Source organism: Notamacropus eugenii, chromosome 5 (genome assembly GCF_028372415.1).
Source record: "Notamacropus eugenii isolate mMacEug1 chromosome 5, mMacEug1.pri_v2, whole genome shotgun sequence".
Taxonomy (NCBI): Eukaryota; Metazoa; Chordata; class Mammalia; order Diprotodontia; family Macropodidae; genus Notamacropus; species Notamacropus eugenii.
Genome location: NC_092876.1, coordinates 245,085,112 through 245,229,290, shown reverse-complemented (window position 1 = coordinate 245,229,290; position 144,179 = coordinate 245,085,112). Strand labels below are relative to the sequence as shown.

The following is a 144,179-nucleotide window of genomic DNA, read 5'->3' as shown; positions in this document are numbered from 1 at the left end:
ATAGAAATCATGGCAAAGGAGGAGAGAGAGGCATCTGCAAACCATGAAGCTTATTAAACAAATTTGTTTTCAAAGTCAAGTACTTTGGGTACCCTCAGTCCTAATTAATGCCTCGCTCAGATGCAACCTCATAGCTAACATTCACTTTCTTAATCTCAGCCATATGTTGCTTGCATCACTGTAACGATATTAATGAAAATTATTCCTTTTGTACCAATATTTTTATTCCAAAAATGTACCTTCTAGGCTTATGCCTAATTCTGAGAGCAATGAAAGGGAAGAATCTCTGGAAGGAATACTGCATTTTGCTTCTTCCCTTTTCCCATTTTTTTCCCACCAAATCATTAGGGCACAGAAAAGAGACAATGTGAAATGTATTGATTTTTGAAATATTGCAATTCCAGGTTAATTCTTTGCTTTTAGTAGACTTGACATGAGTAGGAGGTCTCCAATTTTGAAAAAAACAGAAATTTAACAACTATTTAATTCAACAAGTACTTATAAGTGCTTACTGTGTACACAGTACTATGCTATAGTCTGGGAACACAAAGACAAAGCCAAATTTAACATTCTTACATTGTGTTAGGAAGCTAATAAAAACAATGATAGCCAAACACAAGGCATATTTTTGCAGTGTGATGCAAAAAAACCCCAGCAACAAACAACCCAAAAAAACAAAAACCTCTGTGTATGAAAGGTAATTATCACATTTTACTGAAAGCATAAAATGTATTACAGTTTGCATTAAGGATTGGTAAATATTTAATATTTTCGTCAACGGCCAAAATCTTAAAGCAAATACCCTTTCCCTTTGTTAAACAATGGTAGGTATCTGTTTCCTACTTAAGCTGTTTCCTTTGTAAATGGGAATCATAAACAGAAGCATGCAATGGCTTCCTCACATTAATATATTTGGAATAAAAGAATTTTAGAGCTAGTAGGGATCTATTCCCACTTGTAGAGGTTAAGTGATCTACTCAAGGTCACCCAGCTAACTAATGGAAGAGTTGGGGCTAAGCACTAGAATTCCCAGGTCAAGGCTCTCACTACCTAAGGCTGCATGTCCTTTTAAAGTACACACAACAAAGTATGCTCTTTGTTTCTGTATTAGAATGCAATTAAAAGAAAAAAGTCAGCAATTTTTTCTTAAAATCTGAAACAGCAGCCAACTCTTACTTATATCCTTCAAGGATGTATGCATCAAAACTCAAAGATAGCTATTTACGTAAGTATTAGGGGTGGGAGTGTGACAGACACTAGTCACTATTTCAAGGTTTTGGTATGCTTTGCATGTGGACAGTATTGCTTCTAGCAATCAGTCAATATAATCAAAATAAAATAAAACTGACTGTAAATACCTTGGCAATGAATGCTCAGCTTTTAAGATTAAACTGTGACTATCAAAGAAATTCATGGATATATTATGAAACAAAGAATAAATTGTGGCAAATCATTCCAATTGCTATAATTCTTACAACTCTGCAAAGATTTCATTGTGTCTCCTTCTTATCCTTATTGACATAATCCATGTTTACTGATCCACTGTAAAGTAGGTACGCACTATATTTATTAGGAAAAAGGAGCTCACCAGAGCCAAGAAGAAGGATTCATTCATGATCTGAATGCAATGGCCTTCATTATATACCAGCTTGCTTATAAATGACTGGTGGAGAGTTAGCAGATGGTGTTTTCTTTCACCCTTTGCCTTCCTCTTATTCAGTTATTTCAACTTAGTTTTGTGCTGAAGCCATGATGCCTCCTCAGCAGTTATATTCAGGAGGCTACCTGACCTTGACCATAGCTGCAATAAATTTCCCAGGCTCTGAAGCCTAGATTGAGTGGTCAAGCCATGTTTAGAGATCATTAGCAATGCAGAAGATTCCTTAAGAAAGAAAATAACTTGAGAGTTCAAAAAGTAACCCACATAAAATGTTTGTAGGAAAAAAAAATGAGTCAGCATGAAGTCTCCTCTCGGACACTTTCTTGTTGTATGACCTTAAGCAAGTCACTTAACTTTTCTCAAACTTTTTTTCTCATCTCCAAAATGAAGGGGTTGGATCAGGGGTGAGGAACTTGTGGTCACAATCTGCCATTGAGCGGTGAGAGTCAGAGGGTTAGGGCTAGAGTCAGAGGTGGAATTGGAGGTGGAGATTTGTTTTGTAAAGTTTGGATTTAGTCAAAGAGCCACACTTGAGGACCTAGAGGCCACATGTGGCCTCGAAGAAGCCACAGTTTCCCCATCCCTGGATTAGATGATGATGATGAAGACCTTTCTACTTGAGCCAAGTAGATCCAGGTACAAATCCTGCTTTAAGACTTTTACTTGCTATGTGACCTAGAACAGAGCATTTCGTCTCTCTTAGGCTCAGTTTCCTCACCTGTAATGCAATAGTTCTATGACTATTTTGAATATTTCAGATTCCTAAGAAGGAAGGAAAAGTTGCTTTTGGCATCACCAATGCCTAGGTCTTAAATAATAATAGGTTTAGACTAAAGAATTCACATATAGGCATGTTGTTGGAAAGATGTTCCTAATCGGATGTTGAATTCAACAAACATTACATACTGCGTGAAAAGAATTATGCTAAACTGAGGAAGATCCAAAGTAGGGATTATAGACTGTCAATCTCATTGAGATTATGATCTAATCCCATGGCTATATGACTTCCACTGAATAATTGCCATAGCTTTTGTGAAGTTACCCTGTGAATAGAACTGCCCATTTGCTATAGGATAGGTGGTTCCTCAGTATGTGTTAGTCCTCCATTGCCAAAGAAGACTATGCCATTAGAGAACTAATGACATGACTTGTGCTTGACTTTGTTTTGAGTGAGGGAGGGCTGTGCAGGTCACCAGCCTCACTTCGCGTCCAGAGACATCTGAATCCAGTGACCAGATATTCATCAGGATGACTGGACATGACCCAGAAAGAAGCAATTGGGGTTAAGTGACTTGCCCAAGGTCACACAGCTAGTAAGTGTCAAGCATCTGAGGTGAGATATGAACTCAGGTCCTCCTGACTCCTGCACTGGTGCTCTAACCACTGCACCACTTAGCTATCCCAGGTGGTTCCTACCTCCCCTACCTTTCTGTGTAAGTAGAACCATCTCTCTTCGGAGAAGAGTAATTGGTAATTGATCAGTTTTTGTGTTTGGTGAGGTCATATCCTCCAGCTTTGCCTTCCCTTGGCCCATAGTTTGCCAATTCAGCACAAAAGAAATCCCAGAGAAATAGGTCCAGAATTGGAGTGCTAGAAAATGCAATGATTAACTAGAGCTACTGGGATACACTTCACCAGCTTTTTTTGTTGATCCTAGATCAGTCACCTAGACTTTCAGGTCTGGACTAGGGTACAAATTGATTTTAAAAAAAAAAAGAGTATAAATGAGGAACATGGACAGGGAAATAACAAAGTCCCTTATTCAAATCAAATGCATGCCAAACAGATACCACAGACTAATTTCAGATACTGTAGGACAAAAAACAAGAAAAATAGGTAAGAAAGCCCCTATGTACACTCAAGGAATGTCTTATAGGTATCACCCTCTCAGTCCTCAATCCTCTGGAATTTCTGTCTGTTAGGTTTATACCAAGGGTCAGCAAACTATGATCTTCATTTCAAATTTTTGTAAAGCCTGCAAGCTAAGAATGGTAGTTAGATTTAGAAAATAAAGGTTTATTACTTTTTAAAATACAAATGCCATCCTTAGCTATGGGTGGGAGGGGGCGGTGTCAGGGCTACAAAATCAGGCAGTGGGAAAGATCTGGCCCTTGTGATGTAGTTAGCTGTCTCATAGCTTATGCCATGACATTATATATTAGTCCTCTGCTTGAAAATCAAAAAATAAGCAGAATCCTTCCAAATGTACCATATGCAGTACATTTCCAAATTATAAAGAATCTCTTCTTTCCTCCACAATAGATAATATTTAGATTAATATAGAAATCAATTCTTTTTATATAGATGTGTTCAATTCAAGGAAATTACATGCATTCAATTTTCATGTAGGAATTTCCACAGTCTGCAGGTATAGAAGACATGATTTAGGACTCACCTACTGAACATTATTTTTAAGGCAAACCCTGTGCTTCAAACTTAAGTATGAAATGTTTGCAGATCCCATGAATAGGGGCCCTCACTCAAGGGTCAATCCATCTAAACCTTCACATCCAGTGTGATTGGTGTCCACTTTCTCCCATAAATCCTTCTCAGAAAAGCTAAGCAAACTTCTAAAAGATTTCACGTAAGTCTTTTGTCATTCTTTGGGCATCCTGATAATTCTTTGTCCTTGCTCCATAAGTAGCCAACCTCCTTATTTTTTGGTTCCTGTCATGTCTTTGCTGGGTGATATATTTTACACCACATCCTGACACATCATTGTTAATAATGAATTGTAGTCTAGTTAGCATTATTGACCTAGAGCTAGAAGAGATCTCAGGGGTCATTTAGTCTCAGCTCCTCATTTCACAGATGACAAAATAGAGACCCAGGGCACAGAGATAGGAAAACATCACTCTACAAATATGAGTTATTGTTGTGACTACTCTTCCCATGAAGTTGTATATAGTTTAATTTATTTTCTGCTAAAAAAAATTTAAACTATAAAGCTTAGAAAAGTCCCTGATAAAATAGATGCTGCTTTATATTTATGCATAATAATTGCTCACTTTTATAGAGCATTTTAAGGTTTTCCAAATATTTTCCCTACATTTAACCCTCACAACGCCCTATGAGGTAAATAGATAGAGCACAAGCCTGGGCAGTTAGACATATCTGAGCCTCTCAACTGAGATTACATAGTAGTAAGACTCATATGGAAAAAGAAACAGATAAGATTTCAAGGGAATACTTCAAAAGGAAAAAGAAAAATTAATTCAGGGAAATGATCCCTACTAAACTTCAAATGATATTATAAAGTGACAGTTACTCCAGTTGTTTGCCCTGCCTTCCTTCAAAAATACTTTTCATTTAGTGCATCTTTTATATTTAGTCATCTGTGTACATGTTGTTTTCCTCCTAGAGAAAAGTAAGTTTCTTGAGGGCAGCCTCATCTCCCACCCACCCACCCAACAATGATATTTATAATACACAACCCAGTCTCCTAATTTCCTAAGGCACCCCACCCCATCTCCTCCATTCTTGAAACCTATCATTTGTGTCTTTGTATTCCCAATGTCTAGCACATTGCATGATCCCTGGAAGGCACTTAATCAGTGCTTGAGTGGAGTTAAATTGAATTGAATTTTATCCAGGAGGTCCCTGAGTAGCCTATGGCTTGGAGAAATGAACCCCATATCATCCACAAGTAGTAGAATGTAGAGGACTGCACCATCCATACTGAATCCCTTTTCCATTTGGACTCTGTTCACACAAGATATTCTTCATGAAGGAGGCAGTCACTCTAGTAAAACTGATATCCCTCCCTGTTGTATGTCTTGCCTGACATAAAAGTAAGAATTGTTATGAAATGGCCATTGAAGTTACATTTATTGAAGCATCTCAAAAGATCTTAACAGAGGCATAAGACACATTGATTATTATAAGAATGTCTCTAAGAATGCTTTTTGCTCCACTGAGTGAAATAATCTTTAAAATAACCAATAAACAAGTACAGCAGAATCTTTTTTGCCTACTTTAAAGTCAATTAGATGACTAGAGAGACATGACCTCCTATCATAAACAGCTTGGTGCTAAAGCCAGCAAGTTTCTTTTTCATGTTTTCATATAGGATGTATTAGACGTGTAGATGATTCTCAGAGATTTTAAGGAAATAAGCAAATTGATAATTAGTGATGTGCTTTTAGTCACCTTTTGGGGTAGAAATACTTTCTGTAATTTGTCAGTAATCTCCCCTCTTTCAAATGTCTTGCAAATTTCTCCCTCAGAATTTTTGTGTGTATTGAAAATATGGAAATTGCGTTCCCTCTGTATTTGAAAATGATATCTCCTGAGTGTTATTTTCTACTACTGGCTTTGAACCTTCACTAAATTGGTTGCAATTTGTCTTATTACAAAATGGCTATATACCATAGAGAGTAGAATTTTATGGCATTAAAAGTGAGATTAAAAGTAGATTCAAATTAAGCTATATTAATGTATCCGTCACTACTCTGCTTCCCCATGGGCCAACAATACCTAGGTAGTTTGCTGTAGGTAGGTAGCCTAGTAGGTAGAAGGCTGGTCCTGTGGTAGGGAAAATCCAAATTCAAATCCTAAGACGCTTCCTAGCCATGTGATCCTGGAAAAGTCACTTAATTTTGTTTAGTTTATGCTTCCTCCTCTGTGAAATGGGCAGAATAATAGCACCTACCTTTCAGGGTTATTATGAAAATCAAATGATATAACACACGAAAAGTGTTTCACAAACCTTAAAGTACTCTAAAAACGCCCGCTTCTACTAGGGTTGCTTATTCTACCTACACATACAGTCTTGGCCTTTGGCACCATAACCCAGATCATAGAAAGAGGTGTGGTAATAATGATAATACGATGATCATGATAATGATGACCTCAATCAGCCATTCACTTCTCTATTTGATTGGGCTGCTTCACCTAGGCAAGTGCTACCACCCATAGTCACCATCCTGGCCTTCTCAATCTCTCCATGCTAATCTCTTCTTCCTGTCCAATCCATGTATAACTTGTGGAGTGAATAAAAATTGGCAAATTTCTTCAGAAAGACTTCTAGTCACTGGATTAGAGCTTAATTCCAAAAGATAAAGGCCTTAAAGGGGAAAAAAAACCCTTTTTTCCATCAATGGTAGTAAAAAGAAAAGTTGACTCTTTCAGACCCATAACTAAACTTCAAATGAATTAATGAAAAACATATATTGAGTTTAGTATGTGCTAAGCACTTGGTTAAGCACTGGGGATATAAATAGAAAAACAAGAACATCCATCCTCTCAACACTCATTTTCTAAAAGGGGGAGACACATGTAGGAGACTTCAGCTGTGAGGCAGATGGGAAGGCCTGGTGGACCTTAGTATGTTGCAGCTGGAGGAATGAAAAGATCAGGAATCCTTCCAGCCTTTTTATACTTTTAACTTTTTCTTACACTTCCCTCCACAACCTTTACATTCCAGAAAGAGTGACTTTCTTGTTATTCTTTGAACATACTCAATCTCCTGATTCTGTTTTTGCTGTCCCTCATGCCTAGAATGTTCTCCCTCCTCCCTTCTGATTGCTGGTTTCCCTGGCTTCACTCAAGGTCAACTTCAAATACTACCTTCTTCAGGAACCATTTCCCAGCCTATCTTCTCTAAGCCTCAACTTTCTGTTTGTGCCTTCCCTCTAAAATTACCATCTTTTAAACTACATTTGCCTTGTAGGTACACTTAATATTAATATTGTGTTAATATTAATTATTAATATTGTCTCCTCTGTTAGACATGAGGTCCTTGAGGACAGGGATCATATTTTTGTCTTACTTTGTATCCTGAGCACTTAACATACTGCCTAGCACATAGTATTTAATAAGTGATCATTGACTGATTTCACTGGGAAGCCCTACGGAGGAGAGGGCACAGTAGCAGGGCAGATGGCAAGGACTAGAGGTCTGAATTCTGTTCTACTGAAAGAAATACTCCAACTCAAAACTTGAGATGCTTTCCTTAGTTGTATTAGCGGTGACAATCTTCCCACTTAGACCTCACCTACTACTTTGTTTTGCTAGTGGCTAATATAATAATATTTCTTTATATTACCACAAAAAAATGTTTTAAAAATATAAAAACTGAGATTCTTACAATTTACAGATAAATGTGTGAAATATTAATTGTCATCATGTTTTTATTAGCTAGAGTTGAATTTGGCCTCTGAAGGATGTAAGAAATCAGGTACATATTTGTTACATCAGTGAACAATGGGTACTTTTCAAAGATATACTACAGAATTAGGAATAGCTAATCTAAAAGGGAGAAGGCAAACCAAAATACTTGTGTTTTTTTAACTTAACTTGTTCTAAACAAAGGAGAAAACTAATGACACTATAAATTATATACTGCAAATTCATGACACATAACCTTTGAGGAATAGAGAAAATAAATAATCCATTTACCTTATCTCCATCACTTCTTATTTAATTTCCTACTAGTACTGATTAAAAAATCTTTCTTTTCTTCTCTTGCCACCAACCTCATCCAAATAGTCTAGCACATTACCCAGCTTTCTACTTCTGGAAGCAGATTAAGGCCATGTCATCCTTCCTCCTCCATTCCAGAAATCTCAGCATTATTTCCCTCTTTCTTCCTTCTGTCCATTAATAGATGCATCCCTCTGACTCCTCAAGGTCAATCCCTCCACCTGAACCTTCCATCCCTCCAAGTTGTGCAGGACCTCAAGGTAGTCATCATCTCTTTTCTACATTTCCAGTCCTTATTTCACTACTGACTCCTTCCTCTTGACCTACAAATATCCTTGTTTCCTTCTTTGTTTTTACAAAACACTTGCTTTTGGTCCTTATACTTTCTTATCTCTCCTCATCTGCACTGCTAATCTTCTTGCAAGATTTTGTCTATACCTTTCTTCTAAACCCTTAGGAATTGCATTCCTGTACCACCATTGTACTGAAACAATGCTCTCTAAAGTTCCTAATGACCTTCTAGTCACCAAAACCATTGACTTCTTGCAGTGCTCATTTTCCTTTGTCTGGCTACTCTACTCTTATCCAAGTTGACTATCTCCCCAGTGTGGATTTTTCCCAAGGGTCTGTCCTCGTCTTTCTTCTCTTTTCTCTATACTTTGTTCTTTGGTCATGTTATTCACTATGACAGTATCAGCTACCCTCCCTATATGAATGACTAACAATGCAGCCAGTGCTGACTACCTTTCTTTCTGAGCTCTAAACGCACACTCCTCACGTCCTAGGGTATAACTTCATCTGGATGTCCCACCAACATACCAAACTCAGCATATCAAAAACCAAATTCCTTATCTTGGTTTTTCTCTTTCCTCTCACCTGTTTCTGATAAGGTTTGTTGTTGTTCAGCTGTTTCCAACCCATTTGGAGTTTTCTTCGCAAAGATATTGAGGTGGTTTGCCATTTCCTTCTCCAGCTCATTTTACAGATGAGGAGACTGAGGCAAAGGCTTTAAGTGACTTGCCCAAGGTTACAAAAGACAGTAAATGTCTGAGGCTGGATTTGAGCTCAGGAAGAAGAGTTTTCCATAGACTAAGCCAACACTCTATCCACTTGGCCACCAAGCTACCCCCATAAATTTCTACTAATTTTTAAAACCCATATACAAATAGTACCTTTTCCAGGAAGCCATCTATGAGGGCATTGGTTGATAACAACTTTTCAGCCTCCCATAATACTTTGTTTTATAGCTCTCTAATGCAATCATCATGTCATATGAGGTATTTCAGCTTTCTGTGTTGGTATCTTATCTCTCTACTAGACAGAAATCCCCTGAAGAGCAATGACAATGTTCTAAGTGAAGTATCTGCTCACTATATCCAGTACAATGAACACTCAATTATTTGTTCATTAAAGGGTCACCCTACAGTTGCTTTGGCATTCTAAGTCATAAGATGAGCAAATTACATGGGACTGAAGTGATATATTTACATTAATCAAATGTGTTTGTCAGTAGTTCCATCTAAGAGCTCTGGTCTGGTAATCAGGACAGTGGGGCTCTCCTCACTTCTTACCACATCCTAGAAACCTTTTCATCCTGGAAGATAACTTTGGCCCTGGAATTCACATCTAAGAAATAAGAAGGCCCCTGGTTCCGATGACATGGCTTCTCTCAGAACCTCCATGTTAACAGGGCACCTAGGTTAGCCATGCCTTCATCTCTCCCCAGGCTGTGCTCCATATTTTTCTACCATGTACCACCTCCCACTGAATACCTTCCTTTTTCCCCTCAAAAAACAAGCCAACAAAAAAATAAAAACCAAAACAAAAAACCCCATGCTTTCAGCTTTCTTTTTATGTTGCCTTCCTCCATTAGAACATAAGCTCCTTGGGGGCAAGAACAATCCTTTTCCTTGTTTTTGTATTCTCAGCATTTAGCATAATGCCTGTCACATAGTAAGCACTTAATAAATGTTTGCTCCATTTTAGTCTAGATTTTATTACTTACTACCTGCAAGATCTTGGGCAAATTATTTCACTTCCCTGATGTTCTGTTTACCCCAAAGGGTTGTAATAAGGACCAAAAAATGAGGCAAAATGCTTTTAAAAAAGCTTCTGTATGTATAAGATTTTTTATGATGACTCTTTTCATGAAGTTTTATATAGGTTCAACTTCCTCCTATTCCACCATAAAAATTATTTTTAAAAACTCTAACCTGTAAAAGGAAAATCTCAGATAAAACTGATGTTACTTCAGAATTACATAAAACAGCAGTTCACTTTTAAATAGAACTTTAAGGCTTACAAGAATTTATAGGTATTTGGTCCTCACAACAACCCTGCGAGGTAGATTTATCCAATTTACACAGAAGAAACTTAATCTTAAAGAAGTTGGGACTTGCTGGAGTCTAGGTGGTTACTAAGGTTCTGTGGCAGGATTTGAACATGATCTTCCTGAGAAGTTCATCATCCTATCCACTAGACCATGCTGCCTCTCTAGATTATTAGTCACACAAACAGGGAGAAACCTTGGTTCAATGAATCTGCCAATGAAATCATGACTTGAACCCAGGTGTTTCTATTATTTCCCAGAAGACCCTAGAGGGATTTAGCATTGTGTTTTGTTTGATTTTTTTGCTGTACCATGAGGGAGCTTTCTGTGAATACAATATGGCATCTGTGTGGAAGGTCTACCACTCCAAGAAATATTCAACTTTCTATTTATGCTACGTCTGTTCCTAGGGCTGATCAATCAAGGAACAATATTGGCCCCTTCTTCTTTTCTGTCATGCAGTGTATTGACTAGCCTGGAGCACCAAAAATACAGAACAAAGCACACTATAATTTCTCACTTCAAAGTGCTTTACCCCTACTATCCTTCCAAAGCTGATGCTTAAATCAGCAGGCTCTGATATTTTTAGTTAACTCAGTTTCTTTTACTGAGCTTGAGACCAAGTTTTTAAAGGCTGTTGCCACACCAAGACAAGAAAAAGAAATAGTATCTCCTGAGGGAAAACCCTTATTATTCACTATTTTGTCTGCTTGTGTATGTCATTTGAATCTTAAACTTATATCTGTTCAGTAAGATCATTCTAATAGGAAAAGACTACTTTTCTTTCGAAGGAGAACAAGTTGGTATTCAAAAGAAGCTTCTGTTTACATTTTGATTCTTTTTTCTAACAAGAAAAAGAAAACTAAACAAATTTCTTCAAAAGGTTTTGGAAAACAATATCTTTTATAAACCTTTTTTTTACATACAAGTTGAATGCAAGTGAATGTAATTTATGTTTTTCATGGATCAAAAGATGATGAGTACCAGAACTTTTAATATGGAAGTTATATTTTCCAAATAAAAACAAAAACAATGATGATTTTTTAAAAATGAAATGAGTTCATTATCCAAACACGTATTGTTTTCTATTTATGTTACCAATTTACATAGGAAGTTGGCTATAGTGATTAGAGTGCTGGCTTAGAGTCAGGAAGGCTTGTGTTCAATTCCCACCTGACGTTTAAGAGCTACATGACCCTGGGCAAGACAGTTAACCTCTCTGTGCCTCAGCTGACTCCCTAGTGCTTGTGTACTAAGTCATGGACACATTGTGATCTGTGTAGGTGGTAGAGGCACCTAAATGGGTACCTACGCTGATGAAATCATTGATCATTGCATAGTAATTGATAGTCATCTCCTGCTTTGGTCTGATCCTATCAGCCTCTAGCCACCATTTCTACTGCTTACCTTAGAGAATGAACTTAAAATACGTTTGAATAGAGGAGCTTAAATATTACTCAACGACACTGAATTCAGTTGAAGTCAATTCTACAAATATTAATTGTGTACAGAATACTGTTAGTATAGGAAATCATAGAGAAAAGTGAGAACAAAGTAGGATCATATTGGTTGGGAAATGAACATCTTGTTGCAAAGAAATTATTATACCATGAGAAATGATTCTATAAGGAATTCAGAAAAACTATAAGAAGATATATAAATTGATTGTGATTGAATTAAACAGAATCAAGAAAATAATGCACATGATGGATAAAATAAGGTAAATGACAGGAATATTAAAACAAAGATGAATACTGTATAATTATGATGACCAAAATTTTTGTCCCTGGAGGGGAAAGACAAACAAAAAAGAACTATACCTCCCTCCTTTCCTTGGAAAGTTTGGGAACTATGAGTGTTGAATATATTGGACAAATCTTCTAAATATAGAGTATTTAATTCAATGTACTGTCAGACATTGTCACAGGATTGGTTGGGTTTGCTTGACTATTTTTCTTTGTTACAAGGGAAGATTCATAAAGTATAGGATGGATTACAAAGGGGAGATTCCAGTGAGGGCAAGGAGAAGTAAATCCAGAATTTACTGCTATATAAATACAAAAGACTTAAGTAAAACACTGTTTTTAAAGAAAATGCCATGGTAACAAAAGCTACTTGAAGAAAGTTTGTAGCATCTTGGGCAGATTATAGTTGAGTCACATAGAATGAAAGGACATGAATGGGTAAATTGTAATCTTAATCGTTAGATGAGGTACCCACAGTGATAAATAGACCCAACAAAGTTAACAAGATTTTATCAGTATCAAAGTAAAGCTTTTAAATGAATTTGAATTTTATTAGTCATAAAATGTGCATTTGGAAAAAATGCAGAAAAAGAAAAATCAAGGATAACAGTAAAGGAACTAAAAAACTGGATGACAAATGTCACAATTCTCAGTAAGGAAAAGAGATAGACTTCAAATAACGGTCTACTAAAATTCCTGGAAAATTCTGGAATGCACTATTAAATGGATATTTTGTGAATTTTTTTAAAAAGGAAAATATTTAAAAGTTTCAACAAGAATAAGGCATGACAAATTAAGCTAATTTCCATTCTTTACAGGGTAACTAAACTGGTAGATACAGGAATTCTCTCCTTGTTGAAGAAAAATGAAGAGATATAGGCCCCCAAAAATAGTTCGGTTAGATGGTTTTCAAACTAGTCAAATGAGTAGACCCAAAGACCCACTAATAAGTCAGTGTCAGCTTGGAAGAAAATTTCCAGCTCTTGTCTTTTCTTGGTCGTATATGGTATTTAATCCTTATAAATTACACTGATGAAGGCATAGATAGAATTTTATGAAATATTCAAAATGCAGAAATCTAGGTGAAACAGCTAACCCTCAACAGGCTAGAATGTTGGGCTAATCTAATACAAAAAAAAATGTAATAGTTTTAAGTTCTAAGTCCTTCAAAGATTCAGGAACAAAAATAGAAATTGAAGGGGACAAAAATCTGCATGGAAATGATATGGTAATGTTAGTGACTACACGCTCAGTATACTGCATGGTGTGACATAGTGGGCAAGGAGTCATAACAAAGCAAAAACCTGATGTTATATCAACCAGACCAAGAGATATGATCACCCAAGAAGACCCTACCATAATGTGATAGGACCGCTATCTAACAATGTTTCCTCTTCCTTCCCTCTCCACAACTCCCTCTCCACGTGGCTCTTTTTTTCCCCCTAAGAGCAACAAAATTGGGATGTAATATGCCCAGGATTGGGCTAAAGCTCAAGGTGTATCTCCCTTGAGGAGTATCTTGGTTGCTGTTTGTTGTTCTATTGTGTCTGAATCTTCCATTTGGGGTTTTCTTGGCAAAGATAGTAGAGTTGGTTGCTATTTCCTTCTCCATCTCATTTTAGAGGTGAGGGTCACACAGTTGTAAGTGTCTGAGGATGGATTTGAACTGAAGTCCTCTTGATATTCCCCTAGTTGCCAGTGTATCTTGAGTATATTGGTAGCCTCTGGTTATATTGACAGATATACAAAGATCCACCCACAAGGGGTGATGGCCCTTCAGACTCAGTGCATGTCCTAGGACCTTGTCAGTTACTATACCTTGCCATGATAATCAGCACTTCCATGTGGAAAAACACTGAACCAAGCTTTACTGTATCTTTGTTGAATAATCTTTCTATGTTAGGGCAAAATAAATCTTTTGTTAATTATTCAATGACTTATGAGTGCCTCATTTTCTCCTAACATTAAACCAGAACTCACAGGATATCAGCCTGTTAGACCCACCTTGAACAGATCATATCTGGAGTGCTGGATTTAGTTTTGGACATCATATTTTAGGGAGAACTCTAATAAGCTGGAGGATAGCAAAAAGGCAGACCAGGAAGGTGAGGGAATTGTAGACTATGATGTAAAAAGATAAGATAAAAGAATTGGGGACACTTACCACCTCATTCATGCCTTAACTCAATATCTGGATTTCACCTCCTCCTTCCTGCCTTTGAGAAAACTCTGCCTTGAGACTCCACTATTCTGAATGATGTCCTTCTCACCTTAACTACTGTTTCATTAACTGCTTCATCCATGATTCTTTTCCTACTTCAAATCGTTCTCCTAACTTCTGGCACTTCTCTCTCACCCACCTACATGCCATTACCACCAATTACCAGATCCCCTTTATATGTTGTTTCCCCCTTTATAGTGCAAGCTTTTTGAAGATAGAGACAATGTTGTTTATATTTGTATCTCAGGTGCTTAGCACAGGCTTGACAATACTAAGTGTATAAATGCTCTCTAACTGTATCTTAACCTGGAGAAGAAAAACTTAAGAGAATCGTGATAGCTGTGTTCAGATATTTAAAGGGCTCTTCCCACTTATTTTTATTTTTGTTTTGTTTTACAAGCTAGTATATAAGGGTTGCAGAGAGACAGATTTTAGCTTGATATAATTAAAAAATTCCTAATAACGAAAATTGTCCAAAAGTAGATGTATCAGGATGTAGAGATTCCCTGTTATGAAAAGTGTTATCCCCACTTGTAAGCGAATAAGGAGATTCCTAATTGAGTATGAGTTGGAATAGATGACCTCAGAGTTCAGACCTTACAGCTTTGAAATCCTCTAATTCTATGGGCTTCTGACTTGTCAAATACTGATACCTTGAAGTGGAGAAATGGAGTCATCTCTGAACCAGGATGGCAATGGAACAGTAGGCCAGGGCATAAGAAAATCAATTGAAGATGCTGAAGATGCTTTGTCTAGAAAAAAGGACTCAGGGAAGCTGCTCCTATCTGCTAGACAATACTGATTAAGCTAAATACTTCCATCTTTTAACTCCTTCTGGAACTTCCTGATGTCATGACAAACTTATTCTAGGACCAGGTCTTCTCAGTATAAACAAAAATGAAAGGTTGAGCAGTTATTTAGTGAATTCAGGATACATAGATAGACAGCCAATTCAAGGAAATGAAGGCCAAAGACAGGTTATTCATTTTGATTTATCTAAATTTTCTACTGTGTCCAAATCTACCAAATCATTGTTCAGAGTTATACCTTATGAGAAACAGGTCTTACCTCAGAGTTCTGAGGCTAAATCATAAGTAGGTGGAGGACAGGCTGAAGATCTGTTTTCCAAAAACAGCCCATAATGTCTGTGGCACATAAATCAATTGGGAGAAACAAGATCTCTGCACAGGCTAATGAACATACAATAAAAGAACCAAAGAGAGGAGAGAACAAGAAGCAAGCAAATGGAAGGGAAAATGGTGCACAAGAGTTCATAAGAAGGGGGACAGAGGCTGAATTAAAGGAGGATGCACCAAACCCAACCAAACTGACTTAAGAAAGCTTAATACATATGCTTAGGAGGCAGTATGGCAACAAAGAAGAATGCTGGACTTGGCGTCACAAGACCTGGGAATCTTGACTTTTATGTGTGCCAGTTTTATGACCATGGAAATATAACGTGGCTTCTCAGATACAGCTTCGTCATCCATAAAATGGAGTTAATGATGCCAACTCTATCTGCTTCATACAGTTATGAGGAAAGCATTTTGTGAAGCTTAGAGCACCTTAGAACTCTAAGTTAATATTATTGTTGTTTAGATAATGAACAAAGCTTAAAAAAATGTAGGGGGAAGGGATAGAGAAGCTAAAGGGAGAGGAAACTGCAAGAATTTTTGCTCATGGGCTAGCTCTTTGAGCATAATGACAAACTTTAATTCCCTCCTAGGAATGAAGCCAAGGAAAGGAGACTAAGTAGTCTAGGCCAACATGTAGTCTATCCCTTACCCATCTGAAAATTGATTTTCTTCTAAAACCGTGAAATGAAAAAGGAGTAAGGGAGTGCTAATAACAGTATGTACTTACAGTGTGAGTTGAAATCTATTTAAAGGGTGAAGCTTGTTGCTAATGAGAACTTTGAAAAAAAGATAAAAAATTAGCTTACTTTAAAAAGTGAGAACAAGTGTGGTAAAAAATTAGAAGTTGCTTAAAAAAACATTGAGGAAGTTTAAATAGTGGGTACTTACTCTTCTTTCTTTTAATGGGTACAGGATGGAGGGAAGCATTGGTTAAACAAAAGCTTAGACCTGAATTCAGTAAACTGATCACTATTGATTGAGTACCTACTGTGTGTTTAGCACTGCATTAAATACTTTTGAGAACCAAATGACCTATCAGTCTTTACTATGGCAACAGCAGACTTTGTGCATCTACTATGAGGCATGTACATTTAGTCTTGTCACCCCTACAAGACTGTAAGCTCCTTGAAGGCTCATATGTTATTTGTTTTTGTACTTTTGTACTTTTCCCAGCAGCTAATGTAGTTTCCTGAATACAGTATACATGTTATAATGCTTTAACACTACAATGAATCTGAGATCTCACTGATACAGGCATTTTTTCCATCAATACAGATGGTAACTCATCAATACCTTCTTATCTAGGGCAATTCTTGTTCATGTTCCTCCACAGATCTGCAGAAACATGCTGGACGTTGTCTTCTTGGTATTTTGACATTTTATGGACACCAGTGGAATTCTCAAATTGTCCGTCTGTTACCTCTTACTCTTGCCAATGGCCTATTTCCTATTCCATTCATATATTTCCTTTCTGTCACTTCTTGGATTTGAAGTGCTTCATAAATATTAAATGAATAAATGGGTGAATGGATGATGAAGAGTATGTACTCAATAAATATTAAATGAGTGGATGAATGACTGAAAACAGCATGGCACAAAAATATATCACTATACCAAGTAGTCTTGATAGAGAACCTATTCACACAAACAATATGGCAGATATCACAGACTTTTGCTGCCATGAGGCATAAAGTTTAAGGAGGGTTGGTACAATAGCAAGAGTATGTAGAATAAGAAACTTGGGGTTCAGATCTAGTCTTTACTACTTATTGCTTGAGGTGATCTTTGTCAAGTCCATCCCTCTGTTCCTTAATTTCCTCATCTGTAAAATTGCAGTGGGGGGCGGGGTTAGGGGGGAAATTGGGTTTTATGGCTTCTTAGATTCCTTCCTCCTCTATATCTATTGTCTGATGAATATTCTGAATGTTATATAAAAATCTTATTAGAACCCTTATTTTCAGGTGCCCACAACCACCACTCAACCAACTTTTGAATTTAGATTACCAGTGCTCAGGTTCAGCCTGAAGGTGAATTATTTTCAAAAGTTTGAGTTAAATTTATTAACCCAGTTTTGAATTTTTAGGACAGGAAAACATATGTTAATTTTCCCAATGGCATTTTTGCACTCCAATAAGTCAATAACAACTGCATTTCCAACCTCTCATATATAAAATAGCATACGTCAATGTTTTACATTGCTTTTGTTTCTATTTATGAAGATTTGAGGTTTTTTAAATGTTATTTGGGGGTTTGGAATTTTTAAAATTAAAATAGAAAATCTTAAAAGATACATGTTTAAGGGATGTAGGTGTGTGTTACCCATGTGTGTCCACATGAATCTGTCTAAATGTGGCTCTCAGAGAGGCATAAATAGATATCTCTAGAATCTCTTCTGTCCATTCTACTCTAACAGAGATTTTGATTCCTAGTAGGGAAGCAGGAGGTTAAGACACGACAAGACAAGAGGCTAGCTACTCTGTTTTCATCAGAATGAGTGTACTAAGCTGGAATTATATCTATCCACCTAGCTAAATATTATTAATTTGGGGAAAATTATTCTTAGTGATTGATATGCTATCCCTTAATGGGGAATGCATACTCCAAGCTATACTTCCAAGACCCATCAAATGCCATTTTCATAGTGAACATAAGTAGCAAACCACAATAAACCCATTTATTTGATACAGTAGCAAATAGAAATCAGAGAAGATACACAGATGAGAATGTATGTCAGATAATACACAGAGTAAATCATTTGGGATAAAAAATCTTAGCTCAGTCAAGAGAGAGTCCCATATCTCACCCAAGAGGAAATTCTTCAGTCTCCAGAGTAGTAAGCTAGGAATAGAGACAGGATCAAGGTGACAGCCCCATATATTTTGGTTTCTCTCCAGAGTCTTTTTCTCCCTTCAGGGACCTGAAGAGTGTCTGGAACTGAATGTCTTCTCTCTCAAAGCCGGAAGCCAGAAGACCAGGATTTATCTTCCCTCAAGTTCTCAGTAACTCCACCCCTAACAAAAGCATGAAGTAATGAGTAATCAATTTCCATCAATAAAGAAGGGTGTAACGCAAGTGAGCTTTGATGCATAGGTTACAAATGTAACATATATGCCAAGGAACCCTGATATTCAATGTAAGTATTTCTGTTCCTTTTGAGCTCCTAGAGTTGTGTGAAAAAGTAATTTCTAAGCTAAACTTAGCCCAAGGATACACTTTGCAATGATTAAGAGGAACCCTATTGAAGACCTAATCTTCCCTGTTCTGCTATAGTAGAGTCCAGTATAATAATAATAATAATAATAATAATAATAATAATAATAATATAACTATCTGGCCCTACAGGACAAAAGAGAGGATGGGGACAAGGGAAGGGAGGGATGATAGAGGAGAGGGCAGATTGGTGATGGGGGCAGTTGGAGTGCTCGGTGTTTTAGGGTGGGGGGAAGGGACAAATGGGGAGAAAATTTGGAACCCAAAATGTTGTGAAAATGAATGTTAAAAGTTAAATAAATAAATTTTAAAAAAATTAAAATAATAATAATATAACTATAAAATAGAGCATATTTGAAGGTTAATTGAGCCAAGATGGAGATAAAAACAATAACAATTAAGCTTTTAGAGTAGGTATCAATCAGTCTCTCTCTGACAGATTCACAGTCCTTTACTAACATCACTAGGTATCCAAATTTTGAGTTGCTATTTTACCTTAAATCAAAGTGAATAAAGACTAGAAATCAAAGGATGTAGGCATAGTACATAATATATCTCTAAATCTATGAGTATGTGAGAGGAATATCTCTGTTTTTCTACCATGATGACTCCTTATGGGTAAGAGGTGACACTGAGTTTTTAAAGGCAATGCTAACAGTCAAGCTCTAGTGCCAAATCAGAAAAGTTTCAAGTACAGACTCAATGATGGATTGTATATCTGTAATCTGATGATCAGTCAAGCTAAGGGACTAAGGCAGGAATATAAGCTCCATGAGGAAGGGACTTTTAAAAAATTATACCCAGCACATACAGCACAGTATCATACCTAGTAGCTTCCCAATACATGTTTGTTCAATAGAATAAAACTGAGAAATAAGTAGATTGGGAGAAATTTCCAAAAGGCAGATCCCACCAGAAAACTGCCTGTCCACTATAGCTACTCAAAAGTGTAATGGGATGCTTTGGAAGTAGTGGGTTCAACTTCATGAGAGGTTTTCAAGCAATAAAGGAACAAATGTCAGGGACATTATAAAAAGAATTTCTATTGAGATACGGGTTGGATTAAATTGTCTCTAACATCCTTTGAAACTCAAATTCTGAAAATTTGATTCAATTCTAAAAACTGTTATTGAGTAACTATCATATGCCAGGGAATCACTAGACTTTGGGAATACAAAGACAAAAATGAAGTGGGACTTGCCTTCAAGGAACTTCTCTTCCCCAGGGTGGAGACGTAAAGTAAGGACAATGTATAATTTAATTTTTAAAAAACATGAGGAACATGCAAAGTAATTTTTAGAAAGAAGTTCTTTTTATTTCAATGACATCTGGGCAACACAGTGGATAAAGCACTAGACATGGAGTCAAGAAGATCTGAGTTTAAATTTTCTCTCAGATATTTATTAGTTCTGTGACTCTAGGCAAGTCATAAACCATATATCTTCTATATAATGGAGATAATAATAGCACCTACTTCCCAGAGTTGTTTTGAGAACCAAAGGAAATAATCAGTACAAAGCACTTAACCAACCACCTAGTGCATAGTATGCTTTTCTAAAATGAAAAAAAATGAAGAGGTTTCTGAGGTGATATTTTGTAAAACTCTTCCATGGATAGCACATTAACCTGTATTTTAAAAATGAGCAGATGTGTAACAAACAAACAACACCCCCAAAACCTAACAAGCAAGACACAGAATTCAGAAGACATTTTTAGGACTGGGTCCTAGAAACCTAACAACACATGAGCAAGGAACTGCTAGGGAAATGAGAAGACATGTCAAAAGTTTCTTTTATTGCCAATTGTAACCACAAATTATATTGTATAGACATTGGTGGAACAACAGATTTCACCTTCTTCCACATAGGAAACTCAGTGGTAATTTCACTAAAATATGATTGGAAACAGTGGTGTAAGAAATTGACTGGAAATAATCATGGTAAGAGCAAAAAGAAAAAAAGAAATCAGAAAATCTTAAAGGCTCTACAGTCTAGAGGCTTGGAAAGTTGTCTTTCATTAGGATATAGATGTCCTCTCCAATGGTAGGGAAAGAATTTCTTCTCTAGAATGAGTTCTATCCTTTCCTCTTGTCTAAAATTTTTCTTCAGCATTTTTTTGGGGTATCCTTTAGCAAGCTGTTGACCTGCTTTTCATACTTTTCTTGCATCTCTCTCATTTCTCTTCCCAGTTTTTCCTCCACCTCTCTAACTTGATTTTCAAAATCCTTTTTGAGCTCTTCCATGGCCTGAGCCCATTGAATATTTATTCTGGGTGTTTGGGATACAGAAGTCTTGACTTCTGTGTCTTTTCCTGATGGTAAGCATTGTTCTTCCTCATCAGAAAGGAAGGGAGGAGATATCTGTTCACCAAGAAAGTAACCTTCTATGGTCTTATTTTTTTTCCCCTTTTCTGGGCATTTTCCCAACCAGTGACTTGACTGTTGAGCTTCCTCTTCACACTTATCTCACCTCCAGATCCAGCCAGCCAGTAACTGGGGTCTGAGATTCAAATGCTGCTTACCAGCCTCAGGGCTTTTGGTGGGGCGAGGCTACTATTCAGTGTGAGATTAAGTTCAGGTGCTTGGGTTGGGGCAGGGCCTCCACATGGGGCTCAGTTCCTTCAGGGGGTTTATGCAGAGATCTTCAACAATGGATCCAGGCTCCTGCCTGCTTTGGGAGCCCTTGTCTGCTGCTGCCTCAGCTGCTGACTCCTGAGGGGGTCTGAGTTATGGGGACACCCCACTCCCCTCTCAGCCACCCAAAAAGACTCTCTCACTGACCTTTGTCACCTGTGGGTGGAAGGACCTGCGCTGCCGCTAGAGATTCTGTCCCTGAAGCTTGCTGGGATCTGCTCCTCTCGGTGCCTCATGACCAAGGCAGGGCTGGGCTCTGCTCCAGGTCCAGTGCGCTATGGATCTTTGGTGTCAGTTTTTCAGGGCTCTCTGGAACAGAAATCTCCTCCACTCCATTGTTCTATGGCTTCTGTTGCTCCCGAATTTGTTGGGAGTTCTTCTTTACAGGTAATTTATGGGCTGTGGGTTTGGAGCTAGTATATGTGTATCTTTCTACTCCGCCATCTTGGCTCCTCCCCCTCTTGCCTAAAATTTTGATTTCCACCTAGTACCTTGTCAAATCAAAAATCCTACCAGTTATGATGCTTTGCTGTTAAATTCACATGTTCTGGTCTTGTTTTATCAAAAGAGGGCAGAACTCAAGATAGAATTGTAATGTTAATGGAATTGAAGATCTTCCCTGCCCAATGATAGATCTCATGTGGAGCCCATTAAGGGAAGCTTGCTTAGGGGAGGTTTGCTTGCTTAAAGTCTTTCACACCTTTTAGTAATTAGGCACTGAAGCATGTGGGTTGTGATGCCTTCTGGATCTATCTATCTATCTATCATCTATCTATCTATCTATCTATCTATCTATCTATCTGTCTATTTATATTTATATATATCATTTATCTATCTATCTACCTATCTATCTATCTGTCTATCTATCTATCTATCTATCTGTCTATTTATATTTATATATATATCATTTATCTATCTATCTACCTACCTATCTATCTCTCTATCTCTCTCTCTCTCTATCTATCTATCTATCTATCTATCTATCTATCTATCTATATATATATATCTATATCTATATCTATATAGATATATATATATCTATATAGATATAGATATATTCGGAGATTAGCATTTTGCTTCAGGGCTCACTTATTGGAAGAAGGTCCTGTGATTTGGTGGGATGTGACTCTGGGTAACCATTAAGGAGCACCCCCCCCTTTAAAACCCTGATATTGGTGCTTCTTTCTCTGGTAACTGTATGTATGTATGTAATACTCAGACAGTTGATTTGTCTGTTGATCTGTGATATATGTATTGCTTATGGTCACATAGAAGCCCTATCTGTTGATCTTTATGCTATTTTCTCTGTTTGTAATTTATGCCTGTAATTTCTGTTTGTATTTTCTCTGAAGTTCACAGTGCTGACTTTTCCCCCTGAATTAAGTGAATGATATATGTGTTTGATTAAAGTAAGATGGTTAACCCCTTTAAAACTTCTTCCCTTTAAAAAAAAAAAAAAAGCAGATTGAAGAACCTATACTAGCAGATCATCCTGGGTATGCTAGAGTGCTATGATAAGAGTCTATGAATATTGCCTACTATTCCTTCCCCTTTCTAAGAGACAAAACAAAATATACTACTATGTGAGGAATTAAAAGTTTGATTTCATAGTATGTTTGTTTTTTTTTTATGGACTTCTGATGTAATATGAAAGAAATACCCAGGTTCTAGGAGTAAGAAAAATATTTGCTTCTCTTTTTCATCCAGCTGATGTTTTGAACTTCCATTTTTCTTAACTATGGATCAATATTAGGACATGCACAATGGAAAACCCTCAGGTCCTGGAATAAGAGGCCTTGGATTCAAACCCTGCCTTTAAGTATTACATCCTGTCTATTGTTGAGAAGTTATTAAACTTTCCTAAGCCTCACTTTGCTCAGTGTAAAACGGAGGGTAGAGTTAGACAGATGACCTTTAGGATCCAGTCCCGATCTACATCTATGAACTTATTTTTTTCTTTTACAACTCTAATATTTGAAAAGATTTGTGATTTTCTTAGTGTGGGTAGGTACTCCCTTCTGTAGTACATGATTTCATGAACAGAAGCCAAGATAACAACAACTACAAGGTAGCTGTTAGGCACTTCCTCCCACTAAGCCAGTAGGCTAGTCCTCCTGGGAGAGTTTGTTGCTAGACCTATATTCCCAAATCTTCTCAGCTTAGTAGGACTCATGAAATTTAGCTCTCTGGCTAAAAATGTTAAAACCTTAGGGTGTGCTAGAATTCAATTAGAATAAACTTGGGAGAGCTGATTGTTATATTTTTTTGTTTGAACATTTACACCTCAGGAATTGGTAAATGTTACAAATTAAGCCTTGATTTGTTGTTTTGTCGGTCACCCAGCCTAAATAATATGATGGGGAGAAAATATTGATAATTCAAATTAAATTTATTTTTTAATTTGTTTATTTTTAGTTTACAACATTCAGTTCCACAAGCTTTTGAATTTTAAATTTTTCCCCTCCCTCCCCTCTCCTCTCTTCCAGATGATGTGCAATCTGATATAGGCTCTACATATACATTCATATTAAACATGTTTTCACAACAGTCATGTTGTAATGAAGAATTATAATCAATGGAACGAACCATGAGAAAGAAGAAACAAAACAAAGGAAGGGTGGAGAGAGAGAGAGAGAGAGCAAACAGCATGCTTCCATCTGCATTCAGACTCCATAGTTCTTTCTCTGGATGTGGATAGCATTTTCCATCATAAGCCTTTTGCAGTTGTCTTACAACACTGCATTGTTGAGAAGGGCCAAGTCTATCAAAGTTAGTCATTATACAATGTGACTGTAACTGTACAGTGTTCTCCTGGTTCTGCTCCCCTCACTCAGCATCATTTCATATGTCTTTCCAGGTTTTTTTGAAGACTGCCTGTTTTTCATTTCTTATAGCACAGTGGTATTCCATTACATTCATATACCACAATTGGTTCAGCCATTCCCTAACTGATGGGCCTCCCCTCAATTTCCAATTCTTGGCCACCACAAAAAGAGCTGTTATAAATATTTTTGTACATATGGGTTCCGTTCCCGTTTGTATGATCTCTTTGGAATACAGCCCTGGGAGTGGTATTGCTGGGTCAAAGGGTATGCACATTTTTATAGCCCTTTGGATATAGTTCTCAAATGCTCTCCAGAATGATTGGATCAGTTCACAACTCCACCAACAATGAATTAGTGTTCCAATTTTCCCACATCTTCTCCAGCATTTATAGTTTTCCTATTTTGTCATGTTAGCTAATCTGATAGGTGTGATGTGGTACCTAAAAGTTGTTTTGATTTGCATTTCTCTAATCAATAGTGATTTACAGCATTTTTTCATATGACTATAGATAGCTTTGATGTCTTCCTCTGAAAACTGTCTGTTCATATCCTTCAATCATTTATCAGCTGGGGTCAAATTAAATTTATAAGTGTGCTGAGGGTGCATTTTTTTTGGAGCGCCTGTTTTTAAATTTTTACCAGCACATAAGACTTTATTTTAAAGCCTTGTAAAAAAAAAAAAAAGCTAGCATAAAATGTTTCTATTTTATCCCAAATGAAGGATCAACACCTTTTTTTGTGTGTTGTAAATCTCTTATTGTTTCAATTTCAGCAACTGTCATCACTGATTATGGACAAAAACAATATGAAAACTAGGGTGACCATTGCTTAAAATGTTTGATTGAAGTGTTTGCTGTTTTGAAGCTCTCATCTCCTTTCTATGTTTCAAAGTCAAGACAACTGTGTTAAGCACACATTGAAAATGCCAGGAATGAACCAAAAGAACTCTGCCTTAAAAATTCTTAGTTCCTAGAAAGTTAGTTCACATTAAATAAAATAGAGCCTTGAAACTTTTTTTTTCCTCCTTAGCCAAAAACTCATGACTGAGTCTCATGAAATGTTTGATATGTCATATTATAGTCTAAGTTTGAAATCCATTTTGTTTGGCCTCAGAAGGTAGAAAAATATGGTAAATTAGTAATTTTCAGCTAGATGGTGCATTGGTTAGAGTGCTGAACCTGAAGTCAGGAAGGCTGATCTTCCTGAGTTCAAATCTAGCCCCAGACACTAGCTATGTGACCCTGATCACATCACTTCACCCTTTTTACTTCAGTTTGCTCATCCATAAAATGAACTGAAGAAGAAAATGTCCAACCACTCCAATATTTTTACCAAGAAAACCTCAAATGGGGTCATGAAGAATTGGATGCAATTAAAAAGCCAATTCAGTCATGGAAAGTATGAAATGCTGAAAGACAACATGGTACAATAGAATGAACCCCGGCTCTGATGCAGAAGACTTGGGTTCAAATTCAGCCTCCCTTTTTTGAGGCCATTGTGATCTTGGACAAATAATTTAATCTCCCTAGGTATCAATATCTTCATCCTCATCTGTAAAATGATGGGTTTAAATCATATAATTGCTAAAATATCTACAACATCAATAAAATTTTTAAATGACAAATCATTCATCCATTCATTGAAGTGGACACCCATGCATCAGAATTTTACTAGGTAGTACAATCATTATTTTAATGTTAGAAAGATGAATTATTCTTTCTTATTTACTTCATGATATTTGGAAAAACAAAGATCTACCATTGAGATCACAGAGTTAGAGTTAGGAGGGATTTTAGAGGCCATCTAGTCTAATCTCCCTATTTAACACACAAAAAAATTGAAGTCATACAGTAATAGATAGCTCATTTGAATCATTTCCTACTTTCTGTGGCTAAATATATCACACTAATTGACAATATTTTGCTAAATTCTGAGGCCATTTTAACCAAATGTTGTCTGGATTTGCAATACGACATTTCATGATTCAGTATACGTATAATGAGACTAAATCATGATTTTTTGGTTGAGAGGGGAAAAGTTTCTAAATTGAGCATTCTTTCCATTCTATAAACTCCAAAAGAGAACCAGCCTTCTTTTTAAATGCATAGATACTTTAGACAAGCAAGAGAAGCTAATTTCTTTTATATTTGTACTATATGTTTGGGCTTATACACTAGGAATGTACTAGTCAGTAAAAATTTCCCACAGAAACTCAGAAAAGAAATTCAGACATTGATACTTGGCATTATAATAACTTTTCCTAAATTTAGAATATCCTAAAAAGTATATAAACAATCCAACATTTATAATTCAGGTTCTGGAATATGTATACAGATGATAGAAATGGCAGGGGAGTAACTGTAAGTAATTTTATTTATTTGTCATGCTGGGAAAAAATAGTCAAGACATTCTCCTGATGCTGGTACCTGGGGAATTGAGTTTGGCTAGGAAACCTCAGATTTTGGACACTGATATTGACAACAGAAAACAATTCATGCAGAGGTCAGTGTGAGTGGGGGAGGAGAGACAGGGAGACAGATACAGAGAGAAAGTCACTTAATAGATCATAATATCATAGATTCAGATCTAGGAGGACCCTGAGAAGCCATCTAGTTCATCCCTTTCGTTGAACAGATAAGGAAAATGAGACCCAGAAATGTGAAGTAATTTGCCCAATGTCACCCAAGTAGCAAGTAACAGACATGGGATTTGAACATCAGTCCCCTGACTCTAAAATCTTTCCACTTCACTACAGCAGACATTATGAGTCTGAACTTCTAATCAACAAAAGCATTATGCTGAGTGCCTAGTGCCCTCCCTATGGAGTGATTTTTGTCTTGGAGAAGGTGATGAAAAAAAGCCCTGAGTCATTTGAATGGCGAGAGAGAGAGAGAGAGAGAGAGAGAGAGAGAGAGAGAGAGAGAGAGAGAGAGAGAGAAGGAGAGGGAGAGAGACAGATCATGTGGTCCTGATAAGGACTGGAGTGGAGGGGCATGCAGAGCTAGAGGAAGAGCTTCAGGGTATAAAAGTGAAAGATATCATAACATCATAGTATATGCATTAAACTTGCAAAAAACTCATTTTCTTTCCAAATTGCCAAAGGAGCTCACCCAATTGTTGAGATAAAATAATGAACAGTTTTAATAAAGAATGAAGATAAATATGTAATAGTATCATAGATTCAGGATTGGAAAGGATCTAAGAGGTTGTCTAGTCAAAATGTATTTTTAGAGATGGAGAATCTAAGATGCAGAGAGATTAATTTACTTGTCCAACATCATACTGACAGCGAGTGAAATGGAAGGGCTGGGATTTCAACTTATGTTCTCTGATTCCAGATCCATCGCTCCTTTTGTGATGGCATTTCCTGTATGCCTTTTCTAACTTTGTGCTTAAAATTTGAAACATTGACGCCAGGAATAAGATTACAAGATACTTCAAATAATGGCAGCTTTATTTACACTAGGAGGCATGTGGTTCAGTAACCTCTTCTACATCTAAGCCAACTCTTGAACTCTCTTTTTTCCTTTCATTTCTAATTTAGAAGAATCATTGACATCTATATGCACTTCAGAACAATAGTTTCTCTAAACTCAAGCTCAAAACAAATTGCCTTAGAAAATTCATGAAGAAAGCAGCACTCCTCCACCCCCTATTTTTAAGGCAGGAAATATTCATTTTCCTCTCTTGTATATACTACTTGACTGACTCTTCCTTCCAAAATGGCCACATTAGAACTGATTGAACCATTCTGGAGAATAATTTGGAACTATGCCAAAAGGCGTATAAAACCTTTGATCCTGTGGCATCACTATTAGGTCTGTATCCCAAAAAGATCATAAAAAAGGGAAAAGGACACACACATACAAAAATATTTATAGCAGCTTGTTTTGTGATGGTGAAGAACTGGAAATTGTGAGGATGCCTATCAATTGGGAAATGGTCAAACAAATTATGGCATATCAACATAATGAATACTATTGTTCTATAAGAAATTATAAGCAGGCAGATTTCAGAAAAACCCGGAAAGACTTACATGAACTGATGCTGAGTGGAGTGAGCAGAATCAGGAGAACATTGTACACTGTGAGATTATCAACTACGTTTGACTGACCTCTTCTCAGCCATACAATGATCCAAGAAAATTCCAAAAGATTCATGATGAAAAATGCTTTCCACTTCCAGAGAAGGAACTATACAGTCTAAATGAAGATCAAAGCATACTTTTTTCACTTTTTTTGTCTTTTTTTCTTGTGGGTTTTTTCCCCTTTTTTCTGATTCTTCTTTTACAACATGACTAATATGGAATTAGGTTTAATTTAATTGTACACATATAAACTATATCAAATTGCTTACTGTCTTGGGGAAGTGGAAGGGCAGGGAGAGAGGGAAAAATTCAAAACTCAAAGTCTTACAAAAGTGAATGCTGAAAACTATCTTTACATGTAATTAGAAAAAATAAAATTCTATTGGGTGCAAAAAATGACCACATTAAAGAGCAAATATTCATGATGTTGGTGATTACTCACAATCAGCCTCTTTGGCCCTGTCCCCGCCACTCATCTGAAACTGCTCCAACTCAAGAGCTGCCTCTGGCTTTGTGTGCTTGTCGGCTAGAACTTTTTCTCTTTATGAGCACCATGAAGAGAGAAAAAAAAAACAAATTCATAAAGACCTCACTCTTCTTCTCCAACCCCACAGCACCTCAACTCTTTCAACCTTTCAAATGGTAAGGTTTCTCAATTAAACAGGAAGAAGATAACACTTAGGGAAAAGATTCAGCTAAGGGCTTTCTTTCTCTTTGCCTCTGTCCATGGTAGCACAAAGCTTTACCTCTCCTTGGGGGAAAACAGAGGGCTGGATGGCAGTCAGCATGACAGAAGGAGAGCAGTGCAGCGGAAAATTGGATAACAGGATAAAAATCTAGGGGACCCCAGGAAACCCATCAAAACTGGCTCTTCTTGTCAAAAACCAGACAAGTGACAAGTACAAATATAGGATGTTATTTATATTTAAATATTTCTAATGATATCATAATTATACTTCTGCCACTGGTAGGCAGCCATTTAACTGTTTAGCTTCAAACAGGCAGACCAAATGCCGTGTACAGAAAGAAATCACCATAAAAATCAGATAGCTTCAATTATACATCAGGCAAATCCTGTAAGCTCCCCAAGTAGCCATTTATAAAGGGCAGAGGATAACTCAAGGAATGAAATCTTATGTTTACAAAGGTATTTTCCTCTTAAATCAATAAGTAAGATGAATAAAGAATTCTGAATGCCAGTATTTAGCATATCTGAAAAGCCAGTCTTCCTAGCTCAAAGTAAATTATTTCATTACATGTAAAATCCCATATGGCATGTGGCAAAGTACCCGAAATTAGCATAGGTTTTGAGCACAAAAGTTTTGTCATTCAACATTTAATGTGCGAGAGGCTTTATTTCTTCAGTTTTCTGGTGCTAACTAGAAGTCAATGACTCAAATTAACTGAATGGTGAGTTGTTGTTGTTGTTAATGAATTCCACCTATCACTTTAATATGATGGCTAACGTTCAAAGTGCAAAAGATTGAAGATTCTCTTGATTTACTGATAATAGAATTCAGAGTTGAAAAGAACTTCGGAGATATCTATTCCAACCCCTTGAACTTTTAGCAGTGAGGAAACTGAGGTTAAGTGACTTGGTCAAGATTACATAGGTGCTAAATAACTGAGGTGGGAGGGATTTAGGCTCAGGTTTTCTCCCTGCAGATCCAGTCCTTCTTCCACCATACTACATACTTCTACTACAGAAGTGGACATACTAAATTATAATGGATTCAATCAATCCATTAATAAACAAAGATTTACCAATCACCTACTATATACTAGGCATTTTATATGCTGAATGATTATTAATATCTTCAATACTTTGCTATTTAAAAAGGTCTCTGATTTCATTGGTATGATTGGTGCTAACATAGACTTTTCCATACCTTTGTAAAGAGCAGGGGCTTTGGGTTGTTTGTTTGTTTGTTTTTTGCCTTCCTTGTATCCCCAGCACCTTGCATGGTGACTAGAATGTAAATGCTTGCTGACTTGTCTTGCTGTGATTTTAAAAAAATCACCTGATACCAACTTTCTGCAGATGGGACTATCTGTATATAGCTAAGCTAGTCACTAGATGATATATACATTATAAATAATGTGGTCCATTCTTAAAGTTTTTCCAGATTAGTGGGAGCTTTCAGAGTTTGTTCTCTACTTGCATAGCCTTTGAGAACCCAGAATCATTCCTATTCCATGAGGTGACACAGGATAGTGACTTAAGTAGAAAGTAACTATTGTCATTTAATGATAAAGAAATCTCATGAGAATAGTTACATGATAATAATGATGGAACTCATGTCATTATTAAAAACTATATTTGCCCATGTGCAATATGTATGTCTACATGGAGTATTTATATAAAAATGTGGCATAGGGGGCGTGGACAGATGTCTTTGGAATCTGGTCCATCCATTTCTAAGGGAAACTGATTTATGCTTCGTGGGGAACAGGAGAAAGCCCACAACAGACAGACGAATTCATTTGATCCTTGCTTTGCCTATTTCCAAGAGGGGTATCAGGCTAGATTTATATCTCTGTCTCACCCCACTATTGCTTTTCTAGGAATACAATAGGTTCAGAACAAAAGCCATTCCCCTGGTCACTCTTAAGCTACTTCTCTTTCCCACAAAACACTAGTTACTTTAAAGACTATCACAAATAGCAAACCACAAGTAAATCCATTTATCCAAGTGAAACAGCAAACAGAAATTCGAAAAGGTAAACAGTCTAGAATACGTCAGGAAAGACACAAAAGTAAATGAGCTCTTTAGCTGGGAGTAAGATGAGAATACAGCTCAGACCAACCAAAGAAAACTACAAGAGAAAGTCTCAGAAGTCTACTGGGGACATGTCTTCTAATACTTTATTCCCCAGTCCATATTCTTTGATCCAGTTACAGTGGTCACTATGCTGTTCCACAAGCAAGACACTCCATCTCTTGGTTCTTGGCACTTTCTCTGACTCTCCCCCATGCCTGATATACTCTCCTTCCTTAGCTCCACCCACTGATTTCCCTGGCTTCCTTTTAAGCCCAACTAAAATCCCACCTTCTACAGGAAGTCATCCCTAGCCCCTTTTAATTCTAGTACCTTCTCTCTTTTTAATTATTTCCTATTTATCTTAAGGGAAGGCTGTGCAAGGTCACCAACTTCACTTTCTCCTCCTGAGCCATCTGAGTCCAGTGACCAGATATTCATCAGGATGATTGGAGATGGCCCAAATGCAATGGGAGACCTTGCCCTTTTGCTTTTTATATATTTGTTTAGATGCTGTCTCCCTCATTAAGTTATGAACTTCTTAAGGTCAGAGACCATCTTTTGCTTCTTTTTGTATCCTCAGCACTTAGCTTAGTGCCTGGAACATAGTAGGCATTTAATAAATGTTTATTGATTATTTGATGTTGAGGAATCAGATTGGTCTACATGTCTCCAGATTCCAAAATCTTTCATTCTCTTTATGTATCTCTCCCAAAGAGTTTCTGAAACTATGGGTGCTTCTTTCTAAAGAAGCTTTGTTACCATTTTTGCCCCTTAAGTAGACACTGCTCAGTTGTGAGCTCAGCTCCTCTTAGCCAGTTGATAGTTACATTTCTTTCCAATAAGCAGCTGCATACAGAACACCCAGGTTTGGTTGGAAGTATCATAAAATAATGTGATTTGGGGGGGCAGAGCCAAGATGGCAGAGTAGAAAGACACACAGCCCATAAAATACCTGTAGAGAGGGACTCTAAGCAAATTTTAGAGCAGCAGAAGTAGAGAAAAACAGAGTGGAGGGGATTTCCAGCTTAGGATGACCTGAAAGGCCCATGGGAAACATCGGTTGCATGAGACCGGAGCAGAGCTCAGCCCAGCCTTGGCCAGCATGACTCTAGGAGGAGGACACATCAGGGGCAGAATCTCCAGTCACAATACCAGGAAATCCCCAGTCCCAGCAACAGCAGTCCACAGATCCCTCAACCCACAGGCACCAAAGGTCAGTAACGGGGTTGTTTTCAGCTGGCCAGGAAGGGAGAAGGGCCTTCCCATAGCTCTGGCAGCAGACAGCAGCCACAGAGGCCACACAGCAGGAGGCCATACAGCCTCCTTCATTCATTGTTGGAGCATAAAAACCCCTGGGGGCACTGAGGAGCTGAATATTACCTCAGCCCTGTGTAGAGGCCCTGAGGGAGCTGGTCTTTGACTCACACTGAATGGTGGCCCTGCCTGCACAGCTTAACTGAAAATCAGCCCCTAGTGCTGACTTGGTGGTACTGGAAACCAGGTGGCTTGGGGAGAGGTAACTACTAAGATTCTGGGCACAAAAATCTCCCAGAACAGTGTACATGCTTGATTGTGCCACCATGGAGGAACTGAGATCTTACAGATTCCCAGAGTATACCCTACTCTTGACAAAGGACCCAAAAGTCAGATAACTGGTTGGGAAAATGCCCAAAAAAGGGAAAAAATAAGACTATAGAAGGTTACTTTCTTGGTGAACAGATATCTTCTCCCATGCTTTCAGAGGAGGAAGAACAATGCTTACCATCAGGGAAAGACATAAAAGTCAAGGCTTCTGTATCCCAAACATCCAAAACGAATATTCAGTAGTCTCAGGCCATGGGAGAGCTCAAAAAGGATTTTGAAAATCAAGTAAGAGAGGTAGAGGAAAAACTGGAAAGAGAAATGAGAGAGATGCAAGAAAAGCATGAAAAGCAAGTCAACACCTTACTAAAGGAGACCCAAAAAAATGCTGAAGAAAATAACACCTTTAAAAATAGGCTAACTCAATTGGCAAAAGAGGTTCAAAAAGCCAACGAGGAGAAGAATGCTTTCAAAAGCAGAATTAGCCAAATGGAAAAGGAGGTTCAAAATCTCATTGAAGAAAATAGTTCTTTAAAAATTAGAATGGAACAGATGTAAGCTAATGACTTTATGAGAAACCAAGAAATCATAAAACAAAACCAAAAGAATGAAAAAATGGAAGATAATGTGAGTTGCCTCATTGGAGGGACAACTGGCCTGGAGAATGGATGCAGGAGAGACAATTTAAAATTATGGGACTACCTGAAAGCCATGATCGAAAAAAGAGCCTAGACATCATCTTTCATGAAATTATCAAGGAAAACTGCCCTGAGATTCTAGAACCAGGGGTCAAAATAAGTATTCAAGGAATCTGCTGATCACCGCCTGAAAGATATCCAAAAAGAGAAACTCTTAGGAACGTTGTGGCCAAATTCCAGAGATCCCAGGTCAAGGAGAAAATATTGCAAGCAGCCAGAAAGAAGTAATTCTAGTATTGTGGAAATATAATCATGATAACACAAACACTCTAGCAGCTTCTACATTAAGGGATCAAAGGGCATGGAATATGATATTCCAGAAGTCAAAGGAACTAGGACTAAAATCAAGAATCACCTACCCAGCAAAACTGAGTATAATACTTCAGGGGAAAAAATTATCTTTTATGAAATAGAGGACTTTCAAGCATTTTTGATGAAAAGACCAGAACTGAAAAAAAAAATTTGACTTTCAAACACAAGAATAAAGAGAAGCATGAAAAGGTAAACAGCAAAGAGAAATCATAAGGGACTTGCTAAAGTTGAACTGTTTACATTCCTACATGGAAAGACAATATTTGTAACTCTTGAATACTTTTTTCAGTATCTGGGTAGTTGGTGGGATTACACACACACACACACACACACACACACACACGCACACACACATACTCACGTACTCACATACACACACACATACACACACATAGAGAGAAAGGCAGAGAGCACAGGGTGAATTGAATAGGATGGGATAATATCTTTAAAAAATGAAATTAAGGGGTAACAGAGAAATATATCGGGAAGAGAAAGGGAGAAATGGAATGGGGCAAATTATCTCTCATAAAAGAGGCAAGTAAATTACTTTTCAGTGGAGGTAAAAGTGGGGAGGTGAGAGAAAAAACATGAAGCTTACTCTCATCACATTCCACTAAAGGAAGGAATAAAATGCACACTCATTTTGGTATGAAAACCTATTTTACAATACAGAAGAGTGGGGGAGAAGGGGATAAGCAGGGTAGGGGGGGATGATGGAAAGAAGGGCAATGGGAGAAGGGAGCAATTTGAAGTCATCACTCTTGGGGAGGGACAGGGTCAAAAGAGAGAGCAGAAGAAATGGGGGGCAGGATAGGATGGAGGGAAATATAGTTAGTCTTACACAACATGACTATTATGGAAGTCATTTGCAAAACTACATGGATATGGCCTATATTGAATTGCTTGCCTTCCCAAAGGGAATGGGTGGGGAGGGATGGAGGAAGAGAAGTTGAAACTCAAAGTTTTACGAACAACTGTTGAGTATTGTTCTTGCAACTAGGAAATAAGAAATACAGGTAATGGGATATAGAAAGTTATCTTGCCCACAGGACAAAAGAGAAGATGGGGAATAAGGGAAGGGAGGGATGTTAGAAGGGAGGGCAGATTGGTGATAAGGGTAATTAGAATGCTTGGAGTTTTGGGGTGGGGGAGGGGAGAAATGGGGAGAAAATTTGGAACCCCAAAATTTTGTGGAAATGAATGTTGAAAACTTAAATAAATAAATTTTAAAAAATAAAATAAAATTATGTGATTTGCATTTATAATAAGCAAATATAATATGATACATTATCATAAAATATTTGTTGAGGACTTTCTGAGAGATGGAGAAGCGATATCATTATTAGGATCAGTAGTTTACTATATGGGGGACAATAATACTTCTCTTACTTCTGGCATATTCTGGAGACATAATAATGACAATAGCATTTGTATAGTACTTAATATGTGCCAAGCACTTTAGAAATATTATCTCACTTGATCTTTACAACAAACTTAAGAGGTAGGGGCTATTATTTCCATTTTACCATTGAAAAAACTGAGACAGAGATTAAGTGACTTACCCAATGTCCCATGGCTACTAAGAGTCTAAGGTCAAATTTGAACTCAAGTCTTTCTGACTCCAAGTTCAATGCCATATCTACTTTGTCACCTTACTACCTATACTATGTAACCTTGGGCACATCATTTAACATTTCATTTACCCAAACCAACTCTCTAAGACTATAAGTTTCAGAAAAATTGCTGATCTTTATCAACAGAGGAATTTGGCTAATTCTGGGCTAAACTCCCTCTCCCAATAAAATCACAGATTGTGTCCACAACAACTACTAAAATACAAACAAGTCCTATGGAAGCATATGGCATCTAGACAGTACAGAAATCCCTATGCTAATCATTTTAAACACCTTTTGGCAAAGCATGTCGACAATAGTTTTGCAGCAATAGGGTGTTGATGGAGATCGGCATTAGTAAAATATCTCCTCTTTAGTCTATCCATACCTTCAAAATATAAGTGGTTCTGATGGGGATGGGATTTGTGCTGGACCCCCAAAAGGAAAAGACTATGTCTTTGAGATCTGGATCCCCAAAAAGGAAAAACCCCTGGACTTTCCTACCTAACCCAGTCCCTGATTACCTGAGACACCATCGCAGTAATCCTTTCAACTATCCTCTCATTGTGGCTCCATGCCCTACCCTTCATTCTCTACAACCCCTAACCCAGCCCAACCTTCTATTCTGTTACCTTTGACTCAACCCAACCCTCATTGTCTGTTACTTCCATATCATTCCAAACTATTGCATCCTATCCAAATATTCCCACAATTTTTTTCATTATAAAAAGTGGTCAGTCTTGTCTGCCAATTGCTCAGATTCTTAAAATCTGGCCCACTTATCAATATAAGAGTCACAAATGCATAGGTTCTTAAAAATCTCTCTGCTTTTATTGGCCAAACAGTAAATCTTTTCTCTGACTGAAAGCAGGCTTGAGTCAAATTCTTTTGAGGCAAAACCAATGCCTTTTGCCCTTGAATTTCAGGGTTCCCAGAACCTCTAGTCCACAATGGATCTGCTCCTCCTCCAGAGCACACCAGTCTTCAGACTATAATGAGTACTATGAACTTTTCTGAAGTTCTTGCCTCTGAGGCTCATTACTAACCCAGCCTCCTTTCCATGAATGAAATCTGTTTAATTATGACTGAGAATCTTCATGTAGAGAGAGAGACTGAAACTTGGGATTTAGTTTGGCTTTCAGGCAGGAAGTGTATCAAAAGTTAATGAATTAAAATGACATGAATTTATTAATTTGGTTTAAGCTCCTCACCAGGAGAAAACCTGATTGTGGATTGAGGTTCAAACCTTTGTCCTTTTGTGTATCTCTGTGTACCACAAGTCATTCACCATATCTTTCTTTCCCCTTGTTATTAATCATGAATCGCATAACCAGAAAAAACAAAGATTGCTGTTATTTTTATGTAGAACAGGGATTTCTTAACATTTTAAGTAGTCTGCTGAAATTAAATGCATAAAAGAAATAAACCTAACTAAAGAATAGCAGAGTTGCAAAATAATATGTAGTAAAAAAAAAAAAAAAACAGAACCAAGAGAACATTGTATACAGTAACAATAAGATTGCTTTTAAAAAGACTTTAAATGAATAAGTTATTTTTGACCATTATAAATACCTATAAAGGGCATATGAAGAAAGACATTGTCTACATGCAGAGAAAGAACTGAGAAGTAGAAATATATGTAGAATACTTTTACATACGTATACTTATTTGTGTCTAATGATAGCCATCTCAAGGGTGGGAAGGAGGAAGAAAAAAGAAATTTACATGATAATTTTGTTGTATGTTTTAAAAGAATAGCAAGTTGTGCATAGCAGATTTGCAGTTTCATGTGCAATCATCTTTTTTATTGTACTATACTATGAAAATGCTTGTTTTATTTCATAAATTAAAAACAAAATGTAATAATAAAAAATAGAGAACAAAATCTTTAATTAGACATCAATCCTCATTGATCAAAAAGGAGAGGAGAAAGAGGGAATATAGTTTCACTTATATACATAAAGTCTTCATTAGAAGAAGTCCTTACCAAAATGGTAGATCCTATGATCTGGTCATAGCTGTCCCATCTGCCACTGTAGAAAAAGGTACTACCTCCGCTGATGGATCTTGCACATATTCAACAATCCATCTACTCTGTTTCTCTCTGTCTTTGTCTCTCTATGTGTGTGTCTCTCTCTCTCAGATTGGGTACTCACAGAGTCTTCTGCCAAGCCTGTGTGTTTTCATGCATAGCTAGGAAGAGACTCCAGGTTGGAAATAAAATGATGCTATCTCTTTGAGACTACAATTCTCAAAAGCTCATCCATCTAGTCTCTAAGACACTTCTCTCTGCCTGAAGAGGAATCATCTCCCCAAAAACTTTTATCAAAAACGCATTCACCCCTTTGTTAATAAATGAAATCTTGCATGTTAGACCTACACAGCATAATACAAAGCATAGGCTTGGTAGCATCCTCCTTATAACTTTGCAACATGCGTTATCCTCTCAGTCTGGCAAATCGTTTCACTGGCTCCAGCATATGCCACACTCATTTTTCCTCCATAACTTTGACCATGCTGTTCTTCACTATGAGTTAAAATATCTTCTCTGCTCCTCTTCTCTCCCTTCAATCCTTGCCACTGAGCCTTGACCATGAAGCCTTCTGCAGCCACCTCAGCACACACAGAGGACTTCATAAACTTTTAACAGTCATGCAGACAATTGGGGAAAGTACACGTTGTGATCGAAGAGTAGAAATGGATAAGTAAGTGAAAGGATAGAATTCTAGAATGGTGTTTAAAAAGCCAATGTGTTTACTACCCACTCATAACCCTTTGGTTTCAACTCCTGCTAATTTATGAAGCTAAACTCCCAATGCCATTTGGGATTTCCTTATTGCTAAATTCACAGGAATTTATTCATCGTCTATCTTTATCAGTCTTTGCATTCTGGATACTGTTAATCACTTTCTTCTCCCTTGACTTCCATGAAACCATAACAGTCAGGGGAACTGAGTCAATGTCACATGAAAATTGGTTGAAGGACTGGAAATGGTTAGTCTGGAGAAGAAAAGAATTGGGAAGATATAATATCATAGCTGGGTTCAGATATTTGAAGGGTTGTCCTGTGGTGGAGGAAACTGACTTGGTTAGAGGGCTGAACCTGAAACAGTGGATGGAATTTAGTTTTAGTAGGTGAATTTAGTTCTGATAAAAGGAAAAACTTTTTAACAATTACTATTGTCTAAAAGTGGAATAGGGTGCCTTCAGAGGCCATGGGTTTCCCCTTCAAACGGAGGCTGGACAACCACTTATTGGGTATGTTATAGGATGCATTCCTTTGTATGTGAACTTGAGGTGTACCAAAGTCCCTCTTTTCTAACTGTAACCTGGAACTGAGGGTACCACTGACACAGTATGAAGATTCTGACAACATCTGGTATTACCTGTTTCTATTTTTGTTATATGATGGTCCTGGAAGGTCACAATGAAGTTTTTCATGTTTCAGGATGCTTCTGACCCACTTGTAATCATGTCTTCATTCTTCTCCAGATCACTCTACTCTTTCTTCTCAATGACTTTATTTAAAATGACTCAAGATCTCTCCAGCCTTGAATTTCACACTTTGGGAGTTCCTGTGTGCGTCTCCACTTTTGATTCCTTCCTCTGACTGGCTGATTTCTCCTAGAGCCTCTATTTTAAGGAGGCCATTCATGCCACTTATGTCTTTATTACACACCGGTCTGCACTCCACTCTCCTCTACACTTCTCCCAGAGTACCATTATCCCTCACCCTTTGCCTCCCATCTTCTTTTTATGTGTTGTCTTCTCCCACTAAAATGGAGGTTCCTTGAGGACAGGAACTATTTTTCTTCTTGTATTTGTTGCCCCAGAACTTAGCACAGTGCCTGGAACTTAATAAATGCTTAATAAATACCTGTTGATTTGATTTGCTCAATTTACTTGTCAGCGGCATCTGAACGGAAGCATTTCCAGCAGGTGGGGTCTTAGTATTAATTAGGTTTTTCTGTTCAGTGTACCTCACCTTCTTGTGATGGCAGATCAAAAAGAAGTGCCACTCACCACACTATGTCAAGTTGACCATCACAACAGTATCAAGTCAGAACAACCTACAACTTTATAACATGATTATATGACACAAAAGCAGTTATGTCACACTGATCAGATTGTTAATAAAATCAGTAGTTATCACCAGAACCCAGTACTCCAGCATTACAAAGGTCCTGAGAGACTTTCACTATTTTGGCCCCAGAGCAAAACAGTTGTAGGACCCCAAAATTCCCCTTGACAATCACTCTGGCTTTGTCTCCTCCTTTGCTATTGGCCCCACTCACAGTATGGACAGCAGGCTAGACTTTGAGGGGGTGTTATCATTACCGTTCTCATCATTAATCTACACGATAGTGACAATATTTATTCTAGATTTTTAAACCAATTGCCTAATAAAGTAAAAATAATTGGAGAAAATCAGATGGCAAATGTCTCATCAAAAGCAATGTGTTTCCCTGATTTGGGAGCATATTTGTTGGGTACCAATCATACATCAGCTAAAGGCAGGTAATTTAAATTATCTACTGAGAGTTCAAAGCTGTGGCTAATTCATTACTCACACATCTCCAGTTGAAGTACTAATTTAAAGTCATGTGTGCCACATTAATTGTAATCTTGCTTCCAAATGACAAGATAAATATCGCAAGGAATATAATATATTATGGTCATAGGTCAAACCAAATGAAGGTCTAAAATAGATTAGCACTAAGTGCATGCAGTATGTCATGTTTATAAATTTAAAAAGGATAAATTGTATTAACATTTAGCAGATTGTTCATTACACTTCATTTAGGTTTAGTTTTAAGTACATTAATACTCTTGTCTAGAGAGCTCCAGGATTCCCTGAAAATGACAGACGTGCAGATGTTAAAAAAATTTAGCTTTCAAACCACCGCTTCAGCACTAGGGAAAATATGTATATAACATCTTTCCTCCCTTAGTCCTCCCTCAGCAATCTGTGCCAGCTTACTTGGTTTTATTGCTCCTAGACTTGTAATAGATATTTACTCAATTTTCAAGGAAGCCAATTGTTTACAAAGTATTTTATCAAAAGAAAAAGGTTTTTTCCATCACTAAGCATGCATTGTAAGGCAATGATGTCATTAATGTGGATAGAATATACCAGAACACTGAATCATATTCCATAACCACATCCCATTTACATAGATCCTGGTAATTTAAGCTCATCCATCATTAGGAACTAGGTCAGTAACTTTATCCACAGTTCCAGATAAGAAAACTGAATCATTTCCCTAATGTCTCAGGGCAATTGAGTTTCAGCATAAGGGCTGGAGCTCAAACTAGTAAGTGCACAGGATGAACCAAGTAGAGAGGAGGCCATTTTCCAGATGATTCCAGACAAAATAAAAAGATTAAGGAGAAAATGATGATTTCTGTCTGAGTAGCCAGGTTTCCTGTCTACCTATATTAACCCCACAGGAAGTACAGCCTGACTCCTCACATCACTTTTTTTATGTAGAGGTGGGGTAAGTGCTCCTGACTTAAATTCTTTGTACATTTACAAAGACTCTCTTCTCAGGCAGACATCAGCAAGTTAATACCTCTGGATATTATAATTTATTAAATGTGAATTTTATTAGATTGTATTATATATTAGAAATGAAGCAAAAAATTAATGCAACCCAGAAAAGCAAAATTGACCACCTCAATAACTAACGTTTTATTCAAAAGGAGACCAAGCATAGATATTTCTAGTCAAAATTATTTTTTTCTCTTACCTAGATCAGTACAGTCACCTTTTATTCATCAGGCTTTCTTTAAAATTTCTCATTTCAATCCCCAAGTTTTTCCCAGGCCACACATCTCAAACTATGGTTTTTAGATTTTACTGTAAACATATATTGAGAGGAAATCCCTAACAATTTTGGTCTAGTTTTCTAATTAATTTTAAATTACCTTTACCTTTATTCATTACGTTACATTAGAAGCTTATTGAGATCATACAACTGCCAGTTGGCACATTGGGTAGATGCTGAGTCTGGAGTCAGGAAGATCTGAGTTTAAATCTGGACTCAGACACTTGACTAGTTGAGTGACTCTGGGCTAGTTACTTTGCCACTGTTTGCCTCACTTTCCTCACTTGTAAAAATGAAGATAATCAGAGCATCTGACTCTTACAGTTGTCATGAAAATAAAATGAGATAAAATTTGTAAAGCCTCTTGCAACCTGTGTTCTATAAATGCTAACTATCATTATTATTAACAATAATAATGACTATCATGTAATTATAAGTTTCCTTTTAGTTCAAAGTCAGATCTAGACAAGAAATAGTGACTACTCCTATCATTTCTCAGGGGACAAGGCATCTTCTTATACATGACACGAACTAGAAGATAAGCAAAAGAAAAGAGAATTCCAGACTATAGACAGGTGTAGACTGAAAGAAACCAAAGTTGAATTTCCATTACTGTAATTACAACTGCTAGCTTAATCAGAAATTATTTTTCAGTTCAAAGTAGACATGTTTCAGGACCTTTAGCAAACAAGAAAAATTGGGAAGTATTCAATTCAACCAATGTTTGGTAAGCAAACACAATGCACAGTACTGCATAGTACCATGCTGGAAACTGAAAGACAAAATTTAAATAAGACGTGGTCTCTAACTTTGTGGTGCTTACACTCTAGTGAAAGATAAGACTCATTATACCTGAGATATCATTATTATTATAGATAATACCCAAGAATGCATGGTAAGTGAATTAAAGGGATTATAAATAACTCTGAACTCTTTGCCAAAAAATTGAAAGAACCTACCTTTATCTGGTTTGCTGTTACTTTTATCACCAGTCTGTTTCATACCCTTTCCCCTCATGACCAGAATCAATGGTACTCTTTGTCCCACATCTGTCTGTGCCCTGCCCACCCACCCTGCACACCTATGCTGACGATGGCAATCAGACCTGATCTGTGTTCTCTGTGTTCTTCCAAATATCACTAACGGTGTCTTAGCGATCACATCCACCATTCTCTCTGTAAGCAAGGATACGGTTCATATGAGTCAGGTTAATTGAACTCATCAAGGGCAGGTACATGCTTCTTTTGTCCTTCTCTTGGGTAGTACCTCTCTAATAATCATTTTTTATTCTGTCCTTTCCAGGGCAAAGATCATTCGCCCTCGTAAAGAAAACAGAATCAAAGCAAGTATTGGGTGGCTCTACCTTATTCCTACCATCAAGTGCTATCATGCCATCGATCATCCATTCCAAACAGTGGTCTAATCTTTTTATTAAGCTCATGGTTTTCCCCAGAATAACTTAGAAAAGAAAAAAAACCAAAGGATTCCTTTTGTTGTCCTTAGCTTTCCACATCATATTCAGGTTATTTTGAGCACTCCTGATACCATTCTTATAGTATGTCACCATATTTTAAAATTCCTCTTCCATTATATTTATTCCCTTGTTCCTATCTCTTGTATACACACACACAAAAGAGGCTGTGTGTCCGCTTTGACTTTATTATGGGTATTGTTTAAGGTATTAGTCTATTCATGATTTCTGCCAAAATGCTTTCCAGATTTTTCAGAAGTTCGTGTCAAATAAAATGTTCTTCCCTATGTTATTTTTATTTTTTAGTTTATTGAACACTGGATTATCAAACTCAATTTTTCTAATGCTTGTGTCTAATCTATTCTAGCAACCTACTTTCCAAGTTTTGATAAGTTTTCACTAATGTTTTACAGTCTTCAAATTTGAGATCTAGAAGTGATATTCTCTATTACATTTTTCTTTATTTTCCTTTAAAATTCTAGACACTTTTGTTCTTCCAAATAAATTTTGTTAATATTTTATATAACTCTATAAATTTTAGACCAGGAGAAGATCTCTTTCCATCAAATATTTCTGAGGGCAACTAATATTTAAAATATATTTGGAATTAATAAGGATATAGAAGAAGCAGAGCTTTTCACCTCTATAAAGTGACACTTTTTAACTTGTTATAGACTAAATCTGCAAATTAATGTAAGTGCCAATGCTATAATTATATTGGTACAATCTAACTATGAACAATGAATAATTCTCCACAATTATTTGTTTTCCTTTATCTGTAAAAAGAATATGTAAAAATTATATTTGTATATCTTAAATATTTCTTGCTATATGGACTCCAAAATATTCTATGCATTCTGTAGTCATTATAAAAGGAATTTCCTTTTTTATTATTTTCTTCCAAATCTTAAAATTATATAAAATTGTCCTGGGCCTCAATTTCCTCATCTGAAAAAAAAGAGAGAAAAGTTAGGTGTTTTCTAAGGCAGGATGGTAGGATGATTTTTGTGTCTTTTTATTTACCCTAATCCTTTTCTGAAATTACAAATTGTGTCAAGTTCTTTGTTAATTCTCTGAAGTTTTCCAAGTGAAACAGAATGTCATCTGTAAATAGAAAAAGTTTTGCCTCATATTTACTAATGTTCATTCCTTTAATTTATTTCTTTGTTTTATTGTTATCATTAGCATTTGTAGCAGTGCGTTAAATAACAATGGGGAAAGAAGTTATCCTTATGTTATTCTTGAAGTTATTGTGAATGTTTCTAATGTTCTCCCATTGTCAATAATGTTAGTTAAATGATCCCTATGTGCCTATGCTTTGGAGAGTTTTTGTTTTGCTTTGCTTTGTTTTATTTTTTAGCATAAAGAGTATCGCTTCATTGAAGACTTGATGCTTATTTATTTATTTATTGCATATATTGATGCCAAGCTTGTAGCTTGAGGCATTTTTATTTTTAATATAATTGTTTGTTCTCCTAATGCTAAATATCATTTACATCCCTGGTAAACTTCCAACTTGGTGGCTGTGTGTAAGATTTTGTGCATATTTCTGCAGTCTTTTTGGTAGAGTTTTATTCAAAATTCTTGCATCAGTATTAGTTAATTATATCAGTCTGTAGTTTTCTTTTTTTGCTTTATCCTTTATGAGTTTAGGTATCAGTACAAAACCGATATCATAAAAGGAACTTGGTAGAATGTTTTCTTTCTCAATTGTTGAGAAGAGAATGAGTATTAGTTTGATCATGTCCTTAAATCTTTAATAGAATTAATCTATAAATCTATTTGGACCAGTATTTTTAGCTCTTTGGTAGATTATTTATTATCTTATGATTCAATTTAATTTCCATTTTCTGTGTTGGATTTCTAAAGATTTCTATTTCATGATTTGTTGATTTGGATGTTTTCTACTTTTGTAGATAATCTTTAACTTAAAAAATTCTTAGCTTTTTCTTGTTTGCATTTGTATGTTAGAGTTTTATATCTATGTTGAGTGATGAATTCTCTGTGCATTCACATCCATGTCTTCAGACAATTGATTTTTTTCCCCATTTTGTTGGAATATTTCTCTTTCTGTCTTCATTATTTCATTTTTAAGAATTTCATCTTGTGAGGTATGGGTGCTGGTTAGAAAAACTTCCTTTCACATGTGATCTAGAAAAGTGAATTATGAGAAAAGGACCAGGAAAAGGGATGCAAAAAAGAGGGGAAAAGAGAAACAAAAAGGTTATTTCAGCATTTTTAAGTGTAGAGAAGAGAACATAAGGTCATTCATAAGGATACACAATAACGACAGCTTTGAAATGAATATGTTGACTTTATTACATTAAATTCTTTTCTTTAAAAATGTAAGTTGAATATAATAGAGATGTGTGATATCACATATTGTCCTCTATGTTCTGTGTATATAGAATTGTTCTAGTTTTATGGTGCTTTTTAAGAATAGAATAACAAAAAAATTGTACTTAAAAAGGGGAGCTATGAAATGACAGTCCTTCTTCTTATACACTTTCCATTCCAGATCAGAGAAAAATAAATATTGAGGGGAGGAAATGTGGCAAATCATGAGCAAGCACACACACACACACACAAACACACACACACACACACACACACACACACACACACACACACACACTACATACCAGTAGGAGCAAAAAATAAATGGAAAGTTATAGGAAAGACACATGGCAAGCTGGAGGAATGATCCTGGACCTCTGCTTCCTGACCATCTCCCATCTTACTGTTTCCTTCTCAAGTATAGGTTAGAGATTAGAATACCTGAGAAAGGATTTTGAGGGATTACCTGATTGAAAATTGTAAGTTTAAGAGTTTCCAATGGATTGAGAGAGTTCTAGAGTTCAGTTGTTTGAGCACTAGATTCTCCAAAGGAAAAGATTTCCTCATTTTCTTGAAGAGTGTCCCTGCAACAGAAGCATAGTTTTGTGTTGACAGAGCAAGAGATCTAGACTTTGCCAACTGTAGTATTGCCATGACTTTTTTAGATAGCAAAGTTCCAATATGAAAAAGGAATTATTTTTCAGCAAACCCCCAAAGAATGTTTACCTTCCTGGATTTGAGGGTGGGCACCTAATAAGCTAGTTTTTTAGGTTTCTATATTGTTTATGGATTTCTGTGAGTTCTTTGTATCTTATACATTTTCAAGAGTACTAATGATAAAACATGTTATCCATTACAGAGAGATGAGACATATAATAAACATGTGTGAAATATATATTACTATGTATACATATATATTTACATGTACATTTGTATACAGTCATGGGAAATGGTTTCTGTTGTGCTTGACTATGTGTATGTATGTGTGTGTGTGTGTGTGTGTGTGTGTGGTGTGTGTGTTACAATAAATTTGCTTTTCTCCTTTTCTTTTTCTTTTTCTACTAGGGTAAAGTGCAGAGAAAAAGGTAAGTTTCCATTAAATAAGAGAGATGAGATATATTAAAAATGTGATATTTTACATGAACTTTCATCACAGGTAACTATCTTATTAGCTTTTCTTGTCTATTTAACTTTATTATAAGAGATCCCTGATGATTTGAGAGTATTCCATCTTTGTAATATAAAAAAGAAATAAATCAATAAGCTGAAAATCCAATAAAGTAAAATAAAATCAAAGTTGTATATTACCCAATACCCACAGTGTACATTTAGGACTTGCATTGGTATTAGGGAGACTTTTTATTCATATTTAGGGAAACCTATAGACAAGTCATATCTAGGTTTTGCATTTCAAGCTTTATTGTTTCTCAACCTAAAACTACAAATAAGAGCACAAGACAAAGATGTATAATCATTCAAATGTAGAACTTGATCTGTGTGATGCATATTTTGGGGTTCCTGGACCATATATATCTTTCTTACTCCTCTTTTCTAAAAACAAAATAAGTGCCTAATTAGACTCTACAGTCAATAATAAAATACCATATTACGGAAAATTCAAAATTATCAAGCTTGTAGATAGCCTTATGAACTCACTCTTAACATATTTACTGTTTTTTTCATTTTAGAACATGTGCACCATAACCAAGATAACTAACAGGAAGTAGAGTTTAATTGGAAATAATCTAGTTTAGCTATGAATCTAATCATTGAAGGCTGACACCTTGAGTAATTTTAATGCCAGACAAATTGGCTTTTGTTGTAAAGTTCAACTTTCTGATTAGTCTTTGATTCAATAACAACAACACAAAGGATAACCTCATAGCACTGAAATACCAACAACTTGCTGGATTCCAGGTTTCTCGGCAAGATAATGAGCACAGTGCATTGTTTAGTGTGTGTTTTTTTAATTGGATATGCATCAAATATACTGTGATTTTTCTGGAATTAATACATTATATAACAAGGATTCTACCATTCTCTCCCTCTCCCTCTCCCTCTTCCCCTCCCCCTCCTCCTCCCCCTCCCCCCCCCTCTCCCTCTCTCTCTCTCTCTCTCTCTCCCTCTCCCTGTCTCTCTCTCTCTCTCTCTCTCTCTCTCCCTCTCCCTGTCTCTCTCTCTCTCTCTCTCTCTCTCTCCCTCTCCCTGTCTCTCTCTCTCTCTCTCCCTCTCCCTCTTCCTCTCTCTCTCTCTCTCTCTTTCTCTCTCTCTCTCCCTCCTTCCCTCCCTCCCTCCCTCTCTCCCTGTATATAGACATATATTCATCATACATTCCTACATAGATATGTGGGTGGCTGGGTACAGCTATGGGTGTATAAATGTCACTTCTGTACTCTTCAGGTTTCTCTTGATCTTATTCCTTCAGACAAAGATAATTGTCACAAGCACACTATTTATATGGCGAACTCTTCATTTACAGTGTTACAAACATAGAGTCATTTATATTTACCCTACCGAAGCTGTTTAATTGACCTGGCTCAATTTACCTTTTAGCAATGAGATGTTGTTGTTGTTTATGTAGAAATACTAAGTAAAAATGGCTCTATTTGTGTATGCTACATGTATACTATATATCTAGAAGGCAGCTATTGCTTTATTTTTATTTTGCATCCTTAGTATCTGGCATAGTGTCTTAAAGATAGTAGTCACTTATTAAATGCTTATTGAATTGAAATGAAAGAAAGAATCACAGTATATGAGTGTGGATGCTGGTTAGTTACTGAATCTCACTTAACCTCAGTTTCCCCACCTGTAAAATGAGAAAGCTAGACTAAATAAACTTCCAGGTAAAATATGCAATCCATATTCATATCAGGAATTCTGGATTTATTGCCTGAAAATATTATGTAAGATTTAAAATGCTATACAAATGTGAACTGCCACTATTGTAGCTGTTTTTGTTTTACTGACTATCCACAGCATATAGAGCATTATAATATGAGTAGACAGGAAAGAAATAGAAGGTGTAACTGGCTCCCGCCCTTTAAGAGTTTATAATCCAGTTCAGGTAATAGAATTTGCAAAAATGAAAAGATTTAGAAGCCTCTCAGAGAAAAAGAGAGCAGCTAGGTAGTGCAGTGGATAGAGTGCCAGATCTAAAGTCAAGAAGGCTCAAATGAGGCCTCAGATACTTAATAGCTATGTGATCCTGGGCAAGTTATTCAATCCTGTTTGCCTCAGTTTCCTTATATGTAAGATGAGCTACAGCGAAATGGCCGAATATTCCAGTAGCTCTGTCAAGAAAACCCCAAATGGGATCACAAAGAGGGGGACTTGAGCGAACATCAAAGTCATAAAAGTTATAGTACAATTTTGGTTAAAATACATGGATTTGAATTCAGACTCCGACACTTTCTGTGTGACTTTAGGAAATTTACTTAGTCTTCTGGAACCTCAGTTTCCTTGTATGTAAAATGAAGATATTAACAACTATACTGTGGACCTCAGAAGGTATATACCCTAGTCCCAATGGGACTCTGAAAGGATGATAAGTCTATACAACTCCATCTCCCACCCTTCCCAGTAGACAGCAAAGGAAGCTAAATGCATTGGTTGACAGAGCTTTAGTCCTCACGTGTTGGGGAGAGGTTTACTAAGTATAAGGTATGGTGAGCAATGTATTAGGTGAACCCAAAGATGTCTGGATAGCTGAAAACCAGATGGAGAAGAAAGGTGATGCCCAACAGATAATAGCATGGAGAGGATGTCTGGAAAGAAAACAAGATAACTAGGAATGTGAGTACCAGTTGAGACAAACAGCAGTCTCCCAGTATGACCAGAGATGAGTGATAGGCTCATATATCCCATAGGGATCTATATATGGAGGCAACAAGATTGAACTTACAATGTTAACCTTTATTCCTAAATCATGTACCCATTTTCAGATTGGTATATGTTGTGTGATATTGGTTTATACCTAAATAAATTTCCATTTTCCCAGAACTCCATCTAAGTTATCCTAAACTGGAAGATTGTTTTGCTTCATCCTTTTGTAGGTTCTCACTCCAGAATCTGTTCAGAGGGTTGATTTAATATTTCTCTGGGGAGATCTCAGGCAACTTCCTGGCTTCTTTCTACTATCTTGGCTCTGCCCCATTTTTAGAATTCTTTAAGTAAAACATCATATCATCTGCCAAAAGAGAGAGATATTTTTGTTTCCTCTTTTTACTTCTTTCTTCAACTTATTTTTTTTCTTCACACTATAGCTAGCATTTCTAGCATAATATTAAATACTAATGGTTATAATGAACACCCTTGCTTCACCTCTCATCTGTTTTGGAGAGGCTTCTAATTTTTCTTCAGTACAGGTCATGCTTGTTCTTACTTTTAGATAGATAGTATTTATCATTCTCAGGAAAGCTCAATTTATTTCTGTTCTTTTGAGAATTTTAAAAATAATAATTGATGCTTTATTTTGACTAAGTCTTTCTGCACCTATTAAAATAATCATGATTTTATTCTTAATATGGTCAATTGTTCTTATAGTTTTCCAAGTGTTTAATCAATCTTGCTTAAAATTCCACTTGGTAATACTTTGTAATCTTTGAGACATATCACTATAATCTCCTTGCTTGTATTTTATCTTAAATTTTTGCATCAATATTCTCTGGGGCACATGATCTGTCATTTTATTTCTCTGTTTTGACTCTCCCTAATTTAGATTCCAAGACTATATTTGTATCATAGAAGAAATTTGACTGGACTCCTTTAATTTTTAAAAGTTCCTATTCTATCTAATAGTATAGGAATTAATTGTTCTTTGAATGTTTGTTAGAATTCACTGGTAAATCCATCTAGTTCTATAGTTTTTTTTCCCCTTTTTTTCCTTTCCTTGATTTATAGTTTCTTTAATCTCTTTCTGAGAAAAAGATGATTTATGAATTTTATTTCCTGTTCTGTTAATCTGGACAATTTACATTTTTACAAATATCCATCCATTTCATTTAGATTGTCAGTTTTATTGACAGATAGTTGGGCAAAATAGCTTCTAATAATTACTTTCATTTCTTTTTCAATGGAAATTTGGTATTCTTATTTTAAATCACATTAACCAAAAGTTTATCTATTTTATTGATTTTTTTTAAAAAGCTCCTAGTTTTATTTAGTAGTTCACATACACACACACACACACACACACACACATACACACACATACACACACCCCCCAAAACATTATAGAGGAGTTGAATGTAAGACTCTAAATAGTTTTGCCTCCCATAAAAGTAAGAGTACCTGAAGAGAAAACCATCTTTTGGTGAATTTAGGGTAAGATATATCTAACCCAAATCACCTTGATAGTATTTACAGGTGAACTTGGAAGAGGGATAGCAAATAGATGTAAAATGGAAGAGAGCTGTTGGCCTTTCTACTGTGATCTATTCTTATTGGCAATGATAGTGAAATGGTTGCATTTTCACTCTACCACCAGAGTATCTGATGCACTATGTGAGAGCTTCTCTTGGAAAGAGAAGTTACACCTGATTAAATGCGTATGGAAGAAATTCATCCTAGAAGCAATCCAATTTTAAAGACATCAAGACATTTATATGTAAAATATCGCAAAAAAAGGAAGCTTCTAAAAGAATGGAAAAATATCAGAAATGATAAGTTTCCTCAAAAGCTGAAAAGATATTTACCACCAACTCATATACTTCCTTTTTCTTCTCTATAAAATCTTTTTATTGTAGTAAGTTTTTTTTTAATTTTTAATTGTTTTACCAATACTATTTGTTATATCTCATAGATAGTTCTAAAATTATGTACCACCTATTCTCCTGTGAAATTCTTCAAAAGAAACTAAATAAAAATAAAGAGCACATGTACATAAATTCATAAAGAAGACAAACCTAGAGGGTGAAGTCAAGATGACAGAGGAAAGGCAGTGCCTGAGCTCTCCCCAAAACTCCTATGAACATCTTTAAATGCCATTAAACAATTCCTACGGGAGCAGAACCCGTGAAAGGACAGGGTAAGATAATTTTCCAGCCAAAGACAACTTCAAAGGTCAGCAAGAAAGGTCTGTTGCACCTGGGTGAGAGTAGAGCACAGTCTAACAGAACCCGAACCAGTGCAGATTAGTCCACAGCAGTTGAAGAACAGGCATTGGGAGTTACTGAATCAGCTGAAATAGAGGACTTTCAAGGATTCTTGATGAAAAGACCCTAGCTCAATAGAAAATTTGACTTTCAAATACAAGATTCAAGAGAAGCATAAAAAGGTAAATAGGAAAGGGAAATCATAAAGTGCTTAAGAAGGTTAAACTGTTTACATTCCTACATGGGAAGATGACACTTGTAATTCATAAGAACTTTCTCATGATTGGGGCACTTAGAAGGAGTATATGTGAACAGTGGGCACAGTCATGAGTTGATTATGAAGGGATGATATGTAAAAAATATAATTATGAGGCAAGGGAGGAATACACTGAGAGAAAAGAAGAAAGATAGAAGGGGCTAAGCTATCTCACATATAAAAGGTGATAAATAGTTTTACAATTGAGGGGGAGAGAGGAGAGAGGAGGGAAAGTGAATAAATGCTACTTGCATCAGAATTGGCTCAAAGAGGGAATAACATACAGACTCAATTGTGTATAGAAGTCTACCTTACGCTACAGGAAAGTAGGAGGGGAAGAAGATAAGAGAAGCAGGGAGATAGAAAGGAGGACAGATTGAAGGAGGGGGCAGTCAGAAGCAAAACACCTTTGAGGAAGGACAGGGTAAAAGGAGAAAGAGAGTAGAATAAACACAGGGGGGAAATAAGATGGTGGGAAATACAGTTAGCAATAGTAACTGTGAAAAAATTCTGAAGTAATGGTCTCTGATAAAGACCTTGTTTCTCAAACATATAAAGAACTGAGTCAAATTTATAAAAATGGAAGCAATTTCCTAATTGATAAATGATCAAAAAATATGAACAGTTTTCAGGTGAAGTAATCAAAGCTATCTATAGCCACATGAAAAAAATGCTCTAACTCACTATTGAACGGAAAAATACAAATTAAAACCATTCTGAGGTACTACCTCATACCTATTAGATTGACTTATAGCAGAGAAAAAGAAAATGACCAGTGCTGGAGGGGATGTGGGGAAAATGAGATATTAATGCATTATTGGTGAAGTTGTGACCTGATTCAACCATTCTGTAGAGCAATTTGGAACTATATCCTAAGGGCTATAAAATCATGGATATCCTTTGACCTAGTAATAACATTACTAGATCTGTATCCCAAAAGAGTAAAAAAAAAAAAAAAAAACAAAAAAAAACAAAAAAAAAAACAGGAAAAGGATTTATATGTACAAGTATTTGTAGCAGCTCTTTTAGTGGTGTCAAAGAATTGAATTCTTAACTGAACAAGGTAAAATTGATAATTTTGATTATGTTAAATTGGAATGCTTTTGCATGAAGAAAATCAAAGTCCCTAGGATGAGAAAGGAAGATGTTAACCCAGAGAAAATCTTTTTTATCAATTATCTCTGTTATCCAAGATATGTAGATAACTAGCAGAAATATATAAGATAAAAAGCCATTTCCTAATGGTTAAGTGGTCAGCTAATGAGAACATAGCTCTCAAAAAAAATTACAAACTATTTATTACCATATTCTAAATAATCATGAAGCTTACTTCACACTAAGAATTGACAAAGGAAAAATGTGCTGATGGTCAATGTTGCGGAAAGGTCGACACAATGAGGTCCATGTAGCTACAAATGTGTCCCATCATGATAGAAATCAATTTGAAATTATGTATAACCTGACTAAAATATCTGTATCCTTTGAACCAATGATTCCACTGCTAGACATATACATCAAAGAGGTCAATGAGAAGATAAGGTCCTATATTTACAGCAACACTCATTTGTTGCAATAGAGCATCAGAGAGAAAAACAACATCCACAGACTGGAAAGTGGCCAGACAAATTGTATTATGTGAATATGGTTGAATTGTTGTAAGCAACAATGAAAAAAGTATGGAAAGTCTTAATGCAGACTGAAGGAAGCAGAAATAGAAATCCAATAAACACAGCTGATAAAAATAATGCAAATGGAAATAACACAACAATAGAAACTGACAGTAATAAAAAAATTTTTAGGACACACTTGCCCCTGAAGTTGAGATATTAGAAGTCATTTCCCAATGCTTATTTGCAGAGGCATAGGATGTTTGGGATGCATGAAATTAGTGGAACTAGTATGTTTGAATTCATCTCTATATTCCCATCATACCAAGAACTATTGTAATCCAAAGCTCTAAGGAGAGGACCTGGGGCAGTTTGAGTTAACTTTGTCTTCAGGTGAACTGATTTGTGACCCAGCTGTAGGATTTTTGAGCAATGAAAATTAAAAAAAAAAAAAAAACACAACAGTAGGAGGACTTCAGTGAGGGAATTCCTGAGAACAGTGGGTCATGTGGGCCAGAAGCAGTTATTAGGTATGTGCCCCCGCTGGAAGTCTTATGTAGGTCCTGGTCAACTATGGAGCTATGACCAGGAAAAGGAACATGATTCAGGACTCTGTATATTGTTTCAGATTCTTTCAGTAATATGTCAGTTTTGCTGAAGTATTTTCCCCTGTTTTTATTCACTGTTATAAAAAATGGGAAGGGAGCAAGGAGGAATACATTTAGGAATATAGGCAATGCGAAAACAAGTCATCAAAAATGTAGTAAAAATGTTTCTTAAAGAAAGATTATCTTGGCAGCTATGTGAAGGATAAGATTGGGAGGAGAAAACAGAAACTGGAAACTAAGTAGAAAGTTACTTTAGTAATCACAGAAAAACCTCAAATCAGGGCAATGGTAGTGCAAATGGGCAGGAAAGGGAAGGTGGGTGAGATATTGTGGAAGTAAAATTGACATCACTTGACAACTTAGGAGATTTTATTGTATGTCTATGGAGGGGATAGGGGAAAAGTCTTCGTGAAAGTAAAAACTTTGACGCTGGATGCCACCATCAGAAATAGGGAAATTGAAGAAAGAGATTTCTAAAACATGAGTTCAGTTTGGGACATTGTGAGGCTGATGTGCCTGAGGATGTGTAGTAGGCAGTTGTAAGTATAGAATTGGCAACTAGGAGAGAGATTAAGACTATAGAGAAATGCATTTTTCTTCTTGATTCTCAGTTTTTGTTCTTGCTACTTTAAGAACAGGAGACAACAAAATTCTAGAGCTGATCAAGATTAAGCAGGAGAAATGGTTAGAAATCTCAGAATCAAAGGTAGTTTTCTCAAATGGCTCTTCTAATATCTCAACTTTAGAGACAAGTGTGTCTTAAAAACTTTTTATTGCCTTCAGTTTCTATCTAATCTTTTAATTCAATGTCATTCAATAACATTTTGTTAAGCATTTACCGTGGTGCTGGGAATACAAAAACATAGAGCCTACACTCAAGGGGCTTAGATTCTGATGGAATATCGAACATATACATGGGGAGAGGGGGTGTGTCTTTCCACGTACAATGTCTAGAAAGCTTGCTTCTGAGAGAATCATAATGCTATGGAAGAAAAGTAGTGTAGTAGATAGATCACTGGGCTTGGAGCCAGGAGGATCTGGGTTCAAATCTGGCCTCAGACACTACCTGTGTGAACTTAGGTAAGTCATTTAACTTGCCTGCCTCTGTGTTCTTATTTGTAAAATGAGAGTATTAATAACACCTGCTTCCCAGGTTGTTGTGTAAAGCACTTAGCACAGTACCTGGCATATTGTATGCACTATATAAATTTTAGTTATTGTTATGATTATTATTAAGACCATGTAGTTTGTGTAGACATTCTGTAACTTGTTTTGGTCAGTTAACCCATGCTGTAACAGAAATTTTGGTTTCAAAGGCCTTCAAGAAATCCTGGCAGCATCAGCCCCTTCCTTTTTGCTTCATTGGCTCTTTGGGGAAGCAGTTATGCCTCCTTTCTTCTGAGGTCATAAGACCAAAGGAAAGATCAAAGTCCCGTGCACATGTTCTTTTCCATTCTCAGTAAGGGTATGGAGCCTCCTGAACTTTATGAGTTTCAAAAGGTCCTGAGAGCGCCTCAGCATCCCAGCATTCCAGAGTCCATGGGTTTGTAACTAGTCCAATATCACTTCCCTAAGAAGCAGGAGTAACCTTTGGCACCAATATTCAAGACTCAGACTAGTAGTTACTAGGACATGAATGTGTACCATCTCTGGACATGAACTTTGTGGGATCAATACTGTGTAGGAAGTGCTCTAAGTTTGAGTCTATCCTCCACCAGAGATTAAGGTCATGTAGAGGAGAGTATGTCTGTCCCTCCAAGGCAAGGGAGAAGTGAAGAATGCTTATATATTTATAATTGCTATCTATTTCAAACTACATATTCTGTTGAAAGAGTAATCAATATTAAGTCAATAAGTGGAACTAGGACTAGTCAATGACTCATAAAAATGGTGAGGAACAGTCAGTGGGGACTCTGAGCTTGATGACATTGAAGAAAAAATACCTCACAAACCCCTCAGGGAACCAAAGAACTCTGACAGAGAGATGTAACCTGGCTCTGAAACAGAGGACAAGTGCATGCTCACCAAGCACAGAGAAGTAAACACATGGTAATTTGAGGAGAAAGGAAGCAATCATAACTAGGGAAAACTCCAATTTATGCAAAGCTAATATACACTACATGCATTTCATACTCAAAGGAGTCAAAAGGTGGAAGGTATTGAACTGTCCACTTTTCAGCTAGATAAAGTAAGACAGACTTAATTGAGTTACTCAAGATCACATAATTGTTTAGAAGCACATTTAGGATTAGGATCAAATACCTCCTGAAAAACCCCTACAAAAAGTGTTTATACCATGCAGTCAGTGCATCCCTTTCTACTAAGTGAAAGCAATTATTTCTTGATTCTTTTTGTTCCTGCAAAATATTGATTCAAAGAGATAAAACAAATAAAACTCCACATGGTCAGACTGTTTGACCTTGTGTGTACAGAAAGAGGTTGTAAAAAGGTTAGGAAATCATTTTCCAGGCCCACCTTAAAAAAAAGAAAAGTCTAGCTCTTATAAAATAGTCCCGGATGCCACAGTTGTCACACCTACTAGTATTGGGAAGATTCTTGAACTAAAGTGAGCAGATGCTGGAACAGATGGAAAGTCTCTTTTTGGGCAGAGAAAAAGAAACATCCAATTAAGGAATGCCTGGACACTATGTTATCTCCCTCCAGCTGACTGAACTATGAGAGAGACTTCCTTATGTCACAGTTTAGATGAGAAACCTGTCACTTCCTCATCCTTATTCTTACCTTGAGACATAGCCACAAATAGGTACTAAAATTCAGACTGATTTTGAAAATCTCTCAGATTTTCATGTCATCTTTATGAAATTACTATGGCTTTCTCAATGACAATGAAAACCGAATACAGCTGTCTGTGCAATATTTATGTTTACTATTCTCCTCTATATTATCATCTTAATTTTTAGAAATGGCTCTTCCTCGCCAATTTACAGAATTTTAGAGTTGTAGGACTTTTAAAGATCATTTAGGTCAGTTCTGTCTCATTTAGTAGACCATAGAGTTTAGAACTGAAGAGACGGTGGGGATTATGTTATCTCACCTTTTATTTTATAGAAGGAAACAAGTTTAAGATGCTTAGTGACTTATCCTAAGTTATAAAATTACTTAGGGACAGAGCTGGGGCTGTAGCCTAAGTGGTCTGATTCCCAATCTAAAGTTCTATTCCCTAAACAATGCTACCTTTCTTACTTTGTGAGCTTCAACTGAACGTCTACTTCATTCGGCATATTTAATGATGTTCTTAGCACGTACAAAAGAAGTAGAACCCTTTCCTCTAGGAGTTTGCCATCCTGTTGAATAGAGAAAACACCATCAACATGTCAAAGAAGAAATCTATGAAAAGTTTAAGATGATAAATACTTTTTAAAGTCCTATTTGCAGAAACAAACCAAAGAAGGAAGAACATGATTATCTGGAGTAAAGGGAAGAATGATGGCAGATGATGGAAATGTGACAGAGCAGCTCAGTTCCTATTTTTCTTCTGTTTTCTTTGCCAGAGAGAAAGATCTTCAGCCTAGAAAATATAAAACAAAAACCAGTAACCTGGGATTGAGACTCCAGGTCAATGAGGAGATCGTAGGAGGATACTGTAGTTGTCCTCAATAAACTCAGGTCACTAGGACTGGACAAACTACATTCCTCCATTCATGATTCATAATGTGTTTGTAGGTTGGTGTATTTGCCTAAATTATTCTCTTACATTTCTCCATATACAATACTCATACATTTTCTTTCTTCTTTTGGCTGATGAATTTTGTGTGTAGTACATTCTTTGAGGTAACTAGTACAACTCCTACTCATATCTTTCTCTATATTTTAGCCCCACTAACTGCTTGGAATACATAATTAGTAGGACCAACTATGGTTTAATTATTGACTGCAGCAGGTAATATTATAGTAGGTATAGGAAGTAATATCAAAGTAGCAGGTATAAGTAACAAAAATTGAGAGACACGATAGTCACTGTACCCGAGATCGATAAACAATGTTTGAGGTAATAAATACCCTTAGGATGCATCTGAGAAACATTAAAATCTCCATCTTCTCCTGAGGAATAATTTTAGGAATGAAGATTAAGATAAAATGAAATCTATCAGGTCTGGCTTAAGCAACTTCTGACAAAGACCTGCCTTAATACAATCTCAAGACACACAACTGACCATGAATTTAGAAAGTCAGCACAACAGAGAATAGGCTGTAATGGGTCTTCTAAGTTGGACATTCTTTGAGTACAGACTGTCTAAGGATCAGAAGGTTGGCTACCCTGAGTGGGTTTTTTTGTTTGTTTGGTGTTTTTGTTGTTGTGCTTGGCCATACCAATTCATGAGGAGCTTCTTTTCTGGTGAATAGGGATTTGGCTCTACAGCTGTAGAGGAAGTGCTCACACTGATGGAAGTTATAGGTCTGCTGAAGTCCTGAAACTAGGATGATGTGTTCCAATGTACTATCCCTGCTGAAGAAAATCTGAACTAAAAATGACCTAAAAGCTCCAAAATTAGGGATTCTTAACCTCTATGTGTGTCAAGTATCCTACCTTCAGCAGTCTGGGGAAGCCTAAGAAACCCTTTTCAGGATAATATTTACAAATAATTGAAAGAAATACTAGACTTCAGTTAGAAATTAGCCCCCCCCGCCCAAAGTAGTTTTTCCCATCCAACTTAGTGGAAATGCTAAAATACATTAGTGATTCCTTGGAGATTTATGGTCTTCAGGTTAAGAACCTGAGTAGAGGTGTCAAATTCACAGATGGGGAGACATTTAACAAAATAAACAAAAATACAGTAAAATATAAATGACCTATTTTAAAACTAAGTGAATATGTAGCCCTTGGGGATCCATTTGAGTTTGACACCACTACTCAAGGATCCAGGAAATGTTTTCCACTAATGTATTCATATCCTAGAATGCTTTCACCAGAACATCCCAATTATCTGCTAGCTTGTCACCACTAAGCACTTGTGATAAATCTATTTCCCTTTTCCATTATAACGAAAGCCCTTTGAGAGTGGGATTTCTTTTGTCCTTTGTATTTGTAGCTATAGTGTCTGGCACAATATCTAGCATAGAACAGGAACTTAAATCCTTGTTGGATGATTATTGTCTGGCTGACTTGGAGTTAGAAAGGAATCAGTGTAATGGACTCAGGAGAGAGCATAAACTTTATTAGCATAAACTGTTTTAGCATAGACTTTAAAAAGCTGCATGATAAAAATTATTTTTACATGTAAATGGGGAAAAATATTATTTTTTAAAAAGATAAGTGGGACCTTAGAGATGACTTTGTCCAAACACTTTCCTGAATTTCATTGGTACTTCTTTGTTGTCAATACGTGTCCTGGCTATGACAAAGCATCCTAGTAATCAAGATGAGTTTTTGTTTATACTTTGTGACCAGTGATGAAACTAGAAGTGAGATACAGAAAAAAAAAAAAAAGAATTGGGGGAGGGGGAGAAAAGGTGATATAATGCTTTAGAGCTGAAACTTTCCCACACTAGCAAAAAACAGATGACCACCAAGGAATCCAAGGCTCTTCCTGTAACAATCCCGTGGCTGTGAGACAGAGAATCATTGTGAGTGTGCTGTATAACAGGAAAAATTAGGAAATTGCAGGTTCCAAAAATTGAGCTAAACAAAGTTCTAGTAACATTTCCAGCTTCGGTTTTTAGTCCAATTTTGTCAATGTACTGCCTTGTAATTAAGACATCAATAATTGATTTCAAGAACATAAGAATATTTCAGAAACATTTACTCCTAATGATGTGGTGGGTAATAATATTCATGGTGTGTTCATCATCTAATTCAAACCACAGAAAGGTTGGTTGCCCTTGGGTGTCACTGTCATTTTAATGTGTTTAATAACTAGGGCAGTTGATCTGATATTGTGGGCAAATCTAGCTGTATAATAGGTAAATGATTTTCTCAAGGGCAAAGGAAGAATGTGGAAAGATATATTGGTTATTTACTTCCAGTGTCCTTACTGGGAAACTACTTCAGTACTGTCCACAACTTTAAACCACTATTCTCCAATCTTATCCAAAGGAAAACCTATATGAAATTGAACCCCCAAGGGTGCCATACAAAATTTCCTTGTGCTAATTCTCAATTGCTGAGACTGAGAGATATTTTATTTTGTACCAATTTAAAAGACATGGAAAAAAACAAATAAATATGTTGTATCTTTATCCATACTATAGAATTAAGTGAATGCCTTCCTTTTTGTTTTTAAAGATTTTATTTAATTTAGCAAATAATCTTTTTTTCTAGGCATCTCAAATGTCCTGTTATGCCTCAATAGCCTCTTTCTTTGTTTTCTTGGAAGACATAATGAACCTACTATTTCTGCCAAAATTAAAGTGCTACAGTAAAACGACTATTACCTCTTTGTGCTCATTGTACTTCCTTGGGAAATAGACCTGAATTTTAAATGTCTCTATTTTTAAAAAAGCAACAAAGGGAAGATCATGTCTTCTCGTGCCCAGTGTTACACTGGAGATTTTTTTTTAGAAAATTCTCTGATTCTGTTCTATTTTATGGTTGAGTTTTCATAAAGATCAAATAAATAAAATCAAACCAAACCAAATCAAATCAACAAGCATTTGTTACATGCTTACTGCATGCCAGGCACTGTGTTAAACACTAGAAATATAAATACAAACAGAAAGACAGTCCCTTCTCTTAAAGCCTTAGATTCTAATGGGGGAAAACAATACATACATACAAACATACATACACGCACATACACATACCCCATGTTATAAATCCTAAATTGTTCAGTATTTTGTCAACCACGTAGATTTCATCTAATTCAGAAGTAAAAGACCTAGTAAAGTTCTGCTTTGGCAAACAAATGACCTCCGGCCTTGTAGTAACACCCAAGGTAATTGAAAATTGTCCATGCAATTTCTTGAAGCCATCGGCACAGCTCTGAAACTGGTTGTTGACAGCTGGACTGGCAGAATATTATGAATATTCTGGGGAACCCGTAAGAACCATATGGAATGATATACCAACTCTTTTAAAGCGCCCATCAGCAACTCCCACCCCTGACTGGACTCACACAGCTGCAGGATATTACAAAGGTGTCCTCAATGAACCAAGGAGCCACTTTAGGGTCATTCGCTATCACAATAATGTTAACTAAAACCTGATGTTGCTGGGACAGCTCTGTAGAGAAAAGCAATATTTCACTGTTGTTTGACAGATGACATAAGCTTCAGGGAGTCCTGGTTCATTTTTTTCTGTGTGTGCTAAGAAATTAATTTTATGTGTGAGCTTTATAAGTGAGCTCAGGGGGCTAATAAACACTTTTTATCACATGGCTTTGTAGAGTTGATGAAATTCCAAAATATTCCTTTATTAATTAGGATTTGATTTGACTTTTATAAAACTCTTTGAGAGTGTGCAATAATTTCTTTTAAATCTCATTTTAAAAAAACCTCTTTTATCATGTACATTTACAAGGAAATTTTGAGACAGCAATCTTGAATATGTCATTCTATTTGTAACGATAATTTATATGTTTAGGGAAGAGTGAGAAACACATTGATACATACTTGGTACTTGCCCTAATTTTTTTTTCTTGAATGCTATTAGTAACATTAATTAAAATTGTAAACATTTATTAAGCATCTACTGTGTATAAGGCACTGTACTAGATACTAGGGAAATAAATACAAAAAGAAAATAGCCCCTTCCCTCAAGGAGGTTCTACTCCTTTTGTGGGAAACAACATATGTATAGATTTTTTAAAATGTGAACTATATGTGTGGGTATATAAAGCAAATACAAAGCATTTGGGCAGAATGAGTGAGAGGACACTGAAAACTGTGGGTGAAGAGCAGTCATGAAAATTCTCAGGTAGAAATTAGCCTTTTCAATGAGCTCTGAATGAAGCTAGAGATTCCAAGAAGTAGGCTTATGGAAAAGGAGCCTTGCAGGCTTGGTGGGAGAGCCTGTGGGAGATGGAATGTTGTGAAAATGGAAGAGCAAAGAGGTCAGTTTGACTGGAATGTAATATATGTGAGAGGGAGTAATGTGAAATCACTCTGGAAAAAATGGGTTGCAGCTAGATTGTGAAGGGTGTTAAATGTCAGACAAAGTTGCTGGTCTTTTGCCTTACAGTCTTCTTGAGCAAAGAAGGGGCAAGATCAGACCAGAGCTTTAGGAATATCACTTTGACCATTATGTGAAAGGTGAATTGGAAAGAGAAGATGCCAGAGGGAGAGAAATCAATTGGGAGGTTATTGTAGCAGTCGAGGGTACAAATATTAAGAACTCTCATCAGGGTAATGGCTGAGACAAAAAGTAGAAAAGAGGTGAAAAGTGTTTTAGTACAAAAATCAATGAGAATTGGCAACTGATTGGATAAGGGGGAATGAGAGAGAGGTTTAAATGTGAGGGTGGGTCTTATTCTGTGAAACCTGGGTGACTAAGGATAGTGGTTTCTTCAACAGAATAAGAAAGTTTGAAGAATATTTTGTATATGAATTAATGAATTGAAAGGCATTTATTTAAGTATTTACTTTGTGTCAGGCATTGCAAATACTCAGATTATAAGTACCCTCCCCATCTGCTGCTCTGCCTGAAACAAGATGCCCCTCCAGAAGAAACTCATCACTTCTAAACTCACCACCATTACTGGTAAGGCAGAATAAAGTAGGTCTGCTATCCCAGAACAATCTGTTCCATTAATATCCATTTGACCTGCCTTTTGTAAAGGGGAGGAGAACTTTTGGAAGGAGAGGGAAGTCTTAGGGGAGGGGACAAAGAAGCTATATCTAAAAAGCAAGGATCACAACTCATATTCTAAAAACAGTAAGTGACTCCATATGCAAAAAAATTCTGATTTTGCACAGGGCTAGAAGAAATGACCTCCACCCCAAGTGGGTTAGAATCTAGATGAGGCCATGAAAACCAAACCAGAGGATGACTCTCATGTTTGCTTGTTTGTTTTTAAATCCTTACTACCATCCAGGACAGTGGAGAATTGTCTCATTCTTGAAAGTTTGTATATAGAGCAATGAGTGTTGTTGAAACCAGTGCAAGTACCTAATGAAAAACTATAACTAAGAAATCTGCTAAAAAGAAAAAAGGAGAAAGAAAATTTCTCACTCTCTTTCAGTAACTTGGGTAATGACCATGAAGCAGCTGCCAGTCATTCTGTTGCATGTATAGAGCTTTCTGACCTTGTTCATACCATGTTCTGTGATGTCCACATGGGAATCAGAGTAAATGAGGAAGGTGTGAGCTGAGGGCTTGTTTAACCGTTACTGACAATTTCCCAGGGATAACATATTACTTAACTATACTCAGAGTTTGACCTCAACATCTCAGGATACCTTAATAAGGCTTTTTCTTTAACTTCCTTTTTAAAAGTCTCTATTTCTCACTTTGTTTTACCAGCAAATCCAAGTCTGATCTTAGAAGGAATCAAGTAGCGCAGAAGAAAAATACAAGGATAAAGAGGGCAAAAGCAGCTGAGTAGTGCAGTGGAGAATTAGTAAGATTCATTTTCATGAGTTCAAATCTAACCTCAGACACTTATTACCTGTGTGACTCTTGGCAAGTCATTAACCCTGGCTGCCTCAGTTTCCTCATCTGTAAAATGAGCTGAAGAAAGAAATGGCAAACTTTAAGTATCTTTTCCAAGAAAACCCTAAATGGGGAATGAAGAGTCAGAGATGACTGATGCAACTGAACAACAACAAAGAGGGCAAAAGGTCCATCGTATTGAAAACTCTTCTTCCCATTTCACTCATAAGATAACTTTGAATAACTTCATGGAAATTCAAACCTATGTATCCTTCTACGATTAGGAAGTGCTTTTGATATAACCCTCGTAATTAGAGATGTCAAACAAATGATTCCCAGACCCAATGTGGTCCACAACACTGGAACAGTTGGATCAAGATTAAAATGCAATTGGGAAAAATTTTACAAAATAAATAAAAATACAATTGAACAAAGATAATGTTAATAGATAGCTTTCTAAACCAACATGCCCCCCACCCTTATCCACAGATTAATTCTATTTGAGTTTGACCCTGTTGCTGCTCATAACAACCCTGTGATAGAAATAGTACTTGGGGGGACCTGTGATTTCATCAGTTTGGATAGTCACTCCAGTGATATGGATTGCAACTCATGCATGCCTACTCATCCTGTGTGACAATTTTTCAGGTCCTCTCTTAAGATCCCTACAGGGAAAGCTATACCAAATATGTTTGAGGCCCTCTTTGCCTTCTCCTCCTCATCTGCAAAACTAGAATCCTATCTAGTATATTGCCACATCACAGAGCAGCTGTACACACACACACACACACACACACACACACACACAACTCTTTGCAGACTTTAAAATGATATACGTCTATAAGCCAGTTCTATTTTAGTGGCATGTATCCCTTGTGTGTTTTTTTTTTCAAATTTTGACAAGTTCTCTGTCTCAAGTGAGAATTCTCTTTCTCATTTTATAAATGAGGATAGAGGGGGGTTACCTAATATTAAGCCTGTTGTTACCATCGCTGACTAATTTCAGTCATGTCTGAGTCTTTATGACCCCATTCGGGGTTTTCTTGGCAAAGATACTAAAGTGGTTTGTCATTTCCTTCTCCAGCTCATTTTACAGATGAGAGGAAACTGAGGCAACCTGAGTTAAATGACTTGCACAGGGTCACACATTAGTGTCTAAGGCCAGATTTGAACTCATAAAGATGCGTCTTCTTGACTCCAAGGCCAGTGCTGTATCCACTGTGCCACCTAGCTGCCTATGGTATAGGCCAAATAGGAACTCAGAACACCCATGTTCACGACCACGGCATCTCTCTCATCTCAGAGCTACCACAAAAAGCCTCTTCCTTTTTTTTCTCCTCCCTTTTTCCCTGCTGAAGTTGAAATATAAACAACAGTTTTGAGCACTTGAAATATAACATTTGTCTTTCTAAAAATCAGTCTCTGCAACAGCAAAAACAAAACAAAATTCTGCTTCAGTTGAGAAGTAGAACTGGGTGGTCTCAAAGGCCCCTTCTATCCCTCAGATTCTGTGAAATCCAATTGCATTCAAACACCAGCACTTTGCTAAGGCAGGGGGCTACTACTACCATGTAAAGAAGGTAGAAGGGACTTTTCAAGAATAACCAGCTGAGGTCCATGTTCTGGATCTTATACGCTTCTAGCACCTTGGGTACTTGACTAATGCAATTTTTTCATCTTAGAACTAATTTTGAAACTTCAGTTGATGGAAGAGTGAATACTTATAAGAAAAAGATTGTTTCTATCATTTTAAAATAGTTCTAAAATGATAGATTCCCTTCTTCCCATTTCTAAATTAAACAGGGTCTCTTTGTCAAAGAAATGGCAGACACTTAGCATTTTAGTTTCCTTATTAATAGTGACACTTTTGTATGGCACTTTACATTTTATGAAGCACTTTATTTGCAATGACTCTATGAAGTAGGTAATGACAAATGTTATCATCTCCAAGGTGCAGATGAGGAAACAGACTCAGAGAGGTAAGGTATTTACTAATTATTTGCTAGTGATCACACAGCTAATTAAGAGTCATAGCTGGAATTCAAACCCCTGTTTCCAGGATCTAAGCTTAGTGTTCTTTCTACAAGTGTGCTCTATCTACTTGACTATTATTTTTACCTTAAAATACTGTTAAACAAATGTAGAAATCAAATTGGGTTTGATTTCCATTTTGACTAGAAAGGCATCCTTATACTATTTGGGCTCTTTCAGTTAAGTTTCTTCAAGCATTTATTAAGCGTGTTTAACAAGTATTTATCAAGTGCCTACTATGTACCAGGCATTGTGCTAAGCACTGGGGATACAAAGAAAGGCAAAAGACAGTTCTTGCCCTCAAGGAAGTCACAGTCTACTTGGTAAGACATTGTTCAAGGCTCTCAGTGCTAATGTATATAGGTTAGTTCTTTTAAAAGAAGGTGATATGTTAACGAATGAGTTGATCACAGGCTGGATTTGCACGGACTGAATTATTAATTTTAATGGAACTACCTGAAAATTATCCATCACTCATTTCACATACCATGACTGCTTTCCCATTTTTTTTAATAAGCTCCAAGAGCTACTGATTTTACAGCCTCAGAAAGCATTTCACTTTTCACTTTGACAAAAAACTCAGTGGCGTCTCTTTGTTTGCTTGGTAAGTACCAGATTATATTACTCCTGTCCTCAAAGGTTTGGCAAGGTGAACAAAGGAGGGAAACCAAAGTGGTAGTTGCAATAGCAACCATTTTAGAAAGGGGAAAAAAGTAGATAAGCTTATTTGCATCCTTTTTTCCTCTTTCTTTTGCCTGTCATGTTTGATTTTACAGTTCATTAGTCACTGGACAGGTTGTGGGCTCCATGCTTCTGATGGTAACGCCTAAGCAGGTAGAGTCTGTTGCCAAGATACAAAAATGTTTCCATCAAAGATACAATCAGAAAAAATAGAGCCTACTTATGATTATGATGAAAACATGACTCTGTGGTAGAAAAAGTTCTTAGAATTGTAATTATTCTTTGATTTATTATCATCCACGTTTACAACCAAGCTTTAGAGAAGCAACACATCAGGTACTTTATATCTTGCAGATACAAGAGCTGTGGTTGCCACAAGTCAGCTTCTTGGCACTAGAACAAAGAGTATCTTTATACTGCCATAGAGTGAAGAAAATAATAACATGATTCCATAAAATTGAACCAAATGAACCCAATAACTTCTGAGCTTTGAAAATGCCTAACTAGGTTTTTCCTCTAGCCTGAATCTCAGGGTCATTGAAAATCCCTACTAACGGATGGTCAGAAAGATTTCCCCAAAGACATAGTAAGTGGCGGACCTGGGATTTGGACCCAAGTCCTCTGACATCAAATTTCATCTCTTTTCCACTGTACTATGTTAGCTAAACAATGTACTTGGAATCAGAGAATGTTGGTTTCTGTTCTGGCTCCAACACTTAATAGTTACATGACTCAGGGTAAGACTTTTATTCTCTGAGTCTCAGTTTCCTTATCTGCAAAATTTGCCTAATGACATACTCTCTGCCTTATTGAGGTGTTGTCAGGAAATTGCTTCATAAACCATAACATGTCAAACTACCGCGAACTATTATTATCTCATAGCTTAAAGGGTATCATACAATAGTCAAATTGTCCTTAGGTACTGTGAAAGAATATCTGCCACTCATTTCCCTTGTGTATCCAGAAAAGGTTGTAGATTGGTGTAGCTAGTCTGGCAGGTCAGAGATCAGGAGTGGGGATGTTGATCATGGGGGATACCCAATAATAGTGCTGAGACCCAAAAACTAAGGCAGAAAACTGGTTAAATCACATAAATTGTTTTAATTGTTTTTTGTTGTTGTTGTTTTTTCTGAAACTCCTAAAGTACCTCTTCCAGGGACTTCATTAGCAAATAAACATGGCTAGAGGATGGAAAGACAAAGGACCAAGTTAATAGCAGTTTCACGGCCTGTAGAGTGAAATACTTCTACTTCTTGGACACTAAAGAAATCTTATCTTAAAGAAATCTAGTACTGCTGGGGAGCACGGTTACTTCTGGTTGTAACAATAAAGACATTCTTTTGGACTGGACATGGGACATGGCCCCTTGTCTATCTTTCTTGCGATTCTTGAAGCAATTAGTGAAAAATGAAAATCACTGTCTCCAGGCAATGCATGGATCATACTTGGCCAGAAGCATACTCTCTAGACAAGTCATGGGTAAAAAGGAATTATGTCAAAAGTGGAGTCTTTGATGTTTTCTTCTGCCACAGCCAACCAGAAGTTTTATTTTTCTGAGATACTGGCCTCTACTGTCAGGGCCATCTGCAAATAGTCCACTATTACTGGATTTTTAGGACTAGAAGCTTCTTTTTTCCTTTATCAAAACATTTGTCAAGGCTTCCCAGTCCACCTAAGCTTGTAGGACCCAACTTCTTGGAAGTTCAAGGTTGAGGGGAATGAATATTGTACCTGGATTGGCTTGGTAAAGGGCAAGGGGAAAGTGATTGCAACAGAATCCCCCTTACTATGAAACCCTTGTACCTACCTCCTATTTTCCAGGTCCCTTTGCATTTTGGGGCTATGATTGCTCATAATACAAGCATGCCACCTCAGCAAGTCAGTGGGACTCTTTGACCAATGACAACTTGGGCCAACCTCCCTCCCCACCCCCTCATGCAGCCCTGCATATCATAGACTTCCCTAAATCAAATAATGAAGGGATAGAGTTACAATTCAGACTGAATGTGGCCCAGAGTAAAGCTATCATCAACTCAGATTCAAGTTAATGATGGTCTTGGTCTGAGTATATTGCATAATGGGATCTGGCACATGGATCATTTCATCTTGCAGTGAATCCAGTGACAGATCAACAAGTTTTAGCACAAGCTGACTTAAAACAGATCTGGGACCATCAAGTGGAAGATGCTTTTATACTTTATCTTCAGCCTATTCTTATTGAAGCTTGGCAGTTCTCCCTTTTTGATGAATCACCATAAAGTAGAGCATCCTAGGAATCACAAATTCTTTCGGGAACTCCTCAGAATATTTTGCAGTGGTTGTCCTCCTCAAAGAGGGCATGCTCCAGAAGGCATCTTGCCTAGCCAGCTACCTTGGCATGGTCAGAACAGAGCAAGCTCTAAAGAAAGACACCAAAAAATAATTTAGCTAGGCAATGAACTCTGATAGATCAGCAGCTCAGATGGAAAATTTCTCTGGGGCTCTAAACAGATTGCCCAGATGTCCCCAGGGAGTGTCCAACTGGCTGGAGAGCTAGACATTTTCCTTTGACAAAGTAGCAACCCTAGCCCTAAAAAGGTTGACTTTTTAGTCACTGGCCCAACTCCTGTTGGAGTGCAATATTCTGGACGTAAAATGCTGTCAGCTGTTGCTAGGACAGAACTGCTGTCAGTTCCCTCATAGCCTAGGGAGGGGCATGTGTATGGAATGTGAGAAGTTTTGTACCTCCTGACCCAAATGTGAAAGGGCCATGGAGTCACAATTAAAGGTTGTGGCCTAGAATCCTCTGGGATTCAGGTGACAGTATCAGAGCGAGGGCCCATTTGGGGCAGAAGAGACTATACCATTAAAATTTCAGTTTATGAGGAGTCAGAAACAAAATTAGAATAGTGATAAAAAACTAGCATTTACCTTGGGCAGAGCCATGATGCAAGGTATAGGCAGCAACTCAGCTTAAATCTCCCAATATTCCCTTCCAAACAAGCTTTTTTTAAATGCCTCAAATCAAATTCTGGATTAATGGAGCCAACAAAAGGTCAGGTGAGGTATTTTTCCAGCCCAAGACAACTTACACATCTGTGGGAGAAGTGTGGGACATCAGAATGGGAGCCAGCTCAGAGCTCAGTACACACACACACACACACACACACACACTCACACTCAGCAGCTTCAGAAACTCTCAACCTAGAGATGCTAAGGAGGTTGAATACCTGGTCAGAAAGAGACTACAGGAGACCATTTGCAGATTTTGGGTGCAGGGTCCTGCTGCATTGCTTAGAAGCAGTTCCAGGCCAAAGAGGAGCACCAGTGTTTGCAGCTGCAGGGGAGTAAGTGCTCTATTTAAAGTTCCAGGGCGTAGAAGAGTACTTGTGATTGCTTACAGTGGAGCAGGCACCCTTGTCACAAGTTCAAGGCAGCCACACTTGTGGCTTCAGGGGAACAAGGTGCCTTATGGCCAGCAGAACAATAACTATATATCTCCTTGAATCAGACTACCTTAGAAGCACCAAGAACTTATAGACCCCAAAACTAACTCTGAAAAGAGCAGCACAAGAAGCCAAAGCTTAGAACAGTGCCCCCTTCAACCCAGAAATAGAGTCTACATTTAGCATAATGTTAAAAGTAAAGAAATAGGCTAAAAATGAGCAAACAAAGAAGAACCTGACCATTAAAAAAACTACCATGGGAAAGATCAAGACACAGATTCAAAGGAGAGAATAATGTTTAAAAAAAACTACAAGTAAAGCCTCAAAGAAAAAATTTAATTGAGCACAAACCCAAAGAAAATTCTTGGAAGAGCTCAAAGAATCTTTAAAAATAAAAAAAAAAAGAAATGAAAGTAATAGAAGAAAGTTATGAAAAGAGAGTCAACAGCTTGGTAAAAGAGGTACAAAAAAATAACATCTTAAAAAACAGAATTGAACAAATGGAAAAGAAATCACAAAAGGCTCACTGAAGAAAATAATTCCATACAATTGTGGAATTATGGAAAATAATTCCATTGGGCAAGTGGAATCTAATGACTCCATGAGACATCAAGAAACAACAAAACAAAGTCAAAAGAAAGAAAAAATAGAAGAAAATATGTAATATCTCATTGGAAAAACAACTGACCTGGAAAAGTGATTGAGGACATATAATTTAAAATTATGAGCCTATCTGAAAGCCATGATAAAAAAAAGCCTAGACATCATATTTCAAAAAATTATCAAGGAAAAATGTCCTGATATTTTAGAACCTCAGTGTAAAATAGAAACTGAAAGAATCCACCGATCATGTCCTGAAAGAAATTCCAAAAATGAAAACTCCAAGGAAAAATTCCAGATCTCCCAAGGAGAAAATATTGCAAACAGTCAAAAGAAAAAGAAAATCAAATATAATGAAATCACAATCAAGATAAAATTTAGTAGCTTCTACATTATTCCAGAGGGCAAAGGAGCAAGGATTATATCCAAGAATCATCAGGATGGGGGCCATGTCAGAGCTGAAGCACACACTACAACACCAACAGAGGGGCTTGGAAGCTGCTGTAACAGCAGCAGCAGCAGCTTCAGGAACTCTCGATGCTAAAGGGGTTGAATACCTGGGGACTATTTACAAGCATTGGGTGAAGGATCTTGTTGCATTGCCTAGAAATGGTTTCAGGCCAAAGAGGAGCATTAGTGTTTGCAACTGCAGAGGACAAAAAAAATGAATATTTAACAAAACAGAGGAGTTTTAAGTATTCCTGTTGAAAAGACAAAATTTGACTTTCAAATATAAGACTCAAGAGAAGTATTAAAACGGTAAGCATGAAAGAAAAATTATAAGGGATCCAATAAGGTTAAACTGTTACATTTCTATATGGGAAGATTATACTCATAGCTCCTGAGAACTTTATCGTTATTAGGAAAGTTAGAAAGAGTATACTTAGACAGAGGGCATGAATATAAGTTGACTATGATAAGATAATTTCAAAAAATAAAATTAAGGGGTTTCAAACTTTTGAAGTGCATACCTTCAAAGAGATATGTACTGGGAGAAGAGAGAAGTTGAATGAGGTAAATTATCTCACATAAAAGAGATGTGAAAGAGTTTTGTTAATGGAAGAGAGGATGGGAAGGGTGTCAGATAACACTTAAACCTTCCTCTCATCAGAATTGGCTCAAAGAGGGGATAACACATATTCAGTTGGGTATAGAAATCTATCTCACTCTGCTTATCCAGTGGGTGTCAGAGGCCATGTCTACCCCCAAAGAGGAACAGATTAAAAAATAATAATTTCTAGATTTTTGGGGGGAGAGGAGTAAGGATGATGTTATTCTTTGGGATTATGAGCAGGAAAAGGTGAAAAAAACCTTCTATTTCATAGAATTATATTCTTCTTAATCTAACTTTGATTACCCCAGGTAAAGCCATAGGTAAATGTTTCCTGCCATGACTTCTATCTTCCATATACCACAATCTCTCTTTCAGGTGTAATTTCTGGGTGTCCTATATGTCTTACACTTACTCTCTTGAGTAAACTTAACACAAATAAACTTCTCCTTTAACTGCCCAGGGGTATTCATGCACATATTAGAACTCCCAGATGAAGGAACTTCTTCTACAAATATAGGTCAATACTTTACGTGCAACTCATAGCCTTAAATAATTGCCTAGAGTACTGAGATGTTAAGTTACTTGCCCAGGGTTATACAGACAGTGTGTGTCAGAGGCAGGATTCAAACTCAGGTCTTTTTGGCTTCAAGACGAGCTCTCTATTCACTGTATCAGGCTGACTACAATTAATAGGTTTTCAGTAAATATTAACTAATTTATTGAATGCTTTTTTCCCACTATGGAAATTTTTCAGGGTTATAATTCATTCTGTCATGCTTGGATTATCTATGTCTTTCAGTGTGTTAGTAACACATTAATCTATGATAATTGAAGATGTCTAGAGAGGTCCTCTTGACTGTCAGGTACCACATTTTTGTATTTCAATAGAAGTGTCTCTCACCTTTGTGAATTCTCCTTCCTCCTAGGCAGATCACAAACTCTCTAGACCTAGTCTTGTGTGGTTATTGTCCAACTCTTTTCAAAATTCCAGCAGAGAAGATTTATCCAATGTGCTGGAGGATTTTTTTCTGGATATTTTACTATTTCATGGTCATTAGAACAAAACATAGACTGTCCATCTGGATTCCCTTACTATGGACTCTTATTCAATGACCAGCAGCCCATATCCCTTTTCTTTCCATATGTCCTTAATTATGTCTCTGATGTCTTTTCTTGCAGGCACATCACAACCTATAAAAGACTATAGCCTACTTACAACCACCATATGTTATTCCATTGCCCTAGTCACACACCATCACTATTCATCTGAAATGGTCATGCTCTTGAATTTGTAGCCATACCAAATCACTGAAATATTGATGTGTCAAAGTTGTACTTTGGTGACAGGAGGTACTTGGGATCATTGAAATAGGTAAGCAGTTTCCAAAATGTGATCTAGCATGCTATCCTCCCCTACTCAGATAATCTCAGAAGTAGAAGAGACCTCAGAGCCCATCCACTCTAAATTTTACCCAAAACAATATTCTCTTTATGATATACCCAATAAGTAATAATAATGATAATGAAAATAATAGCTAGCATTTATATAGAGCTTCAAAGTGCTTTACAAATACCATTTCACATAACCCTCAAAACAATCCAAAGAGACAGGTGCTATTATTATACCCATTTTACAGATAAGAAAAATGAGGTAGACAGTGATTATTTGACTTGTCTGAGGGAGTATCTTAGATCAGGTCTTCTTGACTCCAAAACCATGCTATATCCTCTATACCATCTTTCCCTTGAATGTTCATTTGGTCCTTTTCTGAAAACCTCTAAGAAGTATCTCTGACCTCCTGAGATAGATTGTTCCTGTCTTGGATAGCCTTAATTGCTAGGAATTTTTTCCTATATATTAGGTTTTAATGTTCCTCCTTGCAACTTTTACCCATTTACTCCTGCCCTTCCTATGGTGATTAAGTAGAACATTGAATATGCCTTTTCCTAAGTGAATGCCCACTATATATTTAAAGAGAGTGATCAGGCAAATGTCAGTCTAGATGTGGTCTGAACAGTGTATTATTATCTCCCTGTTATTGAACACTATACCTCTCTCAATACAGTCAATACTTGCATTAGCTTTCTTAGTTGGCACACTGCATTGTTGAGAAGAAGAAAAAGGAGAAGGAGGAGGAGATGAAGAGGAGGAGGAGGAGAAGGAGAAGAAGGAGGAGGAGGAGAAGAAGAAGAAGAAGAAGAAGAAGAAGAAGAAGAAGAAGAAGAAGAAGAAGGAGGAGGAGGAGGAGGAGGAGGAAAGAAGAAGAAGAAGAAGGAGGAGGAGGAGGAGGAAGAAGAACAAGAAAAACAAGAACAAGGAAGAGGAGGAGGAGAAAAACAAGAGCAAGAATAAGAAGGCTAGATATAGGTACAGATGTTGGTGTAGGCTCATGTATAGGTATAGGTGTAGGTATGTAGTGGTGCAGTAGAGAGAATTCTTTGTCTGGCAACAGGAAGACTATAGTTCAAATCTGACTTCAGACACTTGCTATGTGATCTTGGGCAAGTCATTTAACTACTGAATGCCTCATTTTCCTCATCTATAAAATGGGGATAATAATAACACCGGCTGCCCAGGGCTGATGTGAGAATAAAAATGAGATATTATTTGTAAAGCACTTGGCACAGTCCCTGGCACATAGTAGGTGCTGTAAAAATGCTATTCATCTCTATTATCATTATTATTACTAATACATTTAGACATGCATATATCTACATGCACATATAGGTATACCTGTACATAAATATATATTTAGTTTCAGATATACAAATGTGTGATATATATACATATATATGTATAAATATATGTGTGTGTGTGTGTGTGTGTGTGTATGCACACACAAGGTAACTACAAGGTAATTTTTTGTAGGAAGACAATAGCACTTGGGGGCAGGGGCAGGACAGCCTTAGTGTGAAATATTCTAGAGTTAAGTTTTCAAGGCAATAAGTGAATCTAAAAGGTCAGAGTGAGTTGGGAATGAGTCTCAAGCGTGGGGTACATACAGCAAGTATAAAGGCATGGAGATGGGAAGTAGAGTATTGTGTGTAATAAACAGGAAGAAGGTCAGTGTAGGTAAACCATAATCGTACAAGGAATAATATATAATATGGCTAGAAAAGTAGCTAGGTTTGGGCCAGATTATACAAAGGACCTTAAATAATAGAGTATACATTTGATCCTAAAGACAGATGGGAGTTACATTAAGTTGCAGAATAAAAAAATAGCATTGTCACACCTTAGAAAAGTCATTTTGCCAGATAATTGGTGACTTGAACTCATTAGGCCAGTATTGTTGCTGTTTTTAATTTTTTTCCCAACCATACCAGGCTCTATCAAAAAGACACCTATGTATTTCTGTTTATTTTTTAGGTCAACCCTGAAAGCACATGTAGAAAGTAGAATTTTATCTTCTGAATCTCTAACTTACAGTTTATTAATATCAACCCAATTCAATAGCACTTAGCACTGTTACCACACCTTTTTCATCTACAACATCTGCTTTGAAATCATTTTGTGCTATCAATATGAGTCATGGAGCAGCCTTTAGAATAAGAAGAGATGAAAAAAGCAGGTCTTGGTTCATAAGATGGAAATTTCTAGAGACTGTAAGCAGAACAAATTAAAGGATGTCATTGTTCAAAATGCTAGTCGCTATAACAAATATTACATACAGTGACAAACTATAAACATATAGCTAGTACTGAACTAACTCCATGTTGGTGGAAAGAGAAAAGAAAGGAAAGAGGAGAAAAAGGTCCCTCTTTCCCAACCCAAATGGAACTACCACTGACGTAGATTTAGAAAATATGAGTTCAAATCCTGAGTCTTCTAATTAATACCTATTTGATCTTTGGCAGCAATTGTCCCCAATCTTGTTCACAGTTTACTCATCTGTAAAATGAGAGGTTTAGATGAGATTGTCTTTAAGGTTGATTTGAGTTCTAAATTTTGTGATCCTAAGAAATAACAAATACCTGAGCGAGTTCAAGTTAGGAAAATGTTGAACCATATGGTCTCAAAAGTAGGCTTTGAAGTTGCTATGTATAGAAATACACAGAAGACTCTGCAAGTAGTCATCTGGTTTAATCCTTACATCCAGAAAACCCTGCCTAATCTTTACAAAGGTGAAACAAAGTGAGTTATTTTGGCACAGCTGTGTTTTTAAAAAAAAGCAAATATACTATCATGGTTGATATTACTGTGAGTTAGCTAAATCTTGATGGAGAGTGATATGGAATGAGTTTAACAACTGCAGTAACTCTCTAATTATTCAAATCAAATAGAGTATAAAATAGGGGAACTTGCTACAGCGTTTACCATTATTGTTGAGGTGGTCTGGTACAAAGTCTAAGACAAAGAAGGATTCCCTAAAGTCCTCCAGATGTTGCTATTTCTGGATGAGGTGCGGGTGTGTTCAGGGAGGACCAGTACCTTTGCTGCCAAATCCTTTTCAGGGCTCTTTCCACCTTTGGTGTCCATCTGTTCCACCTAACTCTCACCTGTGACTCCAAGAAGCTGCAGTATGTGCAGCGGCCACACCCGGGTAAACCATTTCAGCAGATGGGCCAAACCAGGTTGAGGGTAACCAAGGGTTCTCAAACGCATTGGTGGGTTAGGGGGGTGTCTACCCCAAGCATGTGAAGATTTCCTCTGTTGGAATAGACAGATGAGAACAATTTGTTCCAACAGCAATGAAGGCAGATGAAGCAGGCTATGTGGAGGGCTTAGAGCTTGGTTAGACACTAAAGATGCCTAGGTCATCCACTGCATCATGAGCCATCACCAGCTGTCTTGACTCTGTCCTGCCACTGTACTATGATGACTCTGGAGGAGAGAGTGAGGCTGATGACTTTGTGCAACTCTGCCTCACTTAAATCCAATTTAAGCACAAATCAAAAGACATCACCCATACCATTTCACCATTATGCCTCAAAGTCCTGTGGCAACAGGCAAGTGATGAAGCAGCAGGTGCAGATACACTGGGAGCTGTAGTCACAACCCTGCACACAGGCGACCCAGGCCATAGGGTCGTTTCTCACTCAAAGCAGCAGTGGGACTCGGTAGTCCCCTGGGTGTCTGAGCAGCCTTTTAAGGATCACACTGCTCACCTCCTGGTGTGAGGAAAGGGGCTAGAAAAGGTGCCCTAAACATTGTCTGCTTACCCAAACCTGGCCTGATTACTGCAGCAGGCAGGGAATCCCACTATGTGGTCAAAACACACAAAAAAAATGTACAATATGTATGAAAACATCTGCAAAAATGATTCCACTCACCATTGGCACATTCAACGTGCTCACACTAATAGGCAACACAAAATCCAGTAGACCTGAAAGAACTGCTCTTGTTGCAAAAGAACTGAACAGGTATCACATCCAAATGCAGCCCGGAGTGAAACAAGGTTGGCAAATGAAGGCCAGCTTACAAAAATTGTAGCTGGATACACCTTTTTCTGGAGTGGGCACAGTGAAGGGGAGCGCCATGAAACAGGAGTGGGTTTTGCAATCAAAGCTAATCTAATCAGCAAGTTGGCATGCCTGCCAAAAGGAGTGAATGACAGGCTCATGACCATGTGATTACCACTAGCAGGAAAATGCCATGCCACCATCATCAGTGCTTATGCTCCCACCATGACAAACCCTGATGAAGTCAAAGAAAAATTTTATGAAGACCTAGAGACCCTTATCGTCAATGTTCCAAAAGAGGACGAGTTTATAATCCTGAGTGACTTTAATGCTAGAGTAGGCTCAGACTACCAGACTTGGCAGGGAGTCCTAGGGAGACATGGAGTTGGAAACAGCAACAACAATGGTCAGTTACTGCTGAAGACTTGTGCATTGCATAACCTTCTCATAACCAACACTGTCTTCCATTTACCTAAACACAATAAAACTTCATGGATGCACCCTCACAGCAAACATTGGTATCTAATAGACTATGTGACTGTAAAGAGAAGAGACAGACAAGATGTGAGAGTGACAAAGGCATTGTATGGTGCAGAGAGCTGGACTGATCACGGACATCCTTTCCAAGTTAAATATTCACATTCATCAATAGTGCCCCCTCCAAGGTAAAATGACTACCAAAAGAATTAATGTCAACAAATTAGAGTTCTTCTCTTAGCATGAATAGTTTGTTGTTAATTTGGAGGTAAAGTTGAGCCAACATACAATTGGCAACCGTGAAGCAGACAAGGAGTGGGCAGCTTTCAGATTTTTGGTGTACAGAACTGCATTTGCTCTTCTGGGTCAGAACACTCACAAACATCAAGACTGGTTTGATGAAAATGATGGGGAAATTCAGAAGCTACTAAATGAAAAATGAGAACTCCACAGAATTTACCAGCAGGATAGTTCATCCACCTCTAAGAAGGCAGCATTTAATTCCATCAAAAGCAAAGTACAAGCAAAGCTTGGAGAGATGCAGGATTCTTGATTTAGTAAGAAGGCAGATGAAATTCAGTTTTATGCTGATAGTAACAATCCAAAGCACTTTTATGATTTCCTGAAGGCTATTTATGGACCAAAAACCTATGGTGCATCACAACTACTCAGTGCTGATGGAGCCACATTGATTAGGGATATGGACATGATCCTAGAGAGATGGGCTGAACACTTCCATAGTGTTCTCAACAGACCAGCATCAATCAACATTGAGTCCATTGACCATTTACCTTAGGTTGAAGTCAATTCCTCCTTACTTGAACTTCCAACTGAAGAAGAGGTTTTGAGGGTCATTGGGCTCATGTGGCAAAACACCTAGTGCTGATTCTATTTGAGCTGAGATTTATAAGGTAGGGGGACCATTGATCATACAAAAGCTGACTGAAATTTTCCAGGTTATATGGCAAGAAGAGGTTATCCCCCAGGAGTTCAAGGATGTCTCCATTATCCATCTCCATAAAGGTGAAGGGAATAGATTGTCCTGCGACATTCACAGGGGGATCTCTCTCTTAGTCATTGCTGGCAAAATTCTTACTAGAGTCCTCCTTAATAGGCTGATCCTTCACCTGGAAGATGGTCACATACCTGAGAGTCAGAAAGGGCTGAGGAATAGTCGATGTGGTGTTTGCTGCCAAACAACACCATGAGAAATGCAAGGAATAGAACAGAGGTCTGTACACAACATTTGTAGATCTGACCAAGGTCTTTGACACTGTTAGTCATGAGGGCTTATGGAAAATAAGCCCTCAAACATGAGGTCATGTTTGCTCGGGTTCTGGACAGTGGATAATTCTTTTAGTGCCTTCCCAGTCACCAATGAAACAGGGCTGTGTGCTTGCTCCCATGCTTTTTAGTATGATGTTTTCAGTCATGTTGACAAATGCTTTCAATGAGGATGAATACAGCATCAAGGTCAACTACCATACTGATGGCATGTTCTTCAATTTGAAAAGGCAACAAGCTAAGACCAAAGTGGAGGGAGCGTTGGTGCACAATTTTCTGTTTGCAGATGATTGTACACTCAGTGCAGCCTCTGAAGCTGAGATGCAACAAAGTATGGATCAATCTCTGCTTCCTGTGCTAATTTTGGTCTAATAATTAACACTAAGAAAACACCATCCATACGTGGAATCATTGGTTACAACAAATGGAGAAGTTTTGAATGCTGTGGATAAGTTCACTTACCTTGGTAGTGTGTTTTCCAGGGATGTACAATTGACAATGAGGTTGATGAATGCATTGCCAGAGTTAGCTCAGTGTTTAAGAGGCTCCAAAAAAAGTTTGGAAAAGAAGAGGTATTAGATGGAATATGAAACTGAAGGTCTACAGAGCCACTGTGCTGACCTCATTTTTATGTGCTTGTGAAACATGGACAGTCTACCAGTGCTATGCTAGGAAACAGAATCGTGTCCATTTGAGCTGTTTTAGGAAGATTCTGAGGATCATTTGGCAGGATAAGGTACCAGACACTGAAGTCCTTGCCTGAGCTGAACTGCCAAGTATTCAAACGTTGCTTCAGAGAAAGCAACTCTGATGGGCTGGCCCTGGTATTCAAATAAAAAATGTATGCTTGCCAAAAAGACTATTTTATGGAGAACTCACATGGGGCAGACGATCACATGGCGGCCAGAAGAAACAATGCAAGGACATTCTCAAGGTGTCTCTCAAGAACTTTGGATTTGAAAGTGAGACATGGGAGACACTGGCACAGGACTGCTCAGCATGGTGTGTCCACATCAAAAAGGGTGCTGTGCTCTTTGAGCAAAGCAGAATTGAGACAGCACAAAATAAAACCAGGACGTGCAAATTTGGAATATCTACCCCAAATATTCATGCAGACTATCTGTGCCCAACCTTTGGTAGAGCATTCTGAGCTTGTATTCATCTGATCAGCCACAGTCAGACACACTGACATTTCACTTTATCAGGGTGATGTCATTTTGGTCTTCTTCAAAGACAAAGGACAACAACCATTTCTGGACAACATTGTGTTGATTAGATCAAACTCCAGGCAAATAGTGGGTAGTTTTAAAATGTTTATTGATTGATTAAATATACTAGATAATGTTTATAAATACTGAAGAGAGTCTGGAATAACTAGCCACACAGGAAAATCCAGTTAAGTGAAAAGTGACTATTGTTCAGATTACAATGAGAACTTCCATTAATGACCAACAGATCTTTTCCATCAATACATAGATCCAGGAAACATAATGGAAATGGACAATGAGCTTATTTTGTAATTTGACAGGAAGACAGTCAACTAGATTGCCTTTGAGAAATGGCATAATTGTTTTTCTGGTACTTCCACTATCCCGCTAAGCTTCTTCCTAAAATAAAAGCTCATCTTTTTAATAGTTTTTAGTAATTAGGTTGTATGTCTGTAAGTCATCAAACACTACAGTCTCCAAAGAACTGAAGCTGAAGATTACCTAAAAGGCAGTAGGGAGAAGTATGTTGGATATAAAGCGAAAACTATAATGCAGTTATTTTATTCTTATTTATTTTGTTATATTATTATTTTATTTAACTTATTTATTTATTTTATTCTTATTCTTATTTTTTTATTCTTATTTTATTCTTTAAAATAAAGAATTACATGAGATAAGCAGAGTCAAAGATTTCAGAGAAATGTGCAACTGGTAGAAAGATGGCCTAGTCAAATAGGGAATGTAAGACATAACCTATGGTCAGGTGAGTGTACCATTGGTATCCACGTAATGTCAAGAGTTCTAGGGGAAAGCCTTGTGTTTGTCTTTCATTCTCGAAGAGGACCATGACATCAGAGAAACAATGACATGATTTGCAGTTGACTTTGATTTGAGTGAGGGAGTGCTGTGCAAGGTCACCAACTTCGCTTTCTTCTCCTGAGCCATCTGGGTCCAGTGGCATGATATTCCTCTGGACAACTGGAGATGGCCCAGGATGCAATATGAGACCCTGGCCCTTTTAGGCCAAGGTCTTATCACAATCTTTCTTTGAGTGAGACACACCCATTCAATTAATAGGCTTCTTTAAGTTACTCAAGGAATGGCCCCTTTAATCAAAAAAAGAAAACACAAACTGGGAGGGAAAGACTCTCAGGGTTCCTGGGCAAAAGAGAAACAATTACTATTTAGTTATTGTATCCACTCTGTGCTAGGTGGGTAGGAACTTGATATCCAGTCTATGAGCTCCAGAGTGAATTGATTGGGTTTAAGACTTGATCTTTGAGCAAGAAATGTAGTCAGTAAACCCAAAGGAAAAAAGACAGCTTTTGGCCATGGAGTTTACATTCCCCTGGGTAGAGCATGACAGGAGAGGGGAGGGGAAGGGAGAAAAGGAGAGGAGCTACTACTCACTCACAGCTTGTATTTGTCCTTCATTCTCAAAGAGGACCATGATATCAAGATGATGACATGACTTGCAGTTGACTTTGATTTGAGCGAAGGACAGCTGTGCAAGGTCACCAACCTCACTTTCTTCTCCTGAGCCATCTCAGTCTAGTGGTGTGATATTCATCAAGATGACTGGAGGGGAAAACCTATAGCATGCTGAGTGAACCCCCTGCAAATAATTTATGATTAGACATAGATGAGAGTCATAGAAGGGGATATGCATAGCTGGCTTACAATCTGCATCATTGGAGGGAATATCACATTAAGGAGATTACAGAATCATTACAGTATTAAAACATGACATTAGTATTAAAACTGAGAATTAGTGTTAGAATTTTGCATTAGAAAAAGCTATAAAACTTTTCAAACCTTTAATCTAGAGATTCTACTTTTGGAGAATGTCCTGACAAGGTTTATTGACAGAAGAAGAAAAGCCTTACATATACCTAATATTTCTTGAAGCTTTAATCATAATACTTGCCCCCCAAGAAGGGAAACTATCCACAAGGCTTTACTGTAACAAATCTTATTTATTGGGAAATTGATAAACAAATTGTGGCACATGAATAATGTGTTCAAATGTGAAGAAATGGATTCTAACAATATCAGGTCTCAAACCATATTACAAAGTGGTCACCATCAAAATAATTTGGTACTAGATAAGAAATAGAGTGGTTAATCAATGGAATAGATTAAATATATAATATACAAATATGAAAATTAAACAGCAAGACAGTGTTTGATGAGTCCAAAGATCCCAGCTATTGGGACAAGAACTCACTATGACAAAAACTGCTGGGAAAACTAGAAAGCCTGATAAAAACTAGGCATAGACTAACATCTTTATACCAAGATAAGTTCAAAATAGATGTATGATTTAGTCATAAAGGGTGACATCATGAGCATATTAGGGAAGCATGGAAAAACTTAGCTGTCATGTTGATGGATAGGGAAAAAGTTCATGACCAAACAAGATATAGAAAGGTTCACAGAGGTAAAATGGATAATTCTGATTACCTAAAAATAAAAAAAAAAAAGTTTTGCATGAATAAAACTCAATGTAACCAAAATTAGAAGAGAAGCAGGAACGTAGGGGGACATTACAAGTTTCTCAGAAAAGGGTTTAATTTCTCAAATATATAGGAACTTAGCCAAATTTATAAAAATAGAAGTCATTCCCCAATTGATAAATGGTCAAAGGCTGTGAAGAGGCAGTTTTCAGAGGAAGAAATCAAATCTATCAGCAATAACATGAAAATGGTTCAAATCACTAATAATTAGAGAAATGCAAATTAAAACAACTATAAGGTACCACCCATCAGATTGTCCAAGATGACAGAAAAGGAAAATGACAAATCCTGAAGGCAATTTGGGGACATAGATACTCTATTACACTGTTGGTGGAACTGTGAAATAGCCCAATAATTCTGTAGAACAATTTGGAACTATGCTCAAAGCATAAAACTATGCTTACCCTTTGACTGAGCATAACTGCTATGAGGTCTATACCCAAGGACATCAAAGAAAAAGGAAAAGAACACATATATACAAAAATATTTATAGTAACTCTTTGTGGTAACAAAGAATTAGAAATTGAGGAGATGCCTATCAATTGGGGAATGGCTAAACAAGTTGTATGGTATAAGAATGTGATAGAATAGTAACATGCTATAAGACATGATGAAGGGAATAGTTTCAGAAAAACCTGGGAAAAAGTTATCAACAGATGCAAAATGAAATGAGCAGAACCATATGAACAATATATGTAGAGCAATAATATAAAAATTTATCAGCTGTGAAAGACTTAGTAAATCTGATCAACATAATCATCTGACACAATTCCAAAGGATTCATGTTGAAAAATAAAAACAATCTATCCGCAAATAGAGAAATGATGGATCAGATTGCAGATTGGAGCACATTTTTCATCCTTTTTTTGGTCTTTTCTCCTTCAGAACATGGCTAATGCAGACATGTTTTACATGACTTCATATGTATAATAGGGATTATATTTCTTGCCTTTACAATGGATGGGGGGAGAGGGAAGGAGAGAATTTGGAACTAAAAATAAATTAAAAATATCAAATTTAAAAATATGTAGAGCTAGAAAAAATATATCAAAATTCATCTGGAAGAACAAAGGTCCAGAACATCAAAGGAACTAATGAAAAGAAATGCTAGGGAAGGTGGCCTAGCTCTACCAGATCTCAAATTGTATTATAAAGCAGCAATTATCAAAACCACTTGGTACTGGCTCAGAAACAAAAAGGTAGGCCAGTGGAATATGTTAGGTACCCAAGACACTGTAGTCAATGAATATAGCAATCTACTGTTGGATAAACCCAAGGACCCCAGTTTCTGGAATAAGAACTCACTGTTTGACAAAAATTGTTAGGTAAACTGGATAACAGTGTGGCAAAAATTAGGTGCAGACCACAATGCCTGACACCGTACACAAAAATAAAGTCCAAATGGGACCGTGATCTAGGTATAAAGATTGACACTATAAGCAAATTAGTGGAGCAAGGAATAGTATATTTATCAGATTTATGGAAAAAGGAAGAAATTTTTACTAAACAAGAGATAGAAAACATTATGAAATGCAAAATGGATAATTTTGACTACATTAAATTGAAAAGTTTTTGCACAAACAAACCCAATGCAATCAAGATTAGGAGGGAAGCAGAAAACTGGGAAAGAATTTTTGCAGCTAGTATCTATGATAATGGCCTCATTTCTAAATTACATAGAGGACTGAGTCAAATGTACAAGAATACATGTCATTCCCCAGTTGATAAATGGTCAAAGGATATGAACAGGCAGTTTTCAGAGGAAGAAATCAAAGCTATCTATAGTCATATGAAAATATGCTCTAAATCACTATTGATTAGAGAGATGCAAATTAAAACAACTCTGAGATATCACATCACACCTATCAGATTAGCTAACATGACAAAACAGGATGATGATAAATGTTGGAGAAGATGTGGGAGAGCTGGAACACTAATTCATTGTTGGTGGAGCTATGAGCTGATCCAACCATTCTGGAGAGCTATTTGGAACTATACCCAAAGGGCTACAAAAATGTGCATACCCATTGATTCGCAATACCACTTCTAGGACTGTATCCTCAAGAGATCATAAAAACAGAAAAGGGTCCCAATGTACAAAAAAATATTTATAGCAGCATTCTTTGTGGTGGCCAAAAACTGGAAATCAAGGGGATGCCCATCAATTAGGGAATGGCTGAATAAATTGTGGTATATGAATGTAATGGAATAATATTGTGCAATAAGAAACGATGAACAGGAAGACGTCAGAGAAGCCCACAAACAGTTATATGAACTGATGTGGAGGGAAAGGAGCAGAACCAGGAGAACTTTATACACAGCAACAACCACAGTGAGCAAGGATTTTTCTGGTAGACTTAGAACTTCATTGCAATGCAAGGACTTAAAAAATCCCAATGGTCTCAAGTCAAAATGCCTTCCACGTCCAGAGAAAGAACTATGAAATTTGATCACAAAATGTAGCATTACTTATTGGTTTGTTTTATGATTTCTCCCATTCATTTTAACTCTTCTATGTAACATGACTAAAGTGAAAATGTATTTAATAGGAATGTATGTGTAGAACCTGTATAAAATTGTATACAATCTGGGAGGGATAGGGGAGGGAGGGGGGAAGAAGGAGGAGGGAGGGGGAAAAATCTAAGTTATATGGAAGTGATTGTAGAACACTGAAAACAATGAAATAATAATTTAAAAAATAAAAATAAATCATATTAAGTTCTAGTTAGCACAATTTATGAATGGCATTGATGAATAAAGAGGATAAGTTCCAAAAGAGGCAATCAGGATAATGAAGACCTTGACTCTATTTCATGTGAGGATTAGTTGATGGAACTGGGAATATTAAACCTAGTAAAGGGATACTGGGAGGGGTGGGATAGAGAATGAGACAAAATAGGTGTGTTGAAAAAATTAATTTAATCCATTTATTGAAAACAGGGATTCAACTTGTCCTATTTAACCCTAAACAGATGAACCAGGAGCAACAGGTGGAAATTGTAAATGGGCAAATTTATGTTTCATGTCAGGTCAAACTTCCTAACAACTTGAGTTGGTCAATTTAAAAAGTGGAATTAGCTGCATCAACAGGAGGTGTATTCTTCTGCCTAGGAGTGAATCAAGCAGAGCCTAGATGATCATAGTTTTATTACAGTAAATTCAGCTATGAATTGGATTAGATAACTACTTCCAATTCTCAAATAATGCAGTTTTGTGTTACTTTGATAGAATAATAATAACCCATAAAAAATTACACAGAAAGAATGTGTGAAAACTAATACGAAGTGATTCAAAATATGGACCCTTGTGGTAACAGAGAATCTCAAAATCATAGAATAACAGAATGGCAGATCTGGCAGGCACCTTAAAGATAGTCTTTCCCAATTTATCACCCTTATTTGACATGAGAGGAACTTGAAGCCAATATAGGGAGGCTAAGAGCTAACCAAAGACACATAGTCTGTGGCAGGCTCAGTAGGACAACTTATGTCTCCTAATTCTCCACCCAATTCTCTTTCCACAATATCACACTGTTCTTGACACCAAAAAGGCAAATAGTATTCTTGCAATATGCAAATAGATCTGTCTCATCAATTTCTATGTTGCCTCCATCTATGGAGATTGCAATGTTTCTATGCCTGCCTCCTTGTAAATAAGCATCATAGAATGTCAGGGCTATCAGAGAGCTGTCCTATGTAATATATAGACCAACCTCCTGATTTTACAGAGGAGGTAAGGAGACCCCTAAGGGTTAAGTGGCTTGGCCTAGATCACACAGCCATTACGGACAGAATTGAGACAAGGATACAAGTTACCTGGTTCCCAGCTCAGTTCTGTTTCTGAAGAGATACCACACTATTCCTCATACCATACTAAGAAATAGCTTCTTTGTAATACCCTTGTTAAGATTTGAAGACAATTAAGTCACCTCTCATGTTTTTCTCTCCTAGACACACATACACTACTTCCTAGCTTCCCTGGGTTCCTTCAAGTCTCAGCTAAAGTCCCATTTTGTGCCAAGAAGCCTTTCCCAATCCTCCTTAATCTTAGTGCCTTCCCTCTGAGATTACCCCCAATCTAACCTATATGCACCTGGTTTGTATGTAATTTTCTCCACCATTAGACTGTGAGCTCCTTGAGAGCAGAAACTGGGGTTTTTGTTTGTTTTTACCTTTCTTTCATCCCCGGGGTTTAGAGCCCAACACACAGTAGGCACTCTGATTTTTCTAAAGCTGGATCTTTACAAAAGGATGGAATTCTTTCTGTAACATGGATTAGTAAAGGTTCCAATGTCTAGTACAATGCTTTAAACATAAGAGATAATAAATATTTATGGATCTGTTTTGGTGACAAGAAAGAAACCCTCCCTAAGTGTGGGGCAGTGGGGACAGGGGAGGAGTAGGAAGTGTGGAGTTAACTTCACCACAGCTAAGGGAGGGGCTTTGGAGAACTGAGTGCTTTCTAAACCACATGCTGGAAAACAAAAGTTTAGTTTCTAAGTAGCAGGTTGTATTTTGGAGATTTTTCAAACCACAGGGGCCTCTACTTTGCATATATCATGAATGCTGCAAGCACACCTAGTTTCTAACATCTGCAAGGAATGGGGTGCCTGAGGTTCTTTCCTGCCCTCTGGTTTTAAAAATCTGGATTGTTACCTTCTCATACTCTTCCCATCTCCAGGAAAAAAAAAATACATCCTCAAAAACAAATCCATTTACTTACTTATTTGTCTCTGCTGTGTAATTAAAACCCCTTCCATAAGAAGGAAAAGCTAATCTTCTGAGCTATGATTAATAGTTCAAGAAAGATTAAAAGTTCAAAATGAGAAGATTCTCTAACCATTCTTTATACTACGTACAGAAGACCAATATTATGTTGGCCATTATTTTATAATTTTAGTTTTACTGTGGCTTGAAACACCTGTCCTAAAACATAGCTTAAGTGTAGGACAATTCTGCAGCTTGCTGTGGGTATTAGTCCTTTCCCTGGACCACTTAAAGAGGTATTTAGTCAGACCAGACATTCCCTAATGATAATTTTCCCATGTCTTTTCCCACAACTGTACTTTCATACATACTTTTTTCTAGCCCCTAAAATGCTCTCCTCCCTATCTATACTTGTCAAAGCTCTACTGTCCTTCAAAGCCCAGCTAAGGTGCATCTCTTTCATAAAGACTTCTGGGATTCTCCAACACCAGAAGTCATCTTTGCTTCCTCACAGTGTCACCATATTTAGTTTCTCTTTTCTGCACTCATAACACTCTCCTTTTATATCACTGTGTAACTTGTCCTTGTACCTTATCCTCACCTGCTAGATTATAATCTCCATTAGAGAAGGAGGTGCCTTATGTATCTTATTTATAGATCTAATCATATTATTCCACTGATCAAAAATCATCCTCTAGAATACTTTGGAACTATTCCCAAAGGGCTATAAAACTGTGCATAATCTTTAACCCAGAAATACAACCACTACATCTGTATTCCCCCCAAAAAGCAAAGACAATAATAGAAAAGGACCTGTTTGTATAATAATATTTATAGTAGTTCTTTTTCGGGTTGCAAAAAACTGAAAATCAAGGGGGTATTCATCAGTTGAGGAATGACTGAACAAGTTGTGGTATTTGATTGTTATGGAATATTCGGGTTATAAGAAATAACAAGGAGAATGGTCTTAGAAAAACCTGAGAAGACTTCTATGAACTGATACAAAGTGAAGTAAGCAGAACCAGGAGGACATTGTAACAGTAACAGCAATGTCATATAATGATCAACTGTGAATGATGTAGCTACTCTGATCAGTATAATGATCCAAGACAATTCCCAATGATTCATGATGAAGAATACCATCCATCTCCAGAAAGAAAACTGATGAATTCTAAGTACAGACTGAAGTATACTTTTTTCACTTTCTTTATCTTTCTTATCTATCTTATTTTACTTTTTCAAACATAGTTTATATGGAGATATGTTTTGCATGATTTTAGACATATGATTAGTATCATATTTTTTGCCTCCTCAAAGGGCTAGAGGGAAGGAGAGAATTTGGAACTCAAAATTTCAAAAAATGAACATTAAAAATATTTTTAAATCACCCACAATTCCATATTACCTACAAAGTAAAGTTCAAACACTTTAGCATGGCATTTGTAATCTAGTAATGCCCTGCCTTTTCCTCTACATATTTTATGTTCCATAAAGTTGTTCCACAATATTGTTTATTTCACAAACCTGTATCCCAATTGGGATAAATACCATGCCACAAACGTGCCCTTTGATAAAATAATTCTGCCTCTGCTTTGACTATTGCACGTGTCTGCATGTCTGTCCATCATGTAAAGCCCAATTCAAATGCTATCTCCTTCAGGAACCCTTCCTTATCCTTTATACAAACACACACACGTACACACACACACACACACTCACACCAATTGGTAATAATCTACATATTCACGTAGATTTGGTTTGTACTCCTCTAATAATACACTTACCATGTAATATTGTGTGCTATACCCAGGGTATACTGATAAGTGTTTATTAACCAGCTCTTATGGAGAAGGATTGTATAAAAGACAATTTTAAGTTTTATCTGCAATATTGACATTTTGTCTATCACTTTCTCAAGTACAGAAAATCAACAAAATAACTCAAGCTCTATTTGTAACATTTCATAACTTCTAAAGTGCAAATATTCCCACTGAAAATTTAACAATCAGCTCTTGGGAGACAATTGGAGCTGGCTCCCTCCTACCCCTTGCATACTTATCTATGTGAGCATCCATCCCATTTCTATTCTAGACTGTAAGCCCCATGAAGATAGTGTCATGACATCTAAACTTTGTATCTATATTTTCACTCTCCACCTTCCTTGTGTCTAAGGGTCTGTACTATATACAATAAATACTTAATAAATATTTGCTTAATTAATTAGCATTTCCTAGGGTGAATATCGATACATTCTCAGTTTTAGTAGTCTTTCCTACATTGAGACGTTAAAGGGTTAACAACTATAATTTGTCTTTAGATAGCAGTGTGATTGTATAGCTTTTTCTATCATTTATCTCTAGTCAATAAAAATGTGCTCAAGACTGAACTCTTAGAAAATGCATATGATTAAGTATCAGATGTATTCTGTGGCCATCTTTGTGCCTTGTGGGTGCCTGCCTCATGGCTTATTATCTGATCAGGAGAGGCATTTTAGCACTTTTTGTGATAGAAGAAAATTCTGCTTCTGAGTCCAAACTTGGAGCATTAAATACCATTATCCAGTAAAGGGGCTAAAAATGGAAAAAGTAATCAAGTCTGGTTCTTTTCCCATCGGTTCAAGATCCTGAAATTGAGGTGGACATCATCACTCTATTCTTGCTACATTCATGTTTTTGTGAAGAAGACAGCTCTTTTGGTATGGGGATTTTCCCTCTCCTGAAACATCTGGATTTCTTTGTGGATGATCAATTTAACAACAAGTAGATCTGTGGGATATTACTGAGTGGGAGTGGGGGTGGGGTGGCACATGCATGTCCTATTCCAGGCAATTGGTTCCTACAGACTCAACAAGAATGGAAATCTGGCCTATGTGAAGTCCTCCAGTCTTTAGAGACATATAGTCACTTTTCACTCTTGTCTCATCTTAAAATAATGCTGCCTCCTACTGCTGTTTTGTTTGTTTTCTTTGATTAAATGACAATGTGTGGACATTCTTGATTGTTTTCCCAGTCATTCCTTGTTCAGGACTGCAGTATATTAATGGAACATTAAAAGTCTACCCCAGTCCACAGTTATATCACAGACAGCTTATTTAATGTCTGTGTACTGCTGGCATGTGTCATTTAAGAAACACCAGGTATGCAGATGCCTTAGTAGCTAAGAGGAAATGAAAATAGCAGTAATAATAATGATGATGTTGATGGTGATCATTTAAAATGTACAAAAATTCTTTACATTTATTATTTCATTTGATTTTCACCACAACCCAATGAGGTAGGTGCAACTATTATCCCCATGTTACAGATGAAGAAATTGAGACTGACAGAAACTAAATTACTTGCCAGGGGCACACAGGCAACAAGTGTTTGAGGTAAGATTTGAACTCATATCACATTATCTAGCTGTATGTCAAAAAAGTTTCTAGGGAGCAATTCACTGTCCCTTCCTAGTCACTGGTCTTCTCATTGTTTGGACTTAGAATTTCGTTATCTTCAATAGAATTCTCATTATAAATGCCCTTATTTCTGACTTTGGGTGAGGAGAGCATTTTGTACAATGGAAAGAGCACTTGCTCTGGACTCAGAGGACTTTATCAGTTCAAATCTCATCTCTGGTACTTACTACCCATATGACACTAGGTATGTCATTTAACTTTTCTAGCCCTCAATTTCCTCCTCTGAAGAATGACAGAGTAGGACTATATGGTCTTTGTTGTCTCCTTAGCTCTAGACCACCGATTTTATGACTCAAACAGACCATTTATTCTTTCCTTCATTCACTTATTCTATGAAGATTCCAAGGGGTTACTACGAAGACCTTCAACCACATGAGTTTTTTTTAAAGGTTTTATCAATGACTTTTCTTTTTATATTATAATCATTTTCTAATATACACCTCCACCACTGATCCTCACTCTCTGAAACGTAACCATGAGAATGTCTGAGAGTTCATACTCTCTCTCAATAGGGGGTTCCTCCACCTCTCCACCAAGAGGAGGGAAATTTATTCTTTACGAACAAGATGGGTTGTTATAATTAATTAGAGTTCAACTGTCTTTTAATTTGGTTTTTAATTTACATTTGCAGAGCTAAGTGATAGAGCACTGGGCCTAGAGTCAGGAAGACTGATCTTCCTGCGTTCAAATGTGGCCTCACACACTTAGGCCCTGGGCTAAGGGTGTGACCCTGGGCAAGTCACTTAAAGCTAGTTGTCTCCGTCTCCTCATCTATAAAATGAGCTAGAGGAGGAAACTGCAAACTTCTCTAGTATTTTTCCTATGAAACCCTCAAATGGGGATGAGAAAAATCAAACACAAGTGAATAACAATGAAATAATTTACACGATGATGGTTACCATGAATAGTATTCTCTTGGTTCTGTTTACACGAGTGTAATGGGACAATACTGACTAAAGACTTGGATTACGACTAAGGCCTACAATGCAGTAGATATGGAAATGGTCTCTACAAAGCCAAATAAAAGAGTGCTCCTGTAACACATCTTTCTATTTGCAAAGAGCACCATACAGGACTGCGAGATTTATGCTTAGACTAAATAGACCAGTCAGTGCTGTTCTCACAAAGAAGCACTTTTGATTTCAGCTTCAGTGGTCTATAACTAAATGCCAGAGTGACTGATGATACCAAGCACTTAGGCCAAGGCAACTTCTTCAAGGCCTGCCGGCAGAGCTTGAGATATCACTTTGTAACTACAAAAATCTTTGTCTTCAGGAGTTTCTTCCTAGGTTAGAGAAGACAGATGGGTGATTTCCTTGAGCCCCTCCTTATTCCGGGGCCTACTTTGACACCTGGCCTCTCTGAGGCAGAGGCTAGGATAGGGCTCTGCCTGTGCTCACACCGCACTGGTTGAACTCTCATAGTCAAAGCAAGAATTAACACAGGGTTTTCTTCCTTCTACTACTGAACCATAACTTGGTTACAAAGGTCCTTAACCACCCAGCTTTGTCTTTTTAGACATACTACCTGACTGTTGCCCTGAAAGATGGCTTGATCAGCTTTAGATGAGAGCACAGCATAGATCTGCTATCTGCAGATATGGTATGAAACCTTCAGCATTAGTCCTGTTAGAATCCTATGCATACACTAGAAATGCCAGAGGATGACTGCACTGAGCTTTCTGCTGAGGCCTCAGGGCTCCCAACATGTCCAACTGTGTACAACTGAAGAACTCGGGCCACAGATCTCCCTAAAGGTAAGCTATGGTTCTAGACTTTTTGAATTCCACCAAGGCTAACAGCACCTTAAGAAATTTGTCCTCATGGTAGACCTAGCACTTCACAGCAATGCATTAACCCACAACATTCCCAAAGGACTCTTGAGGCAAAATGCCATCCATATCCTGAGAAAGAAGGAATTAGAACACAGAGTGAAGTAAACTATTTTCTCTTGTGTTATGTTTTGGTTTGGTGTGGTTTTCTCATGGTTTCTCCCATTCACTTTAATTCCTCTATACAACATAGGACTAATGTGAAAATGTGTTTGGTAGGAATATAGGTACCCTTGTAGGATTGCATGCCTACATGTAAGGAGGGAGGGGGAACAATTTAAAACTTATAGAAGTGATTGTTGAAAACTAAAAACAAATAAATTAATCAAATAAAAAAATATTGAATAATATTGGTGATGGTGGATATCCTTGTTTCACCTGACCTTCCTGAGAAACCTTCTGATTTATTCCATTGTAAATGATGCTTCTTGATGGTTTTAGACAAATGCTTTTATTTCTTTTCACCAATTTAAGAAAAACTCAATTTACACTAATACTTTCAATTTTTTTTTTAATAAAAATGCATGTTATACTTCAAAAAAAGAGATTTCAAGTTAGTGGAGAGTTGTTGGTACAATTAGAATTTAAGCCATCTAAGCATAAGCATTTGACCTGGAATATAAGAATCTATGAGATAGTAGTATAAAAAGTTTTGTTTCCATCTAACATGATAAAAGTAAAACCCAGAGGGTGAATGATTTACCCACGATCACAGAAATTATATATGTGAGATCTAGGATTCAGACTGACATTTCTCATTCCCAATGCATTGTTCCTTCCACTTTAGCATTATGAATTTTCAGGTATTATTGCATGCTCGGTATAGAATACAAGACATTCTATTGACTCAAGGACAAACTCCCATTAAAGAGAAAAGTGAAAAGAATAAATAATGATAACTGTATGGTATTTTTATTTATATTTACATAATTATTTGAGTTTTACTATGGATTTTTCTCAAAACGATCCAGTTTGATAGCTGAAAAAAATATTTTTATCTGTACATTACATTAGAGATGAAGAAACTAAGGCCCAGGGAATTCAAGTAGCCTATGAGAATTTACCTTAATAAAGCTTACAATCTTGATATTTGACTACCTACTAAATAAAGTCTAAAGTTTGTTTCTTTGTTTTTAAACTTAGGATTCAACACCCTCTACAATCTATCTCCAACCCGCATTTCCATCTTTATCCCTGACTATTCCTTTTCGTGTGTTCCACTATCCAGAACACTCAATTATTTTTCTGGAAGTTCCCCAAGTATCCACCATATTGCCCACTTGTTTTGCAGAATCTCAAGAGACAAAAGTGACCTCAAAGGCCATTTAGTTCGATTTGAGTCTCTACAGGAATTCATTCTTCTGCTTATCCAACAATGAGAGGCCATCCAACAAGTTTTTGTTTGAAAATTTCCAGTAATGGGGAACCCACAACCTTCAGATGTATATCATTCCCCTTGGGAGATCTACAATAGTTAGAACATCAGAGCAAAATTTGCCTCTTTGTAACTTCCATCTGTTGCTGCTAATTTTCTCTTCTGGGGTTATGCAGTATAAATTTGATCTTTCTTCCACATGACAACCATTCAAAAATACTTTTAGATAGCTATCATGCTTAACCTTCCTTCCAACCAAGTCGTTTTCACGATTCACTTGTTCACAAGTAAGCTACACTTACAGAATCACTTTGTGCCTCTTTCTTGAGTGGCAACATTTGTTATGGTTATTGGATTAGTATACAAAAATGTTGCTGTAAAATAATCTCCCCTCAAAATAATATCCTTCAAATCTTAGCTCTGATCTTAAGAATAATTTGACAGTGCCCCAATTTCAAATGTCTTTGTAACTTATTGTATTCATTACTTCACCCCACTCAGGTTCTGGATGACTTGTTTCTGTTCCAAGAGGAGCCTGTGTAAGTATTGTCTAAGCATACTAATAATTGTTGGCCTGATTCTCTCATCCCTATGCCTATGTAACTTCCATTAAATCAAAATCTCTTTCTAAAATGCCTTAACCTTGAGAATTCATGAGCTGTTCATATGGGAATAATTCAAATCTCCAAGATGATTACTTTTGGTTGCTATTATTATCTCCCTCTCATAATAAATAGAAACTACAACCCACATTTTGCATATCTATTTTCATGAAGAAACTATTGGAAAAGTTGAAATGGCCCAACTGGAAAAATGTTCTAATTTTTTATATTATCCAGGTGGATGATCTCAAGAAAATCCAGACAGTGCATAACAAATTGAACCACCTTTTTCTTTTAAAAATATTTTGATGTTAACAAACACCAGATAAAACAAATGCTTCAAAATACACCAAAGAACAGAAAAAGAGGATTATATGGGAAATTAAATTTCTATTATATACTGTTTGCTTTTTTCCCAAATGCCAATAGCTTTTATTTGTTTAGTCCCCCTTTTCATATCCTTAAATGGGGCTAAGACTATTCTCTTTTTTTCTAATATACTTTATTTTTTCCAATTACATGTAAAAAACAATTTTAACTTCATTTTTTTTTTAATTTTGAGTTCCAAATTCTCTCCCTTCTCTTGTCTACCCACTTGCTGAGAAAGCAGGGAATTTTACATAAGTTATTGATGTGCAGTGATGCAATACATATTTCCATATTAGTCATGTTATGAGAGAAAAAAACAGACAAAAACCCCTACACACAAATAAAGAAAGTAAAAGAAATTTATGGTTTGATCTGTATTCAGATTCCGTCAGTCATTTTTTCCCCTCTGGAGGGGAATCTGAATACCACCTCTGGGGGTAGATAGCATTTTTCATCAGTAGTCCTTTGGAATTGTCTTGATTCTTTGTATTGCTGAGAAAATTAGGTTATTCACAGTTGATCATCATATGATATTGCTGTTACTGTGTATGAAATTCTCCTGATTCTGCTTATTCCACTTTGCATTGGTTTGTGTAAATCTTTCCAGATTTTTTCTGTAAGCATCCTGCTCATCATTTCTTATTGCACAATAGTACTCCACAGCAATTATATCCAACAACTTGTTCAGCCCTTTGCCAATTGATGGACATTCCTTCAATTTCCAATTCTTCGCCAACATAAAAAGAGCTGCTATAAATACTTTTGTACATATAAGCCCTTTTCTTTTCCTTTTCTAAAATATCTTTGGGATACAGACCTACTAGTGCTATTATTAGGTCAAAAGGTATAAGCAGTGTTACAGCCCTTTGAGTATAGTTCCAAATTGCTCTCCAGAAGGATTAGGTCAGTTCTCAACTTCACCAATAGTGCTTTATTATCCCAGTATTATCACATGCCCTCTAACATTTGTCATTTTCCTCTTCTGTCATATTAACTGATCTGATAAGTGTGAAGTGATGCCTCAGAGGTGCTTTAATTTTTTACATTTCTCTAATCAATAGTGATTTGGAGTATTTTTTTTCTTATGACTGTACATAGGTTTGATTTGCCTGAAAAGTATCTGTTCATATTCTTTGATCATTTAAATATTGAGAAATGACTTGTATTCTTAAGAATTTGACTCAGTTCTCTATATGTTTGAGAAATGAGGACTTTTTCAGAGAACTTGCTGTAAAATTTTCCCCCCAGTTTTTCTGATTTCCTTCTAATCTTGCTGCATTAGTTTTGTGTGTGCAAAAGCCTTTTAATTTAATGTAATCAAAATTATCCATTTTGCCTCCCATAATGCTCTCTATCTTTTGTTTGGTCATAAATTCTTCCCTTATCTATAGATATAACAAGTGAACTGTTCCATGGTCCTCTAATTTGCTTAGGGTACAACCTTTTATGTCTAAATCAAGCACCCATTTTGACTTTATCTTGGTTATGTGTGAGATTTTGGTCTATACCTCGTTTTTGTCAAACTGCTTTCCAGTTTTCCCAGCAGCATTTGTCAAATAGTGAGTTCTTATTGCCAAAGCTGGGATCTTTGATTTTATCACACTCTAGATTACCATAGTCATGGAATACCATATAGTATACAACCAATCTATTCTACTCATCTACCAACTCTGTCTTTCAGCCTGTATCATATTGTTTTGATGATTATCACATTATAATAGAGTTTGAGATTCGCATTTTTCCCAAAAATTCTCATGATATTCCTGATCTTTTTTTCTTTCAGATGAATTTTGTTATCGTTTTTTCTAGCTCTGTAAAATAAATTTTTGGTAGTTTGATGGTATAGCATTGAATAAGCAAACTAATTTAGATAGAATTGTCATTCTTATTATATTGGCTCAGGCTACCCAGACTCACTTTTAACCTTTTGAGTCTTGAATGAATTCCAAAGTGCTTAAAGTCAAACTGTTTGTTTTTTAGCCTTCCCTTATATAACGTCTCAAATAAAGATTAAGTGATTATTCTTTGCTACAGGACTATATAGGACAGGAAAATTATGCGCTTTGGAAATCAGTTTGCTAAAAATGAGATTTCCCTGGGGGACTGATCCGCTATTTAACTGATATTTTTATAACCTTCAGAAATGTAGGTACAAAAATTGGTGAGTTAGTCATGTGCCAAAACCAAAAGATAATAGGGCATAAACTGAGTACAACACAGTACCCACATGTTAAAACACTGAGAGAAAGGTCACCAGCACTTTGGATGGATTCTTTATGGAGAATTTGGAGACAAAAATTTCATGGGATGAAAAGAGGTGGATTCATTACAAATGCTTAGCACAGTTCGTGGCACATAGGTGCTTAATAAATGATTGATTCATTGCTGGAAACTACCATTAGAAGGAGTACCCACAGTAAAGAGACTGTGAACTCATTCAAATTTTCAAGTAAGTACTGAAGAAGGGCTTATAAATATGCAGTGATTCTTACTTCTAACATTTTCTGAAGTATCACCAAGATCTCTAATCTTCAAGGCAAAGTATCATTTTAATGTTTTAAGACTGAAAAAATTTCAGTGCTTCGTGGTTCTTTGGTAATGTTATAATGAAGAGTTACAAAGTCCCAGAGATGGGAATAGTAAGGCACCTCGCAGGTCAGAGAGTACATTTAATCTTCTTGTAACTGGGTCAAAGAATTATAGGAATCATGTCTTGTTTTTTAGTTATAAACCTTCTATAAAAATGTTGCAACTGTTCTAATTTCAGTCCTTTGCATGGTCTACCCTAATATTACAGAAACTAAAACTAATATTATAAGAGTGAAAAATAAGGAAATGTCTCTACGGTATTGAAAAGGAGTTTCTACAAGTTCATTTGAATAATAATGCACTCCACCAACTAATGGGATAAACGCCCTGAGAAGAGATGGTAATTTCATATTCACAAACTAGTAATTCTTTAATAGAATCTATGTAATAATGGTGATTTTATTTCAATGTACCTGAAAATGATGATATTAGTAGCTTTCACCTCCTTTGACACAACTATTTATTTGGAAGTGAATTGAATATTCACTTGACGGGAATATTATAAAGAGAATTTGTGCTTCAGGTAGATAATCAGCAAGATCCTCCCTGACATTCTATAACAATAATAGCTTGCATTTGTATTCAATTCACCAGACAGTTACAAAGCACTTTCCAACCTAATATTTGCAAGGCATTGCATTGAAGGAATACAAAGATAATTTTTTTAAAAATCCTTGTCTTCAAGAAGTACACTTTCTTTAAGACAATTCTATGTAGGCATTATCATCTCATTTTATAGATGACAAAGTTAAGGCTTCAGAGATATTAGGTAACTTCAAAGAATTACAGAATTTCAGAGATGGAAAAAATGTCAATGATCATCTAGTCTAACCTTTATCCAACCAAGCATCCACAGGACAAAACTTGGCAAGTGATCATTCCGTCTTTACTTGAAGATCTCCCATCAACAAGAATTCCACTTTTGTATAGTCTTAATTATTAGAAAGTTGTCCCTTACATCAAATCTAAATAAACTCCTTTGCAACTTTCACACATTGCCCCAGTTGTATCTTCTGGGTCAGGCAGAAAAAAAAACCTAATTCCTAATTCACATGACATTTTCTAGCCTATTTTTCCATGATCATCAATTAATCATTAAACATTTATTAAGAGCCTATTATGCATCAGGCACTGTGCTAAGAGCTAAAGATATAAAGGGAGTCAAAAGACAGGTTCTTCCCTCAAGGGGCTTACAATCTAATGGGGTTGACCTCATATAAATAGTTACAAGGCAAGCTATACGCATGATAATGGGAAATAATTAACAGAGGGAAGGCACTCAAATTAAGGAGAGTTGGGGAAGGCTTCTATAAGAGATAGGCTTTTGTAGTGAGCCATTTTTTAGTTATATCCAACTCTTCATCACCCCATGGGATTTTCTTGACAAAGATACTGGAGTGGTTTGCCATTTCCTTCTACAGCTCATTTTTACAGATGAGGGACTAAAGCAAAGAGGGTTAAGTGACAGGTTTATACAAGTAGGAAGTGTCTGAGGCCAGATTTGAACTCAAAGATGAGTCTTCCTGATTCCAGGCACAGTGCTCTATCTATTGCTCCACCTAGTAATCCAGATACGATTTTAGTTGGGACTTATAGGAAGCCAGGGAAATCAGTAGTCAGATGGAAAGAGAAAATGTATTCTGGACTTGGGGGACAAACAGAGAAAATACCTGAAGCTGAGAGATGAAATATCTTTTTTGTGGAACAGCCAGAAAGCCAGTGTCACTGGATTAAAGAGAATATGATCACACGACATGTGACAATTATACCCAAAATTCCACCCTTGGTTAGAACATGACCAGGTGACTGGTCAGATAGGTGGCATAGTGGAGAAAGATCTGGACTTGGAGTCAGAAAGACTCATATTCCTGAATTTAATCTGATATCAGACACTCCCTGTCTATGTGACCCTGGGCAAATCATTTAACCCCATTTACCTCAGTTTCCTCATCTGTAAAACAATCTGGAGAATAGCAAACCACTCCAGTATCTTTGCCAAGAAAACCCCAAATAGAGTTGCAAAGAGTCAGATATGACTGAAAAATGACTGAACACCAAAGGCAACCATGGAATGGCTACAATACCTTACCACATGACAGACAGCATGCAATTTGTGGTCTTAACGGTATTGACTATATCAAGAAGACGCCATGATCTAGCCACCCCATAGTTTGAGTAAGGGTCAGTATATATGCTTCGAAGGCTATGAGCTATGAATGACTGAAGGGTCTGAGAGGTGGGGAATCTTTGTGCAGAGGGCAGGTTCTGGTCAAGTTCACATTGGTCTTGAGGAAACCCAGGATTCTTCAAAGATTACATAAAGATGATGTTAACCATTGCTTTGAAAGCCGAGCCTTTGAAAAACAGTGCTTTTTAAGTTGGCACCTATATGTTAGGCATAGCAACTCAAGAAAATCTCACATCTCCCTTTCATAAGCACTTATGCTTTCCCACTAAGACGGAGTGAGAGTGAGACTGTTCACCAGAAGGTTGTACAGGACTATGAAACAACGTGTTTTTTCATGAGTAAAATAAACATATTTTAGAGGCAAGCACAAGGCAGGAGACATGAAAGACCATATGTTTTCAATGTGGCCCATGTCAAAACAATACTAGTCTCTAGAAAACAGTTAACTGCTAGTCAGATTGAATTATTTCATGAGCCATCTTCCAGTGACTAGCTAGAAGGAAATATAGAGCGCTCCATGAAGTATGTGGCAGATTAAAAAATAAATTTCCCTAAGACAACCATATTAAATTCAGTGAATAATTTTATTGGCCTTCATCAGATTTCTGCATTTCATTGCTTACAGGTTGGTGGAAAAGGTAAAGGTGAAATATGGAAGAAGGAAGATTTAATTTCCTGCAAAGTGTTTCTCAATAAGTTATATAAACTTGCTCTAATTAAAGTTATGTTCTCAGTAGACAAAAATAGGGCTTTTTTCTTCCCCCATAAAACTGTTTTTTTTTTCTAGTGAAAAGATATAGGTTCATAATTGTCCTCCATCTCTATGCTTTAAAATCTCTTCAAAAGAAAATTATTTATACCTTAACTTAAAGGACATCAATGGCTGGTTACATAACTAAATGGATTGGAGGAACCAGTGACCTGCCTGCCCTCCAGTGGTTTACCAGTTGTCCTAAAGAAAATGGAATTTTCATCCTGCCAGGCCATCTTTTAACCAGAGTTCTCAAATGCTTTTCATATTTTAGACCAAAGAAGATTTCTATCACAGGAAATATACCAACCCTTTTTAATAAAGTGCTCCCCTGGGACACTGGAGAATTGGGACTCTGTAGTTTGGAAATCAGTCCTAGGCCAAGCATAAGTATGAGCTTGGGAGCTGGCTGGCATCCCATCCAGATTCTGCCAGAAATACACTTCCTAGGAAATCCATGTAAATTGAAAAAAATAGTTCCCAAATTTCCACTTGGAAATTTTTCCTGAATAGCTATGTTCTTTTCACAAATATAGGCACAATATTATTACTTAACACTTCTTTTGAATGATTTTTAAATAGTTCATCTTAGAACCATGTTTTTTTTTATTGCCTCTAGGTACAACCACATGAACCATCCTAGATTGATAGAGAAGGCAATCAAAGCCCTGGGAAATTAAATGATTTGGCTATGATGACAAAGCCAGTCAACGGCGAAGTCAACCTGAAAACAAATGGGTCTGCCCTATAGCAAAAAAGAAGATATTTCCAAGATGTTTTGGCCTCAAAACATTTGAAAAAGGATTTGCATTGGTTATATGCTTGATAATGATAATAATTTAGATAACAATTGAAGTTCTATAAAGAGAACTTTACATAAGTTATCTAAACTGATTCTTACAAAAACCGTATGAAGCAATGAATTATTACTCCTGCCACTAGCAAGCATCCATATAATGCTTTAAGGATTGCAAAATGCTTTCCATATATTATCTCATTTGATAGTCACTATGCCCCTATAAAGTAGCTTCTATTATTATCCCTATTTATAGATAAGGAAACTGAAGCTTAGAGGGTGCCCAGGGTGACAAAATCAGTAGGTTTCTAAAGCAGGATTAGAACTCAGGTCTTTATGACTGTCAAGTCTATTCTTCCATTCCCTCTGCTACCTAGCTGTCTCTACTATTATCTTCATTTTGCAGATGAGAGAATTGGCACTTAGAGGAGTTAAATGACTTTCCCAGGATTATACACCTAGTAAGTGGCAAGATGTAAATCAAGCCTTTCAAGTCTGGAACTCTGTTCTAGTTGTTTTGGTAATAATGGTAATGGTTTTCTGTGTATCCTTTGTCCAAGAACCAATCTAGATAAATTTGAAGAGGTATAATCAGATCAGTCAGTGGAAGGAATACCTCTTTTGGCAAAATAAGAGGCCTTTGTGATATTGGAAGATGGAAGATGGTAGAGCAGTAGGAAAAAGTATAACCAAACTCTACCCAACAACTCCTCCACATGAATCTAGAAAATGCACCAGACTGAGCCCTGCTGGGGAAATCCAAGAAAAAGACACAGTAACTAGTGTTTTTCCAGCTCAGTTTAACAAAGGGATGTAGACAGAGAAGTCTGGGACTGAGGGATGGGGTCTGTCAGAAATTGCCAGAAGGGCATTACAGTATGGGGAGAAGTTGTGCACCAGGGCAAGAAGAGGTACCAGAAGTAGCACAGAGGAGCCTGACTTCATGTAAAGTGCAGGAATAGGTCCCAGATGGCAGCTCTGTTGGTCACTTGCCAGTTCTGAGCCACAGATTCAAGGTGAATTAAGGGGGGACCTCAGTGTAGAGGTAATTTGGCAGGGGGAGCAGTAGTCATATGTCTTAGACTGTGTACCAGTCAAGAAGCAAGTAGTAACTGTGTAACTCTGACCGCAGGAGTGGTAAGGGATCTCAGTTCTAGTCTCCATTCTAGTCTGAAGTCTTGACAGAATAACCAAGGTAGGAATCCCAATATGAAGGGAAAGCTACAATTCTACAATTCTGAACCAGCAGAGATCTACAGATAGTGGCTAGATACAGTAACAGTCTACTAGAACTCCAACTGGGTTAAGTTTACATGTGTGTTGCTCAGACCCAAACCCAGGTTAGAAATTTGCAAAACTCAAACAAGGAGGGCAGTGATAAGACTTTTTCTTGGATCAGACCACTTTGGAGGCACTGAATGCTTACAGGTCTTCAACGTGAACTGTCCCTGAAATCATGCAATAACACAACATCCAATATGCCAAGAAAATAGCAGAAAAACTCTAGTGGACACAAACCCTGCCTAAACATTCCCTCCAGAAATATATAGATCACGACCTTAACATGAAGAGTCACAGTCAGAAGATTGGCTGGAAAAATTAGCAAACAGAAAAAGCATCACAGCATAAAAATCTATTACAGTGACACAGATGTTCAAGACACAAAACCATAAAAGAATGACTCTAAAATACCTATAAGCAAAGCCTCAAAGCAAAGCAGATTTTGAAAACAAATTTGATGAGAATTCTAGAAGAGATGAATGAAGCAAGAGTTTAAAAAAAGAGTTAAAGAATGTTTTAATTAATTAAATTAGAGCTGGGGGGGAAGCAGAAAAGAAATGAAAGTTATGAAAAAAGAATTAAAAAGAGAATTAGCTTGGTATAAGAGGTAAAAACTTTATCCACACAACAGACTCTGAAAATTAGAATATATATATAGATATATATGTAATTACAGTATAGAATATTGTTGTTGTGTTCATCTTTCATTGTCCAAGAAGACCATGCCATCAGAGAAATAATGACATGACTTGCACTTGACTTTGTTTTGAGTGAGGGATGGCTGTGCAAGGTCACCAGCCTCACTTCTCTTCCAGAGCCATCTGAATCCAGTGACCTGATATTCATCAGGATGACTGGAGATGACCCAAGGTGCACTGAGAGACCTTGGCCCCTTACATTAGAATATACTTCTAAAAATGAAAGAAAATGTAACATATCAGTGAAAAAATATAACTGGAAAACAGAAGAGAGATAATTTGAGAATCATTAGAGTGTCAGAAATCTATGACCCTATGGACATTAGAGATCATGAAATCATAAGAAAAAAATTGTCCAAACATCTTAGCATTTTTCCATATGACAACTTTAAAATATCTGAAGGCAGCAATCATATCCCTCCCATACTCTCACTCCCTAAATATTCTTTTTTCTAGATCAAACACCTTAGTTTCTGTAAGGGAATTTCATGAGATTAGTTGAAGTCCCTTCACCATGATAGCAGCATAGTAGCTATAGAGAAATTCCAATTTACCAATATTCCCACTAAAATGTGATACCTAGAATTATATCAGATCTATTCTGTTTGCTCAGTTTTTTCAGTAATGTCTGACGCTTCGTGACCCCATTTTGAGTTTTCTTGGCAAAGATACTAGAGTAGTTTGCCATTTTATTCTCCAGCTCATTTTACAAATGAGAAAACTGAGGCAAACAGGGTTAAGTGACTTGCCCAGGGTCACACAGGTAGAGTGTTTGAGGCCAGATTTGAACTCAAGAAGATGAGTTAAGATGATTCCAGACCCAGTACTCTATCCACTGCACCACCTAGCTGCCCCTATCTACTCTGTACAGAGTAATGATAACAACCAGTAGTCATATAGAATCTTAAGATTTGTCCAGCTCTGCATATACCATCTCATTTATTCCTCATAATAACACTAAAGTAGTTACTATAGATAACCTATTCATTTTACAAATGCGAAAACCTGAGTCTCAGAGATGTTAGGTGTCTTGTCCGTGGTCATACAATTAGCATCAAACATAGGATTAAAACCCAGATCTGTCTGACCACAGTGTCCAGTACTCTCATATACACTCTTCCATGGGTACTCTCAGAATACAGTGGAATTCTAAACTCGGTCACTATTTTCTATTAACACAATATAAGATCATGTTATTGTCTTTGTCAGTCAGATTCATTTCAATTCAATAAGCATATTAAATATCCTCCATGTGAAGAAAACTAATAAAATTATATTATCTACTTACTAATATTGACATATTATGCAGAAAGTCATGTTATTCCTTTTCTTTTTTCCTTATGTATTGCTGTCTGGCCACATTTCCCTCATTCTGCTCCCCTATACTTGATTTTTGGATAAGTGTAAGGTTTCACAAGTATCCCAAATAAATGTTTATCTTTTTACACCTCAACCAGTCATTCCAACATATCAAGGTCATTCTTTAACCTGATGTTCTCATTCAATATATTAGCCATCTCTCCCTGCTATCTGTCCATCTTAAATCTGATCCATCTAAGTTTTTATCTAAGATATTGATAAAAATGTTGAATAATATAGCCCCAAGTAATACAGCACTAGGTTTCAACAAATACATATTGATCTGAATTTTTTATTGGCCCTGGGAATGAGGGAATAAATATGATCAAATTTTGTCTTTATTTTTACAAGCCCTAACACAACTGCTCAGTCAATTACATTTACAGGGCAGAAGTTGGTTGTTAGCCTGATTAAACCTCTTCCAATCTGGTGTTTTTCATTACATCTTGGTGCTATTCATTATATATGCAGTTAGACACAATTCAACAGGAAAGCTGGAACTCTGAGTTGTTTTTTAACAGCTAAGGAATAGATTTGCAGCGGTTCTTCCGTACCATTTTTCTACCTTCTCGTGCCAGCAGCATGCTTCAGAAATAGCTGCCCGTGACTTGTCCATAAAAGGATCAAACCTAAAACCTTGACATCTATGTTGTTCAGTCTTTTCAGTCATGTCTGTCTCTTCATGACCCGCTTTAGGGTTTTCTTAGCAAAGGTACTTGAGTAGTTTGCCATTTCTTTCTTCAGATAATTTTACAAATAAGGAAACTGAGGCAAAGAGGGTTAAGTGACTTGTCTAGAATCACCCAGCTAATAAGTGTCTGAGCTTGTATTTGAACTCATGAAGGTGAATCTTCTTGATTCCAAGCCCAGTGATCCACTGCATCACCCAGCTGTAAATATATTGTCTATACATAGACTAATTTGCATGTGTAATAATCAACACTAAGGGAATGGCCAACTGAGTTTTTTAGGCAATTTAAATAACCCCACCTCCATGAAAATCCATCTCTAAGGCTTTACTATCAGGTAGAAAATGGACCATGGGTTTTTGAAAACCATAGCAGTTGAGTGCAAGGTTCTGACAGGTACTCACCATCTGGAAAGTTTTTCAAGTACTAGTTCAGTAAAGGCCTGGGTGCCTCATGTCTGAAGAGCAGGCTAGCTGAGAGTGAAAAGTTTTGAAGCCAACTGGGGTCTAGGGTGATGAATATGTCATCTGTAGATGTTCTCAGTGAACACTTACTAAGTCTTAGAAGGGTTACAGTACGGCTTGGTGAAAGGGATATCACACTGAGTAAGTTACACTCTTAAAGTACTGAAGTAAATGCTTCACCTCATGAGAGAGTATGATATGGGACATAGAGAGCCAGTCCTGGAGTCAAGAAAGCCTGGGTTTAAGCCCTGCCTCAGAGAAATCCTGGGCAAGTTACTTAAACATTCTTTCCTCTCAGGTATTAGTGCAAAGAAGTTGTTATACCAAAACGTCACAGATCCAGATTAAAAACATGTCATAATAAAGCCCAAACTACTAATGTTATTTTTATATGCAGTCTTTAATCTTCACAGGGATCACAAATTTTCCATTTTATCCCTTGAAACAACTCAAAATAGTCAGATAGATCCGTGATCTTGCAAATGTGAATATTTCTTCCAATGATGCACATCACAGCCTATATAATCCTTCCTACTCCACACAAATCTTGCCTTTAATGTCAAATTAGCTTGTCACAAGGGTTCTCCCAATGTGCATGAGTCCTTCTTCACTTGCTTTCAACATCATAATAATACCAGCAGAGCAATCAAATGCTCAAAATCTATTCCTCCCTCTTGCCATCTGACTATCTTTTTTTATAATGTAATTCTTCCGTATGTTGCTTTATTTTCTTTACTCTTATTTCTTGAGAGTTCCTTATTTGTTATGTGTTACAGTGAAGTAACATCCATAATGTCCCATCCATTATTCTCTGAATGTTATTCTCCAATACAATCCTGATAGTATTTTTGTTAGACCAGACCAATGACTTCATTAACATAAAGGTCACCAAGTAAAGAAGCTCCTCTTACTGATTCAACTCAGTACCTTCAGTCTTAGAGAGCTGCGCAGAGAAATTAGAACTTAATTGATTTACCCTAGGTCATACAATCCCTATTTATCAAGATAGAATTTAAAGCCAGGTTTTTCTGACTACAAGACTGGCCCTCTATCCACTATGCCAGGTTGCCTTGGTAGAATATAAGTGTTAAATAGATGGACCTTTTTTCCCAGGGGGAGAAATGTGAGATCACTGAAGGAACTTCAAAATTTCCCTAACAGTAATCCTCCTCCTATATAATTCTGGATCTAATTCATTATTCATCATACATATATAGACAGATAAGGATATGGACATAGATGTAAATATACACATATATAAATCTGAGTGATATTTAATTTTAATTCCTTTAACTATACTTATCCACTATATATACACATTATACATTGTATATATATGTAATATATAACATATAGCATATAATTAGTTGGATGCATAATATGGACATATATTCTTTATAGATAATATAACATAATATATAGATAGTATAAAGGTATATAATATATAGCCATAGAATAAATATCTAATGTCTATATATAGTTGGTTGGTTATTGTCCTTCGTTCTCAAAGAGGACCCAAATGACATCACCATGGTAGAGTCAAGTTTCAGTGTGTCCAGCTTTGGCTGATCAGACCAATATGAGCTTGGAATGCTCTACCACAGGTGGGGCACAGACAGTCCATGTGAATATTTGGGGTGGATATGCCAAATTGGCGCATCCTATGTGTTCTTTGTGCTGTCTCAATTCTGCTTTGCCCATAGAGCACAGCACTCTTTCTAAAGTGGGCACGCCATGCTGAGCGGTCCTGTGCCAGTGTCTCCCATGTTGCACTGTCAGATCCAAAGTTCTTGAGAGAGACCTTGAGATTGTCCTTGTATTGCTTCTTCTGACCACCGTGTGATTGCCTATCCAATATGAGTTCTCCATAAAATAGTCTTTTTGGCAAGCATACATTTTGCATTCAAAAAACATGGTGAGTCCTTCAGAGTTGCACTATCTGAAGCATAGTTTGAATGCTTGGCAGTTCAGCTTGAGCAAGTACTTTAGCGTCTGGTACCTTATCCTACCAGGTGATCCTCAGAATCTTCCTAAGACAGTTCAAATGGAAGCAATTCAGTTTCCTGGCATGGCACTGGTAGATTGTCCCTGTTTCACAAGCATATAACAATGAGGTTAGCACAATGACTCTGTAGACCTTCAGTTTGGTAGTCAGTCTAATACCTCTTCTCTCCCAAACTTTTCTTCAGACCCTCCCAAACACTGAGCTAGCATCAACCTCATTGTCAATGTGCATATCCCTGAAAAGTACACTACCAAGGTAAGTGAACTTATCCATGGCATTGAAAACTTCTCCATTTGTTGTAACCAATGGCTTCATGTATGGATGGTGTGGTGGTGGCTGATGGAGCACCTGCGTTTTCTTGGTGTTAATTATTAGGCCAAAATTAACACAGACAACAGAGAATTGATCCAAACTTTGTTGCATCTCAGCTTCAGGGGCTGCATTGAGTGCACATCCAAAGCACTTTTATGATTCCCTGAAAGCTATTTATAGACCAAAAACCTATGGTGCATCACAACTACTCAGTGCTGATGGAGCCACATTGATTAGTGATAAGGACATGATCCTAGAGAGATGGACTGAACACTTTCATAGTGTTCTCAATAGACTATCATCAATCAATGCTGAGGCCATTGACTGTTTGCCTCAGGCTGAAGTCAGTCCCTCCTTAGCTGAAGTTCCAACTGAAGAAGAGGTTTTTAGGGTCATTAGGTTCCTTTCGTGTGACAAAGCACCTGGCGCTAATTCTGTTCCAGCTGAGATTTACAAGGTAGGGGGACCATTGCTCATACAAAAGCTGACCAAAATTTTCCAGGTTATATGGCAAGAGGAGGCTATCCCTCAGGAGTTCAAGGATGTCTCCATTATCCATCTCTATAAAGGTAAAGGGAAGAGATTGTCCTGCGACAATCACAGAGGGGGTCTCCCTCTTAGTCATTGCTGGCAAATTCTTGCTAGAATCCTCCTTAATAGGCTGATCCTTCACCTGGAAGATGGTCATATATCCGAGAGTCAGTGTGGCTTCAGAAAGGGCTGAGGAACAGTCAATGTGGTGTTTGCAGCCCAACAACTCCAGAAGAAATGCCAGGAGCAGAACAGAGGTCTGTGCACAACATTTGTAGATCTGACCAAGGCCTTTGACACTGTTAGTTAGTCATGAGGGCTTATGGAAAATTATGTCAAAATTTGGTTGCCCAGAGAGGTTCATCAGTATTGTACGTCAATTTCATGATGGCATTTTTGCCTGGGTTCTGGGTAGTGGACAAAGCTCTCATGCCTTCGCAGTCACCAATGGAGTGAAACAGGGCTGTGTGCTTGATCCCATGCCTTTTAGCTGACTGTTTTCAGCCCTGTTGTCACGTTCTTTCAGGGGGGATGAACACGGCATCAAAGTCAACTACCGTACTGATGGTAAGTTCTTCAATTTGAAAAGGCTACAAGTCAAGACTAAAATGCAGGGAGTGTTGGTGCATGATTTCCTGTTTTTATCTGTTTGCAGAATGTCTATATGCAATATATTGTTAAATATGCAACATATAGAGTTTGTCCATCAACACATATATACATATATGCACACTTATTTATGTACATACATGAAGGTCTTTATATACATACCAATACATACTATAACTATCTATAATGCATACAGTATACACACATGTGTATATACACTAGCATGTACATATGTTATATGTTGATCCAGGCCATGCCTATCACATACCTTTATATGAATATAGATACATACATGTGTATACACACATATATACATATACACTTATGGACAAACTTTATAGGTTGTGTATCTAACTACATGTTATGGGCTGGATAATTAGCATTTTCTATCCACTTATTTTTTTTCCCCACATGGATACATGATTAGAACAACAGAATGATTATGCATTTCTTCCAGGAGGTTTTGCAATGCAATGCTCTAGGCTGCCTGATGAACCAGCACAATGTCATTTGCAAATAGGATCAACTCAGAAGACCTCACAGTCTCTAGGGAATCCCCCATCGACTTAGACTCTGCTCTAGATTTCCCCTCTGTTATTGTAACTATACTATAGCCCTCAAGGGCAGAAAGAGGAAATAGATGAAGAGTACAGGAAACAGATCATAAGGCTGGCACAGACATATGATATGGTACTAACGGATGACTTCTATTAACCAGATATCTGCTGAGGCTCTCTCTGCTTTCAAAAGCAGAATAGCTAGTGTCTCCTTGCTTTGCCTTGATAATTTCCTGCCTCACAAAAAGGTAATTTTATTCTCTGTGATATCTAGACCTTAGCGTTCACCTAGGTCAGTTTCTTTCTTTCTCATTCTTTAAAATTAAATGTCTTTTTTATTAGACTTTCAAGACATTAACCAAATCAAAATTCTCACCAGTTTTTCTTAGGAGTATTATTAGTGCTTAGGAGTTGATCATTCTTATATTTTCAGCAGAGATCTAGAAATCTAAATTTCATTCTCCAATGCCTCCTTCTTACTCAACTGTTCACTTCACAAGGCAATTTTTCAATTCTATATCCTTTGCTATCAGTGGGCAGTGATGAGGAAACACAACTTACATCTCTGTATTGTGATCTCTGTGAAGTTTAAAGATTGTACATAAAAGTAACGTAAGTAGTTTGAGCTTTATTATGACGTGTTTTTGATCCGGATCTGTGATTTCTTTGATAGAAAGAGCTCCCTGTGCTAATGTCTGGGAGGCATGAAAGTTTAGGTAACTTTCCCAGGACTTTTCAGATTCAGTCAAAAAGTCACACTTGAGGACCTAGAGGGCCACATGTGGCCTTGAGGGCACAGGTTCCCTATCCCTGCTCTATGTTTTTTCACTATTTGCTCAAAATCTCATAAACTTTAGTGTGAATTTTTAGATTCCGTCTGACAATATCATTTGTACTCACATGGATCACCAGAATTATGCGATAATTAGTCACTTTGACAACTCTTGAGAGGATCTTTATAAAGACTTAGATATAGGCCCAGAGAAGGACATAAATCCCTCTACTGTTGATATCAGATGAACAATTAACTACTTCAGTACCTCTGACTAGAAAATCACCAGTCATTAAAGCTCATTTCTCCTTCTCCTTCTTCTTCCTCCTCTTCTTCCTTCTTTTTCCTTCTTCCTTCTTACTTACATGATAACATCTATAGTTCTACTTTGTCATTCTTCAGGGGACAAGCAATTGCTTTCCTGATCAGAGCATTTATTTACTCAGAAATAGACTTAAAGATGTGTGTATACTCATACACTTTAACTTCAAGAATCACAGAATTGTCTTTTCTCTTCCATTCCTTCTCAATGTCACATTCTTCAATTCTCCAACCTCCTGACAAGTATCAAATTTTCCCCCTGACACTTTAAATACTTTTTCCCCCTTCTCATTGAAGCCCCAATTTCATTCTTAAGGGACTCTTCATTGTCCCAAATCGTCTGCAGTTGATGGTATATTTCCCAAGACCCTTCATCTTCTCTTCTAAGAGAAAGTTGCCAAACTTTAAACATAGTCCCTGACTGTGGCAGAAATGAAAACATTAAACTGAAATGTGCTGTGCAGAAGTATACCTGCTCTCCATGCTAACTGAGATTTGCACCCTTTAAAAATACTGATGGAATTTTATGCCTTATCTCCTAAGCTTGCCTTTAAGACTTCACAACCTTTTATCTCCTCTCAACAACTTGACCACACACCCAACCTTCTTTCTGTTGTCTCACAACCACTTTATAGCCACACCAACTTCATTCCTTTAATCACCTTTTAGCTCAACAAATTGTTTCACTTATCAATTTACCAATTTGTCTTACTTATGTACCCAGTCCTACCACCTACTTTCTCTTTTTCCACTCCTTGAGCCCTTCTCTTTGGATCTTCACATTCCTTGCTCTTTTCTTGAAACTTCCTACTGAAACTAGAAGTAGAATCTGGATGTTGAGATTTTTCTTCAAAATTTTCACTCGTTTCTCCACAATTCTCCAAATTTCTCTTCCCTATATTCAATATTTGACCTTTTTCACAACTTCAGATGCCTATAGCAGCCAGGTGAGATAGTGGGTAGAAGCTAGAGTCAGGAAGACTTATATTTGCATCCTGCCTCAAACACTTTCCCAAGCAAGTCAATTAATCTTTTTCTGCCTCAGTTTCCTTATTTATAAAATGGGGATCATAACAACAGTTACTTCAGAGAGTTGTTGTAAGGAAAAAATGAATGCTCTGAAAAATTTAAAGTGCTATGCAAATTTTAACTATTTTACAAATCCCCTTTGTAGTTTCCTTCCCTTTATTCAGCTCAGTTTTTGTCTCTGGTTCCTTCTGTTAGAAATTTATCCCACAAAAACTAGAATTCTTCACTTAAATCACATCTTTTTGTGTCTCTTTACTTTCATTCTTGACAACTTATAATTCCTTTCAAGCTGACCTTCCTTTTAAAATATTATTCCATTGGATTATGCCTATCTGTTAACATTTCTACATTTTGTTTGTTCCTTATTTACATTTTTGTTTTCTAATTCATGAATCTCTTTCTCCCACCTTCATACAGAATCTTGTACATTTACCTCTCATGCTAATGAATATTTGAACTATTGCCTTTGCACTTTTTTCATTTTGGGAGGTCACTCAGACTGACCTCAATTTACATTTTTCAAAGATGCAAGTATTTATTAGACATTTGACTTATTAATCTTCTCCATTAAAAAAAGGCCTACACCTTGGGTTTAAAGCCATCCACTTTACATTGTCCTTTAAAATAAACATTTGGATGAAGAAGAATGCAGAAGAATTCAATTATAAAAAATTTAGCTAGCAAAGAAAAATCCATTACTTGATGTTCTCATAATTACCAGTATATGTATGTTCACATACATATGTATGTGCAGAGAGTGAAGAGATATCTTGCTTGTATATTGGTATCCTTAGCACCTAGCACAGCAACTGTGGCATAGTAGTTGTCTCATAAACATTTGTTTAATTGATTACAAGACCTAATACAATCTAAATCTAATCACATTATGCTTGCATAAGCACCCACCCTTGTTACACAGATATGGCTTTTATGGATGCATCAATGGTCCTACTCTACAAGGGAATCTGGATTTAATTTTAAACACTTTTATTTTCTGAACATCTGTAAAATATTTTTTCCCCTTTGGAGAACTATCCAAAGGCAAAAGGGCCTTCAGTTCTAACAATCTCTTCTGTTTCTTTATCATTGATTTTGAGTATTTTACTCAAATATTTCAGTATTACCATGGCTCTGTGAACTCTTTAATATGGGCACTCTCTCAAACAATCCATCCACACCTTCTTATCCTGTGCAATTCTGGTCCGCATCCTCCCATAAATTATGCATAGAGCATCTATGCAAGGTGCTAAAAGGTTTCTTTTAGATTTTTAATGTGTCTTGTGGGTACCACGTAGACCAGAGTTGCTTATCTGTTATCCCTTCTTCTACCTTCTTGACTGGCCCCTTCTCTTTCCAATAATGTATTTTCTGAATGATAAGGCAACCTGGGTAATTACAGCAATTTACCTCTATGTTCTCATGTGTTAAGTATTTTAATCATTTGAAATAATAAGGTAAAATATTTTTCTATTTCATTATTTGCTTTCTGCCTAATGAATCACTTAGCTATGGATGGATAGAAGGACAAAGGAAAGATATGTTCTAATTGTTCATGTATCACTGATTAGTTTACAATTCTTTCATCTTACCTTCCCAAATATACACATCATAAAAATGGCACAATAAGATCTCAATGTTCAATGATATCTTGAGGGAAAAATATAATTATCTGGTAGTAAAAGGCCAGAACATATGAAACTGAAAACATAACTAGAATGGGATTTAGAATTTGCCAGTGCCTGCCACCATACAATGTAAATTCTAGTATAACAATTACATAGGGACACCACCTGAGTCCCATGTCTTTCTCAGGAAAAACCTTCACAACTGATGGGGTGCTTGGGTACCTCTGCTAGGACCCCAATTCCAAGACTATATTTCTCCCTAGCCTCAAAACACTGTCCCTGGCAGTTTCTCCCCAGCCCAAAGACACTATGCCTAGCAATTACTCATGAATGGACCCCAGCAAAACACTTATATCTCTCCCTGGTATAGTAATAAACCACACCTGTAGCAATTATTAGTTTTAACTGGCTTTATACTGACTCAAAAGATATTCAGTACGCACTGGACTATCTACATCAACTCCCTGTCTCATTATTGCACTATTATGTGTATCCTAGACTTTATACATATGTGCACTCCCTACATCTATCTTCTCAAACAAGACATTGATTTGTGGCAGACTGGGTAATGCTCAGTTGGCCCAGACCACTAGTTAACTTAGTGATGTAGCACACCTAAAAACCACACCTCCTTGTCCCCCTCCCCACCCCACCTTGGGCTTTTCCCAGTGAACTCTGGATGAAATACTTGCACAGTAGATACAAAAAGTGCATGTTCCTTTAAGAACTGACCACTCCATAACCACTCCCTAATACCACCCCACATTATCTAGTTAGCATATTTGGCACAAGTTTTACTATAGATTATCTTATATAAACTGTACACCTCTAAGGTCTCAGGCTCCTCAAGGACTTTTGTCCCCTGAAAAGCATAAAAAATAAACCTTTGTCAATTTGACTTAAAGATTGCTTGAGTCCATGAATGTTTTCAAGACCACCCTGTCCTGTACCCTCTTTCTTGAGGGACCCCTGAACCCCTCAAAATCATATCACAACCACCACAAGTATGAAGGGAATGGACTACCCAACAAAACTTTACAAATGGTTGGACTTTTCCTTTTGGCCACTGATGTGGCCAAAGTTAAATTTCCTTAACTTCACCCAAATGACGTTGGCCTAGGTTTAACCATTCCTAGTTAAGGCTCTATATGAGAACACCTTTACCTTAGTTGTGGGTAAGAAATCACCTCCAAGCAAAGCACTTCAAAGGCCACAGGCTGGGGCTGGGGCAGGTTAGACTGAGAAAAATAAGAAAACTTTACAAGGGCGCCTTTAAAAGCCATGGTGGAGAAACACCTAGAGGAAACCAATAACTACCTCCTGTCAGGGACTGTCCCTGATAAGACTGACACCTGGTAGCCTCATTTTGAAATTCAGTTTACTTCATATTTTTAACATGCATCACTAGACCACATTGGTCTGGTATTAGTGATCGACACCGTAAGAAAATGTCAGTTTCTTCATCTTTTAAAGTGAGGATCTTAAGCTTACACAATCTCTCAGATCCCATCCCTCGCTGACATTCTATCAGGCTATGGATTTACAGAAGTTAGCTAATTAAATTAAATTATTTTTTAAAACACCCTTTGATGCAATTTACTAAAAAAATATTTCTCTAAGCATATTCTGAGTAATCCATTCTCAGTTTATTATTTTATGAGGCATTCTTAATTAACTTTTTATCACATAAAATTCTATATGTTTAATGTTAATGTAAGGTTAATGGTGGGTGGGGGGAAGAGTTAAAGATCTTCCCAGCCCATTAACAGGCCTCAGATACCTTTTGCTAATTTCTAATGAGGCACTGGGTCAGAGGGTCCTGCCCTCCAGCTCTGTAAAGTGTATATATACTCTGAGGTGAGGTTTTACTTTGCCGTTTATTTTTTGGAAGAAGGTTCTTGTGCCAGACGAGACTCTGCCCAGTGGCTAAGATGCCCCCTGGCTTTGAAAACCCAGGTGTTGGTGTTCTCTGGTAATGATGTATGTATTGTCTATGATCAGATAATTGGAAGCTCTGTCTGTTGTTCTTTCTCTTTATAATTTCTGCTTGTAATTTCTGTTTGTATTTTCTCTGAAGTTCAGGGTTCTGACTTTTCCCCTGAACTAAGGGAATGATATATGTGCTTGATTAGAGGAGATTGTTGACCCCTTAAAGTTGCTTTCTTTTTAGAAAAGCAGATCTAAGAACCTGTACAGCAGGTCCTCCTGTGTATGCTGGAGTCCTAGTTGGTACAATATGTCACTAATTTTTCCATTCTATTCATGAATTTCTCTTGGCTTATAAGTCATTATGACATACCAATTACACACACACACACACACACACACACACACGGAAGGGGTGGTGATAAAAAGACAGATAAAAAGACAGAATTTCCTGCAAACTGAAATACATTATATGTAGAGAAAGCTACAGTTATGGAATATTAGAATTGGAAGCAGCATTCTAGATAATCTTATACATGTTCGTTCAATTCAACAATCATTTATTTAAGGGCCAGGCATTGTACTTGCTGCTTTGAATACACAAAGACAAAAATAAAAGCAGTTTTGATCTTCAAGAAGTTTATGCTTTACTGGGGATATAACATGTAAAAGAGACAAGTAAATACATGATATTTTGAGGTGGGAGTGAGTACCAAGACTAATGGAAATTAGGAAAAGCTTTCCAACAAAAGTAATACCTGAGCTTAGTCTTGAAGGACATTAAGGGTTTGAAGAGATGATAAGGAAGGAAGAGATTCTAGACATGGGAGACAGCCTGTACAAAGCTGGAGAAGGAAGAAAGAGAATACTGAGTTTGGGGAATAAGAAATAGGACAATCTGACTGAAATGTAGAGAATATGAGAGTAGGTAAGAGTAAATAAGTCTGGAAAGATAGACCAGAGCTTTAAATGCCAGGTTGATGAATTTGCATTTTTACCAAAGGTAGTAGGGGACTATGGGAGATTCTTGAGTGGAGACATGTCATGTTCAGACCTGTGGTTTTGGAAGATTATATTTGGTAGCCCTCACACCAGAGGTACTGGTCTTCCCTGAACACATCCTACACATTGATAATGAGGTTGAGGCATGCATTGCCAGAGTTAGCTCAGTGTTTGGAAGGCTCCAAAAGAAAGTGTGGAAGAGAAGAGGTATTAGGCTGCCTACCAGAGTGAAGGTCTACAGAGCCCTTGTGCTGACCTCAATCTTGTACGCTTGTGAAACCTGGACAGTATACCAGTGCCGTGTTAGGAAACTGAGTTGCTTCCATTTCAACTGTCCTAAGAAGATTATGAAAACCACCTGGCACGATGATAGAAAGATAGACAGACAGACAGATAGGTGATAGATAGATAGATAGATAGATAGATAGATAGATAGATAGATAGATAGATAGATAGACAGATAGATAGATTTCTGAATTCATATATACATATATATATAGGAATATTTTTTTCCACTGGACACTAAGGACCTTTCTCAAGCTAAACTGCTAAGCATTCAAACTCTACTACAGAGAATGCAACTCCAATAGGTCAGCCATGTTGATTAAATGCCAAATATACCACTTGCCTAAAAGATTATTTTAAAAAGAATTCACACAAGAAAGGTGCTCACTTGGTAGTCAGATGAAGAGATACAAGCACACACTCAGGGTCTCTCTGAAAAACATTAGAATTGATTGTGTGACATGGGAGACACTGGCAAAGGACTGCCCAGCATGGCATGTCCTCATCAGAGAAAGTTCTATATTGGTCTGATAAGCCATAGTCTATCACACTGTAACTTGAATCTAACATAATTACATTATTTTGGTCCTCTTCAAGAATGAAGAACAGCAACCATTTGGTAGCTATATGGAGGATGGAGTGCAAAGGATAGAGTCTGTAGGCAAAGAGACCAGTTAGAAGGCTAATACAATAGTCTAAGCAATACTTACATTGGTAGCTGTGTGAGTAAAAAAAAAATGGGGCAGATCCAAGAGATGCTAAGCTAGGACGTATTTCCTTACTCCCAGTCTAGTGGTCCTGCTGCCATTCTGTATTTCCCTTTTAAATATCTGAACACAGCAAAACAACTATCTGTAAAATTTTTGAGATCTACTTGGCTATAATTCAGTGGTATGGGTCTACCTATGGCCAGCTATCTCCCTCATTCCTGGAGTGTGATAAACAAAGCAGTGGACTTCAAGCCAGAAAAATCTGAATTCACATCCTGCCTCAAACATTCATTGGATGTGTACCCCAGGGCAAGTCATTTATCCTCCCTCAGCCTCAGTTTCCTAATCTACAAGATGAAGATAATTAATAGTACTTCCCTCCTAAGGTTATTACGGGAATGAAATGTGACTAAATATGTAATGTACTATGCAAACCTTAAAGTGAAATACAAACTCAGTTTTTAGAAATTCTAAGATAACGCAGTCATTTCTTTCTAATAATTGCCACAGTTAGGAAGCAGTTATTCCTTATTGGTCAGAATTAATTACAAAATAGTAAGGTTTGGGGTTATTTTGTTTTGCCATTTCCTCTAACCTGTGAAAACTAAAACTGTCAGTAAAGAAAGACAATGTATTAAATGCTCTGCTATTAGAAGAATGAGATTTCTGGCATATTTCTAATTGAAACCCTCTATGATTACTAAAAGTACTAATTTGTCCTAATATCTATTCAGAAAGCATCATCCATACCAGGGATGGTGAACCTGCAGACTCAAGGTCACATGTGGCCAGTGAAGCTCTTTGATTGAATCCACATTTCACAGAACAAATCCCCTTAATAAAAGGATCTGTTGTGTAGAACTTGGACTCAATCAAATTATTCTATACCCTTCTCCTAAGCAGACTGTAGTTTATACCCATTAAGATCATTTCTATTTCTTTCTCTTTTTATCATCAACTAAATGTTATCCATCTTGCTTATGGGTTTCCATACAAACATAGATTTATTTTGGAGATAAAATTTTTTCCGACTCTTTAAATTTGGTTTATGTATTTGTACATATATATATATAAGTAACCAAGTTTAATGTATGTATACACATATGCACATAATACAGTATATATATATATATATTTACTGCTATTGTCATATCCCAGTCATATGTCACTTCCTGTCATTTTCCATCATGGAAATATTTAAAGCTTCTTTCTTATTAAAATTGAAAATATCAAGACAAAAATATTTCTCTGATCTAAAATACTTTTCAGACTTCTCTGGATGTGAATACAGTAAAAGAGAAAGCATATACCTTAGGAAAATGGATTGAGTGGTAACCAAAATTTGAATGAAGAATGCCTCTTTTCTTAGATTATTGATTTCTCTGCCATTGAAGTAATAGGACTATTGGTCTATATAAAGGCAGTCTCCATTTTGTACATCCCCTGAAACATTAATTCCATGACCCACTCTTTTCCACAGAAATACTGATATTGACGAAGATGATATTCATTTGTTTATTCCAGGAGGACACTTGAGGAGAGTCGATAAAGTGACTGAATAATCACTATAATGTTAAGTCCAGCTTGGATTTTAACATATTCTGATCTTTTTCTTGTTCAAAATTTGTAAAAATATTACCTCGGATTTTCTTGGGTTATGTCCAATGGCATGGGGAGACTATGCTATTTTGTATATATCTCTTTCTCTAAACTAAAGATGGCTTGAATATTCAGTTAATGTAAAATTAAATGAAATTATTTCTGACAGAATTGTTCCTAAAACTCAAAAGTACAGTAATGACATATTTCATATTGGTAATACTTGAGAGATCATATTTATATTTTTATATTAATATATCAAGTTCATCTTCTTTTTTACCCATACTCAGTACATTTGTAAATACATATCTTAGTCCATCACCATTATTCCTCTTCTATGTTATTTCCTCTTATATTTCCACCTGATGCATTTTATGCTATATGGTTATCTTTCTCCATTTCTTTTAAATTTCAGTTTAGAGTCCTGTTGTGGAGGTATCCATCAATTGGTGAATAGCTGAATGGTTTATGCATGAAAGAAATACTACTTTGCCAAAATATATGACAAAAGGGAAGGTAAGTGTTAGAGGAACCTAGGAAAACTTGTGTGAACTGATGAAGAGTAAAGTAAGCAGAACCAGGGAAATAATTTATACAATAATGATATTCTAAAGACAAAACTTGGAAAGATATAAGAACTCTTATCAATACAATGATGACAAGAGGACAAGTGATGAAGCATAATACCCACCTCCTTGACAGAGAGCAGTGGATTTAAGATTCGAATGAGGCTTCCATTTGTTCATGGCCAGCAAGGGAATCTGTTTTGCTTGACTATGCATATTAGTCACGAAGGTTTGGAGCTTGTTTTTGCTTTTCAGCAGTGGGAAAAGATGGGAATAAGGGAAAAATGCTTATTAATGAAAATTCTTTAAGTTCTTTTGATTACTTCAAAGAGAATTGATTCAAATATACTTTTCCCAATCTATCCTTTTTTCAGGACCCATATCCTGGTATTATAAGTCATGGTATAGATTACCAAATTTTGTTCTTCAAAACCATCCACAAGTAGCCATTTCTTCACTTAAAACACTCTCTCTTTTCTTTTTTACAAGTCTTCTTAGGTTCCTCTGACACTATCTCTTCCTTTTGTCATGTATTTTGGTAAAATAGTGTGCCTTATGTGCATAAATTATCTAGCTATTCACCCACTGATGGACACCTCCACAACAGGACTTTAAACTGACATTTGAGGGAGATGGAGAAAAATGTGTCAAAGCCACTATTCACAACTGGAAGAAATGAAAATATTGCCTATGTCCCAGAGTCATTTTTTCCTATTATATTTATACACATACATGTGCATAAATGCATGCTCATACACACACATATATATCTTGTATATACATATATAATATATACATATAATATATATATACACATTCTAGTTTCTTCTAATATCTTCTGCCCTGCAATCATCAAGTGAAATGAGTAGATGTGGGTGGCTTTGATGAATTTCTCTCTCAGATAAGCTCTAGCAAAGGCTCTCTCCCAACTAGTCGTATTTTATCTCCAAACCAACTAGCCATATTTTATTTACATAGAATCATAAGTATATAAATACCACGACAGATTTCTTCTTTTGAGGACCAGTAACAAGTTTCCTGAGATCCACTAGGTAGCACCCATAGACTTTCTCAGCTTTGGTTTGGACACGAGATGCTGCTGATTCTTCAGAATGCATAAAAAATCTTTAGAGAAAACTTTCCCACTTGTAACAACATAACCCTAGTTCAGGTCCTCCTCACCTCTCATCTATACTATCAGCCTCCTACTTGGCTCTGTAGCTAACCTCTACCCTTTCCAATCCATCCTCTGAAAATCTGCCAAATTGATATCCTAGATCTGGCCCAGTCACTCACTCCATTACAATGGCGCCAGGGCTTCCCTCTTTTTTCTAGGATAATATACAAACTTTTTGGTTTGTTTTTTCAAGCCCATTGCAATATGACTGTAATCTACATTTTCAGGCTTATTGCACATGTAATCTACATTCCAGACAAGTTGGCCTCTATGACTTTCTATTTCCCCTCTCTGTAACTTTGCACTAGCTGTGCCTTCCACTTAGCATGCACTCCCTCCTTACCTCTACTTCAGAGAATCCCTAGCTTCCTTCAGAGCTCAGCCCAACTATCACTTTCCATAATTGCAAGTGTCCTTACCCTGAAATTTCTTGGAATATTGTTTGCATTTAATCTATAATAAATATAAGATGATTGAGGACAGACCCTTTTTTTTTAATTTTTAATTTTGTATCTACAGAGCTGATACCCAGTTCCTGGCACTTAGTAGACACTTAATAAAAGCTTGTTATTTGCTGAATCTTCTTACTTTTTATGTGCTTTACTGATGTCGAGGTTAGTCTTCTTTTCCAATCTGTATACTACTCAATTTTTATATTAATTTTTTTAATTTTTCTTTTCTTCCTTAGAATCTTTTTTCTGCATGATCCTCTTCCTGAATTATTTCTTCTATCCTATCTGGAAAATCTTTATCCAGTCCAATGAGTGAGAATAGAGGATTGTGGTGTTAAAAACCCTTGTACTTTATCCTCTAGCAGGAAAATGTATTTACATTAACATTACAAATGTAAATACGTTTACAGCACACACAACTGCTGACCACTGCAGGAAGGTTGGTTAGCCTGGTATATATTCTCCAAGTCTCTGGAATAGGGCACTTGGTGTCCATACTTCCTGGGTCTTGAGCTGAACTACAGTGCCTAGTGATTCCTCCTAGAAAATCCCTCTGCACACTGGCTAGTCACAGAAAGACCCCTGGGAATGCTGCTAAGTCTGTCGAGCTATTTGCTTTTTCCTTGTTTCTAACCTCTGCTAATCTGCCAGGTGGTAGTAATTAGCACTGATTTGTACCATACAGGTGTCAAGCCCAGGCTCTTTCCCAAAAGCACATACGTCCCACAAATCCTTGGCAGTCAGAGTGCACAATATCTGCCTAGCCTCTCCTCTTGTCTCACGTTCTTCAGAACCGCAACTTTTAAATACCACCTGGCTACTTCCTGAAGCTTGCTCCTAACTTCTTTGGCTATAGGAAAGTTTCCATTTATGTTCCAGAGTTAATTTGCCTCAAATCTGTGGTTCTCAACCTGGGATCTATGCATTTAAAAAAAGTTTGGATACCTTTATTTTATTATAATTGATTCCCTTTGTAATCCTGTAAATTTTATTTTATTCATTTAAAAACATTATTCAACAGAATGCCTTGGGGGTCCATGATATAAAAAAAGGTTAGGAAACACTGCTTAAATCTTCTCAGGCTTTCTTACATAAACTCATTTTTGTTTGAGTATTTTTACACACAGAGAGAAAAGCAGCAAATCATAAATCCCTATTGCATATTTCTTGTCTCCTGGATAATAGTCCTTATGTCCAATTTTTTTTTGTTTTTGGTAATTAGACAGCACCCCTGTACCATTAAAAAGTCTTCATTTAATTCTACTTGAACATGAAAACAACGGAAAAGATTCTTGCCTATTGTGGGAGCCTAGCATCTTTCCCCAGCTGCAGAAATGCTGTTCTATTACATTAGATCAACCCCATGGTGGCTGGATGGACTCACAGCAGTTGGCTCTTTCTATGATTACAAAATTATAAGTCCACTGTGGAGTGTTTAATTTATTCTTGCTTCACAGGGCTGGCCCCAGTGTGCAAAGCACAGACCTAAGAACCTTGCAACCTTGAGAAGAAGCGGAAAAATCTCGTACTGGACCGAAAGAAATTTCACCTGAGGAGACAAGGGATACAATAAGCAAGCGACAAAAATATGGAAGCATCTACACAACTAATAATTGTGTAACTGTTACTCCACAGGAAGGAAAACAAAGTGTGAAGATTTGGGAAGTCTAGAGCAAAACCTAACAGGGCTGTGACTGTCATGATGGGCAGACAGCTGCCAAACAGGATGAGGCTAGAGGTGTCTCCAAAGACAAGCAGCATAAGGTAGTGGGGAGAGCTCCAGACTTTGACTCATTAAGATTTGGGTTCAACTCAACTAATCAATCAATCAGCAATCATTTATTAAGCACCACCTGTGTACCAGACACTGTTCTAAATGATGGGGTTACAAAGACAAAAGTGTCTACCTTCAAGCAGTGCTCATCCTCTTCGGAGGACACAACATATATGCATATAAATATGTTCTTCTAATAAATACAAAACAAGTATAAGGTAATTTGTCAGGGTTGGTACTCATAACTTGGTGGAGAGAGAGGGCATTAGAGCAGTGCTCTAAAGGACATTGGGAATTACACATTCCATGAAAACTCAGCATTTTCAGACACAAATTGAAGATAGAATGTCAGAGACAAAAAATAGTAAGAAGGCTAGTTTGTCAACGACTCTAAGTAAAGTGTGCTTCTCCACCTTATAGCAAGGGCAAGCAGTTGTGATCATGGGCAAATTCTTTAACTCCTTTGGGTCTTGATTTTCCTTATCTGTCAAATGGGGATAATAGTACCTAATAGCTTCTGGTAACAGTAGCTAGTGCTTCTAGAGCACTCAGAAGGTTTATAGGATGTTTTGTATCAATCATTTCATTTGATCCTCACTTCAACCTTGGGAGGCAGTTACTATTATTATTCTTGTTTCACAGATAAGGAAACTGAGGCACCAAGATGTCATATGCTCAGAGTAACATAGCTAATAAGTGTTAAAGGCAGAAATTCCAACTCATCTTCCTGATTCAAAGTCCAGGATTCTCTCCACTTTGCTATGTAACTGCCCCAGGTCAGGAGGTTGATGTCAATCTCAAATGAGCCTAAACACAGAGGTGTCAAACCCCCATGGGGATGGAGGAGGGCATGAGCTGCCCCTAAAACTCCTCTGGGCCACCTAAACCAGGTTAAATTGTATTTGCGAAATATGAAACAAAATTAATTTTAAAAATACAACATGGGGTTTTCTAAGTCAATATGCCACAGGGATCTGTTCCTGTTTGAGTCTGACTCCACTGAAAAGCACATTACAAATACTAAAGTTCTATATCCATACTGGCATCCTTGTTCTCAGATGTATCCCAGAAATGAGACATTGGAGCTTTGAAGGAAGATGAGATGATATGCAGAAGATAGAGAAGGGTATTCCCAACAAAGATAGTGGAAATTGTGGATGACCCCAGAGAAGGGACAGGGGAGATGATGGGGGAATCCTAAATATATTAGACTGACTGGTTAAGTTCAGATAAAAGGAAAAGTGGATATTTAGGCAGCAGACTCTCCTACGAGAGGCCTTAAAGACTGTGGTCAGGAGTTTTGATCTTGTTCAAGAGAAATGGGTGAGATTCTCAGGAGATATGGCAAGTTAATGTAAAATAAATTTATTTTTTAATCACCCAAGTACATGAGTTTGATGGGCAGTTAGCTAACTCAGTGGATAGAGTATTGGTCCTTAAGTCAGGAAGACTCCTCTTCCTGAGTTCAAATGTCACCTCAGACACTCTGCCTGTGTGACCCTGGGCAAGTCACTTAACCTTGTTTGTCTCAGTTTATTCATCTGTAAAATGAGCTGGAGAAGGAAATAGCAAACCACGCTAGGATCTTTGCCAAGAAAATCTCAAATGGCATCACAAAGAGTCTGATATAACTGCAAAAACTGAATAACACCACAGGAGTTGTAGAATTTGTCTTCATGAGATTTTCACTGCCACTAAGGCATAGAAGGAAAGGCATGTCAGGCAGACTGCCTAAGCGGGTTCTAAAACTCACCTTTCCCATTTTGCTTCTTTATACCAGGAACAAAGGAAGAGGAGCCATGTCAGCTAACTGGAGAAAAACTTTATTTGCCTTTTTAACGTTCACATCTGAAACTGGCAATTAAGTTGCATGGAGTTTTATGGCATTTCTCCCTAGCACATACAGGGTAATGTAGCCCAGGAAGCCAAATGATTCCCCAACTGGTAAGAATTTTGCAGAAATGTTAACAGATGAAAATGACCAGGCATTGCATGTACATTTCATGGGGATGCTGTTATCTGCCAGTATTTATTAAATCAGTGCTACCAAAACTATTCACAGCATTCCTTGAATTGGATTAAACAAATCTAGGGTCTCTTTTCATAAGTATATAATCTATTAATAAATTTTAAAATAATTTCAAAATCACATTGCATTATAATTCCTCATTTTATAATATTAAAGAAAAGTTGAAGTTTCATTAAATAATCTTCATTTTAAAACATGGGGCTAAATAACAAAAAAGAAAGACAATAAATAGCAGTAGAGAGTTATGAGTAACATAAAAAATAGCTTCCATTCCTATTCTATTTTTGAGATTTACAACCCATTTTCTTCACCACAACCCTATGAAATAGATAGTGCAAATAACAGGATTGCCATTTTACAGATGAGAAAACTGAGGCACGGGTTTAGAGGTCATATAGCTAGGAAGCTTCACAGTCAGTATTAAAATTCAGAGTTTCATGACTCCCATGTCAGTAAAAGCTTGTGAAATATGAAAATGACATTCCCATAAAGTGTCATCGCTATTTCTGATTGGAATCTGGCAAATTCCCAGAGAAGTCATAAATCCAAAGTTAAACAACATAATATTACATGAAATGGAAGCTGTACAGCTTTTTGTTCTTGTTTTCAGATAGATTTTGAAAAGAAAATTTTAGTAGTAGGATGATAGTAATTTCACCATCACCCCAATTTTTTTTAATCCAACCTATACTGGTATAGTAGAAATAATGCTTGATTTAGAAGACACTATCTTTAGTGCCCACTCTGCCACTGGTCAGATGTTTAATCCCGGTCAAGTCATTTAATCTTCTCAGACATACATTTTTCTATCTATAAAATGAGAGAATTGGATTAAGTGAATTCTAATTACTTTAAAATTTCATGATTATAAATCTTAAGGATACTCAGTATATACAGCTTTATGCCCCTAGAGGGAAATTAGACATTGATCCAGTGGCCCTCAAGATAACTTTTACTTTTTCAAACAGTTCATGTGGGCAGATGGAACTAAGGAAGGAGCCATGGACTGCCATCCTTGAGCATATCTGATAGTATTTAGCCCTGGAAAAATTCTCTAGTTTTATGCAATAAACTGCTGTACTTGGAGGCAGAAAAACATGGGTTCAAATCCCATTTCTGACTCTTTTTAGCTGTGTGACCATAGGTAAAACACTTAATATTTCTGAATCTCAATTTCCTCATCTGTAAAATGCAGATAATGACATAATCCTGCCTTTGCAAGGCTGTTATAAGGTTCAAACAAGATTATACGTATAAATTGCATATAAAACACCTTCCAAACTTTAAATGCTATGTACATATCAGTTGTCATAATTATTGTAATTCATCTTGTCTTCAAATTTTTTTTAACAGATTTCAGAGAGAAATGATTTCTGAACAAGTTACTGTCCTGCTAGCATTCCTTCATTTTTAATGTTCTGAAAACTATTGCACAGATGGGTAAAATAACTTTTTTATATAATTGAATAAAAGGATTGAGATATAAACTCACTTTCTGTTGTTTTCCTGAAAGCATCTTTGGAATAAATCCAGTAGCAGTCAGGAAATCAAGAATGATATATACCTCATCCAGTTCCCATGGGATTTTGATCCCTTCTTCTAGGTCCTCTACATTTTGAAAGTGTTTCATTCAATGTAGTTTTAAGATTATGGGTATTTGGCAACCTCCCTTTTGAAATTAGAGCAACCTCCATTAAAAATATTATTCTTCAATGTTTATGGAATAACGCAATGTCCAAGAGATTGCAGGAACAATTTTGCTTGTGATAATGGTTAAATTCCACTACAAATTTTTTTTGAATTGCCAAAGACATTTCTGAGGCCCATATTTCTAGTATTAGAATTTGTCATCTATTAATTTAGGGAAGATAGCAAGGCACAAGACCATGTCTTGTTAGATATTTGGTAGGTACCAACTTTTTGTAAGTGATATAGTACATAATTTCACCATTATCATTAAAGTTGCTATTATTGTTATGTTTATCATTTCATTCTCATTTTTTTCTATGGAATTCAGATAGAATTGGTCCCACTACAAGTTTCTCTATTACTGTTATTAGCATTTAACCTCCCTGTGCCTCTGTTTCCTCATCTGTAAAGTGAGGCAGGGGAACTACATGACTGCTGGCCATAAGAATGTGATGGTTATTTAAAATTCATTTTCTCAGAAATTTACCGTAAGGCTACCATTTTGTTTCTCCAATGAAAATATATGATGATCCTGAAATGTCAACTCTCTGACTTTTCATTTCCACTCATGGTCATCTTTTACTCCAGCAGCAATGGAGGATTTTTGGTTTCTTTTACTTTTTACTATGGAGAAAAAAGTTCTGTTATCATTTCTGTCCCAGGCATGCCCTCTCACTTAATCTTTCTTCCCATAAATGCTACGTTATTTGACTTCCTTTCTAGTGTTATATCACGTGCTTCCAATAAGCCTTTGCTTTGAGAAAAATAAAAGAACTTTTCTCAAGAGGAAAGTATGCATCTTTAAGTTCTAAGAAAAAAATTCCTTGAAGTCTCTCTGCTGTTGATTCATCAGATGCACTTTCAAGATTTGGTATAAAAATTTCTACAGAATATGTAATATGCCACTCTAGTAATAATTAATTTAGACAATTATTTAAGCTCTAATATATTCAAGGCCCTATGTTCCCAGGCACTAAGGATGCAGAGACATAAATGAACATACCTTCTATTGGGGTGGGCTGGCTGGGAGGTGAAGATAGGACATGAGCAAAGGTAAGTGAATATAAAGAGTTATGGAATATCACAAGGTAGGCAGGGAGTAAAAAGGGTGTTCAGTCCTATCTTGTCAAAATTAATTTTGTCTTGTGTATTGTTCTAATAATATTTCTATCCTACTTAGTATGATCATTGATCTAAGCTGGAAGGGACCTCTGAGGCTGCCTATTCCAACCACCTCTCATTTACAGATGAATAAACAAGCCCACAATGTTAAGTGATTTGTCCAGGTTTAGGATTAGAGGCAATATTTGACCTGAGATCCTCTGACTCCTGAGCCACTGTTCTTTCAAGTTTCATTTGATACTGAATTGTGACCCCCTTGGGCGTTTTCTTTGCAAAGATAGGAGTGGTTTGCCATTTCCTTTTCCAACTCACTTTACAGATGAGGAAACTAAGGCAAACAGGGTGAAGTGACTTGCCAGGGTCACACAACTAGCAAGTGTCTCAGACCAGATTGAACTCTTGAAGACGAGTCTTGCTAACTCCAGACTTAACACACACACACATACACACACACACATACACACACACACACACACACACACACACATATCAAGCCTTGCTCTTCTCCTAACTATTTTTATAACCATTTTACGTGTGGTCCATATCACCTGACTTAGGAGTTAAGGGACTTAGATTCGAATCATGGCTCAGCACTTATTAGTTGTATTGCTATGAGCAAATCAAATCATCTCTCTGCACCTCGGTTTCTTCATCTGTAAAAGGGGCATATTTGCAATCAAAGCTTTGTCAACTTAAGGTACTATAGGGGTGCAGGTGACTGATTCTGCAGCACATGATTAACCTTTGAAAAGTTTTTCACTTTGCTTTGACATTTTCCTTTCACTCATCACCACACGTGCAATATTACCTCTTTCACTGGGAAATGCTGTCCTGATGAGGAGATACAACTGTGTGAAGACATCCTGTGTAGAAAGGCTTTCAAAATCCCCAAATGTACAGTGATAGAACCTAAAGCAGTAGGGACTAAACCATCACTTAATCAGTTGCAATGGCCACTTGCCAGCAATGATATACATGAGATTTCCAAGGGTTAAGAGAATGAGATGGAAAATCCTTTTTTCAGAATTAGATTCCCTTGTTGTATGAATTTCTTTTATGTTCTCCACTGGCAGAAAAATCTCTGAAAAGAAGAAATGTTCTGCAATCCAGTGACTGTCAGAATTCAAGATGGACAGGCTGATATATTTAGTGGAAAACCTGCACTATAATAACAAGTGTTTGAGACTGTGAATGTATATGACAACTTCAGTTATGGAGCCAGGAATGGCCTATGTTTCTGTCCTACAAAGACCAATCTATGTTCTAGAGAATTTGGTCAGGGTCTCATATTTTGTCAATGTCAGTACATCATTAGGTATATCTATCTGTTCTCCAATGCTCCTGCTACATAATTGACCTGCTTCCTTTTCTGGTCCTTGATGATATGTTTATACCTTTATCTCATGTGCCAGCCATTATTGATAATATGCTATGTGGTCTACTCATGATTTAGATAGCATGCATCTTTTCATTCTCCTTTGGTTCATGTACAATTGAATTCTCTAACACCATGGTGTTCTGTGAGCCCCAGTCACACAGAAGTACCAGGAGATTGTTTTGTTTTGTTTTGTTTTTAATTTGGATCTACAATCTCATCAAGGATAGGCAGTTTTCAGTATAGAACTCAATCAAAGTAAATCAACAACTCATCTGTAGCTCAAAGTATTGGAGGTAGATTAAAGGCCTTGTCTGTGGTCATGTAGTCAGTATGAGTCAGAGACAAAAATTGAACTCAGACCTTCTGACTAGCTCTGTACCCTAAGACCATGCTACATTTCCAGAAAGGAGAATACTGGAGTTCAAAATGATTGGCTTTGGCACCGGTGACAAGCTTAGGATCTCTGAAAGCACAGCACAGTTTCCTAAATGTCATCAAAACAGGAAGAATTGCATATGTCTTCTCAGAGCACAAAAGATGAAGAATCTCTCCTCATCTGAGCTCTTATACTAGTTTAGGGGCAGAGAGCCTGTGGCCTCAGGGCCACATGTGACCCTCTAAGTCCTCAAGTGAGGACTTTTGACTGAATCCAATCCTTTTATTAAGTTGCATTAAGTCAAAGGAACACACTTGAAGACCTAGAAGGTCATATGTGACCTCAGGACTGCAGGTTCCCCATCCCTGAGCTTCACTCGGGCACATAGTATTGATTCATCGTTCTTTCCATCAATAAACATACTGTTGTTCAGTTGTTTCACTTGTGTCTGACCCCATTGACCCCATTCAGGATTTTCTTGACAAAGCTACTGAATGGCTAGTCATCTCCTTCTCCAGCCCATTTTTCAGATGAGGAAACTACAAACAAGGTTGTGACATGCCCAGGGTCACACAGTGCTTGAGGCCAGATTAGAACTCAGGAAGATGAATTTTCCTGACTCCAGGTCTGGCACTCTATGCGCTATGGGGCCACCTAGCTCCCCATCAATGAGCATCGTCTTACTAATGGTTTGAACACAGAGTCACATAGCTAGGTTACAATGTCCAACATTGATCACAAGAAGCAGTGCGGTAGGGGACAAAACCCAAACCACCAAACCACTTCTATATTCCAGTAAAACCATTTAGTAAACAAGTTATGTTTACTCTCTGAGTTTCAATTTCTTCATCTGTAAGGTGGAGACAAAAATACAATTCCTGCTTACCTCATAGAGCTGTTGTGAAGATCAATGAGACTGTCTGGGCAAGAGCGCTCTAAAGTCTATGAAGCCCCTTAAAAGCTGATTATTAGTGAGCACTGATTCATTCTTATTCTTATTGACTTTCTCATCCATCACTCCACTAAGCTAGGTTGGGCATAGTCACATTTAATCTTTATTTTAAAATTATAATTCCTATAAAGAAATCATATTAGTTCCTTCTCCTATTCCTCTTTTGTATTAAAATGGTTGATTGTGTTTATAACTGGAAAATTATAAATTGCAAAATTATAATTGCTTTCCTTGTTGCCTAACATGGGATAAGAAGTTTTATGTATACAAAAATGTATGTACATATGCATGTATATAAAAACAACCAGGCAAATGTAATATTGTTCATATCCATGTTTCTTCCCATTTTCAGTCTTTTAGATAGTATCTTTCTTTTTCTTTACTGTTTTTTATTTCGCTTTCCTCAATTCCTTGGAAGTAAAGTCATGTGAACTTTTCCACTTTCCAATTATTTGCCAAAACTGGTTTTCAAATACCGTCTATGAGGAGATTACTGAGACCATGGTATTGTCTATCCTAACACCTCACCCTCTGAAAGAAACTGAAAAATAGAAGTTTTGGATATTATATAAATTATTTCATTCATCTTCTTTAGTCACATTACTAGTTTTGCTACATAAAAAAAAAAACTGAAAAGAGATCTCATTTCCACAAAGTACTGAAAAGAATGTGGGTTTTGTCTGAGTTACACAATCTTAGTGCCAATATCATTTTGTAATATAGTGGCTGCATGTAATAGGAGATAGAAAACTGGCCTTGAAGCCAGGAAGTTTGGGATTCAAACCATGATTCTGTCATATGCTGACATGATAACCTTTCAGTGTCCCAAGAAAGTCTCTAAGTCAATAATTCACAGAGAGGGTGCTGACCTACTTTGATAGAGGGAGTTTCCTCACCTAGGAATTCCCTAGGCTAATTAAATCACAGGTCCTAACACCAACTTGGCATGTACCAAACCCAAGCAGTAAGAAGATTCCTTCTGGAAGTTGGTTTTCCCTTGTTTTCCTGAAAATACAAGTCTATAGTACTCAGATATTTTTGTCATTCTGAACCCATGGGACACTAAGAATGTCTGTTTAGCTTTTAAAGCCCTTCATTACCTGACCTATTCCTTCCTTTCCAGGCTTTGTACACCTTACTCTCCTCTATATACTCTTTAAACTAGTGACACTAGCCTCCTGGCTATTATCTTGCCCATAACACTCTATCTCCTGACACTGCTCATTTCTTCTGACTTGGAACTCTTTCCCTCCTTATCTTCTTCTTATGACTTCCCTGTCTTTTTTCCGATCTCAGCTAAAATCTCACTTTCTGCAAGAAGTCTTTCCCAGAAACTAATGCATTGTTAATGGAGTTGTGAACTGATCCAACCATTCTGGAGCACAATTTTGAACTATGCCCAAAGGGCAATCATTCCATGCATACCCTTTGATCCAGCAATACCACTACCAGATCTGTATCCCAGAGATTTTTTTTAAAAGGCAAAGGACCCACATGTACAAAAACATTTATAGTAGTTCTCTGTGGTGACTGAAAATTGGAAATTGAGGGGATGCCCATCAATTGAGGAATGACTGAACAAGTTGTGTTATATGAATGTAATGGAATACTATTGTGCTATTAAAAATGATGAGCAGGCAGATTTCAGAAAAACCTGGATTTACATGAACTAATGTACAATGAATGAGCAGAATCAGGAGAACATTTTATACAGTGGTAGTAATATTGTGCTATGATCAACTATGATGGACTTAGCTCTTCTCAGCAATACAGGGACCTAACACAATTCTGAAAGACTCATGATGGAAAATGCGATCCTCAAACAGAGAAAGAAGTATGGAGTCTAAATGAAGATCAAAGCGTAATATTTTCACTGTAATTTTTCATAGTTTTTTTTCCTTTTATTCTGTTTCTTCTTACACAATGTGACTAATATAGAAATATGTTTTATGTGAGTACACATATGTAGCCTATTTAACATTCTTATCTTTTTAGGGAGGTTCCTGAAGAACAAAGGATGGAGGAAAGTTGGAACTCAAAATTTTAAAAAATTGAATGTTAAAAAATTGTATTTACAAGTAATTGGAAAAAATACCATTTAAAAGAAAAAACTGTCTTTCCCAGTCCTCCTGAATGGTAGTATTTTTCCCACTGAGATTATTCCCAGTTCACCCAGTATCTTATTAATATGTAGTTGTTGGCTTGCTGTCTCGACAACATGAGCCCCTTGAGAACAGACTTTTTTTTTGCCTCTCTTTGTTACCCTGGTGCTTAGCACAGTGCCTGGCATATAGTAGGTGTTTAATAAATGCTTATCAATTGACTGACTAACTTTGATTATGTAGGAGCAGATTTCTGAGCAGCTCCTGATAGATTTCAGAGCAGAGGAGATCCCAATTATGTTTCTTACAGAAGAAATACTCCCTTCTGCAAATACTCAGAAACAGTATTTCAATTTCTTCAACAACTGTCTAGAATAACAATGTCTAATTAACAGCAACAATAATAGTAATATCTCAAGTTATTTAACAATAAGTCAAAGTGCTGTGATTTTTTTCAGTGGAGCCCTGCCACAGGTGTGATCCCATCTGTCACTTAGTCTTACAGGATAGCCTGAGGCTCGTGGAAAGCTGAGTGACTTGCCCATGGGCAATTATCAGGAGAAAACTGGACACCCAGGTGTCCCTGAACCCAGATCCCAAACTTCATAGAAAATGCTATGCTGTTTCTCTGGCTACACAAACAAAATTTATTCAGAGACAACAACAAATCAGTCAACAAGTATTCATTAGGGGTTATATGCTACTCCTAAGCACTGGGGAGACACAGAATATAAGAAACAATCTTTTTTGTCAAGAACCACACATTCTAATGGAAGAGACAAACATGAACATAACTAGGTACATGCAAGATATATACAGAGTAAATGGAACCTCATATTAAAGCAGCTGAAGAGACTAGGAGAGACCTCCTGCAGAAGGTGGGATTTCAGCCGAGTATTGAAAGAAGTTAGGGAAGCTGAAATAAGTGGGTAGAAGTTGATTATTAGGCCTACTTGAAATTGATTTCTAGTCAATAAATAAATCAGCAAGAATTCATCAAGTGCCTACTATGTATTAAGCACTCTGCTAAGCTCTGGTTGTATTCAAAGATAGACCAAACCATAAGAAACTGCTTAATGAAGCAAATACAAATGTATTGATTTACATAGAGAAGTCTAACTGCTGAATACACAAGGACAGTCATGTCAGCTGTTTAGCACATTATATTGCCTGGATAAAAGTCTTTTTGAGAAACCAAACTGAAATCAAAAGTTTTCTTTGTGAATACATAGCCCTGTAGACTAGGAACTCTTTAATCTGGGAACTGTGAAATTGTGTTTTTTTAATATTTTGAAAATTCTGTTTCAAAATAATTGTTTTCCTTTATCATCCTATGTATTTTGTTTAATACATTTTTTAAAAATATTCTGAGAAATGGGTTCATAGGCTTGACTAGACTGCCTTAAACAAGCAAACAAACCAAAAAAGATGATGGAAACCTTTTCCTAGACAAAAGAGATTTGTATAATCTTAGCAGATAGCATCAAGTCATGATACCATCTACTCCAAAAAAACTACAGAAAATACTTATATCAACTGGTTAGGGTAACATCTCCCCATGAACAGTGCTGAAAAGGCACCAATAAATTCTGCCTCTTTGACCCTCATTTGGCTAGCACACTTATGTTTGCATTTGGTTTTCAGATGTTCCAGTTTCCATGATTACAGACTATTCTACTTAAACTGCAGTTATGTGGTTGAGGTTTGGAGAACACTCTAGTCTGAGTGGCACCCACCCTGAGCGGGGTTCTTCCGCAACTGCTGAATCTCGTTCATTTGAGGTTGACCTTCCTTAGCTCCAAGCTTGTGACACTTTCTCATTTCATCCTCATCATCTGCACCTTACTTGGACACTTCAGCACCTTAATACTCTTGTCTACACACCTAGCATTATAGAAGTCAGGCATTTAGTCCTTGCATTCCAAGTCCTGGCTCTGCTAAAATGTTCACTAAAAGGACCAGTTACCTAAGAGTTTGAGTCAAAGCCAGATTGTTTTGCACTTGTGAGTACAGCTTAGAAGTGACTGGTTATGCATTAGAATGTTAAAAAGAACAAGAACAAAAATAATTTTAAAAACCACATGCACATTCTGAACTCCAGTGTCGGCTCTGACTCATTAAGGATGTAAGGCAAGACACTAACCTCATCTGTGTTTTAATTTGCTCATCTAAAAAGGCTGATTACTTCTCTCTTAAAGGACTAGGATGAGGGTTATGGTTTCTTCATTGTTTTGAGAAAAGAGGGCATCTGCAGAATTATTTCTTGAGAAAGATTTTTTTAAATCAAATTTGAACTTCAGATACAAATAAAAACAGGTTCTCATATTTAAGTTAATAAAATCTCTCATAGGAAGTTCTTTGAGTTTCTAGAAGAAATTCAGTACATAAATAACGAAGAATCACAGAAGTTCAGAATTAAAAAGGGTTTCAGTGGCCATACAGTCCAGGCCATACCTGAAAAAGAACCCCACTACAAGCTTCCCAAAGATGGTCACCCAGCCTTTATTTAAAGACCTCCAAAGTAAGAGAACTCATTCCTCCCACCAACGTAGTCCATTCTAAATTTAGAGATTTTCTTAAAAGATTTTCCCCCTAACTTCAAACCTCAGTTTGCTTTTTTTGCAACTTCTGTGCAGAGGAGGAAGTGAGGGGACATAGTACATAGTATTGGACTTGAAATCAGGAAGACCTAAGTTTGAATCCTACCTCTAGTACTTCTAGCTATGTAACCCTGGCAGAGTCATTTAACCCCTATTGGTCTCAACTCCTTTATCAGGAAAATGGGGATAATAAAAGCACCTGCCTCTCAAAAGTGTTATGTAGATCAAATGAGATAACATAATTGCACAGATAGAATCTATATCTCAAGGAGAGGAGAGATGAGGAAGGGAAGTAGGGAGGAATAGAATGTGGAAATCAATACAAAAAATGTTTAAAAAAAAGTTTAAAATGTAATTGGGGAAAATAAAATTTTATACAGATAGATGGATAGATAGATATAGATAGATAGATGTTAAACGTGAATACAGACAAAAAATGAAATGACATTAAAAGTATTTTACAAAACTTAAAGCGTTATATAAATGCTTTGCATTGTAAATATTTCGTCTCTTACCTCTGGTTCTTCCCACAGAGACCATGCAGAGCAAAACTAATGCCTATGATGACTTTTTATTTCTCTACATAAATTACAGTAATACTGTTAGCAATTCTGAACACACATCTGTGAGGAAGGCAATGTATTACAAAGGAATTAATGGTACATTGCGAAACCTGTGGGTCTTGCCCAGGGTCTACATGCTAACTAACTGCTCAACTGAGGCATCACTTAACTGCATATAACTAAGGGTTTGAAGGAGGGCCTAGAACTTTGATTTTTCTGGTAGAGGAATCTCCCTTCTACCAACGCAGGTCAGCATATTCTCTGCAACAGATCGTCTTAAAGAGTTGCCTAGAGCACTGAGAGATTAACTAACTTGCACAGGGTCACACAGCCAGCCCGTGTCAGAGATAAAACTTGAATCCAAGTTTTCTCAGATCTGAGGTCAACCCTTTATCTACTATGCCACAGCTGCCTCAATGATCATTTATAAGAAGGATTTATTAACTGATCAGTGTCAACTTAAGAGAAGGACTCTAGAGCTTTAGCCTAAATTCTACTCTGTTCAACATCAGTTTGCCCCTCTTTTTAAAAGCAATTTCTTGGATGAAAACATCAATAACAGGCTTATCTAACTGAAAGTGTCATAAAGCTGGAAAGACTATCTAACTTGTGTGGTGACAGAATATTTCCCTTCCCCCAATCTCAGAAGGCTAGAATGACTGGTTAGCTCTAGCAAGAAGAAATTTAAGAAAGACAAAAAAACCTGCACTTGGAGTCAGAAAACCAAAGCATCAACACAAGCAAGAGTTGGCTTCAAAGTAATTCAAAGGATGAAGAACTAGGTACTTGAGTTGACTGAACTGTATATGATGTGATAGATGTTGGCAGCTAAAAAAAAAGTTAATGTTATCTTCTGTGACATTTATAGAAGTATAATGTTCAAAAAAAGAATGAAGACAGTAGCAAATGACAAGGCAAGAAGAGATAAGGAGATGCCGCCTGATGTCTGATCAGTGGTGAGACAAGGAAGAAAAAGGAAGAAACAAAAGCAGTTGGAGGTTATATTACCTCAGAGCACCAGCAGTTAAAAAGAGAAAGAGGAAATGGCATGGAAATTAAACAGTGCCTCACTCAAAAGCCCTCAAGTGAATGGCAAGGTTCTGAAAGCAGTTTACCCCCAAGAGATGTACACAGAAGGCTGGGATGGTATCCCTGGCTGACAGAGAGTGTATTGTGCTTCTGCTTCTTCTAGTGAAAGGTGATAGCTTGTACAGTACATGTAGAAGGCAGGTTGTTCTCCCCACCAGAGGTAAAGGTTAAAGGATGGGGAGAATGCTCTTCCAACCTGGAGTTTTAGCAGAGAGAAGAAAAGGTGTCATGAAAGATAGACTTAGAGAAGAAAAAAAAAACATGTATATGAGGTCAGAGGGCATCTATGTTTTAGAAGATTGGAGGGTTGAAGAAATAAGAAGGCCAAAGGAAAGAGAAGGGGGAAGAGGAAGTAGAAGGGGAAGTAGAGGGGGAAGGGAGGAGGGGAAGGGAGTGGAAAGGAAGGAAAACCATTGGAATGGCATGATGAACTTGGGCTCATCTCACAGAAAGTAGAGTTAGATGGCCTGAGGGAAAAACTGATTCAATACTCCACAGAAAGATGATGGGGATCCATGCTACAGTAAAAAAGATGCCAATTACTGATCACGAGAATAAGAGATGGGTCATGATGGTGGGTGATTCTTTGCTGGGGAATCCAAACATGAAAAACCAGGTAATACAATATCTTCCCAGAGCACACATCAAGCACATAATGGTATATGGTCTCCCAAGGCTCAAAAAACCTGATGACCCCTACTTACCCCTGGTGATTCATGTGGGAATAAATGATATCACCAGACAGAAACTAGGATAATTCTTCATTATCAGATCTTAGGCAAGACACTGAAGATTTAAGGGGTGATGGTTTCATTCCTGATGCCAGTCAAAGATAAGAGCTGCAGAAAAGCCAGAAAATAAAATAAGCAAACAACTGATGAAGAAAAAGGAACTAGAAAAGAGGATTTGCATTTTTGAACCAGAGCTAAGATACAGTCTTTTAGCCAATGAATGAAAGTAATTTTCTACAGCACAAGTCTGATCATGCCACTCCTCTACTCAGAAGTACCCCAGTGCTTCTCTGTGTCCTCTAGGTCCAAAAACAAACTCCACTGTTTGGCTTTCAAATCACTTCACAATTTTATGTCTATCTTCATTTCTACTCTAATTAGAAATTATTTCTGGGGGGCGGAGCTAAGATGGCAGGGTAGAAAGACGCACATACACATAGCTCCGAACCCACAACCCATGGAACATCTACAAAAAAGTAACTCACGGCGAATTCTACACCCAGAGGCCGCGGAGCACTGGAGCAAGGGAGATTTCTGTTCCAGAGAGACCTGCAAAACTCTCGCAGGGGGTCCTTTGCCCCGCGGACTGGGCGCCGGGACTGGGAGCTGAGTGCAGCCCTGCCGTGGCCGCAGCACAGAGAGGAAAAGATCCGAGCGGGCTTCAGGGATGGAATCTCCAGCGGCCACGCGGGTCCCTCCACCCACAGGTGACGGGGGTCGGTGAGAAGGTCTCTATGGCAGGTTAAGAAGGGAGTGGGGTGCCCCCATAACTCAGGCCCCCTCGGGAGGCAACAGCAGAGACGGGAGCAGACTGGGGCTCCCCAAGCAGGCAGGAGTCTGGATCCGTTGTTGAAGGTCTCTGCACAAACCCCCTGAGGGAACTGAGCCCGTGAGGCGGCCCTGCCCCTACCTGAGCACCTAAACTTAATCTCACACTGAATAGCAGCCCTGCCCCCGCCAAAAGCCCTGAGGCTGGCAAGCAGCATTTGAATCTCAAACCCCAAGCGCTGGCTGGGAGGATCTGGAGGCAAAGTGGGTGTGAAGAGAACATTCAGAAGTCAAATCACTGGCTAGGAAAATGCCCAGAAAAGGGAAAAAAAGAAGACTATAGAAGGTTACTTTCTTGGGGAACAGGCATTTCTTCCCTTCCTTTCTGATGAGGAAGAACAATGCTTACCATCAGACAAAGACACAGAAGTCAAGGCCTCTATATCCCAGCCCACTCAATGGGCTCAGGCCATAGAAGAGCTCATAGAAAATCAAGTTAGAGAGGTAGAAGAAAAGCTGGGAAGAGAAATGAGAGACATGCAATCAAAGCATGAACAGCAGGTCAGCACCCTGCTAAAGGAGACCCAAAAAAATGCTGAAGAAAATAACACCTTGAAAAATAGGCTAACTCAACTGGCAAAAGAGTTCAAGAAGCCAATGAGGAGAAGAATGCTTTCAAAAGCAGAATTAGCCAAATGGAAAAGGAGATTCCAAAGCTCACTGAAGAAAATAATTCTTTCAAAATTAGAATGGAACAGATGGAGGCTAATGACTTTATGAGAAACCAAGAAACCACAAAACAAAACCAAAAGAATGAAAAAATGGAAGATAATGTGAAATATCTCATTGGAAAAACAACCGACCTGGAGAATAGATCCAGGAGAGACAATTTAAAAATTATGGGCCTACCTGAAAGCCAGGATCAAAAAAAGAGCCTAGACATCATCTTTCATGAAATTATCAAGGAAAACTGCCCTGAGATTCTAGAACCAGAGGGCAAAATAAGTATTCAAGGAATCCACAGATCACCTCCTGAAAGAGATCCAAAAAGAGAAACTCCTAGGAACATTGTGGCCAAATTCCAGAGTTCCCAGATCAAGGAGAAAATATTGCAAGCAGCTAGAAAGAAACAATTCAAGTATTGTGGAAATACAATCAGGATAACACAAGATCTAGCAGCTTCCACATTAAGGGATCGAAGGGCGTGGAATAGGATATTCCAGAAGTCAAAGGAACTAGGACTAAAACCAAGAATCACCTACCCAGCAAAACTGACTATAATACTTCAGGGGAAAAAATGGTCTTTCAATGAAACAGAGGACTTTCAAGCATTCTTGATGAAAAGACCAGAGCTGAAAAGAAAATTTGACTTTCAAACACAAGAATGAAGAGAAGCATGAAAAAGTAAATAGCAAAGAGAAGTCATAAGGGACTTTACTAAAGTTGAACTGTTTACATTCCTACATGGAAAGACAATATTTGTAACTCTTGAAACATTTCAGTATCTGGGTTCTGGGTGGGATTACACACACACACATGCACACGCACATGCACACACACATAGAGACAGAGTGCACAGAGTGAATTGAAGAGGATAGGATCATATCTTTAAAAAATGAAATCAAGCAGTGAGAGAGAAATATATTGGGAGGAGAAAGGGAGAAATGGAATGGGGCAAATTATCTCTCAAAAAAGAGGCAAGCAAAAGACTTATTAGTGGAGGGATAAAGAAGGGAGGTGAGAGAAAAACATGAAGTTTACTCTCATCACATTCCACTAAAGGAAGGAATAAAATGCACAGTCATTTTGGTATGAAAACCTATCTTACAATACAGGAAAGTGGGGGAGAAGGAGATAAGCAGGGTGGGGGGAATGATGGAAGAGAGGGCACGGGGAGGAGGGAGCAATTTGAGGTCAACACTCATGGGGAGGGTCAGAATCAAAAGAGAGAACAGAAGTAATGGGGGACAGGATAGGATGGAGGGAAATATAATTAGTTCTTACACAACACTACTATTATGGAAGTCATTTGCAAAACTACACAGATATGACCTATATTGAATTGCTTGCCTTTCAAAGGGAAGGGGTGGGGAGGGAGGGAGGGCAGATTGGCAGACAGGGGCAATTAGAACACTTGGTGTTTTGGGGTGGGGGGAGAGGACAAAAGGGGAGAAAATGTGGAACCCAAAATTTTGTGAAAATGAATGTTAAAAATTAAATAAATTAATAAAAAAATAAAAATAAAAATAAATAAAAAAAAAAGAAATTATTTCCTTTCACATACTCACTCTAATGTCCAACCAATTCAACTGAAGACCAGTTGAATGTCTCACCTGCAAGCCTTTACACGAGCTGTCCTCCGAGACTAGCATGAATTTCCTCCTCACCTCCAACTTTTATACTCCTAATCTTTTTCAAGACTCAGTCCAAGAATGAACTTCTGCAGTGAGGACTGAGATATCTTTATCCGCACCTTAGAGATGAAGAAATTGAGGCTCAGAAATGTGTCTTGCCTATGGTCACACAGCTAATCAGAGCCAGAAATGAGATTTGAAGCCAGGCCTTTCTCCCTCCAAGTTCAACACTCTACTGCAGTAAAGAATTTCCCCAGGGCCAAATGCTGCCAGATATGTTCAGTTTTCTTAATTCCTTCCTTGGCTCCTCCTCTCACTTGTACTGTTTGAAAAAGTCTAAGTTTTCTCAGAAGTTACTTTACCCCTGAACTCCTTCCCTAACAGCTTAATGCATCCCCTCATTAATTTACATGTGTGCATTATTATGTGATAGGGCAACTAGGTGGCACAGTGGATAAAGTGCCAAGTCTGGAATCATGAAGACTCATTTTGAATTCAAATCTGGCTTCAGATATATGCTAACTGTGTGATCCTGGGCAAGTTGCTCAACCCTGTCTGCCTCAGTTCCCTCATCTGAGGTGGAAAAGGAAGTGCCAAACCAGTCCAATATCTCTGCCAAGAAAACCCCAAATGAACTTTGGAAGAGTCAGAATGATAACAAATTATTATACAAGGTTCTAGTATATGTATTTATGTTTCACCTCATATGAAATAAATTCTTTAAGGGCAAGGTTGCTTCTCTTTTATTTTGTATTGCTAACCCCTAGCACAGTGCTTAGCACATAAGAAGTGCTTAATAAATACTTAATGATTGATTATTAAAGTCCAAGATTGTGGACTAGATGAAGATCTATGAGTTGGATAACTCACTGAATTTAGAACTGATTGAATGGCCAGACTTAAAGAGTAATAATAAATGAAATGAGATCACCCTGGAGGGAGGCCTCTGGTGGAGTACAATTTTCTGCCTTTGGTCATGTTCTACTCAATCGTTAAGCCTGAGAGGGGACTAAATGGCATGCTTATAAACTTTACAAATGGCATAAGATTGATAGGAATGACACTGAAGCTAAGAGAGTTAGGTTCTAGAAATATCAAAACAAAGTTGAATAATGGACAGAATCTAGCAAAAATAATATTCAGCAAGAATTATAGGTTGGTTGGTTGTTGTCCTCCATGCTCGAAGAGGATCAAAATCACATCACCATGGTAAAGTAAAGTTTCAATATGTCTTATTGTGATTGATAAAACCAATTTGAGCTTGGAATGCTCTACCACAGGTAGGGCACAGATAGTCCGAGTGAACATTTGGGGTGGTTACTCCAGATCTGCGCATTCTATGTTTCCTTTGTGCTGTCTCAATTCTGCTTTGCTCATAGAGCACAGCACCTTTTCTAATGTGGGCACACCATGCTGAGAGCTTCTGTGCCAGTGTCTCCCATGTCGCACAATCAATTCCAGAGTTCTTGAGAGAGACCTTGAGAGTGTTCTTGTATCATTTCTTCTGACCACGATGTAATTGCCTGCTCCATGTGAGTTCCTCATAAAATAGTCTTTTTGGCAAGCGTGTATTTTGCTTTGGAACAATGTGGCCAGCCCATTGGAGTTGCACTCTCTGAAGCATAGTTTGAATGCTTGGCAGTTTAGTTCAAGCAAGGACCTCAGTGTCTGGTACCTTTTCCTGCCAGGTGATCTTCAGAATCTTACTAAGACAGTTCAAATGGAAGCAATTCAGTTTCCTGGCATGGAGCTGGTAGACTCCATGTTTCACAGGCATACAACAATGAGGTCAGCACAATAGCTCTGTAGACCTTCAGTTTGGTAGTCAGTCTAATACCCCTTCTCTCCCAAACTTTTCTTCAGAGCCTCCCAAGCACTGAGCTGTCTCTGGCTAGGCATGCGTCAACCTCATTGTCAAAAGTTCAAGAGCAAGATAGGTAAGAGAAGCAGCCACGTGATGAAGTGGGTAGAGTGCCAAGTCTAAAGTCAAGAAAACTCATCTTCCTGATTTCAAATCTGGCCTCAGACACTTACTGTGTGACTCTCAGCAAATCACATAACCTTTTTGCTTCAGTTTCTTCATTCTGGAAAATGGACTGGAAAAGGAAATAGCTTACCACTCCAATATTTTTGCCAAAAAAAAAAAAAAACCAAAACCTCAAACCCTAAATGGGGTCACAAAGTCAGACATGATTGAAACAACTAAACAATAACAGGTAGGTGAGATACATCTAAAAAATAATTCGATGGAGGCAAAGGGGGCCCTGGGAATTTTAGGTGGAGTTTTAGCTCAATATGAGTCAACAGTGTTACCCCAAAATTTAAAATAGGTTAATGCCATCTTAATCTGCATTAATATAACCATAAAGTCTGACATGAGGAAGCTATAGTCTTGCAATATTTTGTCCTGGCCAGACCATATCTGAAGTTTTTTGTTCAGTTTTGAATGCCACAATTTAAGAAGTTCTTTGGCAATCTGGAGTATATCCCTACCAGCAGTACATTCTGTCCCTTCCACTCTTGTCTGACTCTAGCAATCATGGTAGAAATAAGCATGATTAAGCTTCCCCTAAGTAATTCAGTGAAATTTCATTGAATAGATTTGAAAGAATCAGAAGCTTAGTGGTCATGAATGTGTGGAATTTTGTATGCATATGCCAAACAATCTATGTGCCTTTCTTATGACTTGTAAACAGATGTATTTGCTAGTAGGAGCTGGGAGTCATTGCCAATGTCTAAAAAAAATAATGATTTAAAAAAAAACATTTATTTATCACTTATTATGTGCAAAGCACTATGATAAGAGCTGAGGACAAAAGTAGAAATGTGAGACAGTCCCTATCTTGAGGAGGTCACATTCTAATGGGTGGTCCCTCAGGGGTATGGCTGATAATGCTAAGTAGATACATGTGTATATAAATGGGCTAAGACCAATTAAGAGCCAGGGATCTGTTCTTTGATACCATGGAGCTAAAATAATCAGATGATAAATTAATCTACCTTTTATTTTAATGTTATGGAAAATCCAGAAGGCAAAAGAAAATACATGAAGATAGTCAGGATCTGTAGCATGATGTTGATGATGGCATGTTTGTAAGAAGTGTTGGAAAAACAAGAAACAATCAAAACTATTGCTATTAAAGTATTAACTCAGTGTTTAATAAAATGAACACAAATTATTGAGGAAACATACTATATTGAGCAAGATCACATTGGAAAATAGGAAAGCAGTTTGGCAGAAAATAGTTTTAGACCAGCATCCTATAGCATAAACCACAATGAGGGGTAAATGTACTTAAAAGGATTGTTTTTTTTTTAATTAGAGGAGAAGAGAAAAAGTACTCTTCACAACTATGACTCAGAGGCAGGGGAGATAAAGTGGTCTTCTCATGGGGGAGGGAAGATAAAGGATAGAAGTGACATTGAAAATATAATAGAAATTTTTATTAAAATTTAAAAGTTTTGTGTAAATAAAATCAATGGAGATAGAATAAGAGAAATCATTGTGGAGGAAAACTTTTCAATTCTATTTCATCATATCAAGTATAAATGAATTAATTATATCAAGTATAACTGATTAAAGATATAGCAAACTGACACAAATATATAAGACAAAGAACCATTCCCCAACAGACAAATAGCTGAAGGCTATGAACAGTTTTCACAAAAGGCAATAACCATAGGGAATCATGCTCTACATCATTAACAATAAAAGAAATGCAAATAAAAACCTACTCTGAGAGTATATATAACCTATCATGTTATACCCAGCAAAACTAAAAAAATGACCAGACAGAAACAGTAGTACCAGTGCTGTAGGAAAGCACACTAATAAGGTTAGTAGAGCTGTGGTTTTTCCCAAACATTCCAGAAAATAATCTGGAATAATGTGAGAAATATCACTAAACGTTTTATTCAACCCCTTTGTCCTATTAATCTCACTACAGGCTTTATTGTCCATGGGGTCACAAAGAGTTGGACATGACCGAACAACCAAACAGCAGTGATAACAATATTGGGTGTATTAGAAAGTCAAAAACAGAAGGTGTGGTCCAATATAAACTAAAAATATTCATAAAACACTTTTGTGGTAGCAAAGAATTGGAAATAAAGTAGATGACCATTGATTGCAGAACAGTAAACAAAATGGCATAAATATAATGGAATACTGTTATATAAATAAGACATCACAGACATGAAAATTTTGAGAAAAATGGGAAGATTTGTATGAACTGATGCAGAGTGATATAAACAATCACATAATGTAGACAACATAGTGTCTACAGTAATGTATTTTTTTTTAATACACCAAAAGAAAGGTGAACTGAGAGTATTTGTAATTACCAGTCTTGGTCCTAGA

General features: G+C 37.1%; 1 long non-coding RNA gene across 3 annotated transcripts; it reads left to right on the top strand.

Moving 5' to 3' along the window:
* The first annotated feature begins 91,014 nt into the window (after positions 1–91,014).
* LOC140505945 (uncharacterized) lies at positions 91,015–133,079 on the top strand. 3 transcript variants are annotated; one of them, XR_011967716.1, is made up of 7 exons: positions 91,026–91,578; positions 93,530–93,567; positions 107,004–107,074; positions 108,189–108,229; positions 118,513–118,613; positions 121,750–122,056; positions 123,847–133,079. It is a non-coding gene; the product is annotated as an uncharacterized lncRNA (long non-coding RNA). The 3 variants fall into 3 exon arrangements; XR_011967714.1 differs by having other exon boundaries at positions 91,015–91,578; positions 121,750–133,079; XR_011967715.1 differs by lacking the exon at positions 108,189–108,229 and having other exon boundaries at positions 91,020–91,578; positions 121,750–133,079.
* The last annotated feature ends 11,100 nt before the right edge of the window (positions 133,080–144,179 follow it).